General features: G+C 41.7%; 4 protein-coding genes across 4 annotated transcripts; 3 read left to right on the plus strand and 1 right to left on the minus strand.

Annotated features, from left to right (window-relative positions):
* The first annotated feature begins 4,802 nt into the window (after positions 1 to 4,802).
* Positions 4,803 to 43,945, plus strand: LANCL3 (LanC like 3). Its single transcript, XM_048288883.1, has 5 exons — positions 4,803 to 5,413; positions 33,358 to 33,481; positions 34,507 to 34,704; positions 35,681 to 35,888; positions 36,947 to 43,945. Exons 1-5 carry the CDS (start codon positions 4,868 to 4,870, stop codon positions 37,104 to 37,106), a joined length of 1,236 nt encoding a protein of 411 aa, XP_048144840.1. The 5' UTR covers positions 4,803 to 4,867; the 3' UTR covers positions 37,107 to 43,945.
* A 2,017-nt stretch (positions 43,946 to 45,962) lies between these two features.
* Positions 45,963 to 63,550, plus strand: XK (X-linked Kx blood group). The gene is made up of 3 exons (XM_048288894.1): positions 45,963 to 46,245; positions 54,367 to 54,629; positions 59,571 to 63,550. The coding sequence occupies exons 1-3, from the start codon at positions 46,001 to 46,003 to the stop codon at positions 60,395 to 60,397; spliced, it is 1,335 nt and encodes a 444-aa protein (XP_048144851.1). The 5' UTR covers positions 45,963 to 46,000; the 3' UTR covers positions 60,398 to 63,550.
* Positions 63,551 to 71,918: 8,368 nt separating this feature from the next.
* LOC125318304 (cytochrome b-245 heavy chain) lies at positions 71,919 to 93,996 on the plus strand. Its single transcript, XM_048288905.1, has 13 exons — positions 71,919 to 72,000; positions 74,277 to 74,372; positions 75,758 to 75,868; positions 79,686 to 79,770; positions 80,717 to 80,862; positions 81,611 to 81,801; positions 85,352 to 85,481; positions 86,397 to 86,489; positions 87,812 to 88,065; positions 88,369 to 88,531; positions 89,357 to 89,503; positions 90,689 to 90,813; positions 91,493 to 93,996. The coding sequence occupies exons 1-13, from the start codon at positions 71,956 to 71,958 to the stop codon at positions 91,617 to 91,619; spliced, it is 1,713 nt and encodes a 570-aa protein (XP_048144862.1). The 5' UTR covers positions 71,919 to 71,955; the 3' UTR covers positions 91,620 to 93,996.
* An 11,224-nt stretch (positions 93,997 to 105,220) lies between these two features.
* DYNLT3 (dynein light chain Tctex-type 3) lies at positions 105,221 to 112,521 on the minus strand. Its single transcript, XM_048288916.1, has 5 exons — positions 112,414 to 112,521; positions 111,380 to 111,421; positions 109,436 to 109,559; positions 108,411 to 108,488; positions 105,221 to 107,431 (listed from the first exon to the last, which is right to left on the minus strand). Exons 1-5 carry the CDS (start codon positions 112,441 to 112,443, stop codon positions 107,355 to 107,357), a joined length of 351 nt encoding a protein of 116 aa, XP_048144873.1. The 5' UTR covers positions 112,444 to 112,521; the 3' UTR covers positions 105,221 to 107,354.
* Positions 112,522 to 124,812: the final 12,291 nt, after the last annotated feature.

Consider the following 124,812-nt stretch of genomic DNA (forward strand, 5'->3'; position numbering starts at 1 on the left):
GACTGCTGGGGCACTGTGACTACCAAATAACAATGCTGTGAAACCCTTGGGGCTGCCTCCACTGCATGACTCCTGATCAGACTACTCCAAATTTTGGCTACCAGCATGGTCTCTCCAGTGCAGTGATAATTCTCAAACCTCTCCACCCCCCACCCCACCCCCCTCACCAAAAGAACCCTCAACAGAGAATACTGGAAATATAAACACTTCTTTTCTAATGTGGGCATGGAACAGCTCAGCCTAATTCATTCCTTTCTCCCAAATGCCCCAGGGCCAGCTGACCATCAAACGTGAACTGACTGCAGGGCCGTGATGGAGGCAACCCTGTAAACCCAAAGCCCCTTGGACAGGAGTGTAGACAAAGCCCAGCCAGGCAGTGTCATGGTTTGACGCAGCTAAGTGCCAAGCACACGAAATCTGTTATTTCCATAAGGGGAAAATAAGAAAATATTGAGGAAAACTAGAGAGCTGCAAGGTAAAACAGGTTCAAACTTAAACAGTTGCAGTACAAAGAAAGAGTTTTATTATGAATAGAATTAAAAGTAAAAAGAAATGACAAGAAATTAAAGCAAACCTCCCCTCTCTTCCAGCACTTCTCTCACTTTTACCCAACTCATGAAAAGGATAACAGAACATGGGATTTTAGTCAGTGTTGCAGTTCTTGAAAAGTCTCTCTCTTATGCTTAAGGAGAAAAGGGTTTTCTTCTGCTTCACGTGGTTCCCAAACTGCCACCAACAGCAGACCCGCCCGGAAAGAAACAATCTGCTGTGTGTAGAACATCTCTCCCATGCAAAATCTCACAGTTCCTTCACACTGCCAAACATGGGCCATCACATGGGGTTATTAATCTTTTTAAGGATGAGTTATTTTGGCCTGCACACAAAGGCTTTCTTCGCCACAAGTCTCTAAAAGCCTCTCACTGCTTCTGTATAGCCTGGCATAGGCACTCTTCACAATCTTCATGGGCCACATGTGAATTCTCCATCCCCCCATGTACTTCAAATGGATTAAAGAGACAAACAGTTTATGGTATTACAGTTTCTTCCCATAGCATGCAAGAAGTTTTTTTAAGCTACACGCGAGAATCGCGGCGCCGCCCTCTTTTCTCCTGTCGCCATGCTCAGCTCCGTCCCACGTGGCTCACTTCTCTCTCTTTCTCTCTGACCCTGAAGCCGCCATGTTGAAGGGTGTTCTTGTTCGGGCTTTACAGTGGGGAAAGCCTCGCTCCCTTTGTGCTGCTGGCTGCGTGGTGTCCTCTTCAGTTCAGCACGGAGTGTGCTGGCTGCAGACAGGAGGCTCTGCCGGCTCCCGCTGGCTCCGCGTGGAGAGGAGAAGGACCCGGCCGGTCGCAGGAAGCCGCACCGGATGGGTTTAGCTGTGAGCAGTCCATGGCTGGTTTGAGCTGTGAGCAGTCCATGGCTGGTTTTAGCTGCCTGCTGCTCTGGGATAGTTCCCCCTCCAGCGACCCAGGGTCCGTGCCGCGGCATTGTGAAAAGGGGAAGGGGGTAGGGGTCCTGCCCTGGCCCAGCGGGGCCCAGAGGCTCGGAGGCCCCCCCACCTTTCGGCAGGCAAGCTGGAACAAAGGAAATTCCCACCTTTCTGCACGGTTTAAGTTGTAAATTGTGAGAAGCGTCATTAGTCTAAAAGACTGTCCATTAGTCAAAAAGACTGTTGAACTCAGGTTCAACCCACTACAGGCAGGAAAGGAGCTAACTGCAAAGCTGATCTGAAGTGGCAAAACTCTCTGGGGAGGGAAGAGCAGCACTGGGCAGTAAAGGATACTGAGGGCTGATTTTGATAGGTAGAGTGGGAACTGATTTTGGGTTTAATAGCAGGTTTGCTCAAACCAGCCTTGAAAACCCTCTAGCACAACCCTGTTGATGTGTTCACACCACTTAATACAATTTTGTTGCTGAAGCTCAGCCTCTGTACGGAGCCCAGTGTTCACCTTCAGCTCAGTGGAGATGTGGAATTCTGGGTGAGAACAAAACTTCAGCCACGTGGGTATCCCAAAATCCTGAAGGCATACAAAACTGTTGCATCAGTAAAAAGTATACAAGACAAATGACAGACTAATCCATAAGATATTTGTTTGGAGATGCCTCCAGTCCCTACACACCAGCTGAAGACAGACTACTGTGCTCTGTTGGAAATAGCAGGCGCCTGGATTCCCTGAAGGGATCTGTAAATAAACAAGTAGAAATGAACAAGCACACATGAACAAGTACACCAATAGACCCCACTTTGAGCATGGGTGGGACTAGATCCTGAGGTTCCTCCCAAGCCTATTCAGTCTGTGATTAGACATTTTATCAATACATACAACAAGCCAATCTCCAGAATATGTGTTCTAGAATGGTGGATTTACTAAAACAAAACAAGCAGCTTTGAGTCTTCAGCTCCCTCCTCCACCCACCACACCAGGATCATATCCCTTCCTTGGATAATCCTTTTTTTTTACCTGTTCCTTGGCTTGCGGCATCAGATCTATAGAGCAAAGAGGAGGTAGAGCATGACCAAAGCACACAAACCAAGGAGCTGCAGCAGTGCAGAGGAGTGAGAGAGGGGAGTTCACATTTATTCTCAAGCTGAAGGCCCATATTGAAACCTGAATATACCTGAAAATCAGCCCTACTGCTCTCCCATTTGTATTAGGACTGCACTTGTGCTTGTTTGAGAGAAAAAGATAAAGAGCACAATCTGAAAGCATGAAGCTTTTGTACATGAACACACGAGCAGTTTAAGATTTGGGGGGTTTGCAGCTATAAGAAGCATGTGTTTTTTCAATGTATCTCTCTCTTTGGCTTTGGTGCTTTAATACTCATACAAAAGAAGTACAGCAGAAACTGTCATCCTCATTTCTTGCTCGATTGCTGTGTGGCATTTGCTAAGCTCTATTTCAACAGAGGACTCCCCAGAGCACAGAAGGTGTTCCTTTTTGGTATGTCATTACTGACTCCCTTTTGACTCTCTTGTAGATTGCTTACCCAACTGATTTTCTCATGAAGTCTATATTTTTCTTAAATCCTTTGCCGCTGAAACTGGCAGAGATCCAGTTCCTCTTGCTGAGGTTCTCAAAATGAGAGAGCCTTTTCAATTTGAAAATAAGATTGAATAGATGAAGCAAGCATCCCCAAATTGTAAAATAAATTATGTCAGAATGAAAAATAAAACTCCCAAATTTTAACTTAAAAAAGCCTTTAGGGAATACACTTTTCTAGAACCAACAGAAATTATGGTGGAAAATCTTTGGCTACACCCTCAACTCTATCAATGGGCCAACAGAAGCCAGTTTATGACAGAAAATAACATATGAATGAGACATCTTAGCCATTTGCAGGGCATTTTCTCATTTTTAATGTTCTAGACTGCCAAGGTCTGTGTGGTACAAACCACATATGGTACAATTGTGAATAAGCCAGAAAAATGGGGCTTTAGGGAACACAGCACAAACACAGACTAGTGGGTGGGTATCTGGAATGTAAACATGGCAAAATGGTACTGAAGAGAAGTGAAGAAACCAAAATCAGAGGGTGAAAGCAAATATCTCTAAGCAGATCATAAACCCCATAAAAAAAAAGGAAAGAGAAAGGACAGGTGAGTTGAATCAAAAAGGTGTGAAAATGCAAGTGAGGAGCTCCACAGGGTTGAAAGCATTTGTCTGAAACAAGAGGCCAGCACAAAGCTGAGAGAAGACAGCCACAACTTCATAAAGGTGTTTCGATATCCAAAGGACAGTGCTCTGGCACTTGCTACTGCTGTGCCAGCTGCTGGTTACTGCCTGGAGCCTCCAGCAAGCTGCTCCTTCCACCTTTCTTTGGGAAGGTCCTCAATTACTGAGGCTGCATCTCCTGAGAAAGTACCAGAGATTACCAGGTGCCCATAAGTCACAGATCTTTGATTCACTTATGCTGCAGAAGTTCCCATCATCAGGGGAAGAAGCAACAACTGTGTATTTGTATCATGAAAGAATTGCTCTTAATGTCTACTTCATGATTCTCCTCCTTTTTTTCTTTTCTTTCTTTTAACTGGAATCTATTCAGTGACCTAAATTTTCTGTTCCTCATAAGCTCTGCTTGGCTCATGCATGAAGGAAAGGGGCCAAAGATGGCCTTGTGCCACCGCTGGTCTGCTGGGGACTTGCTTAGCTTCCCATGTAAATTGGCCTCGGGCTGCCCTCGTTTGGATTTGGCTCCATCCTTCAGCTTTGGCTGCAGCAGCCCTCAGGGGCCGTTCCACGGCCAGGAATAACTCTGCAGCTCTCCGGCCACCCTTCCAGCCCCTGGATCCCTCCAGCAGACCCAGCATTCATCCCTGATCCAAACGGCAGCATCCCTGAGAGCAGCGGGGTGGGGGAGGATGGAAAACCCAATTAACCCTTTTCCCCCGAGAAAATGCAGGGGATACACAGACGGGTCGGGCAAAGGTGATGCACTGGCTTCCCTGTGTGGTGGAAGAACCCCACGGCAGGAAAAGCCGGACACCAGAACCGGGTCGACCCCTCGCGTGGCTTAGCCCGGAGGTCCGGAGATCCGGGTCAGCCACAGCCACCCCGGGCGGCCGCCGAGAAGCGCTCACCGAGCGCAGGTGGGGCGGCGGCAGCGGGCGAGGGGCGCCGGGCGGGCACTGAACGCGCTGTGCCGGGGCCGAACCGGCTCCGCGGGGCCTCCCGGCCAGCACCACCCATCGCCTCCGCCGCGGCAGCAGCGCCTCGCCCGCCCCGTCCGGCAGCCGCGGGCGGCGGGAGCGCCCCTTTCCCGCCTCTCGCTGCCTCCCCGCCCGCCTCCCCCGCGCTCCCTCCGCCCCCTCGGCCGGCAGCTCCCGCCCGCCGCTCCCCGCTGCGCAGAGCGGCCGTGCCGGCGGGGGATGGAGAGCCAGCGCTGCTTCGCCAACCGCTTCGATGACTACCCGGGCAGCCCCGCGGCGGCGCCGGACAGGGAGGCGGCGGTGCCGCTGGTGACGGCCACCATCGAGCGCATCCTGCGGGAGCTGCCGCCCCTGGGCGGCCCCCGCGGCTGCCCGGGCGGGCTGTACGGCGGCGTGGCCGGCGTGGCCTACATGCTGTACCACGTCGCGCAGTGCCCGCTGTTCGCGCCGTCGCGGGACTCGTACCTGCGGGCCGCCCGCCGCGTCGTGGACGCCTGCCTGCGCTACCAGGAGGGATGCGGCGAGGCCGACGCCGACACCCGTGCCGCCTTCCTGCTCGGCGGCGCCGGGGTGTACGCGGTGGCCGCGCTGGTCTACCGCGCCCTGGGGCTGCCCGACTACGCCCGTCCGCTGGGCAAGTTCAGGGAGCTGAGCGAGGTCTGCGCTCCGCTCTCCTTCCTCGAGTGCGGCTCCGACGAGCTGTTCGTGGGCCGCGCCGGATACCTGTGCGCCGCGCTGGTGCTGAAGCAGCGGCTGGGCATGGAGGTAAGGGCGGGCCGGGGGCAGCGGAGCAGCCCCGGGGGCACCGGCCCTGCCGTCGGCGGGTCCCCGGGAAGCTGGGGCGGTCCCCCGCGGCGGCTTCTCGCGCTGCTGCCGGGCCGGGACGGTGCCCGCGGTGCTAGAGGGGGACGTAGCGGTGCCGCGGCCATCTGCAGCTTGCACTTTTGGGGACCAGCTGCAGGAAGAGCCCCCGGGAAGCGGGGGCTTTCCCTGGTAGCTGCTCCTCCGCAGCGCTCCTCCCCGAAATGAAAAAGATGCAGCTTTGGCCAGCGGGAGCGGGATGGGGTCCCGACTGTGGAGCGGAGCGCTGCATCCCGGGGCACGCCGAGAGCAGCAGCTGTTGGTTGCCAGGTGGTTAATTACTTGGCAGAAGCCACCCCGGGCTTTTCAAGAGTATTTCCGTAAAATGAAGTGGGTAAGAAAAGAAATAGCGTTGAGTAAAACAGAGTGAGGAACCCTGTAGTACTAAGCGGTGCTGTGCTGTAATTTGTCAGCGAGGAACCAGGTTTTGAGGGGCATTTGGTCTTGCTAACCCCAGCATTCAGACTTCCGGAAATCTGGTCGTGTATTTTGGTGCTTTTCATGAAAGAGAGCAGGGGATTTTTTCCTGGAAACCTGAGATGTGGTTATGGTTCAACATAGTATTGGTTTCAGTGATAGGGACTTTACCCCTAGACATTGTCATTGTCAGTACAATTTAGCTGACAATTCAGAGCTTCCACTGATTATGGCATTACAATTATTGCAACTGATTGTGTTTGCTGTGGTGATTGTTACTAAGTGGTCAGTGTGGTATCTGACCAGACAGTTGGTAGATTTTTGTTTTTCCCCTGTCCTCTTGTCAGGTCCAATCTGTGTTTCCTCTGTTAATCACTGATTTGCAAGTTCATATGCTTCTGGCTTTCTTCCCTCCCAGGAGAGGAAGCAACATTTATTTATAAGTAAATAAATGATGTAAAAACCAGTGGCTCTGCCCCATCCAATACTAGTCACTGCAATTGGAGTCTGAGGAAATTCGCTTAATGGAGGTCTCAGGAGGCTCGAGGGTATTCAGAGAAGCCAGGAAGAATGTTAAGTCAGTTAAATACTGTGATTGCCTTCAACTAGAATTCTTACCACGCTAAGCATTTCAAGTAGCATAGCAAGCATGCTGTTTCTTTGTATAGGATTGTCTGAAGACCATAACCATAAACATGGTTCTGTTATGTGTAACCATAGCCGAACTTTTCATTCTGGTGGCATTTCCCATGACAGGAAAGTTTTGTAGAGACATCACAATCCTATGTGCAGCAGTGCCTGCCTGAAGGTGGTTTCTCATGGAGAAATAAGCCATCCCTGTTGGTTCAGTTTGCACTGGGGGAGTGTGTCCAGCACCCATGTCAGTGCTTATGATGGTGTCGTGACACACCAGCAGAAGGAGGTGGCACCCTGCACTCTGCTGCTTTATTTAATGCCTTTTTCTATTTGTCTTACATCCCTGAGAGCAACTGCTGAACAGTTGGGAGAGTGAGTGCAATCACCTCTCACAGGCAGCGTGAGGAAGGGGAGAGCTCTCCTCTGTTTGCTTGCTGAAAAATCATACTAAAGGCAGCTGTAAAGAGTTAAACATCCGCACAGATAAGCACAGGTATGCACTTACAGAGGAATCTATTTAGCAGGTGGGTTAATTGCTCTTTTGCCAATAAAACATGTCCTGTAACCCCTTGCTGATGTTTTCATTGATAAGATGATGTCCTTCTATAGTATTACTTCTGTCAAATATGTCGTAATTTTAAATGCATAGTGCAAGAAATAAAGCACACTGTTAATTATTTTAAAATTCAAATTTAATTTTTTTAATTTAAAAAAAGATTTTAAAAGCTTGCAATTGAAATATTTTGTTCCTTTGTGAGGAAAATTATGATTTCTAGTCTATATGTACTCAAGCTTGAGCAAAATTTGTGTCCTTTGATAAATATTCCCAGCCTAGTACAGAATTATTTTAATTAGTACATTGCCAGACCAAACCCTGCATCTTTTTACAAATGAAGAAAGGGATGCCCAGAGAGAGTGCATGTCATTTATTACCCAAGGTCAAACTGTAAGCCAGGTACATCCCAGAATAGAAGCAATATCTTGTGATTCGAACCGCTGGAAAATGCTACCTCCTGTAATTTGATTGTGCACAGCCTCACATGGCTCATTGCATCATGTTTTCTTGTTTCCCACGTTTTGGTTTTTCTTTTGTTTTTTTTTTTTTTGAGGACACTCTGCAAACATTTGCAGCACAAAGTGAAATCCATTCCTTACATTGAAACACAGCCGCTGCTGCCCGCATGGTTTTTTCCTCTGAAGGAGTCAAATGGTGACCTATATATGAGAAATCGCTTGTCCTTGAGAAAAGCCTTTTGAGGGAATTTTATAATTTATATCTTGGGTTTGTTTTTTGTTTAATCCAAGCAGGGACGGAAGGAGACAGCTTTATTTCAGCAAACACAAATTTAGCTCAGCTGCTGGGCCCCAATACTTCAGTGTCTTGCTAAAGAGTCCTGGCATCTTTAAGCTTCACATGTTCTTCATGAAATTAATGGACTGTCCTGAAGGATCCAGTCTATTGGATAACACTGACCTCATGTGAAGAAAGCATTTACATTCATCTGGTTTTCAGATTTTTAGGCTAATACAGCATTTTTCCCTGATGAATTAATTGGGATTTTTTGCATGAGTAAGGATTACTTCAACAGTCAAGGCTTAACAGGATTTGACTTTCATGATGCACTGTGCATTAGGAAAGATGTTTATTTTCATCCCTTCTTTAATTTCCGTTATATTGCAGTCAGTGCTTCCCAGACAGCGAAAGGTAAAATATTGTGTTGGCAGAAACAGTGTGTCATTTGTACAGGGTGCATGTACTTTAGCTGCCCTTAACTGCTGTGTTTTCACCATTCAAGGAAAAAAATTGTTTTATTCTCTCTTAAGGACATCTTTTCCTATTTCTTGTAGTGTTGGTTCATTGTGTGTCCTTGGGGAAATCTGTCAGTCCTGCTTTTAATTACCTTCACTCAGTCTCTGTTTGCTTGGGCAAACAGCAGTAAGACACTGTTAAAATGATGGTCCCATTCCTGTGTTCAGATGATATTTTACCCTCTCCTCAATTTTTTTCCGTGATGCTTCTGTCCCATTTTGTGGTTGGTGGAGCATGGTGTGCCTCAGTCGTTGCACTCCCTTCTGGCAATGTAACTGTCAGATGACAGAGGAAAAGGTACAGAAGTTCAAGTGGCTCTTTGTATCACCATCTGCTAAAGATGCTGCTGCCTTTTAGCACAGCTTGGGTTATCTTTTAATAACTGACTGTATGGATGGGCTCGACTGACTTCCACTGGCTCGGGGTTGCAGCAGCACAGACAGCAGTGGTGCCCTGTAGGAGACAGGGCAGCATTTTGCACAGCCTGGTGCTGTGATTTCATTGGAGACTGTGGTTTCAAAAGACATTGGGGACCCTGTGAGAGACCCTTGCCTGCAGTTGCAGGGGTGACAGGCTTAACTAGCACACTGTGCCAGCAGTGTGGCCAAACCTGTTCCCTCAGGGACTGAGGCGCTGGGGAGTCTTGAGAGCCTGTAGAGGCTCTTCATGCCACAATGGTCAAGCTTTCTGTTGTCTGTGTGGCAGAGGGGCATCTCAGTTTCCTTTTCCAGCCAGTGCTAGGTCATGATTTGGTGTGTGTTTCCAGTGGTGTTGTCCTGTCAGAGTGTACACAATTCTGATATTCTGTCGGGGCCTACCCAGAAAGGGCAATGGTCTTTCTAGCAGGACCTCATTCAGTGTAAGGCCCTACTAAAAACCATTCTTACCCTGCCTGCCCTCTGTCACTGAAGCCTCTTTTGTCTTGGATCTCACAGGATTGCAAATCAAGCTGAACGAACTTCACCTGGTATGTGGAAAGCAGGAATGGCACTGCTGTGGGATGTCTGGAATCTGGATGCCAGAGCAAGGGAAGCATCAGGTGTTATTTTAAAAGGCAGTGGAACGGAGGGATGTGCAGTGTGTGGAACCTGATGGGTCCAACCTGTGTATATTTTGTAATATTCTGGGAGAGAAGATACAAATGAACGAAAGTTATTTTCTTTCAGCTCCTCAGACAATTCTAGATGATGCTATTTGTTCCTTAAGAGTCTTCCCTCCAGATAGTAAGCTAGGTTTTAAAGACTATTGTAGGTTACTTTGCTCCACTTTTTTCTTTTTTTTCAATCTCTTAGGAAAAAATTCAAAAGTATGAGGGCAAGAATCTTCCTGAGCCCTGCCTGGAACATGTTCATTTGCAGCTCTTTAAAGTGGAATGTAGCTGTATTAATGCTGAACATAGTTTTTCTGAAAGACACACAAATTATAGATCTTAGCAAGGGATATCTGCAAAATACCCACAAAACTGAGGCACCTCCAAGTGCTGTAGTGCAGAATCTCTGTGTCAGGCTTTTAATCTCACCTGTGCCTGAAAGGGGAGAGTTGGCCTTTGAGGTGAGATTTCATTCCTCCCCTGTGGCCATTAAAGTCCTTTCTCTCTGTTGAAGAATTTGCCAGTTTGTCTGAAACGTTGTGGTGTTTTAAATGTCAGATATCGTGGTGCTAGCTGGGACTGTGCTGATTTCATTATTTCATTTCACACACGCCACTACACAGCCAGGAAGTCTTTTTTTTGCCAGGGGATTAAAATGAGTTAACAGTAAAGATAAAATCTTTTGATCCTAGCCGGCCTCTTTTAAATGTACAGTCTCCTAGTCATGATTTCCGAAACTACACACGGGGGATAAATTTTGCATTAATTGATGAATTTAAACCAGGAGTTGAAAACTGAGTTTTTCTAAAGTAAACAGTGAAAAAGGGGAATTATTTGCATCTGGATTTTTTTTTTTTTTTAATGAATCTGGATAATTTGGGTCTACATTTCAGAATTTCCCTGTTTCTGTTCAGCAAGGCAATGCGAATCCTTTTTATTTAAACAGCCTTTAGACTGGGAGATTGGGACATCTTGATAATGGCTGCCTGGATTCAGTTCAACGCAGTGGACACTGAATATTCAATTGTAGATTCAAAGTAGAAAACTGGAGGTTGAAAATGTTGACTTTCCAGTGCACTGTTTACCGGCCAGCAAAAAAGCACTGTAATACAGACTGGATCCTGCTGGAATTGGAGGTTTGATTGACACAAGTTTAGCGACGTAAGTAATGTATTCTGCTGCAGAAATATGGATTTCAACTGCTTATGGCTGAAGAGTGGTATTAAAAAGACAGTTCTGTACAAAAGCAGTGCTGCATCTCTGTACCTCTTTTTGCTGTCGGAAGAACGTTTGTCTATGCAGCAGCTTCTTTCTGCTGAAAAAGCAGCCCAAGCAGTAATACTGATGATATAATAAGAGATTTTAACAGAAAAAAGACATGTACTTATGCAGAGGCATCTCTTGTATCCAGAATAGGTTTCTACTTTCCCATCCTTCTCCTAACTCCTTTAAATTTCATATGCCAGCATTTAACTCTTAAACTTTGTCAGTTCAGTCACCTTGCTGATCAACCCCATGGAGAACTTTGAGGTCACCCTTTGGAGTTTGTCGGTGCTGCTCAGAAGCAGAGATGTTCAAGGCAGTGTGCCTGCCCGCTGCTGTGCTGCCTCTGGCTTGAAGGTGAGACCTGCAGAACAAAACACAGGAACTGGGATGAGGGCATGTTTGTGGAAAGGTGCTGGGCACTTGTTTGGACCTGTGGTGTCTGGTGACTGAATCTCTGGAAGCATCTGGAGTCACCAGTGTTTGAAGCAGAGACGCAGGGGATTTCTCCAGCAGAGAGGTGCAGGGTTGGGCTGGGAGCTGCTGTTTTTCACAGCATTCGTTACGTGGGGTCACTTTGGTGGCACAGGTTTCTTAAATCTATTGCCTTGGGTTTTCAGATTTTTGTATGTTGTGTTTTATGCGTACACCAAAGAACTTTTATTACCATACTGTGTTTCCACAGGCAGCAATATTTGACATTGATGTTTTCCCTCATGATTTTTTGGCCTGGTGCTTACACAGGACCAAAAGCCACAGTTAACTGTGCTAACTCACAGGTAGCACTGGATGACACAGCAGAAAGGAGGAGTGTGCATGTCAAACATGCATATGTGATGGAGTGTGTGGAGGCAGAGACAGGCAGGCATGGGGAAAAAAGACATTTGACCAAGGCTGAACAGAGAGGCAAAGAAAGAGACAATTAAAAATTATTTTAAAAGCAAAAGAATTAGTTGCTGGCAAAAATAGAAAAATGGAAAGTTGCAGAAAGGTAGCAGAATTCAAGGATGAAGGGAAAAAGGCAAGAAATAACATAGACCCCGGAGCGGGGGAGATTTAAAACTAAAATCAGATTCTTTGACAGACTGGTAGAGATCTGATGGCCAATGTACTCAATTTAGAAGAAGGTAAAAGTTCAGCAGAACAGTAAACACAGAGAGAAGAGGACAGGCAGAGGAGTAAGCTACATTTTGCTGAGGAAAATTACTATTTTTGTCTGCCTATTTTTTGTTTGTCACTCTTCTGTCCCTGTATTCTCTTTGCATATGCTCATACATTTACAGAAATAGCTGTCATCACATTCAGTGCTTACAAATCAGAGCACAGCCTTATGTGTTATATTCCATATTTTCTTTAAGGAATAACTGAGACTACTGATGTCTGGGAGCAAATAGAGGCTTTTTAATGAAAATTGCTGTACTTCTGACACTGACATTTTCCTGTTACATGCATATAGTACTATAAATTAGTGTGTAACCTAAACAGTAATGCTGTTAGTAAACTTTACTTTGGTACCAGGCTAAAGAAGCAGGAATATGAAAGAATGAGGAAGAAAAGAGCAGCAGGTTAACAACAATTACACTGTAAAAGCATAACATCCTCAGCACTTTACAGCACTGAAGTGGAGGGATAAAAGTAAACTGCAAGTTCCTCTGTAGCCATTTAATATACATTGTTAGAACATTAGATTTTTACATAAAGAAGTAGGACAGCTATGCATCACAGCTGGCAGGGTGCAAATGTAGAAAAGATCCTCTTCTTTTGTCTCGCCTTCGTTAAATCAGTAGGTCCCACTTTACTCTGTTAATTCAGCTGGACAGTCTTCAAATCAACCTACAGCCCCAGTGGCAGGCTGTGTAAAGATTGCAGAGCAGGTCCTCAGCATTGCCTCTGAGCAGTGTTGAAGCTCTGTAGAGAGGATCAGGGAGCCAGTCAAAATGGGCAAGTCCCATGGTCCTGCCGTCACCCAATTTCTCTATTCCACCCCCTTTTTAAAAAAAATTAGAATTCAATATATGCAATCAGGTCACTATTTTTGATCAGATGATCTGTCAAAATATGTCTTTGTCTGTGTCTGTCATGGCAGGGAGTTCTTTGACCATTGACAAGCATGAGATTAAGCACCGAGTGATGTTGTGTAACCTTCTGTCCACTCCATTACAGCAGAGCTCAGGGACAATACCCTGTCAAAACGTTATTTCTTATCTGTGTTGTAGGATTATTCTCAATTGACAGTGAGCTGGAGTACCAAGGCAAAATAATTCAAATAACTGTTTCATTTTAGGTAAACATGATCAAAAAGTATCTTAATAGCAGTCCAAGCTGTGGCTGAGTCATTTGGTGTTTCTCAGCTCAATATATTTTGATGTCTGAGAGAAGAACCATAAATCTATTTTTGCAGTACATCAGCATTCCTGAATTCTTCATTTTATTGGCTTAGTATCTCTTGTTGAAAAACAGTGGATCATGAGTGAGATGGAATGGATGTCTGATAGCACTGAATTATCTGGGAGAAGAAAAAATGTGGCAGATAAATACACCTTCTATCTGTCCAAGGCATTTAGTTATTTTGTGTGGCTAATCTTTTTCTTCGCAGGATGCTTCCAATCCCTCGTTGGTACAATGTTAACATGATTGAGGATTATAAATTGGGGATGTGCTGGTCCTATTTAGATTTCAGCATCAAGGAAATGAAGGCTGCTCTTAAAAATGTGTGGGCCTGGGGCTAGAAGCAGCACAGGACAAAGCAGCCCTGTGGTGGTGGGTGGGTGCAGAATTGGAGAATGGTAATTATTGCTTATTCATACTGGTGTCGTTCTGTAGTTTGTCTGCTCAGTCCTGACCACCAGATAATATCCCTACCACAATCAAAGAGCTGACAAGGACCTTGAGGGGTAATTCAGGCTGCCATTTAGCCCACAGGAAGATGTACCTGTGCCTGTCATTCCTGGCAGCCGCTCTCTAACCTGCTCTTCATACCCCCAGTCAGTGATGAGGGATATGCAGCCTGCCCTGGATGTCTGACACACTGCTTTTTTAGAAAGTCCAGCCTAATGACTAATCTGAATCTTGCTTTTAAGCCTGGTTTTCTTTGTCCTCTCCATTGAAAATAGCAAAAAATTTTTTTTCTCTGTGCAGAAGCTCTTTATATATTTCAAGACTGTGATTATTTTTACTCTTATTTTTTCTTCTCTAAACAATCCTAATCCTTCCAGTCTTCCCATGTGTGTCATGTTTTCTACGTCTCTGGTCATTCCCACTGCACTCTGCCAGTCTCCCTCCAGCCTTTCCTGAAGAGTGCCAGAAGTTGGACACATGGTTCTGGCAAAGACCTTTCTAGTTTAACAAAGAGACAACTCTCTTCCTTCAGGCCTTTTTTCCATATATACAGCTCAGTAAGGTGTTTGCATCTCACACCAGCGTGACACTGACTCACCTCCTGCTCATGACCTGCTATTATCCAGCACCCTTTTAATGGGCTGCAGCTCATGGACAGGTATTCTTTAGGAAAAGTCTCTGAAAAAGTGAAGTAGGTAGGGGTCATGTAGAGACAGGGAATCATTGAACTCTGTGCTGTGATATGCAAGATGAGAAGCTTCTTCAACTGAAGGAGCTTTGTGTCATTAATGCCAACTAGAGAATCTCTTTTCCTTTGTTCCCTGAATAAAGCTGGGCATGTGTCATTCTACGTTGTAGCACGAGGTGTGCCATTACATATCCAGGGGACATCTGTGAAGTGATAGAGTTCTTTTGTGGAAGTAGCCTTGGAACAATATATTTGAGAGGGCTGTATTAAGTCAATTATTTTGTCCACGTTAGAAATCAAGGAGTAAGTGAAATCTGAAGTGTGTGGAGGTTAAATTTAGTCTGTTCTTGTGATTTACTTTAGTTGCTAATGTAAAGATAAAGCTCAGGGTTGTCTCTTGTTCTTGCCATCTGTGGAATGGCTAATGCTATACTTGTTTTAGTATTCTAGGACTAAGCCAGTGATTAAGTAGTCAAAATTCCACTTACAATAACAATGGACTGCAAGATACACATTCCACATGGAGCTGTTTAAATTTGATCCGAGCTAAGTCAGTCAAATATGAACTTGGGGAAAAGTCTTAGCAGTAGAACAGAAAAAGAAACTTGTTCAGGCTCTTTAAATAAATATTGGTTTGTTTGGTTTTGGTCTTGCAGAGCTAAATTCATCATGAGCTTTCTTATTCCAGGCTGCCATTTTCATCCATATATGTTTTTTATTATGGCATCAAGAATGCCTGGAAATAATGCCCATTTAACTGCTACACATCCAGGAGACAAAATGTAGACAGAGTTGTAGTATGAATGCACTTGTCCTATTTTAATTTTATTCTTTAAGCACTGTGGGACTGCTAGCTTATCTTGGTAAAACAAATATTTTTAGGTAAATTAAAAAAAAAGTAACACACAGGTAAGCTGAGTCAAACTTGGACTTGAATCTAAATGTCTCTAAATTAATAAAATCCACACCATCTATCTGAACAGTGGATTAGCATGCTCAGATTTGGATTTGGCTCAGTTGTAGAGTCAAACCATAGCCATGGTTGGAAGGGACTTCTGGAGATGTTCTGGTCCAGCCCCCTGTTCAGAGCAGGGTCTGCCAGAACAGGTTGCCCAGGGTTGTGTCCCCTTGGTTTTGAATATCTCTACTCCATGCCTTTCCTAGGCAACCTGTTCCTGTACTTGGGCAGTCTCACAGTAAAAAAGCTTCTTTTTATATTTAAGTAGAATTTTCTGTCAGTGGGCACTGCTAGGAAGATCCTGGCTCTGTCTCCTCTGCTCTCCCCTATCGGGTGTTTATACACATCCATGAAATCTCCAGAGAGCCTTCTCTTCTCCGGGCTGAGCAATCCCTGACGCAGTACATGGAAAGCACACAGTCATTCCTGCTCCATTTGCTTTCCCCAAAAGCAGGCTCACAATGCCATTCCACTTCCTCTGACTTCCTCTAGTACCTTGAATGGGTGAAGGATTGCAATTTCTTTTCCTTGCACTTGCAAGCATGGAAGGGCCTAAAGTCTAGAAGGGTCAAAAGGACCCACTCAGCACCATGGTCCCCTTGTCAGTCTGCTGTATAAAGGAAGGGCAGAATCTTCTCTTAGCACCTAAATATTAAGGTTTGATAAAATTGTTCTGGTTCTGGCAGGCAATTGGGAAGGTTTTGGATCTGAAAAGTTTTAGTGTAACGATTTCTTTTTTCCCTACAAAAACAAAGCTGGTTTAGTGGATGCTGCAGCTCAAACGCTTCTCAAGGGCCTCGCAGCCCTGCAGCACTGAGTGTCTGCTAGTGAAAATGCCTGGATGATTGGAGGAGGTAGACCATGTCCCCACCATTGAAAGAAAACAGGAAATACCCTGAAAGTGCCTATGCCCCTACACTGTTTGCCAGTGGAGGAGGAGAATTCCCTTTCCTGTGTGATGTATGAGCAGCCAAGGATGCATCAGGAGAAAAAGGCAAAACCTTTTTCTGAAAGCTGAGTTACAGGCAAAGGAATGATAAAACATTCTTTCCAGTGTCTGCAGATGGCCAGGACACCCCTCAAGCATGAGGGCTATGAGGGAGGTTCTTTCCTGTCGTTATTTTTATGGAATTTCTTTCAGATTCTGCATGACAGACATCAGAGGACTTCAGTGTCCTTCTGGGCCCTTGAAGTGAAGCTGCTTTACTCCAAGGGCATCAGAATATTAAGCACACAAAATAGGGTATGAAAGGCATATGGTAAAGAGCTTTAAATCATGTATTTTGACTTAACAAGCTTGCCTTGGAAAACACAGTTTGTGATCTGTAAGTCCAGAAATAGCTGTGTGGGGCCCTCCTGTCTCACTTTGCTCAGTTCCTCCCTGTGGGGCTGCAGAGAACAGTCATGTAAAGTGACAAATCCTGCAAAAGAAAGGATGGCATTGAGTGCTCCCAGGGCACCATGTGTCATCTGTAACATGAGGTAGTAGTAATTCCTGTTAGTTAATTACATGCAGCTAATGGCCAAATGCTGTGAATATTTCTTTATTACTGTTAGAAGTGGTGTGATTTTTCTCATGGCTGTTTTTCTTCCTCCTTGCTGTCTGAGGTTAGAACTCTTACAATAATCTGAACTGTGTGTTCTGACACACTTTTTCCCAAACTCAGCTTGGTTTACACCCAGTCACAACTGAGAATAAGTAGCATAAAGGGAAGATTGATAAAGTTTTCCTAATTTTATTACAGTACCAAATGGCAATCTTTTAACTCAGAGAAAAGTACAGATAGTAATCCCATTACTTACCAAGTAGGCTACGTTTTAAAGAGCAGTATTCCACACTTCTTCAAATAAATCCCATGACTCTTAGTGTGCCCTTGAAATGTGGCAGTATTGAATTATAAGTGACTGTCTGTATTTGAAATATGACTTGGATTGTATTTGGAGTTGTGGGAATATTTCCAGGCAATGCTAATGGCACTGTATGCCACTGGAAGCTCTTTTGTCTTTTGCTTCAGAACCCTCTTGTCGGGGTGCCCTGGAGTATCTGGGAGCTACATACAGAACATCAGGATTTTTACTACATCAGTCTGCTACCACAGTCTAAGGATAGAGTAAAATTCAGATGACTCAGAGGACTTGATCACCTTCATCTGGTTTTCCTGCATTATGCTGTCAGCATTCTTCCTGTAGCTTAAGTTGATATTTCTATTCAGTGGCTTATTGGCATGGCACAAATTGCAGATCATCACACAGAGTAAAAGTGACATGATGCCAGCATGGAGTTCTCTAGAATTCCCCCCGCTTGAAGGCAGTGCTGGTGCTTCTTTAAAGTGACTAATTTATGCCTTAGTTAGCCTGTGAATGATGCTTTTGTGTCGCTTACCTCATTTAACTAATTTCACAGGTAGCCACATTGTTCCTCAGCAGCAAATACTTAGACATATTTCCAGGTGTCACATGCCTCATAAAGATCTGCATAGTAGAACTGTGCATATAAAGCAGCATGACATAGAATAAAGAAGTCTTCTGAGACAACCAAGATCACGTGTTGTAAACAACAGAATCATAAAATTAGTGCCTGATGAAAGAGCAGTAGCCAATACCTTGTTTACATTTGAATAGGTCTTTTGATGCAGTGTCAAAGATAATTTCTTTGAAAACTTAATTCATTCTGGCTTGGATGGGGATATTGGGGATTTGGAATTGGCTGAAAGACCGCAAGCAAAGCTAATCATAAGTACTAATAAGGGACTGATGTAGCAACCAGCCTTATTTATTATCTTCATTAATGATCCAGAGGAGGCAGATATCTGGATAAGAATTGCTTTGGCATTTAAGCTGAAGCAAGTGCCAGACACTATGCACAGGCAGAGGGAAAGTATGAAAACAGCTCAAGAGATTAAAAAATGAGTTAAAATAAGGTTTATTCTTATTTTTTAGTGTAAGCACATGTATGTGGGAAGAAATATCTGTAATACTTATCCTGTATGCTGGGAAGAAACTGAGGTTCAAGTAAGCTGGACATGACAGGGCCTGAGTACATCAGAGTTCAACACTGACTTTAATATAAATTCTTATGTTCCTTTGCTTTTGTTCTCCAAGGGAATGAACAGCTAATACCAGTGAAAAGCCATAACCAGTTCTCATTATCACAACATGGCAACAAGGTCAGTGAAATTTGGGCTCCCTACAGGGCTGTACCATCCAACAGAGATACTATGTATTCACTCTCTGGGATTCCTCAGACCTTTCCATTGCCTGAAACTCACCCAGGATGCTAAGATACCAAAAGTTTTGCAGTCAAAACTTTCGCGGGCTGGTGACTAAGGTTGGATTTGCTTGAATGGCCAAGGCACTTGATTTATGCCCTGGAAATCTTTTGGGCATCTTTTAATAGGTGTGCAGATCCTGAGAGTGCTGTGTTGTGGGTCACATAAGCCATGCCAAAATTCATAAGCCACCAGCTACATTACTCACCATCTGTGGAGCTCTGGTACAGATTTATAGTGCTCTCTTTTCTCCATGGTGTTTATGCAACTCCTTCCAGTCTTCCCACAGGTAGTGGCAGTTTGCACTCCATCTCACCTGCCATAACTCATCTCTACATCCTCCAAACGAGGTTGTAAAGCTGCAGCTGGGGAGCACATCCCACCTAGCTCATCCCTCCCATTTTGCTGGAAGTGCTCTTCTCACAGAGCCCCAAGGGTCTGACCTGCTGCGGAGTAAAAGCAAATTTGGCGTCTTTTCCCAGTAGCAAGGGCAGAATGTGTTCACCTGTTGTCACCCTTACAGGTTTTAAGACCAAATGGGCTCTGAGCAAATTACAGTACAAGTGGGGGTCTTCCTTTTTATATGCAATAACCTTGAGATTTCATCACAGACCTGGTAATTCAAATTCACCTCCCTTCTTTTTCTGATACAGTGCAGTGGTTTAAGCTGATGCCTCTAAGCGGGGTGTGCTGATGGCTAGAGCAAGTGTCTCTTATTGTGCCTCTGATTGAAATTACTCCCATCTAATACTCAAAACATTCTGCGCAGCAAGGCCTGGAGGGAAGTGCCCCAAACTGTGTCTTTGTCACCTGAAGTGACAGCATGGGAAGAAGCTGTTGCTGCATGACAGAGGCACGGTAACTGCACAACAGGTTTAAGTAACAGTTTTCAAACTGTTTCACACACAGCACAGCAAGGACAGTTGGATGCTTCCACGTGATTGCAGTCAGGAGCACTAGTGTATAAACAAATGTTTCTCCTTCAAGATTTGTTTCCAGTGCTCCATCTGGTTTAATGTCTTGTACCAGTGCTAGATGACTCAGCTACACAAATGTCTGTGGAAAGTGAAATGTGTTGTCTGTAACATGCCTAACTTGCTTTTTTAAGGACTGGTTTTATGCTCTGAAACACGGGGATTTATTTTTCTTCCGGAATTGATGGGCTAAGTTCTGGGAGTTGATTCTATGACTTGGCCTTGCAACATCTGTCAGTGTTACGACCCACCCCTGAAGGTGAGAGTAACCCAGGTTCTTGTTAGTAGATCCCTTGGACAGATTAGAGTGAAACAACACTGAATGATTGGTGTTTGTAAAGGAATATACATTTATTATTAGGGTTTCTTTTGGAAGAGTTTGGTTGCAAAGGAGACCAGGTATGTGGCCATTTTGATTAATATTATCTATAGTAATATAGCAATATAAGAGCATAAAAATAGCACTTAAGAAAATGTATGAGAGAAAAGAAAGAGTAGAAAGACATCACCACCAATGGATCCTGTGACGAGACTTGATTGTTGCAAAGTGATGGCAAAGTGGTGGTTGCAGTCGTGATCCATCAGCAGTGGGTGAAGCCCTCCCAATGGGTTAATATACACTCAGGCTCGGTGGGAACACCCAGGTACTTCCCCTGGCAGGGGGGAGCTTTCAGTCCTTTGGTGGGAAGCCTCAGAAATGAGTCTGGGGGCAGTTCAGGGGTCTTTGATGGTTTATGACACCTTCTGAGACTGGAGAGCTGCCTCTCACGTCAATGTAGTTCAGTCAGCCTATGCCCCATCAGAAGGGCTGAACACCCTCAGGAGCTTTCCCTGGGGCAGCAGGGGGAGTTTTACAACTGAGGGAGGACAAGTGGCCCAATAAAAAGCACCATTCTGCCTTGCAGGATCTGGCTCAAGGCCTGGCTTGTAGCCCTCGGTGGGTGCTCACCTCCTCTGTCTTATGCAAGCAGGGAAGGGCCACCACACGCCCAGAAACTCAACTCCCTGCCCCTCAAGGGATGCAAGCCTGGCCTTAGCAAAGCACAGATGGGCAATCGTTTGAGTCATTAACCATTAACATTCCAGTCTCTCGAAGTCAGGACTAAATGTTCTTATATTGTAATATTGGATTAATTGGAAGGTGATAAATTATTTATTTACACAACATGGGTTCTGACAAATTCGAATTTAATTCAGTTGGAGTGGTGGAGCACTTCAGCAGTTAAGCCAAAAATCTTTCTAAAAATTCTCAATTATAGAAAGGTTCATTTGGTTTGTTAAAATTGCACAGTGTAAGTGGACCCAGCTAAATTTTGCAGAAATAATTTCCTTAGCTGACTTGATTCTTGGGGGAGCAGAGAGATATTTTGCCTTTAAACTTGACCTTTTCATAAGCTATCATTTTGTTCATCCATTGCAAGATAAAATAATTTTTTGTTCTTTAACGTGTTACCTCCTTTAACACATTATCTCCTGTCCAGAAAACAGATGTTAACTTCACTTAGAAGAATTTCATAATTACCTCTTAAGTACTTGTTTCTGCTTGACTTCTTGTTTTGTTTGTTTTGTTTATTTCGATAATGGGAGAACAGACCCAGAGAATTATTTGAAGAAAGAACAAAGTAATCTCAGCTCAAGTAGCTGTTAAATAATCATTTCATTATTACTCTCATGCATCCTAACGCTTTCTGTTTGCTCTCTGCAGTGCTGCAATACACTGAGCAGGGATTTCACTGACCTGTCCACAGCTCTAGGCAAACTGTCACACATAGTTTAGGTCCTTCTCCTCCGTGAGTGTTGGGTTTGGTGGAGGTCAGGGACTCTTCTGATGTACTGAGCTGTTACAACTGTACCCATATTATACAGCCACTGTCAGGGCATTCTGTGCATCCCTAGGTAGCATGTTAGGATGGAAGCCCTTGCTTTTATTCATTTTAAATGTGGAAAAAAACCCACAGCATTGAAGGCATTGTGGTTAGGAGCCGCTGATGCTGGCAGCAACTGCGTTCTCTTTCTGAACCTTACTTTGAAACGAATGAAGAAACGAGTAGTTGATAATTTCTGCAAGTTTTACCAGTAACAAGCTATAAATGCTTTTATGGATAGTTTTCCAAATGCTACTTTCTGCAGCCTCTCCTCCTCCTCCTCCTCCTCCATCAATTTTTTTTTGTTCCAACACTTCTGCCACGAGGCTTTGAGGAGACATTTCTGTTTTCTTATTTAGTTTGGTAAGCCTGTGAATGACGCACATTCACTTGTACAGAGGGAGGAGGTCTGAACACTTACAAAACAAGCCTAAAGGCGCTGGAAGAAGACTGGGAATTCTTGTATGAGAAAGATAAAAGGACTAGATGATGGTGACAGATAAGGAATGCGGTATTTTTAACGTAAAGAGGGAAAAAATATAAGGCTGCCTAATAATGTATAGAATGAAGTGTCTGTTTTCTGAATTCCAAATGTCCCTGGCATATTTTGTGAGTTGCAACCATGTCAACAATGCTCAGCAAAACACTGAGGAAGCCAAAAGGAGAAGAAAGGAATAAGTTATGACACGCAGCAGCACACTTCATATGTAAAAGTAAATGGATGTACAATTGCTTACATTGTGATATTTGATTAGTCGAAAAGTGGTAAAATGTTTTTGACAGGTGTAGTCCAGGCCAAATCCTGTAGTCCTGAGAGAAAAAAAAATTTCCCATGGAAAACAGACATGTAAATGTCTGACAGTCTCAGTTGCATCTGTGAACCTAGGATACCTAGGATAACAGTGTGAAAGGCAAGTGAATTCCTGTTAAACTGACTGTCAAGCAAGATGAGATATAGTTTGATCCAATACAATTTTCTGGTGTGTGTATAAACTGCAATCTTTTATTTTAGTTTTTTAAACTTCTTAATTCTTCAAACAATATATTTGCAGTAGCAAAGAAGATTCACAGCAAGAGTGCAAAGCTCTGCCTCGACAGAAAATATAGACCATTATTTGGAATTCTGGCCTCAGGGGAGTGGTGCCTCATACCTCAACTGAAATTTTTAATCTGTTTCATTTAGATGCAGAAGACTGTGTTGCCTGGCTCATCACAGGGGACAGTCTTCTTGAGAATATTTGTTGACAGCTCTTTGAGAATCTGAGGGAGAACTACTGCTTATAAATGCAGCTTTATTCAATAGAGGCATAAAGTATGCACAGCCTTGGAAAAAAGTGATTAAAAAAACCCAAGTATTTTTATTGTCTATAAGTCATGCACTCCACATTGGTTTAGAGCAATGAGTGAGGATGCATGTGCTAGTCAGTTCCCTCCAAACTGACTGAAATGAGAGTAGGATCAATTCTTGAAGAGCTGGATATTTGCCCAGCTGTATCTGTTAGGTTTCTCTACTCAGCTTCTGCAAGCAAGGTCAGCATTTCACTCTGTCAAGTAATTCATGTTCCTGAAATCTCAGTCTTTGAGGGCTAACTTGGACAGAATTATTATCAGTCCCAACAAACTATGAGGCAGCCCTATGGTGTTACTAGCAAGACATAGAAACCCTAATAACTTGTAAAACTTTCAGCATTTCTTACATGATACTTGCCAGGAGTAACAGTCTCCCCAGTCAAGACCCATTCAGGTCAATGAGGACTTTGATATTAAAAGCCATACAAATGATCTAATAGGTGAAGTGACTTTGAGAAATTGAAAAATAAAGTGCTGCATGAGGGTGAAAAGGCTCTTTTCCATTACTGTGAGTGATTAAGATATGGTGTTACTTAAGATGAATTGAAGGATGAGCATCCTTAGAGATATTCTCAAGGAACTAGCAATCAATCTTCCTCTGTCCTCATCCTGTACTTTTAATTTATTGTATTACATAGTTGCTTTTAAGTGTAATCTCTTATTTTTATTTGGTTTTTTTGGAGATCTCACATGAACAACATCTAATCACTGTTGTTGAAGCAAATGAAGCTTTAATGTTATTTACAATTGGAGCACGAGAATGGCATGATAAGCTGGAAATAGAGAAAGGTGGTGTGATCATAGAGGTTCTGTGCAGTAGTTTGGTCAGAGAGATCCCTCAGCGAAGGGTACAGGAGAAGAACATTTATTCATCCAAACAGGCTGTATACAAACCACTGACTGTTCTCTCCAGCCCAGGACCCACTAAATTTGGATATAGACTGTTCTCTTCAGACACAGCCAGCTAACATAGCCTATGGAGCCCAGGAGCTCTTTCACCTCTCTCGCTCTCTCTACCCTCTTTCCTGAAGCCAGTTAGGCCAACATCTCTGTTTCGTGCCACCTTTTGCCCTGTGTCACCCAGCTGTTCCTTCCCAACCCAAACAAGGAACACCAGCCAACCAGCAAGGACATAACTGCTGCCAGGAGTGGAGTTTTGTTAATTGTGAAGTGACATACAGTGCTGTTGTCCCTTTGTCTTCCTTAACCAAACACCAGTTTAAAGGAACTTCACAGGTATTACCACTTTCCCAGAGAAAGCTAGACAAAGTTTCTCAGAGCTAAAATTTTGGAGGTGCACCAGAGATGTCCTCATTTCCTGTTACTCCTTGCCAACAGTGCTTTTGAGTAGCTGATTTGACTTCTCTCTTTAGTGACATCTTTAAAGTTAACTATGTCTTCATAAACTTGGCAGCTGTACAATTCATAATCTTAAGAACTCCTAGCCATGAACATTTCTCTTTGCAAATTTGTACTCCTCAGAAGTAAATACATTACTTTTTATTAGATCACTGAGTGTTCTCCTTTACAGATGAAGTAAAAGAATGAAGAAACGGAAGTGTCCAGTTGTTTCTGGAGACCTTCAAGTCATCCTCACATATGGCTCATCAGATTTCTTTGGTCTCTAGATACAGTTGTCATTTTCATTTGTAGAGCTCTGAGCCTAGGTCAGCTTCCCTTTGACCAATGTTAGCCTTTACTGACTGACTCGAGATCGAGTTCTGCCCATCTCATGCTGACCTGCAGATGTGAGCTAACACTAATAAATTCCTTTTCCCAAGAGCAGCCTGCCTAAGTTCCTAGTAGCAAATGGTCATGCCTAGTTGAGCTGGACTTGCATCACTTTTTAATGCAGACTAAAGGCACAGGTTTATGCAGTGTTTGGGGAGGGTCTCTCATTTGTGGTTACAAAGATTTTGTCTCTTGCCAGTTTCATGAATCCTGTTTCCTGCTGCTCTGGAGCTGGAAGAATGGATGGTACTTCTTATGCCTCTGCATAGATTGTGTTCATGAACCAGTCCAAGCACCAGCACAGCGTTGCTACCACAAGAAATGTCTGTGGAACAGATGAAGGCATGGAATCACTTCCAAAGAACCAGCAGACCCGCTGTTAGGGGGAAGTAAGCTGATCCAATATACACAGGCAGAGCAGATGTTCCTTGCTTAGTAGTGTTATAAATGGGATGGGATCCTAGGGCAGCACAGCTACAGCATGCTGGGCTCCCTGTTGCCCCAACTAGAGTGCAAGGTGCCCAGCTTGGAAGGTGTTTGTCATCTAAAAGCAGTCAGCACTGTCAGGGACACGTATCTGGAGTGCAGAAGGATAAATCTCCCATCAGGAATTGATAACTCTGTGCTGTGTTTTTGGCGTGAGCTAATTACAGAACTCACTCACTGATTTACTTTCTTACTGAGACTAGAGAGTCAAAGGATTTCCCACTGTGATGAAGTTTATACATGAATAATCTTCTTCCTACCTGTGAGGAGAGAATGGGAAGGAAAGCAGTATCCATGCAGCAGTAATCTCCTGCTTATTTGCAGCTCTCATAAACTGCTCCAGTGTCTGATGAAGGAGTGGTTGATACACAGGAGCTCCAAACAAGGGTTTGGATTGCAGAAAGATGATCTCTGATACTTCCATTTTAGCCAGTTCCCAGGGTCTGTGTCCTCATAATTGCTCAGCCATGCATTATGTGGCTAGTCAATAATAACAATGAAAAAGGAAAAAAAAGGATTTTACACACCTCTTGAAAAACATTGGGGTAAAATTCTGTAATGTAAGAAAAAGCCTCTCCAAGCAGTGCTGGGTTTGTTTCTCACTTAATTTGCAAATCTTTTAAATGTTTTTAAACACGCTTTTCAATTCACACTCTTGAATTTGGGTGCAATTCTAGGGAGAGATGCTTGAAATTAAATTGTTGGCTCTCTGTGCTCTGTGGTAACTCTAACCCTCGACTAGGCAGCAGAGAACATGCAGCTGGGGTGCAGACAGCTGCTGTTCAAAAGCGTCAACACAGGAGTGCATCCCAGGATACCTCATTTGTCCTGTGATCAGACTTGTCCTCCTGAGAAATGCCCTGCTGGCTTTGCTGCTGATCAGCCACCTTTGGTGTTGAGCTTTTGACGGGGTACCTGTCCTTCTGGGACCAGAGTAACAGAGCAGAGGAGGCTGCTGCTCTGCTAAGCTCTTTATTTCATAGTCTCACAGCTTTCTTGAAGGCAGAGTTTGAAGGGGGTTACATAATAAAGGCAAGCAGCAACAGCAACAGCAGGCAAAACCAGCTTCTTCTATATGCTCTATATGCTCCATATATTCTATATGCTCTGTACTCCAGACTCTATATGCTCTATACTCTAGACTCGATATTTTTTCTTACAGAAGTGTGGATTATATTTGCTAATTGACCAATAAGATTAACACACAATTCTAGTTTTCCTTTTCTTAACCTATCCTGGTCTAATTCTAACAATCCTAAGTCTTGCACCAGTGTTACATAGGTATTACACAGATTTGTGTGTACAGTTTCTATCAGTTCTTATTGTTTACGTGAACACTCTGTCTAAAAAATGTGAACAGTATAATTCTATCTATATTTTGTCTGAAGTAAAGAATTCTGTGAAAATTGTTCTTGCTGCAGCAAGAACTGTGTTTAAGGTCTCTGCTACAGCTTTTTAACATTTCAGGTACTTAGCATATATTTCTACTAAAAGTTAAAAAATCTATATTTCTGTTTCACTTTGGTGTGGCTTCATGTATCTCCACTTATCCAAAGGTTTTAATTCAACCCCTGTGCTTTGGCTTCCCTCTGGGCCTGAGTCCAGAGGAGCTTTCACTCCAACACTTTGGCTGATCAGGACCTCAGCTATAAGGGCAGACTGATACCTCCTCAATCATGGTGATTATCTGAACTGCTCTGATCTGGGATCTGTTCCTTGACATCCTCCCTGCTTCATTTCTCTAGCAGCAGAGAGCACAGTGGTTGTGCTTCCATACTTTTTTCAAGTAATTACTGTGATGGAGACCTGTTTTTTCCTTCCCAAGACCTAGGTGAGCCGCTGTATTACAACTGGATAGCTGTATCCAGCCACACCCTGGTGCAGCAGAGTAAGAGGTGTTGGGAGCCTGAGTGTAACTAGGAGAAACTCATGTTTCCCTCTCTCTTCATTGACCCAGGATAGGGGGAGCTTGAAGAAAGGTATGGCAGCAACGAAAGATAGTCAGGTCTTCTTGTGCTTCCTCCCCTTCCATACCCACCCTCTCCCTTCCCATTTTCTCTGCTGGGCGTTGTGATTTGTCCTAAGAACACCTAGGGAGAAATGTCCTAAGAAAAGAATACCATGCACAAATTTCAGGAGGAACTATGTGGTTGCTTGCATAAGTACAGAATCCCATAAAAAAGGAGGCTGGAAAAGACCTCTGGGATCATTGAGTCTGACCTGTGACTGAACACCACCATGTCAACCAGACCATGGCACTACATGAGTCTTTCCTTAAGCATTTCCAGGGACAGTGACTCCCTGGGCAGTCCATTCCAATGTCTAATCATCCTTTCTGTGAAGAAATTCTTCCTAATGTCCAACCTAAGTCTCCCCTCGTGCTGCGTCAGACACTGTCCTCTTGTCCTGTCGCTGGTTGCCTGGAAGAATAGGCCAATCCCCACCTTGCTACAACCTCCCTGCAGGGAGTTGAATGCATTCCAGGGATGGGGGAGCTGTGATTATTGCCACTGACTGTGGTACACATCAGTCTGCAAAAGGCTGTAAAATGCTGCTGGAGATTGGGCCAACTGGGCACTCCTCCAATTCCTACCTGGTGTTCTTATCTTGTGACAAATCAAAATGCCCATCGGTGACAATCACAAGGGAGAGAAGTGTGTGTGGAGGATGCACATGAAGACTCGAATGTTGTCACCCATCACAAAAGTCCAGTTGTTGTTTTTTTCTTTGAAACTCTTCATTTTTAAGTGGAGACATAAGGAACTGAGATGCTCATTGCACTTGACCAACTGTGTAGGAGCACCAGCTGCTCTCAGCCAGCCACATGTCTACAGTGAGAGTTGTGCTCCATCCTTTTTGCAATACTTCATGTTCTCCTTCTGAAGGACAGGTTTAACAGCAGAATTTGGTGGGTTTAGTGCTACACAGTCCTGGCGAGTAGCACCTGATAACAAAATATCAGCTTTGTCTTATCTACCAGTAATCTGATTCATCAGGAATAAAGGCAGCTTTCAGTTTCTGACTGGAGTCATGATTAGTGACCCACAAAACAGGATAGGATTGGCTTCACTGTTTCCGTGGTGCTGAGGCAAAGAGCAAGCCCCAACCCCCCCCAAATTTACATGTTAAAAACAAGCAATGCCATTGGAATCTATAGGGAAGTCTGACTTACTCGAGATTGCAGTCAAGTACCATTTTCCAGTGAACTGACAGTCATATTAATAGCCTTTCTGAGTCTTAACACACTGCCATGTAGTTGTGTTAGTATGAGAAATTCGGGGAAGTACACTCTCAAGACAATACATGGTGCTGTTACAGCATCAAACAGACTGCATTAGGAACACTACTTCTGGAACTAATCTAATATATTGATCAAAGTTTTCAGGAGATTCAAAACCGTATGTTTTTTATCTTTAAAAGAGGGGTGTCCTTGACAATGCTCGTGAGGGAAGCAAACTCATGAGCTTCTGTGTCTGTCCACTTGGAGCTGGGTTTCCCACTGTGCCACAGGAGAGGTACATCAATCAAAGTGGAATAACACTAAGGGGAGGCAGACCCCTGTTTTGTACCTGCTACTCTTCCATGGCTTCAGGTGTTACCATTGTCTGAAAGGCAAAAACCTGGCTGTGACTTTGCATGGAAAGGTTCCTAAACAATGCCCATCCCTGTCTTTGGCAGAAAAAGATCAAGCTTAAGGAATGAACTTAAATGTCATGTGCTGTAGTAAGTATCATGAAATTACCAAGTTGACTCTAGTGTCTGCTGTCCTGCTGAACACAAATATGTACGCCCTTTTTTGCAGCATTTTGGGTTATTATAACTAATTCACAAGCTCCCTCTGCTGGGCTACCAGCATAGGAGAGCAATGGCAAAGCTCCTGTTATTTGCAGACTGACCCATTTTCTTCAGCTTATTTTGACAGTTTGTACAGCATCAGAAAAAGTGTACAATCAAATTCATGTAAATGGCTTTTTAGAAGTGTGTCAGAGAAAGGTTTGATGTGTTAGGTGCATAATAAAATGGTTTTATGTGCATAGAAGGTTTTTTCCACAATAATGTAAATGTAGCTGTTACCTCCTGAAAGTGCTCATGCATCTATCAAAAGATAATGATACTTGGCTTCAGTAATGCCTTCTGTTACAGGAAAGAGCTCTAAGGAAATAAATACAGATCTGTTAAAAGAATTAAAAGCTTACAGTCATCTAATACACTCCATGCAGTATGCAGTTTGATGTAGCAGTGGTTTTCAGAATGAGCCAAGGGGTTTGTACAAGCATTCAGAGGAATGAAAAAGTGCTGAAAATGTTACCCTAATCAGAAGAGCTTGTCCTGCTGCTTTCTGCCTAATCCTCAAGGTCAAGATTTCTGTCTACAGTTTTCAAAACACAAGTGTGGGGCTTAGCACTGTCATAACCGGTAATTGTGAAATCTCTTAATAGGTTAAAAGGAGTTGTGAAATTATTGACTTCCAACTAAACAATCTCAGGGTGAGAGATTGCTAACAAAAAACAGAATGATTGCTGTAGACACAGCACTTCCTGGCTGGCTTTTAACAGGGATTTACTGAATAAAGGACCTGCCTTAAATAATTCACAAAATTGCGCAGTGCCTTTATGGGAAAAGGCATGTTATCTGCAGTGGCACCAGAGAAAAATTGAGAGACTTTATGAACAATCAAAGTGGCTTTTTTACTGCAAGTCAGGCTCCTAGACACGGACAGTGGTAGAAATAGAAGGTATTGTAGTGCTACTGATGTGTTGTGCTTAAAGTAACAGGTACATGGGAATGTAGCTGTCACCAGTGGGAGTGGAGCAGTTATTTGGCAGCACTCAGCATCACTGAATAATGATGTAAAACAAAATCTAAAGAACTCCAGTGACCAATTGATACAGAAATTGCAGGGGGTATGTGGAATGCATGTATTCCAAACTTCAATCTAGTGAGGAGACCAAAATGAACATTTCTAACATCAACTGAGGCAAACTCACCTAAAGTGGGCAGGCCACCTAGACTTAACGTGGAAAAGGAACATGTGTGTGATAAATAGCTGAAAGCTTAGGAGGGGCTTTTTACATGGGCAGGTAGTGATAGGACAAGGGGGAATGGCTTTAAACTGAAAGCAGGCCAGTTTGGTCTAGATACTAGGAAGAAAGTCCTTGATGTGAGTTGTGAGGAAGTTGTTCAAAGCCAGGTTGGATGGGGTTTGGAGAAACCTGGTCTAGTAGAAGGTGTCCCTACCCGTGCTGGGGCACTTGGAACTAAACCGTCTTTAAGGTGCCTTCCAACCCAAGCCATTCGGTAATTCTATGGTAGAACAGGTTGTGATGTCTTTAAAAATACGAAAAGGAATTAGCTGAAATTTTAAAGCACTAGCAATGTATCTGTTGGTGTCATTAGTCTTCCATTCAAGTACTGACATGCTTAGAGAGTAATTTTACATATGCTCCTATTAAATGACATTCAAGAATTTTCTCAAAATATGTATCTTATCTCAGGCATGAAATTCTTGTCTAGGTAGCATACTCTCATATTGGCTTTATTTGCATCAAAGCATCTGACAGCTCCAGAGGATGTTATATCAGTATACAATGTATCCTTTCAAAGCCTTGAGTATGATCAGTCTGTTTCTTTTCTGTCCCTGATTAAACATTGCTTCAGTAATTCCCAGGGGCAAGGAGTCATTGTGACTACACTGAACTGAAAATGAAGTTTGTAAGACCACAGTTGTGCTGTCTGTGGTTATGATTAGTGTATTTTATGATTTTTGTTTTGGTAATAAGATTTAGCTGTTTTATTAAAGTGTGCTGTGAGGGAGCATACAGAGACAAGCCACAGAATTTTTTTTTTGGTAAGGTGACAGAAATCTAAGGGGATTTTAACACAAAATTGGTTGAAATATAATGTGTCAGACCAATGGAGATCTTAAATGGGATTGCTGATTATTCAGCCTTTGGCAGGCAACTAATAGTGATGGTAAGTGAGAGTTTCTGTTCCAGCCACCCATTTCCCAGAATAAGGAGCAAATGCAAATCCTTCATATTTGTTCTGGGAAACAGGCAGCAGCCCTAGAATTAATGTGGATTGAGGGACTTAGGAAGAGGTATTTGTAGTCAACATAAAGATTTTTTTATTTAGCTGTTAGTTAGGACACATCTACCTGGTGTAAGCCCAGAGGTGAGTCTGAGCAGCCAGAAATAAGGCTGTTTTCAAGATACACAGGTCATTTTCTTTCCCATTTTCTTTGGTCATGTGGAAGTGGATCAGGTGGGTTGATTTCTGCCATCCATTCATGATTTTAAATACCATTTTTCGTCTGTCTTTGCACATGGGCTGCTTTTGCATTCTGAAAAAGAGGTGATATTCATTAGCATATTTCATTATGCCAGCCAAAAGGGTATATACTATGTATAGATGTAAGTATTCACAGTGCTTAAGTGTTTTGACTTTTTACACTTACTTTATATTAAAAAACAGTGAACAGTGCATTCCTCTCTAGCTAATACTTCTTTATGCAGCACTCTGAAAGGCTGGATTTGGATAGAAGTTTATATCCATTTAAAATACACATTCAGCATTCTAAAATAGTCATTAGTTCAATTTAAAAATTAAATGTGCCAAACATAATAATAAGCTTAGCAAAACAGGCTTTGTATTGAAAGCTAGTTGATAATATTAAGTGAAGGAATCATTACATACAGAAAGTGAACTGATTAAGATTTTTCTAATCCACATGCCTTTGCCTTTCAGAATTACAATTAGTAGACCTTATCTTTCACATTTATTTTTAAAAGGTGACCTTATTAATGCTTTTACAAGGTACGGAATTTGGAAGAGTAGGTGCCAAATTTCAAGACAGTCAAGTGAGAGTTCTGGAGAGAATTCAGTGTTTCTCACCGTGTCTTTGCTCTCCCATTTCCTTTGGATTCAAACCATCTCTTTAAATTCTGTGAAGGTAAAACAACTAATTTAAACATTACTGGAAATGAGTGAGATTTCCAGATGTTAATGGCTTATTTAATTCTACTGCAGTAACATTAAAGAACACTAATCAAAATCAGAAGTAGATTGTTCTCCAGGTTGTACAAATATCAGAGTCATTTGGAGCAAGGTTGTAATAAAATCCCTTGTTATCAGGGAGCAAGGTGAGACACACAAACAAGATATTTCAGCCATTAATTTTCAGTCAAGTTTTAAGTGAAATTAATTATCTGCAGCATCTTGTGCAGTCCAAATGAGAGAATATAGTTCATAACAGATGTTGTTTCCATATTAAAACTATCAGTATTTTTTAAACTTGAAGAACTAATTGTAAATCCTATATAATTAAAATTATAGCAAACCCAAATGTGTACAGAATCATTTCAGAGATATTCTAATATTCCAGTTAATTTTAGGATTGCCATTTGTCTTGTCAAGAGTATTTGTACAGCCTTTTCCTTTTTTCTTTTTCTGTGTCATTTTACTTTCTTTCTTTCTCAGTTCTGTTTTCACAAGTTGAAATATATTTTTTCAAAGTACTGCTGCCATATGAGCTTTCCCCTAAAGCCAAAACACTACTTCAGTTAAATTACATAATTGGCCTAGGTATTGGTCAGTAATGTCCAGGTGTGGCTGACACAGGAGATTGCTGATGATTGCAGTGAATTGCATGTAATTAGAGTTGTAGTTAAAACATCTAAAACTGATTTCTCACTGAATCCTTTAGGTCATTAACGTGGAAAAGTTCATGTCTCATGAAATACAGGATTTGTCAGTCTTACTTTGACACCTCTAAGAGTAAGGCACTAGTCATTTTTTGGACTGCATTAAAGGCAGCATTGGCCTGTTTGTGATGCTTAAGTCCCACAAGAATAGGTAGCCTATCTTCATAGAAGCCTGTCTTGCACTTCATTTTTCTAAGCATTTTCTGTACTAAGAAAGGCTGATTCTTTTACTAAGAGGTTTCTGAACCCTCATATATAGTAGTGATTTTCAGTAAAATTTAGTACCCTCTTCCTTGCTTCCTTTTTTTTTTCATCTTATCTGTAGAAAAATCTGTCTAGGTTGGTGTGTCCCAGTAAAGCCTGTAGCATTTACTTCTTTAATCTTTCCCTTTGTCTTCTCCTAATGCTTCTTCCCCCAGTCTGGAGGCTGCTGTTCTGCCTCTTGCCTGCTGCTTGTTGTCAGCTTCCATCAGACTGAAGGATCTCTGGGAAGAAAAGACTCTTAGAGGGCCTCTTTTCACCTCATCTGTGCAGCTAAAGGTTTGACATTGACTTCCTGAGACAGGATGAAACTCTGGTTTTGAGAAACATTATGTAAATCAACTGTGTTATGTAAGGAGCTCTTAATAATGATGTACATTACAGCATATTTATTAGATTAAAGGCAGTACTTCATCCTGTGCACTGGCAAAAAAGCAGCGTCCTGAAAAATGTCTTAAAGAGTGAAATCATTGTAACAGACTTGATGTTTGTTTGATGTTTCTGTTTAGGTGCTGACCGCAGCACAAATTAAATCCATTTGCCTGGCTATACTAGAATCAGGAAAACAGTATGCAGTGAAGAAGAGAAAACCAGTCCCACTCATGTATTCCTACTATGGAACGGAGTATCTTGGTGAGTAAAACACACCAACACCTCTGAGAGTGGTGCTGTGTGGAGATGCTGAGCTAGCAGGCACTTCAGAAATAAAAAACATAGAATCTACAGTGTGGGATTTCTCCTGAGCCAGTTGGGACCATCCAACCTCCTAAAACTGTGAAGTGGGACTGAGGAGCTGGAGGGAAGGGCTGATGCTGCTGAGCTCATTCCCTCTTCTTTCTGCCCTGGTAAATCTGCCTTGCCAGCAGAGGCTGTGAGAGGTGTGGTGTCCGTGCCTGTATGGAGCAGGTTACTCAGGGCACTGTCAGGGATTTTCTCTCTAAGCTGCTGTTGCCATGCCGGGACTGGCAGAGCGGTTTTGGCCGTAGCAGTGCGACTCAGGCACGAGGTCATCTGCTCCCCTCATGGGCAGCTTAGTTGGAGCTCATCTGAAGCAGTGGTGAAAGGCCACTGAGCAGCTCCCTTATGGGTTTCTCAAAGCACAGTATCACTGCAGCAAGTGTGAGCTTGGTTCACAATTCCTTGGCAGGGGAGCAGAGAGCGCAGTCACTGAGCAGTGTGTTCCACAGACTCTGGCAGGTACAGACAGTTCTTGCATGGAAATTTAGGTGTTAGCTCACTGATACTGTCAGTCAGTAACTGGGAAATACCCATTTATGGCCCAGTTTCAATTTGCATTCAACAAAGACTTCAAGATAATGGCCCAGATTCAGCAGTCAGTCAAGAGGAGTAACACCTTGAGACAGAATGCAGTTCAGGTTTGGTTTAACTTCACACAGTGAGATTCAGTCATATCAGAGTGAGAGCAGAAAGAATTCATACATATTTTTGCAAAGTTAGAGGAACTAGAAATGACAGAAGTAGTAAAATATGGTGTTATGCACCTAGAAATATTTTATTCCAAGCACTATTCTAATATGCATAAAGAAGATGAAGGAGCTCTGCATTTGACAAGGAAATCTCTCCCAAGGGAAAGTTGCAATGAGGTGGAGACAGGACCTAAGCCCACCCTCTAATTCAATTGTTTCTACTCTTTACAGGTGCAGCACATGGGCTGTCCTCAATCCTGCAGATGTTGCTCTCCTATTATGAGTACCTGCAGCCAGCAGACCAGGAGCTCGTGTGGCAGAGCGTGGATTTCCTGATGGACCAAGAACAGAACAGCAACTGGCCCCCTGAGCTGGGGGAGACAATCGAGCGGGAGAACGAGCTGGTACACTGGTGCCATGGAGCTCCAGGTTCTTTTCCCACTGATACTATGAATAGCCAGATGTCGATCACATTGCTTTTCCACATTAGGTGATTCCATGTAGAAGATAATCTCAGGTTAAATTCAGCCAAAGTGACAAAATCCCAAGGGACGTAAAGAAGTTAAACATAGAGATGTGCAAATGCAGTAATTGCTATTGTTCTTCCCCAGTAAAACCTGTATCCCGTCACTAGTCTTGGGTAATAAGACAGATGTAGCTTTCAAGAACACTTCAGCTACTTCAGTGTTTGTTAAATTCAGACCACAAGTGAGCTAAACATTTCCTTAGGCACTTGAGTTGGTTATTTGTTATGTGCATTCTCATAAGGTTACCATGAACTGAGCTGTGCGGTGCTCTGGTGAAGATTATGATTAATTTATTTAAATCACCTCTAAAAATAAGCCAAATCGCTTTTTTTTTTTTTTTTTTTTTTTGGTAAACAGAAGTTAGTATGCATAACTGCATATAACTAGAATAAAACTGTGTGGACCTCATTGGGGGGAAAAAGGGAGTTTCTTTTTCTCATGTAGTAAAAAATGGCATCTGTTGCCAGTGTAAGAAATTATCTTGCCCATCCTTGTGTTTCTGTCAGTTTAAGCAGGTGTGATGAATGGGGATTTGAAACCAATAGAAGACACTGCTAAGAATTTACTGTTTAAAGTCAAAAACATGACTGTGTTTTAAAATGATAAAAGTCTGGGAATGTTAGAGTAAACCCTGAAATTCAATAATGCCTTGAAAAGATTCAGAGTGCTGTTGTCGCAGGGGTGGATAAGTACATCTTGCTGTGTGTCTTTAGCATAGCAGATACTCCCCCCTCCACACGGAGCATTTAGAGGCAATGTTGACATGTGTAGAGCACAAGACTGAAGATTTTTAGTGCATTAATCTTTATTTTCTTACATGTTCTGTGAAACCCTTGGTGTACCTATTACAAAAGTCAATCTTGCTGCTCTTTTCCTAGGCATTGCATATCTTTTTGCCAAAGCTTACCTGGTTTCCAAGAAGCCTCAGTATCTGGACACTTGTATCCGCTGTGGAGAGCTTACCTGGCAGAAGGGCCTGCTGAAGAAGGGCCCTGGAATATGCCACGGGGTGGCTGGTAGTGCTTATGTGTTCCTGTTGCTGTATAGGCTCACTGGGAACTCAAAATACATATACAGGGCACAAAGGTTAGCATTCCTGTCTTCTGGATTTAGGGTAATACCAGAAAGTTTCCGGAACATTTATAGAGTAGAGTCTGATCGCCAGCCTTGGATGTAACCCAAGTGTTGAAGCTTCAGCGTCAATTCTAGCCAGGTTGTGGGGTGGGTGCACTCTGTGGGAGCTCTGCAGTCTGGTTCCAGGCTGCCTGTGGTGGGAGAACATTGGGTTCTCCCAGGCTCCCTCCCTGCCCGAGAGCCTGCGTTCCTTCAGAGGGAACTGGGCTGGATGTGGAGAAATGATGTTCATCCAGGGCTCATCCTGATGTGATGACAGAACTCAGACAAGTTGTGTACCTAGGTCCAGGAGCAGAGTAAAACATGATTTGTTAGGTTTTTTTCAGAGCATTTTTTAACAGTATTCCATATTACTAGAAGTGGAAAGTAAGTGTAGGATGTGGTGTGCAGTTACTTTATATTTTTTTTTAATTTATCATTCCCACCTTTAGCTTAGCTAGTGGGGTTAATTGTATTTTGTCTGGATGCAAGCACATGTGGTCCAGTGAAAATTCTGTCATGGTGCTGCAATTATCTTTAACTATGTATCTCTAGTTTACTGTGCCTGTTTAAAAACATAGTATTCAATGTTACTGTTTTCCTTACAGCACAGAATAACAAAGGGAAGTGGTATAGCAATTAAGATGACTGATTTTCAGCCATTTGCTTATTTTTTAATTTGTGTAGCTATTTCAGCACTACAGAATTTCTTGTCTTGATGTGAAACATTGCTTGCATCCTAAAACTTATCAAAAAGTATTTGTTTAATGATATGTTTTACAGAAGTCAGAAAAAGTTTATAGCTCTTAAACAAGCATAATGCATGCACAGATTGCAAAGGTTTGTCTCTTCTGGATCTAATGGACCTCAGTTTCTTGTGGAAATTGGATAGTGTAAAATTTGCAGAAAAGGTTAAATACTGATCATTCTGGTTTTTTTAATTATTGAATGTTATTAAAATGATGCTTCCAAACAACAAGTAGACTGAGAGGGACATCAAGTAATAACAAACTCTTTTTTCTCTCTCTTAGGTTTGCAGAGTTCTTATTTACAGAAGAATTTAAGTCTGGTTCCCGGGCACTAGAAAGTGTATATAGTCTCTATGAAGGTTTCTCAGGAACTGTGTGTTTCCTGACTGACTTGCTGCAACCCAACCAAGCCGAGTTTCCTCTCTTCAGTGTCTTTGTCTAAAGACTGATGTTCTTCAGAGCCACATCCCGGTGGTGATGGGAGAGGGCACCTGCAGTTTCACTTACTTGTCCAGACAGGCTATTTACAAAACGAGCCGGGGTACCACTAATGCTAGCCTTAATGTAGCTGGGAGTCAGATCAAAAAGAAAATACACTGGGGCTTGGGGGGTGGGAAAGTGTGTGGTCAAAGTAAATGGGTCAGTGGGGAAAAAACCCATGGGGAACTAACTGAATCATAGATATTTATCTAATTATTCAAGTGAGAGAGAAGGGGGCATTATCAAACTTTAATTTGGTGAAAAAAAGGCAAGCTAGAATTGCAGGATCATGCAAAGAAACAGTGATGCACCCAGTAGGTTTAAAAAGAGTCCTGCAAAAACCATTTGTGGAGCAATGCACTTATTGGGGAGGGTGTTGTAGACATGTCACTGCACTCCACAAAGGCAAAATCTGGAATTTTTTTTTACCTAAACCCCATCTGCTAGTTTTAGTAACATGTATTAGGAATACCTGTATCTTGGAGCTCTTTGGTCTTTATATGATACATATAATGGCAGTTCTGTAGATAGTTATGTGTTCAGGCTGCAGTTTCACAGTTCATCTCAGCAAGTGGGGTCTCACGTGTGTAAATTAGCACTGAATTGGACCCTTCGTTTTAGAGCTCAGTCTGTGGCAAGGAGCTGGTCTCCTTTCTGATCTACTGAAACTGTGTCATGTCTTGTTAGTGTTTTCCCAGTCACATGGAAGATAGGTGGAGCCATGGAGAAGACTTGGATTGAAAAGTTCTGTAGCAAAGATACAGCAGGCAGATGCTTTCTTCATGGTACAGCATTGCTAGATAAGTATTGTTCAGTGATACAAAAGCTTCCTTTAAAACTTAATTACTTATAGCAGCATTTCTGAACAGTACCCTAAGTATTTCAGATGATGGAAAACCTATTTTCCTTGAGGAATTCTTCACTAAAAACCCTGCAAAGTGAATACAATCCTGGGATGGCATACTGATCCTCAGAAAAAAACTGATAACAAAACTCAAAATTGCTTCTTTTCCTAGTTAACAAAACCATGTATATGCCCAAATGATTTTTAGCTAGAAAATAATTTAGATAGAAATAAATGGGTTGCTCAACAGTAGTTGCACTAGCACTTAAAGTTGCAATTATATTCTGTTTTCTATGTATTATAGATATGATGACGTGGTACTTGAAAGCTAAAGAAAACACTAACATAGATTTGTACTAAAAAGTAGAAAATTAATATCTGTATTTAAAATATATTTACTATTTATGTCTTTATTTTTATTTATATGGGAATAATATCTGTAAAGACAAATCAGGAAGACCAATATGTCGCAAATTGAAGTTAGAGAGAAAAAGCTGCTGTACATGTACTGCCAAACAAAGCAGTGTCTCTTCCTGCGTTCTCAGCTGGAGGAGATTACAATTTCTCTATTTTTAATGCCTAATGGATTAAAGTTCCCATTTCATTTCAGTGGGCTTTGATCAGGCTATAAGCTGGAGTCCGGGTCTTGCAATCCTTCCACATTTTAATATAATAATCCCATTCCTGGTTTTGCCACTGTTATTTTAATGAGATAGCTTGCATTATTATGAGCTGCAGATAAGGATTTCTGTTACTTTGTCTTGCACTGTGCAGCTTTAATTAATTACTTAATCATAGAAATAACCATATTTCATTGGTGAATAAAGCAGTGCAGTTCTGTATCAGTTTGACAAGAATTTAGGTATCTTTTAACGAATGGAAATGTTAAAATTCAATATACATTTATGTGTTTATTAAAACACATAAGTTAAAAGGTTAGATGGTCTTTTAAGAAAGCCACTAATGTCACTAACTTGGTTACTCTGAGCAGTGAGATGTGTGCACACAGAAGGGTGAATTCCATCGGGAGGGTGTACACATGAGGCTGAATCAAAAAATCAGTGGAGATGTGAGTGTGCTCTGCCCAGCCCTGTGGAAATGCTCCTGTTAGAGCAGAGCAAAGTCAATTGTCAGTAGTGAAGATCCCAAACCCATTAGGATCTTTTATCTAGTTGGTTCCTGCAATGCATTTGGCTCATATATTTCATAACTGGAACCTTCTTAAACAAAAGTTTAAGGAAGGTAAAACTTGGCCTATACATTTCTTCCCTGTGGTCAATCACTTTTCAGTCTCAGTTTTTATTGTAGGGTGATGTCACTCAGCTCAAACATGTAAGTAGTAATATTTGTGCCACTGCATTTAAATAGCTCCTGTAATTGTGTTCTGTCTTACTGGAAGACAAAGAAATAGGTTCTGCTGTGATACAGACTCACACTTTAGCAATCCTTCATTTATTGCTAACTCTTATATTTAGAGATGCAAACATAAACAAAAGCTGTCTTATGTTTTGAAAACTACACCCTAAAAGGAAGCCCAAACAACTCCGAACTTAAGCCTTAGCAGAATCTACACATCGCAGTAGTAATCATGATGTTTTGATTTTGTCCCCAGTGCCTATTCTTTAGTTATCAGTGGGCCACAACTGTTAATGTTTCCACTTAGTTATTTTTTGGGAGTGTCTTGAAAATGAAAACCATTGCCAAAATCTTAATAAATCCAAAGCATTATAAATCAGTAACTTAGATTCAGACCAAGTTATGAGTGCTGATACTATAACATATACCACATGTATATTAAAACTTACCATAATAGCAGTAGATAAAATCATTCTGTTTTATTATACTTAACTTCTAGTGGCCAAGTTTGCATTTATTTTTAAATGTGATTCTTCATAAGTGCCAGGAAATAAACATTAAGAGCTCAGTGTCAGTTTTCTAGTGGTTTTTCCTGTGTGTCTCTGTAGAATTTCTTCCAATTCACATTTAGAGGAGACTCTGATCTGCTCTGTGTTGTGATCAACAGTACATGCAAAACAGATCTTCTGTCCCCATTCTCTGTGTATGAAGCCACATGTTTTGGCTTCCTGAGAGAAAGAAAACAGTTATTTGAATAAGAGTTAGTCCATTCAACAATGAGAAAACCCATGGAACCACCCAGTTTTTGAAATCTAGATCCCAAACATCTCTGCATGTTATGTGAGTTCGGCGCTGACTCTGGCAAGGGCAGCACGCAAACATCCAGTCTCATGGGATACATCTGGTAAAAATCTTGGAACATAATTGTTCCTCTTTTATCAGACATGGCAGTTTGAGCTCACTCTTAGAGATTTGTGGCTTTTCTTACCTGACCTGGATGGGTAAGGTGGCTACTAGATGTGCTGCAGTCACAGCTCCTAAACACAGTGCAAATACACCCCAGAGCTCTGCAGAAAATGCCACTCATTAAATGAGCAGGGTTTTTTCAGCTTTTCCCTCTTTATTGTCTATCTCATTTTTTTCTCTGTACTGTATATGCTGTTACAAATGTGCTGTTGCAACCTTTGTTTGTTTTTAAGACATTGACAGGAAAGCAACCTGAGTAGGGCTGTCAGCACTTTCCAGTGTAACAGAAAGTAAGGTCCTCTGTGTACCCTTCTTCCTGCTTTGAGAAATCGATCATGCAACCTTTGCTAGACGTTCTCCGTGGGATGCTGTCTCCTCCTGCTCCCAGACTGGACCCTTATGGACTGAAAAATGTATTCCTGTACAGATTCTGCCATGGTGCTGTGACAAAAGTGTGTTATGGGAAACTTGAGAAGCCTCTTTCAAAGTGTAAAACACAGTAACTATGTCATGTTTGCACATTAGTTTCTTGGTTGTGTTTAGTTTCTAAAGTGTAGGCAATAGGAATTTAAGTGATATAATAGTATTTCTGATTATGCTGTTAAAGCAAAGAGGATGCATTGTGTGGGTATTGGTGCTTATTTGTGATGTACCTGTGTTTGTGTGGTGCTGTTTGTGAGTAAAGCTGTAGATTACACATCAGTTTAAGGAGCTACACACTGTTCATGACTTCTAGACTGCCATCCATAGATTACTGTGAGGGAATAATTTTGAGGGAAACTAGATCTGTAGTATCCAGATTTATTGATTTCAGGATTCATAGAACCAGATGCAGTAAGTTTTATCAATAGTACAGTTCTAACAAATACATCTTTATTTCTACCTGCTACTCACAACTTCTCATCGTAATAACGTGTTTATTTTGTGCCACTGCTTTCAATATCTGCTTTGTTTGCATCATTGTTGCCTTCAGTTTCCCTTCCTTTGTTTCCCAACCTATGAATAACTTGAGGAGGCTGAAGAAGCAGCCCAGGTCTTTTGTTCTTGAAAATAAGATTGATTCATTTTCCTTAAGCAGGGTGTTGTATTAACTTGCATTACATTGTTTAATGCTCCCAGATGGTCTCTTCTCACTGGCTGTGCCATTTCCCACCTGCTAAGGAAAAATCAGTATCATGTGTTACAACTGTCACTGGAGTTTTACATCATTAAATAAAACAGAGACTTTGTGGGGAGCATGGTCACTTCTCCAGTATTTCAGTTCTGTTAGGACAGTCGAAACCAAGTGAAATGGCTAAACATTCCAAAATACACTTTTAAATAGTTCTGGGAAATATACATAAGTGAATGCAAGTAAAGGGATCACCTTTATTGCTTCTCTGTCAAATTAAGTAATGCCACTTTGATGTTCTAATACTGATTATATATGGACATGGAAAAAATATGACAAGAATACTGATCGGGTTTTTTTTAATACTGTGGAAAAAGTGAACCGTAGGTCTCTGCTGTATTCAGAAATGTAGAGGGGCAATATGTGGAAATGGAAACTTTGATAAGCAATCAAGTTTTTGTAGTCATATAGTTTTCTGCATATACAGTTAAAGCATCTGCCAACATATTGCATGTTTTATGCCAACAGTGACCTATTTTAATGTATGCATGCATTTTGAGAATATATCCTTGTTCTTTGGATCTCTGAGGTCTGCCAGGTAAATCTCAGGTGCAGTAATCTCCTACATACCTTGAATATTCACTGTCATGAGTGCATATTCTAATCTGTAGGAAGATTAGTATATCAGGACTAAAATTGCCCTATAGATTTTCAAAGAGTAATCTTTCTCTGAGGAACTATACTGATAGCAATTGCTGGCTAGCAGCATAGCCTGGACTGCTCTGAGAAGACATTTCAGTTTATATAAATATGTCTTAGACTAAGCAGTAGCAGCAGAAAGCTAAATTGAAAAGAAATAAGAAAATGACCAAAAATCCCACTATTAGGGGAACAACATACTTCAAAGCCATAAGCCAAAAATGCTCAGGGCCCACAAAACAATACAGCAATTTAGGGATGTGAATAGGCATTTTCCAAGGGAATAGCAGTGTTTCATTGCACAGGTAGTGGTACAACAAGCACTGTTCAGGTTTCAGCTGCCTTGAACAGCACTTCATTGTCATTATAGCAAAGTCATCAAATGTTGAAAAACATTTGCCTGTGAAGGAGTTGCCTGTAGCTGAACCCACTGCCTACTCCTGTCTGTTAATGGAACAGAATTGATGTGCACTATCCATGATGAGGCAGTTTAAAGAAATACATTCAAGAAGCCAACAAGCACCAACTTTTCAATCTGTCTTTGAATTATTAAACCTTCTGACTAATTTTTACTGTCACCGTTGGTCCTATACCCCGGATATTTGAAATTCTACATCATGCTCTCAAAAAAAATTCATTTATAAATAGCAATCTGCTTGAAAATACAGACCATATTTATTTTTAATTCTTAGAAGGGAGTCTCTTGACTTTGTTCATTGCATGACTCAAAGAGAAGATGGAGGCATTTAGGTCAAGTATGGCAATACCAACCAGAATGGCAGAAAATCAATTAAAAACTCATTTTGCCCAGTGGCTTAATGATATTTGAATAAAAGAGATTTTATAGTGTACTGATATTCAGCAACAGCATTGTAGGACTGTGTAGAAGTCCTTAAGTCAATTATATCCCATAGGGAATAGAAAACAGATTCTAGTCAAACATGTATTTTTACTTCATATAGAAGAGAAAGGCTGTCTGACCAGAAATTTAACTCTGCTTCTGTCTTCATTACCATGACCACACATGAGAGAAGAAGGATTTTCTTTAACAGTGGTCTGATTCTGCCACTGAATTGGCCTCCTGCCCTCATTTTAAGGGCCTGATAAGCGACCTGCTGATGTCAGTGATGAACATCCACTTGATTCCAGGCATGTAAGGCAGCTCCTTCCACACGTGTGAAGCACGGGTAAAACTATGTCATTCCAGACCCCAAGCCTACAAACTTTCCTTTACACATGAGTCCCATGGAGTTAGTAAGACTTGTTTGTACAGTATGAGGAAAGCACAGATGTTTGCATATGCAGGGCCCTATTTGATAGCAGTTTATACACATTTTATCTCAATATCTCTGCAATATACATGAATACCAATACAAATAAAAAGTACAGGGAACTTAAATGGCATTATTTCTTGTCTAGTTTGTGTTGGTGACACTTGATTATTAGGTATATTCCAGTGTGTGATGTTCATTCCTTGAGTATGTGCCACACCCTAGATTGGTTTCTCAGTGTTACAGCCATTCACAGCCGTGATGTGGTACAGGCCTGTAGAATCAAGGTTGATTTGATTCTTTAGAGATGCACCTTATTGGTTGAAAGCAGGACCCCTGCTTTTCTAATATTTTAAACACTGTGATCTTTCAGAATGTGTTTATTGTATTAGTTTTGTATTGTAGAATATGATAGAAACTAGATTTTATAGCTTTTTAAAAGCAGTGATAATACTAAGCTTCATAGTGGCAGAACAAACTGTGTATATCCATATTATGAATATTAAAGCTGTGATTATATTTTGCCTTAAATAAAAGTCCAACCTTGAACAGTATGATTTTGCATTGGATTGTTTATTTCTGTACTTACCTTTCATAGTGCTGGGAAGTCTTCCTTCCAGAATAGTCATGACTCAGTGCTCCAAAAGCTTTTCAGTGGTTATCAAAAGTAAAATAAATCATTTTAGAATGAGATAAATCATCCAGGCTGCGCACAGTGCTTAGGTAAAACACCTCATGGTAGTTTCCCACAAGACAAGACAGGTTGTTTTTGACCTGTAGATTAAAGTTTCCCACTCTAGGTATTTATTGTCAGTCTGCTTAAATCTCAGTTTTCATGGCCTCTTCCCTTTGCAGAAAGACCTCTCCATTCCCAGTCCAGGACACAAGCATTAAATTCACCTAGGCCTGCCCACAACGAGGTTTCCACCTTTGTCATCATGAGCAGAGCTCAACTTGAGCTGAGCAATGACACTTCAGACTTGCCAGTGCAGCAGTGAAAGAAATGGCCAAATGTTTACTGGCATTTTTTGTGTAAATCTGGTGACACCCTAACTTGCATTAAACAGTAGCAGATAAGCAGAAGTAGACAGTAGTGTTACCCCATTAATAATATCTCAGACTCCTTATCTTGCCTTCCTCTTGTGCTCCTGTAGGTCCCAGGCCTGTAGCTAACCCCCACATGCAGATCAGCAATTACCTGGGAACAGGCAAGGAGAAACAAGATCTATCACCAGAGCCAGCTGAGCATGAACCAAGGACCTGCATCAAGAGGAGGAGAGAAGCGTCTGGAGACTCCTGTGCAGGACAGAGGCACCATCTGCCAACCTGGCTTGGTACCTCAGTTTTGTTTCTTGCCAGGTGCTCAGGTTCAGGATCTCACGGAGAGACTAAAAAGGTTTATCTTTTCCTCAGGTTGTCACCTTGTGCTGCTCATCCATGCGGGCATCAGTGGCACTGCCGGGGTGACAGTATGCATTTCCAGAAGGACACTAGAGCTCTGGTGGCACAAGAGACAAAGAATCCTGCTGGTGAAGGGGAAAGGCTCAGGGGCAGTGGGCAAATGCTGCAGGTCAACAGCCGGTGTCACAGCAGGGCTTACAGGTCTGTGGCCCAAGGAACCATTGAAGGAAAAGGTCTGGCAAGCAAGAGAGATCCACCTGGCAAAGTGCTAAAAGGGCACCTCTGACACTGCTCACTGCCCTGCTCAGGGGGTCTGAGCTGGGTGCGTCAGAGGAGGCTCCACAGCTCTCACAACTCTTTTTCTGCCTTTTGTTTGGTTGGTTTAGTTGTGGGATTTATTTGTTTTACTTATTTCTTTATTAAATCATCTGTCTCTCAGCCTTTATTGTTGCACAGGGTTATTTTCTTCCTGGTGCAGGACTTTGCCCTTGCCTCTTCCTTTCGGGATCTCTATTTTATCACTCTCCACAAGTCCCTGACAGGAGGGTGTAACCAGGTGGGGGTTGGTCTCTTCTCCCAGGAAACCAGTGATAGAACTAGAGGACATGGTCTTAAGCTGCACCAGGGGATGTTTATGTTGGACATTAGGAAGAATTTCTTCACGGAAGGGATGATTACACATAGGAACGGGCTGCCTAGTGAGGTGGTGGAGTCACTGTCCCTGGAGGTGTTTAAGGAAAGTGTGGACGTGACACTCAGTGGCACGGTGTGGTCGTCTTTTCCAACCTAAGCGATCCTGTGATTGTGTGATCTCCCCAGCCTGACGAAGTGTCCTGAGGGGCACCCGCTCGCCCCTTCCCACCAACCCCTCTCAGTGCAGTTCTGTATCTTAGGGCCGGAGGAGACACGGTGAGGGGGAGCCCGCCGCGCACCGCCGGGGAACCTTCCTCCGCTTACAGCCCAGCCAGGGTCGAGCCCCGGCCAGGATCCAGCCCCAGCCAGGATCCAAGCCCGGCCAGGATCGAGCCCCAGCCAGGGTCGAGCCCCAGCCGGGATCCAAGCCCGGCCAGGATCGACCTCCGGCCGGGATCCGGCCCCAGCCTGCAGAGGCCGCGGCCGGCGGCGAGAGCGGCGCTCCCTCTGGCGGGCACTGGGCCCTATCGCGCCTCAGCGGCGACTGGGCGGGCCGGGCTGGGGCGGCCGCTGCGATGAAATTCCCGGGCTCCGTCCTCGTCTCCCTCGTCCTCTTCGTGTCCGAGACGGCGGCCGCGCTGTGCCTGAGCGCGGGGTACCGCGCGGCGGGGGACCGCATGTGGCAGGGGCTCACGCTGCTCTTCGCCCTCCTGCCCTGCGCGCTGGTGCAGCTCAGCCTGGTCTTCATCCACCGCGACGTGAGCCGCGACCGCCCGCTGGTGCTGCTGCTGCACCTGCTGCAGCTCGGGCCGCTCGTCAGGTCGGTGAGTCCGTGCCGCCCTCAGCGGGCCGAGCCCGGGGGCGCCCGGAGCCCCCCGGCCTTTGGGCGATGCGGGCGGGGCCGCTCCCGCTCTGCGCCGCCGGGAGCCGCGAGCTCGTCCTGCCGCAGCTGCGGGAGGAACAGCATCCTTTGGGAATGCCGCGGGCAGAAACCTGCGGGCTGACCCCCGGGGAAAGGGGGCTCAGCCCTGCCGGGCCGCGGGGAGTCGGGAGAGCCCCCTCCGCGTCCCGCTCTGCTCTGGGTTTCCATCGCTGTGGCTTCTTGCAGATGGCTGTGTCTGTTCGCTGCCGCCTCATCTACAGCGCTTTGCTCTCAGAGCACTTCCAGGAGAGAACGGGAGATTCTTCACTCGGTTGCGAGTTTAGAATAACGATAGTACCCATCCCATCCGTGCATCTTGGAACATCAGTGGTGCTCTAGTCTGTCTCTTCTCTCCAAACGTGAGCTTCCTGCCCAAAATTGCTTTGGAGATTTTTTCTACTCCAGTTCAATGTTTCACTGAAAATACTGCCAGGAAAAAAAAATTCAAAATGTTTCGATGAAAAGTAACAGCAGTGTTCAACTCCAAGACAAAATGTTTCCTGGGGAGGACATTAATTTTAAATTTCTTTTCAAATCTTCTCTTTAAAAAGAAAGGGAATTAAATGCAGTGTGTCTGTAGCAGAGGCTAGGAGAAGTGTCACCAACTTTCTGAAATTCCTAGATAGTGTGTAAAAGAAAGATTTGTTCACACTAAGAAAGGTGAACAGTCTGGATGTTACAAAATATCTTACACTTCAAAACCATTGACTTCTTCTATAACTATGAATGGATTTTTTGTTTGCTTTGTTAATATTTTAAAGATGTTTAAGTTATGACTTAACAGTTCTTAAAGAGCTCTGATTTTCTACAAGCTAAGAACAAAATGATTCCACATTCTTGGAAAATAAGAGAGGAACCAAAGAGAAAGAAACGATCAAAAATTAATACATGACTTTTGTAATTTGAAATTAATTTCTTGAGGTCAGACAAGGAAAGAATAATGTCAAGCTAGAATATGTTAAGAAACAGAAAAAGGATTTGAACAACAAGAAGAAATTGAAGGATTTTCTTTTTAATTATATGAAAGAAACATATATTTATATTTTGACCTTGAGCACCAAGCATGACTTGACTTTCTGTTTCTTTCTCAACATCAAGTTTTGTGTTTGCAACACAAATCTTATCTTGTGCAGAATGCAGTTCCTGCTCTCTTGGTGAACTCCCAGCTGCAATCACTGCTGTAAAACTAGTGAGCATATGGAAGCCCTCTCCTTTCCTCTAGTGTGTTGCCAAGTCTGCACTTCTTCCTTTCTCAAAGATTTACAAACTTAGCATTTCCAGAAGGTTTAAGGATGTTCTGGATGTGCTGCAGCATACTTGTGCCATAGTCCCCATGGCATCATTTAGGCATGACAAAGTGATGTATGTTGACCTCTCTCTAAACCCGGGATAACTGGAATTATAATTACTAATTAAAAAAGGGTAGTACATTCATGCTACCTGAAAAACTTATTTTCTGCTAAAGGCTGGAAAGACTCTACAAATTAAAAGTTTAATAGAAAACAACCTCTCTTTACTTTTAGGGAAATGTGCCACTTTGTAGGATACAGCACAGAAGTGTGGGAAGGCAAAGTGATCTGAGACAGACTTTTGGGGTCTGAGACAGGATTTTGGGGTTTGGGGGATTTTTCCTTCCTTGTCTTCCTGCAACTAAAGCTTGCTGTATCTGTCAGAAGAGGAAACTGATTGCTTCCTGTCAGATATAGCTGTGTGCTGTAAATATTGTCCTGTTCTCAGCACACAAAATACCTTCCCTTTCCCTGCTTTGCAAGGAGGCTTTCTACCCTGTGTGGACTGGCATACACACAAGGCTGAGGTGATAGCTAGAAGGCAAAGTATTTTTTGGTTGTATCATCACTGCACTGTGGTTTTAACTTTTGTAAGCTGAAAAGGACCATTGCCCTTGGAGGCATTTTACTCCATCCTTGTAGGCAAACTTTTGCTCCAGAGAATCTTGCTGCTCTTAGTCATCTGCCTCCGTTGTGTGAAGCCTGACTCCATCCTCCCTGCTGGGACTCTTGTGTCTCACTGGCGCAGCCCAGGGCTGTTTAGGGAGGGCTGGGTCAAATTAGGTCAAATAGGACACAGACAGTAGAGCCCCCCCAGGCTCTCTCTGCTTGTGGCATGGGAATGAAACGTTTAAGAACCTTCAGGCTGTGTGTGATGACATTCTGCAACAGAGCTGGCAGCTTTGGCTGGCTTTAAAATAAACTTAACACCAACTTTTTAACTATCTCTATTTGGTTTGGTAAGATGTAGGATAGTTAGGATTTTTCTGTTCAGACTCAAATACTCAGAGATCAGTGCACTGCTTTACCAACAGCCCATGTATGTTGTGTGAGATTTTCCTCATCATCTTAAATCTAGATTTTTTTTTTCCCTTTCCTTTTTGCCTTAAAAAAACCAAAACCCACAACTTTAAATTTTGGGGAATGGTTTGGAAATATCTTGGCAGGGAAGGAGGGTATTTAGCCTTGCATGCCAAATGATTCAGCCTATTTTGAATCATCTGAGTGATGGGTAAAAAGTACTTTCTCTCATAGAACTTCTTGCATGCCACCACCTTCCCAAACACCCACACTCCACCTGTTCGGGAGGCACTCGCTGTCCTGCTGCTGCCACTGGAAGGACTAAAATTAGGTAGCATCCCTCTTCCTAGAGAGAACTTTTGGTGTACTGTTAATGTACCCTTTTTTAACTTCTTCTCCCACTCCCTGGGAGTTTCTCTATAAATTTGAGGCAATTTGTAGAGCAAAATTCCTATCTCCCTTAGTGGCCTGGCTGTGATCCTCAGGATACAGGCATGCCAGAGGCTCTGCAGAGACTTGGCTGGAACCAAGTGACTGCAGGTTTCTAGGCATCATGGGGGATTCCTGCAGCATTTCAGGTCAGTGCCACTCCTTACAAGTGCACTAATTTGTCTGAATGCTTAGAAGATGTATTTGGATAGGTTTGGTGTTGGTTTGGTTGTTTTTTGTTTTTTATTTTTATAAAAGGAGATTATTTTACCACATTAAGTAAATTATAACAGAAAAAATTACTTAAAACAGTAGCCAGTGTCAATGAGAGTTTTATTACATTTGTCTTTTCTCTAAGGAAGGTCATGATGAGCTTTCTGGCTCAGGCTGCTCCTCTGATAGGGTCTTTCTCTTTGTTCCCTTCATTTGGATGGCACTTGTAACGCCAAGGTCATCCTGAGATTTTAGGTGCTGCTACAATTCCAACACATAATAACTACTACTGGATGTAGTTTTGCTGGTGTACTGCTCTACACATAAGGATTTCTTCCAAGTGTAAATGACCCCTCAGAGAATCAGGGAATTGTTTATGTTGGAAAAGGCCTCTAAGATAATTGAGTTCAGCTGATAACCCAGCACCACCGTGTTCACCACTAAACCATGTCCATGAATGCCACATCCACATGCCTTTTGAACGTTTCTAGGCATGGTGATTACACCACTTCCTTGGGCAGCTTATTCTGATGCCTGACTGCCCTTTCAGTGAAAAAATGTTTACTAATATCCACCTGAACTTCCCCTGGACCAACTTGAGGCCATTTCTTCTTGTCCTGTCTCTTGTTATCTTGGGAGAAGAGACTAACCCACCTCACTACAACCTCCTTGGGAATTGTAGAGAGAGATAAGGTTCCCCCTGAGCCTCCTTTTCTCCTTACCCTTCATGAAAGGCACTAGAGGACCCCCTGTTAACTTGCTTGCCATTTTTAGTTCTGCAAGTAACGAGTAGATCAGGAGCTGAAGTGCAGATTTCCAACACATTTGACTTGGCCAGTTGGGGCTTACAGTCACACACTGGGGATGTTGGTGGTGCTGGACCGTGAGTCTGCTGGATGCGGGGGTTCCCTCCCACCTGATTTACCGAAGGCTGTACTGAAGCGGCATCATCAAAAGGGACTGGTGTGAACCTGGCAGTGCTTCCTTCTGGTATCACCTTCATGGAGAGCGAAGCTTGAGTGACTGCACGTGTCTTTGGAACTGTGTTCCCTGGTGCTCTGTTAGTGCAGTGTGAGCCCCGTTCTGTGTGAGGAGATGCAATCAGGGGAGGGCTGGGTCAGCAGTAGGACAAACACTTGCAAAAATCATCTCAAGCAAATATAACAGGCCCCCTATATAGAACACTAATGACTGTTTTCCTCAGGTTATAAAAGGACAAGGATATAAACAATAGACTTTTTTTTTTTTTTTTATGGAATCAGGCTTTGTTTCTCAAGGCATAAGAGGAAACAATTACATGTCTCTATGTACCATGTAGACAGCAGCACAGCAGATGCAGGAGGAAGCTTGCACCAAATTGCCGGAGGAGCTGCTGTTATGGCCAAAGTTTGATACTGTGAGCTGAAGGAAGTAAAAAAAGAAAAAACAAAAACCCCAATTTTTTTTACAGTCATTCATGTTTTGGGCATCTAATTCTGCAGTTTGAAATCTAATAAGCTCTAATGGTGCAGATACTGCTTCAGTGACACTGTGCAGAAGCCTTGTCTCTCAGGGGGAGTCTGTCTTTCCTAGTGACCTGCTTAATAGTTAAAATAGAACAGGTCTGAAAACTTCCCTTCCTTGTAGGACTTCATCAGCAGACGTCACAGTAGGAGATCCTGATAGCTCTACACTTTACAACTGTTTATACACCTCCCTCTTTTCCAGATGGGAAGAATATGTCTAGACTCTCTTCAGGGTATTTTCTTTCCTTTATTCTTGAGCAGGTATGTTAGGTGTCCATGGTGAGATGAACAGAAAGTCAGTGCAGGTAAAAGGTAGAACAATGAGTGAGGAACAGATCTTTTCCTGGTGCAGGTGAGTAAATCTGCAGGACTGATAAGTCTTTTGTACACTTCTTTAAAGAGAAGGAATTAGTAAAAATTAAGTAATTAGAGAAATCTGCTTGTACATTTGCAGATGGCATGTGTGGATAGGTCTCAAATAGCCATTTGCTCTTGGAGTGCTGGTTGGCTGTGGAAAGTTCCCTGTTTTCATTGCTTTCTCTCTCTTCACACTACCATTATTTTGCCTATGTTCAAATCCCACACATCTGTGATTAAAAGAGGGAATGAGGTGCTCACTCTCAGCAAGCATATAAGGGTAGGATTATTCCTCCTACTTACTGTGTAGAAGACAAATGTGTTGCGGCTGAATCACTCCTTGTGGGCACCATCAGGATCCCTGAAAAGTATGGCTCTTCTTTCTGCCAAGATATGGCAGCAGGAGAGAAAGTAGCGCCATCCTTTTCTTACCTCTCAAATTTCACTGTAGACAGTAGATCTGACTTTTTTTCCTTGGAGCAATTTTAGTTCCTTCAGCGGCTGTACTGTGGTTGTCAATGCCTTACATGCAGAGGAGACAGCCAGCTGCTTGCCTTCTGCTCTTGGCACCATGTAAGGGCTCTTGAAAGGGCCCTAAACATCACTGCATTGCAGGAGATGGATTGTGCAGAAGTTGGGATCTCTCACTCCTGTCCCTCTGGAGCAGAACAGCAACGAGCAACAGGGCTTCTGTGGAATTCACCATGCTGCAGGAGCTTGTAACTGTGGGGGAAAGCTGCATGAAGCAATCCCCTTCTTGCGTTGTCTCTTTGTTGTGTTTCATGCTAAAAAAAGAACAAGCCAGGTAGTTCATTTAAAGACAAGATGCCCAACCTCTCAGCATGTACTTCATAGGCAAAGTCATAATCTGGCACAGGTACATGATCTGAATTGATTCTTCATCACAGTTCTAGACCCTTCTCACCTGGATAGTCCTTTGAGTGCCTGCGCCCCTCCTACACTCTATTCCTTAAACTTTTAGATTGGTACTTGTTCTTTCTCATGTGTCAGCTGCCAGCCTGCTCCTATTTGAAGCAGTTTCTTGGGCAGTGGCACCAGCTAGAATCTTGAGTGTGTATTTGTCCCAGAAGGCTTCACCTCTAGAAACACTCTTGCATGGGGCTGGCAGGGCCTGGGAATAAATGGGCATCATTATCAATGTAATCTGAGTGCTTGCACATAACATTTTTATGACTCTGTTGTACTGGTAAAAGCCCCATTTGGCTCTAAGGTTTGCTCATCAGACCATTTCACATTATGTTTGTTTTTCTATATGGACAAAAAAATCCCCATCACAAACAATATTCTGCTACTTAATACCCCACTAATAAATAAAAATCAAATGCTTACTCCAAAACTCAGATTTTGGTTAATTATAATGTTTGCTATTGTCAGTAGTCTCATAAATCTGATCTCTTTTATAGGATCACTGCATATTTTTTAGATGGGTCCCTAGACTATATCTGCTTCTAATCACGCACTGCAAGAGTTCAGAGCCTGATGCTGAGATCCAATTTTCCATAATATACTCAGGCTTGCCCTCAGCACAGGGTGAATACATGGCTGTGAATACTAAGAGAGACAAAAATAATCTAGGATCTTTCTTTTGGAATAAAATCAATGTGTTGGTTTCAGAATCTCTGCTGACTTCATAAAGCCACAGTGCTTTATTAATTTTTCACACTTTATTTTTGGCTGTATGGATTCTTTCATGTGGAACAAGATTGACAGGGAGTGAAAAGATTAATGAGGGGAAGACAGAAAGTCACCTCTGTGAATGGAGCCTCCAGAGCAGCAGGAATGTTGAATAGCTTTAGTGATAACGATGTCTGAAGCCTAATGAATCAAGAATAGTACTATACAATCCCAAAATTACTCTTCATCTAGAGCAGTTGAAACTTGCTAGGGGTCCAGTTAGAGGAAAAAATTAAGTGAAGTTTATGAAAATAAACAGAAGTATTTTTTTTCTTTCATCTCACTTCCCCCTCATCTTGTGATTTCACCTGTACCTCTGTTGTTCCTTGCTTGTTATTACTTCCCGGACAAGGGTGACTATTTCCCTGTGTGTTTTGGGTCCTGCTTGATGCCCAAGCCTGCCCTTGACACCTTCATACTCAAGTAGTGCTTAGGTTTCTAAAGTTTTTGACAATTGAAAAACAGTCATTGTAAGGAAGTTGCAGAAGCTGTTCTTTCCTTGCAGATATCTGTCTGGGGCTGTTATGTTCTTTAATACTCCAGGAGCCAGGTTGTCCTTGTTGCTACAGCGTTTTCTGCAGACAGCCTTTTCTACTCCCTCCCAAATGTAAGGATTAGTCTCTGTGCATGGATAAAGGCAGCAAATAGTACAACAATATGTAATTTATTAACAGAACTGTATGTGCTGGTACCAGTTTGTTCCTTGGAAGCCAGTCAGCCGTAAGTTAGACCTGCATAAACAAGAGGGTTTGGCTCCCACTGTGTTTAAAGTAAGAAGAGCTGCAGCAACTGGAAACACTGCATCTTCTTACTTAGAATCTTTTTGCAAGATTATATGTAATATTTCTTTGACAGCGCAATAAACATAAGCAACTTAAGAACTAAAGCTCCTATTCTTGTGTCTTTTTTAAAAAAATGTTTATTTCAAGGTTTGTGAGGCTCAAAACTGCTCCTTTTCACTGCTCTGGCATGTTACTGGTGTTTTGAACCATTGCTTGGTAAAGTTTTGAGGTGTGTGCATGTGCTTGTACCCTGAGCTTCTCTCGTCAGATATTTTAACGCAAAGGTATGAAAAGTGGGTTTATTGCCATGTCCCATTAACATGTCACAGATGTATGGATAACAAGAGGAAAAGACATGAGAATCTGAAGAAATACACTTCCAACTTGGGTCCTGGATTTGGCAGCCTAGTAGTAGATGAGCAGTTTAAGGGCATTAATGGGACACCAGAGAGCAAGAGCAGCTCACAACTAAACCTCTGCCCAAGTCTGAGTACCACAAGCAGCCCAAAGGGCACTGTCAGGTTCTTGCCCTCTAGTAACATGTAGTTCACGTTTTAAGGAGTGCAATCTGTCGTATTCCAAGTTTACCAGGAGGAGAAAACCTACAGGCTTTGCTCTATGAACAAATGGCTTAGGACTTAGTATGTGTTTGCTTAAAATACCAGGAAGTGGGGAGACCTTTCATTCTTTCATTTTGCCCTGTCATTCTATTTACTTGTTTGCTTGTAGGTGTGTGGAGGCCTTTTATATTTACTTCCATGCTGGCAGAGTTGAGGAGCCCTATGTCAGCATCACAAAGAAGAGGCAGATACCCAAGGATGGGTACTCAGAAGAAATTGAGAAGGAAGTGGGACAGGCTGAAGGCAAGCTGTGCACACACAGGTCTGCGTTCAGCAGGGCCTCCGTGATCCAGGCGTTCCTCGGCTCAGCACCCCAGCTCACGCTCCAACTCTACATCTGTGTCCTTCAGCAGGAGGTCACGGTTGCCAGAAGTAGGTAGAGCTGTTGTTATGACCTTTTGGGTATTTGGGTGGGAGGGCAGTCAAGTGTGTCTGCCCCGGAGAACAACCAAGCATTTTGCAATGGGTTTCATCTCCATGACAGATGGTGATGCTGTTTTCAAGTTTATATGATGTTTTAGACTATGACACCTTCTGTAGGATACTTGCGTTGCTATAAAAACACGGATTTGATCAAGTGACCATTATGGCATGAGAGGGAGGCAGCTGGAGGGACCAAACTGTCTTCATGAAGAAGTAAAAAATTACCTCTGTTCCATTTTGGTTTTTGAGCAAAACTTTCTGGAAAATTCCTTGGGGTACACTGCAGAGCATGTTTTATCATGCTGCCTTAGGGAAGGTGTACGTTCAGGAATGCAGTTTTAAATACGGACTGAGGACATGAACTATCTTCACTTGTGCCAGACTCTGATTTTGGAATCAAAAGGCAGGACTCCATAAGCTGCTATGGAACTGTAACCATCTCATCTCTGGACCCAAGCTGTTAAGCCTTCACCAAGCAGTGCTGCACCACATGGACTTACCAGGACACATGTCTCTTACTGTGGGACTCTGCATCTTGCTCCATGATGCGCTCTTGATTTGCTGGCTTGCTGCTAAATGAAGAACTGTCTCCAGCTGGTCACGGGACAAACAGCTTTTCAGTGTAAGAAAGGACTGGCATCTGGGTGAACTTGAAGGTGCATTTCCACGGAAATACAAAATAGCTCTTGTTGTATCTCTAAGGCCCTGAGAGGCCAGGGATCTTTACCAGCTTCACAGCTAGGGAGGCTGAGGCTAAGGTGACAAGTTAATAATTGAAATAAAGTAAAATATAATAATAATAGTAGTAGTAGTAATGAAGGGGATGGAGAGGGGTGAGAGAGGCAGAGGGAGAGAGAGGGAGAAGAATAAAGCCCAAGAAAGACAAGTGATGCACAAGCCATCCCCCCAGCACCGATTGGCCCCTCCCACACAACTCCCCACAGTTCATACACTGAGCATGATGTTCTGTGGTAGGGAATATCCCTCTGGATAGTTTGGATCAGCTATTTTGGCTGTGCTTCTCACAGCTTCTTGTATACTTCTTCACTGGCAGAGCATGGGAAACTGAAAAGTCCTTGATTTAGAGTAAGCACTGCTGAGCAACATTATTCCCACACTGAATCCAAACTCAGCACTGTATCAGCTATTAGAAAGAAAATTAACTCTACCCCAGCCAAAATCAGAACATCATAGCAGTAGCTTCTCGGAAGACATTTCTCCTAAGTTCCTGAGTTCTTCATAACTAAGGTAGATTCTTCAAATAACAGTAGCATTTGTAATGTGGGATGAGCACAAAGCAATTGAATTCTTTGCTGAACGGTGCAAATAGCAAAATCTCCAGTCACTTTGCTGTAGATGGCATTTACTTGAGAAAGATCCCTTTTGTATTGTATTTCTTTTATTACTTGTTTTGACTTTACTGGTCATGATTGCCAAGGAGAAGTCCTGTGTTCCAGATGGTGAGAGAATCACATATTTAATAATCATTTGTAATGCTCTATTGCTTCTAGCTTTTTCAGTCACTGCTGAGATAAGTTGTAATCACAAACTGGTAAGTGACCTTCCCTGGGTGAAATGAACAGAGATAAACTGGCTCACCAGAGAGTCTGGTGAACCCACTTGCAAATGCAGCAGTTATCTCATGCTTCCCAGGAGCATCTCCATGCAGATGTAATTCTAAAAGACAGAAATGCAAAGAAAAAAAAGTGGTAGGAACAGTGTCAATGTCTGTTAGAGCTCATTCATCAGAAAAACAAGAGTCCTAATCTTATTCTTGTTGTGTGTATCTTAGCTATTGAAATACTGAAACTTTCTACAGTCTCTTTATCCAGCCAGTCCAGTTCTTATTCCATACTTCAGATGTCTTCAGCTTTCCTGTTCTTTGACACTGGTCCTCAAAACTTCAGGCTTTCTTCCATTTGCATCTGTTATAATTATCACTTTGTATTTTGACTTCCACATATTTTGTCTTGTCTCCTCATCAGTCTGTTATTTTTCTGGATTCCTACATAGCCCATCATTCTGTGTAAATTCTGCTTGTTCAGGGGCTATGAGGTTTGATCAGAGGTAATGAGGTCTGTATCACCTGAGAATCAAAAGCTGTTTACCACCATGCTGGGGGTATGGCTTGTCCTTTTCAAATCTGTTTGAAACTTCTTACTGCTTCCAGTATTGGCTTGAACATTTCTGAAAAGAGCGTGCATCCTTGCCTAGCCTTTTGTCAGCCGGAGCCATGCTGTGTATTTCTCGTGTATTTCATGGCATTCATTAATTTCTCTGGATGTTTTCTTCTGCATTATTGAGGTCTTGCCAGTGTCTGGCATTCTTCAAAACTGTCATTTCACAGTCTGCTGAGAATGTAAGACCAAGATAACCAGAAAGCTGCAAAAGCAGGACCAACTCTCGAGGTTAGTGATGAGTGACATAAAGCTTTGGTGACTGTTTATCATGAAAAGTGTAAAAATGTTGGATGTAATACAACATTGGAAACCCACACGTATTAGCCTAATCTGATTCCTAGTTCTATTTTGTATACATATAACTATAGTATCTATAATACATTTCAGTGGTATTTGTGAGGTAGCTCATCTAGAGCAGAATTCACTGTCTTAGCAATTTCTGAAGTGGGAAGGATCAGGTCTTGAAAGGACTTCAGATGTAATTAAAAAAAACAAAGCAAAACAGTGCTTCCCTGGATGATTCTGTGAGTGTCCACCTCCAATTTGTAAGAAAAATACAGCCTTTTTGGAGGAGGAAGGAAGAGAAATGCCACCTTTATAAGGACTGTAGGAGGATTTGAACCTGTTCCAGGGGAAGACACTTTGCCTTTTAAATTTACATTTCTTTGCCTGCTCAGGATGAGTAAAAGCAACAGTGTCACCCTCCCACATTTCCCTTTGTGGTTGCTTCAAACTGTCTTTTTCACAGAATTAAAAGTGATGTTTGAACTGAAGGTTTGGTGACAGTAATGAGCTTTTAGGAAAGGAGCAGGACTGGATTAGTCTGTTAGACTAATGGAGTCAGCATGAGCTATTTTCTATCAATGGAGAAATGCCTCTTTTGAAGGCATGAGTTTGTATGATAGTTTTGAGATTAATATAGATTCCCTAAAGTGAAATTGGGGAATAAGATCAATGTTTCAGCTTGTCAAAGCAGAAAGCAAGCAGAGTTCCAGGACAGCAGTACTCAGTCCCTGGTGGGTAGGTCTTAATGTTCCTTTAACTCTGAGAATATTCTTTTGCTTCATTATCTGCTGGAAGTTATGTTCTTTCACAGCTCAAAACTACAGGAAAGATTTTGTAAGAAACCAGAGGACATCAAGCAATATTCTTTACTGAATTCACCTGCTCTTCTGCTTTCAGCCAATGTTTTTCCAAGATATAACATTTAAAAATTCTCAGCTTAAATACAGTGCTGTAAGAAAGATGTTTAAAAACATCTACTAACAATTTGAACATAAACATTTTCAGAGAATATATGCACCACCAAACTGGCATGTACAAAATTACCATGTAAAATGGTAAATGCTTTTCACCTTACTGAGTGCCTTGGAAAATTAGATATAAAGACTTGATTATTTTCCAAAGTAATTCAGAGGTGTTTGTGGATCAGAATGGAAGAGAGATTAGCTGAAGTGATACAGAAAATTCTCTTAGAAAAGTGTTAGAGATCTTAAAATACACTTGTTTCTCCCAAAGGATTGCTTAGAAATTAATGATTTTAATTAGGAAAAAAGCCCAAACCCTGATAATTTTGGCCATATAGCTATAGCAAAACAGGGAATCCAGTTTATTTGTAGGATATTGGCACACAAACTAATTGAAGGCCGCAGAAAACACTGGTTGCTAAGCATTGCAAATGTAATTGACATCATTAAGAATTCCCAACTCCGATTATTTTATCTGATGCAATATCAGCTATTCAGCATGTTGGTAAAACTTGTGAATAAATATTTATATAATTGTATATGCAAATACTAAAATACCTGTGGGCAGTTAGCACTTTGTTTATTCTCTGTGTCCAGTGTTCATGTATGTTTGTACCTACTTAATATGGCAAGATGGGATGGCCTCCTGCCGTGCCTGGTAACATCTGGTCTCCGCCTTCACTTTCTGCAGAATTTAAATGTGAAACCTTCCTTTCAGGGATTTTAGATAGGTGGGAGATACTGACAGTTGATCTGAATTTAAAGACATTTTTAATAGGAGTGGTTTTTTAAATGCATGATGCAGATGGGTGTATAAAGAAAATTGTTGTACAGGAAAACACAGTGCAGGCAGGTGAGTAAATATCTCTCTACACAGTCAGAGACAATGTGGACAGTGCTGGTTTAAATTCCTTTGGCTTTCAATTTTGAGCTGTATCATATAGCTTTTTTGTGATTTGCTTTAACATAGAACTTCACAAGCAGTGAGTTATCTGCATGCTCAAGTTACTCCAAAGTTTCAGCTTCTGTTTTCCAGTTTTTCATCTGTATGGAAAGGGATTAGCACCCCTGTGCCTTGTGGAGTACTGTAGGAGTTTGGGAGCAAGTTGGATACTCTTATGACTGAACTGTGAAATTACCAAGGACAGAATATGTATGAACAGCCCTTGGCAGGGTGAGGAGGGAGAGACGCTTATTACTGCTAAGTGCCTTCTTTTTCTTACTGGCTACTTGGATAAGTATCAAACAGGGACCAAAACAGGAGGTAGGATTAGAATAATGTGCTGGGTTTGACTGGGGTAGAGCTAATTTTCTTCTCACGAGTGTAGGCTAGGAATGGCTCCTGCGGCATTACACCCTCCTGGGAATCCCCAGGAGTGCAGCGAAGACGGCTGCACCTGCACTCCTCTGATGCAATGTCTGCTGCTAAGCTGAAGGGCCTAATTTGTCTTTTGTCTTTGTAGGTATTTTTATGGTCCTTTCTCTCCTGTCGATTGTTTATGGCGCCTTACGCTGCAACATCCTGGCTATCAGGATAAAGTACGACGATTATGATGTCCGTGTGAAACCTGCTGCCTACCTCTGCATATTCCTGTGGAGAAGCTTTGAGATTGCCACGCGGGTCACAGTGTTGGTGCTTTTCGGTTCAGTCCTTCGGATCTGGGTTTTCCTCGTCGTGCTGCTGAATTTCTTAGGTTTCTGCTTCTACCCATGGGTTCTCTTCTGGCTTAGCAAGTCCCCGTTTCCTGAGAACATAGAAAAGGAACTGAGCAGGGTGGGCACTACCATCGTCTTGTGCCTTCTCACATTCCTGTACGCTGGCATTAACATGTTCTGCTGGTCGGCAGTGCACGTGGAGCTCAGTGACCCTGACTTGATTAGCAAATCCCAGAACTGGTACCGCATGACTGTGTACTACATCGTGCGGCTGATGGAGAACGCCTTCCTCCTGCTGATGTGGTACATTTATAGAACAGACTTCTACCTGTATGTCTGCGCCCCAATGCTGGTCCTGCAGCTCCTGATAGGTTACTGCATGGGCATCTTCTTCATGTTGGTGTTCTACCAGTTCTGCCACCCATGCAAAAAGCTTTTCTCCTCCAGCATTACCGAAGCTTTGCTGTCCTGTTTCAAGCTCCTCTACTTTATTTGCCAGCATCAAAAATCCACTCTACTGACAGGCAAGGTGATGGTGAAATCTCCTGAAAATACTGATGAAGCAAGGGGCAGTAGCAAGACAATAGATTCTCAAAACAGGAGTATTCATCAAAGTGTTTCTTCCAATGCCTAGTACAACTGGAAGCAAGTAGGTGCCTTCGGAAGGTGGCAGATCAGCTGCTGGGAACATTGTGTATCTTAGACATTGTGTCTTGTGGATAGGATTTCTTTCTTGCAGGTGTAGCACTGCACGATGGCTGACAAGCCTGTTTTTGTGGAGAACAGTATATGAGTATTTGTGTCTGTGTGTGTTTGTGTATGGAGAGCAATCGTTTTTTGTAGATTTCTATTTCAGAGCCTTTTTGCACGTAAGTTTATTGTCATGTGCTTATTTTAAGTCATTACTGGAGACATCCTTCAGAAACTGGCCTGATGCTCATCTTACTCAGGAATTCTGAGGATAGAAGGCAATGAGTTTTATTTCAGATAGGATGTCCCATGGCATGTCACCCTAGCATGGAAACAGAGCTTAGACCTGGACTACGTATGGACCGTAGCTGTGGTCTGCTTTGATCAAAATGCAGACTATTTTACACTCTAATTAGTGTAATAAGATAATACTTCTCTCAGTGGTTGAAGAATTGGACTTGCACAATGCACTGTAGTCTGGGTTGCCATGAAACAGCCAATTAGCCAGCACTGATACGGAAATGCGACTGAGGATGCACAGAGGGCTTATTGGCTTTGCACTGTTTCACCCTTCATGTTTACTGCTTGTTAGTAAGGGAATTAAATTTAACACATTAATTGTGATGTTCTGGAATAGCTCATTTTTTTTTCATTATCATTTATTTAATACTTTGTGACCTTCTGGTGTCAGGGTGGTGTTCACTTTATGTAAATATCTAGAGGCTGGGCAGACAGTGTGTACCAGTCATGTAGGTGCTCTCCAGTGCACATCTCCAGGGAGTGATTCACCCCATCTTAAAATGTGGGTGATATGAATCACTCTCTGGAGACCTGTTACTCAGTGTTAACCAGATGCCTTCACAATTAGTTCTGACTATCCATCTCCTTTTCAGATGGCTGAAGTTAGAGGGATAAGCACTACCCTGATTGCCAGGGGTTTGGCAGTGCATCAAGTAGGCAGCTCACTGACTTTTTATACAGGGATAGAAGTCACCAATTCCTTCTTTTTGAGCTGTGATTTGTTATGATTGATTTAATATCATTAATTCAAAACCCTCTGACTTCTTTACCTCAGGAGTATCACAGCCTTGAAGTCTGAAAGAGAAAATGGAAGTCATTGACTTTTTGTTCTCAGCAATACATCAGTGCAAATAAAAGTGCTTCTGTATTTTGCAAGTTGCTGAGAAAGGTTTTAGCTTTAGCTTCACCCAAGAATTTAGTGAAAATACAAAAAAAAAATATATTTTCACAAATTAGGTGAAAGCTTTTTGCACTTTGCTTGCTTAGCACCTTCCTAACATTTCTTTTGAGAGTTAAACATTATGGCTGCTCATGGAAACAAATAATTGATGACCCAAAGCATATCCCAGTGTACAAAGCTTGGCTTCCATTCTGTCATCATGCAGGATGTGAAGCTCTTAATAAGGACGACATCAGCATAATTGTTTTAGAAGCATCTCAAAACTCAGGTCTGGGGTCATTTATAATGAAATATGTCACCTGCAGTGCTGCAAAGACCAAACCTGCTTTTATTTTTTTCTTTACTACACTGTAAATTAATGTCTTCATATTTCAGTTTTATTATGGAGTAATGTTTTCATTTTGATTAATATGTGTCTGTGTATGGTATGTGTATGTAGATGTCATTAAATTATTGGTGGGTGGTAATGGGATTTTTGACCTGATTTTGCCATGGGAATGTACCTCATATCTGGGGAAGACACCAAACACCTCCATTCTAATTTCTCTGAGGAGAATAGAATAGTGAAGTGACTCCTTGAAGACACGACTGTGTTTCTCTGTACCTTTGTGTGTAAAAGTACAGTATAGTATTTCTGTGTGCTTTTCTAGATGCAAAAGACTTTCTTTTTTTTTCAGTAGTGAGTTTAAGGAGCAAGGGAAAATGTAACTCTTTATTCCAAACCTGTGGACTTCAGCCCACAGGCTCAAATTTTCTTGTGTTCTTAGCCAAAACTGAGTATCTGTCTTTATAGCTGGACACTCATCAATATCAATAATCAGGGAATTACAGTGGTTGCCTGTCTACAGATGTACCTGGGTCTGAAATGTTAGTCTTTGGGGGAAAATTTTAAAAGTGACTTCATATGTAGAAGTAGTTCATATCTAACAAGAGAGCTTAAAGCAGACTTTGGTCACTGTAAGTGGTGGTGCAGTTGTGATTGTGCCATTTGGAAACAGTGAAAGCTTCACAAACCTCAGGCAGGTTGGTGCTACAGTGAAATGTTGGTGCTGCAGTGAAGTCAAATGTAGGGGAGTTACACAGCCAGGAGCCCAGAATGAATACACAGTGAGTACCATTAAACCTCACAGAGTACTGTATATGCATATTTAGAGTGTGTGCCATATTACTTCTTATTTTTATACCAGTCTCCTGAAGTGCATGCATAGGGAGCTGAATATTTAAATCACTGCTATGAGAGGAAAAAAAAAAAAAATTATATGGGTTCTATTACTGTCCTATAGTTTTGCCTTAGTTGTGCAGAATAACCAAACACAGTTCAAACCCTCCACCAGCACGAGGGGCTGTTGCCTGTGCAGTGCCTCGTGTCACCATGGGCCGTGGTGGAGCCCAGCCAGCAGCGCGGCTGCTCTGAGGGGTTTATCCAGCTGTGCTGCCACTGCTGGTAGAAAGGTGCAGGAGGGAGGCATGGAGACGACAGTAATGTATTAGATCAAGGTTTTAAGGGACTGGCTGATTTTTCGGAAGTGTGCTGTAAAGCTGGGAGAGCCAGTTTTTCTCAAGATGATAGTCTGGAGGGTGTTGTTATCAGTGCACCCAGTGGCTGCACAGAGAGGACAGTATGAGCTACAAAGTCTATCTGTGTATGAATGAGTGATCTCTTGCTGCAAGTTCCCTGTGGTTTTACTCTCCTCTATGAATGTTAGAAGGGCCTGAGTTTTCCATGGAAGGGTGTAGGGCTGCTGCTGAAAACTGTATTCTTGAGTAGTCTTGAGTCACACAAAAGATGGCTCAGCAAGGGTTATTTGTGTGTATAAGAGTATGCAAGGTCTGACGCGTGGGCTTTCTTTTATACTTGTAAAACAACACAAATTAAATTATGTTGAAACTATCCCACAAGGTGTGTTGGTATCAGTTCTTAGTGTGCTGCTTGCAAGAAATCCAAAGTAAAGGTTACAGAGCATGCTGTCATCTGCCACCATGCAGCAGCAGAAATGTTTTCAAGAAGACCTGACAGAAGAATTAATCTGTGATTGATTTAGGAGCTCTTTATCTCCAAGCTTCCATTGCTGTTTAGCAGAAAATTTTGTAAGAGGGGGGCAGCTTAAGAGATCAGTGTTGTATGGAACAAAATTAGTATAGGTTATTCATTGTCAGTATGAGAATATTTACTGGTTTACATTGGGAATTGGGAGGAAATCGTTGCCTTATAAAGAATATTTTCACTTCTTTTCTGCACACTTGTTTCACACTCATCTGGGTTTACCATGTACTTATATCTGAGCCTGGGAATATCCAGCAAAATCAATGCTCAGGATTCTTGTGGAGGTATAGGAATGCACAAAACTTTGCAACATGTGTTTCTAAATTTAAATAGATAAAATAGACGCATATTTTTAAAATATGGGGGTAAATAGATAAATTGCAACAAGTTGTAATGTGTGTACATCACTTACATGAGCACTGAGAAAAGATTCTAGAAGTCCTGGTGGTGACTGACACTACTGTCTGCCTATAACACAGAATTGGTGGATACTTGGGACTGGTAAACTGAAATTTAAATTTAATTTTTTTTTTTTTTAATTTACAAGTAGTTCCTTTATTTTTTCCCCATAGTAACTGATAATATGTAGCCTACAACAATGAACCATTTTCTATCTCCTTCTACCTATTTGAAGGGCTTATACCAAAGAAAATGGGGTTTTGAACTCAGATATTTGCAAGCCAGACATCATAGTACTTATAATCTTGTATTTTAAAATGAAGTTGTGGTGAGTGCCTCAAGTCACTCAGGAATCATCACAGAAACATGAATAGAGAGTAATATGGCAGAGATGGTAAGTTTGATTTACCAGAGACAGAAGACTTGAAAAGCAAGATGTATTAAGGATTATGTAATTTCCTACTGACCAAGAAAACAATGTATAATAAAACTGTTAGGTCTTGGGGCCACCCTAAAATTAGACTAAAAATGAAAGGTAAGTGCTTCAAAATGACAATATTAAAGCTTACTGAATCTCTGCCCTTAATGAACAACTTCATATCCTGGACAAAAAGGACAGGTTTATCCTTTTTTTTTAAATTACATGCAGTTACAAGGAAAATCTCTTGCCACTGAAATAAAGTTTTATGGAAATGATAAATGTCTGTATTCAGGTATGAAAATTTTGCCTTTCAGATGTGAAATTCAGATGTGAATGCATCTGTGTGTAAAGGTTTCTAATCACAGAATTCTACCATTAATGGGGAAACACACCTAAGCAGAGGGTGGATGCAGTTGGATGTTGCTTACTGAGATCCTTCTGGAGTAACATTACAGTTGTAACTTTTTGGCCCTGAAGGTGAGACCTGATTGACTTAATGAACTAGATGAACTAATGTCTTAAATGGGGTATGTGCCTTCATGTTCATAATTGCTTAAGTTCCTATTTTGACAGAGCAAACAAAATGACAGCAGATAAATGTTACATTTTTTAACTTCTGAAATGTCTCTCATCAGCTACTTGTTTCATCTGATTAATGTGCTCTGTCAGTACAGAGCTTTAATCAGCCACAGACACTTTCTGGAAAATGATCGGGAGCAGATTTAGATGAAGAGCAATGCCAGGGGTAGTCAAGGTGAAGATTAATTCACATCTGCCTTCTAGAGGGGGAAGCAAATGTCAAAAACGATAGCACAGCACCTTACAGATGAGGTGCCAGCATTGCATTCTCTTGTGCTCATGCATGGATTTGCAGTTTTTGTAACTGGGTAAGTTGTGTGCTGGACTCAGCAGCAAACAGAAGAGAGATGTTTGTGATTGCTTCAGTTCTGCAGCTGCTGGCCCTCATAGCACCAGTTATATTCTTCAGAATGTGTGTCCTGGCTACTCCTCCTCCCTCTCTGCTACTTCATGGAGGATATTTTAAACAGAAATGGAGAAACAAGGCACAGTGAAATGCTCAGCTGGATTTTTCAGTAGGGCTGCTCTTTTGGAGCCAAAGATGTCTGGCAATGAAAAGGGCTGAACTCATGGAATGCATGAATTCTTCATTGCCATTTTAAATATTTTAATAATGGTGGGCAGTGCAGTACCTCAAAAGCATCCAGATGTCATTTAAAAAAAAAATTAAAGGGGAAAGTGAATTTTCTAAAAGAAGTAACTTCCACTTTGGAGCTACAAAGAAAGGAAGCGAGCCCTATGAAAGCACAGTAATTAGGTGTTTCTTAAACTTTTTTTCATTGTGTTTATTGTGGTCTTCCCTGCCCTTCTTCTTATTTTTTTAAGCAACAAGAAGAAAAAATACCAAACAGAAGAAAGAGAAATATTATATGAAAAAAAAAAAGTCACTGCAAACCTATGGAAATGTGTGTGGCAACTCACAAACAGGTTGCATTGAGAGTAAGCCTAGATTTCTCCACTGATGCTCTTGGAGAGGCATAATGCAGATCCCAGAAAGGAATCCAGGTACAGTGAGGCAGAAACTGTGAAGGTCATACTGATCTAGGACATAGCATCTTGTTAAAAAAAATCATTATCTATCTTTGTTTTTTGACTACTTTAATAGCAGCAGTCTTAATTATATGTATATGTCTTTGTATATATGTAATACATATAATATAGAAATATGTAATTATATGTATATTTTACGTACTATATGTATTGTAGTACACACATTAGTGCTGATTCTGCATCTAAGCACAGACAGGCAACTTCCATGCTAATGGTCAGAACAGAAATGTTACCACTGTCATGTGCAGTTTGCTTACACAATTCCATTATGCATGGGAAGAAAGAAAAACAATGGACCATGTAATATATCAGATAGTTTTTTAAACAACATGGTAGCTGGATGGTTCCTGCTTTGGTCTTGTTTTCTTCATCAGCTGACAAGATGTGATATGCTGAAAAAATCTGCCCTTTACAGAAAGATAAAGGATTATAGGTTGAAGAAACCTGGGACGCTGCACGTGCTAAGCCTTGTTCATGGTGATTTGGCTGTGTGGATCAGAAATGAACCAAGATTCCTCAGATTCGAAAGAAAGGGAAAGGAGAAACTTTGCAGGGAAGACAAGTTATCAGGTGGGAGCAGGCAAGGAATGTAATAAGTGAAAAATTACTTCTGCCTTGCCATGAAATACAGGCCTCAGTGAGGATGCTGGTGTTGTGCCATGAGGATTGATGGTAAGGCAAATTCAGGGAAGGCTGCAGAATGCTGTAGCATTAACTCATCAGACAACTCAAATGCCAGTGAGAGATTGGCACAAAATGCAGTGGAAACCCCCAAGGACACCAAGCAGGAATCTATTAGCCATCAACTATCAATCACTTGCCCTACAGTGTCCTTTAGCAGTCAAGGGCTTATGTGTTTAAGCTGCTATCTTAATAATCTACACATCACTGTTCTTTCCAGAGCACAACAGCAAGTGAGCAGTTGTCTCTTCAAGCAAGAAAAGAAAAAAAAATCACTAGGGAAAGGGAAGTTTTACTAGTGGGAGGTCTAAAATTAACAACAAACTGTTTATGGTCTTAAATGTATCACTCATTCAAAAAAAATTCTAGTATAATAGAAAACTAAATGCAATTTTAGCATGTGTAGGAGTGTATTTATATGGGGGAAAAATACTGACAAAGGATTGGAGCATGATTTGGCAGACAGTCCCTGCCAGGTAGCAAAAGTCTCAGGGAGATGGCATTGTGTCCCTTAATGCAAGTGTCATACGTCACTGTAATTAGCAGTCAACAGCTCTGATTTTGATCAAGGTGGACACAGCTCCTTGAGCTTTGGTAGAAAGCTACGTGAGAGAAGGATCTCTAAATCCAGCTGAGAAAGAAATTAGGTATCTCCAGCTATTGTTGCTCCCATGAAAGCCTGAGCAGTGAAAATAGCAGAATATGATTAAACCATCAAAACTTAAACTAAGAAGTCATAAATACAAGAAAACAAATGAATAAATAATATTGTGGGAAACTGTAGTCCCTAATCTAACCCATTCATTGAAATTTTGTTTTTCAAAGTGATTTCTCTGGAAGTGCTAAAAATGGGTGACAGGAGGGAGGGGGGTTTTGTGTATGAATAAACTGCTGTAAACTGTCTTGCAATAGGAAGATTCAATAACTACTAATCCAGTGGTAATTTAACCTGGAAGAAATTCATCTCAGTTCAAAGCTCAAGTTATATGACACTTGTGTCTTCACTGAGTTTCCCAAAGAGATGGATGGTTGCTTCCAAACTTCTCTTGAGTGTAAATTAAGCCAGATAGCGCTCTGTGAGATATTCTCAGGCAAGTGTCCAAGTTATCAGGGAAAATCCAGAAGTAAAAAAGCGTTATCAAGACAGATGAGTGAATGGAAACATATAAATCCAGTGATTGTGTGGCTGGAGCTGTGTAATTCTATAATAAGAGGCAGTTTAGATATGATTTAGCAGCATATAGGCTTTATGCTGAATCTTGGCACAGGGATGAACCCTCTTTTAGTACTCTAGCTGAAGGATAATTTTAAAGCAAAAGCTTCTTCCTTGGTGCCATAATTTATTGTATCATGTTATCTTGCTTAGACGTGTCCATTAAACATGACATCATTCCTCGGTGTTTTCTCTAATATATTACTGAAAATGAACATAAAACCAGGGCTGAGGACTGTGTCTGTCAGGTGTCTGGTTGTGGACAGTTATCTAACTGAGCAGGGTCACCCCACACCTCCACACTGAGGACTGGGAGAGAGAAAAATCAACAAAAAAGGTATCACAGCACTCCTTTGTATTTTACAGGACAAACTGCAGCATTGTAAAGACCTGTAATGTTACCCTGTGTTACAGGGTTTGGGCACTGGGCTGTTCACACCTGGGGGCTGTTCCTGGGTGTGAAGGGGGACACTGGAATACTTCTATAGATGTGTAGTTATACTGATACCACGATCATGAGCTACCACAGCACAGCTCTAGCAGGCTGGAGGCACCTCCTTTATTTCTGGCTGTGGAAGTGGGGATGCAAACGTGTGTCAGGAGTAATGCAGCTTCAGCAGATCCTATTTGGAAGAATGGAAATGGGCTAATGATCTCTGGAGGTCCTTTCCCAGACTGTGATCATGAGCTGCTAATTAGAAATGGGATTAGACAGCCCAGCGCTGAAAGAGAGAGGGAAAAGCAGGAAAGTGGTTTTGAACAGGCGTGCAACAGGAAAGGAGACAGGAGGGCAGGGGCAGACGGAGGGAAGGCCCGGGCCGGACTGAGCGGGGCTCCAGCTCCGTCCCCCTGAGCGGTGCGGGGCCGGCGCTGCCGGCGGGTGGCACCGCGGGGCTGCCGAGCCGGGCGAGCCGGGCGAGACGGGCGCAGGAGAGACTGCCCTCTCTCTTCTCCCACCTTCCGAGGTGCTTGGAAATCGCCGGTGGAGTCCTCTCTCCTGGCAGAGAAGAGTTACCCTGGCTGTCACCAGCACGTGTAAACGAAGTGGGTCTGCAGCCCTGGGAAGAGAAGCCTCGCAAACAGATGATAGCTGCGTTCCAGAGCAGCATTAGCACACCATAAAGCTGGTAGCCTGCCCATGGGCTGCCATCTGGGCTCCCTGTCCCTCAGTCCCATGCAAAGCCCGGTTATTTTTACTTCTGCCTTTATGCATGGGAGGTTATGCTGTCCCAGCTTTACTCCAGCTCTTCCTGGAAACTGTTGCCTGCTTAATGAAATGAAATTTCTGTCTGTACTTAGGGCACGTTGCTGGTGGTGGCTCTTCCTTCCACTAACTCAGCAGTGTGCAGCCATTCTAGCCTGTTTTGTGGTGGTGCTGCTTGACTTCAAGCCAAGACTGGTGCAGCAAACAGCGTCTGGATCAGACATGGATTTTTTTTAATACAGCGCGTGGGTCTCTCATGATCATTGCAAAAGAGTGAGGAAGTACTGGAGCAGGGAACTGCATTGAGAGTTGCATGTACAGCAAAGACCTAGAAGCAGCTGCCAGTCCTTATTGGAGTCTCACTGATATGTTTTCCCCTGGCTCATATCCATCCCCTTTTCTTCCCTCATCTCAGCATGGAATCATTTATTTTGTAAACAAAACAGAAAGGGCAGAAGTTTCAGACTATGTCATTCCCTGGAGTGAAGGCAAGTGCACCCAGGGACAGACTCAGGCTGCTTGTGAAGAGTCCTTTCAGGGAAGACAGATTGACAAGTCCCTTGTTTCCTTCTTCCTCTTTGGTGTAGAATGAAGGGAAGGTTGGTAAACAGTGATTGCACAGCATTCAAAATAAAGACTTCAGGCTACAAAATAAAAAGAAGTTAATCAAGGTCTCTACTTGGTTTTCCTCCTGCTAATGGGAAGGAGGAGCTGGATCTCTCTCTCTGTTCTTCACATCACTCTCTTTTTTGGGGTTTTTACTTGCAGAATTTTTCATTGTCCCTTTTAGGGACATGTGTGAAACCCCTAGGCCTATTGCAAGCACCTGGCATTAAATTGTGCAGCAATACACAGGCCATTATTGCACAGAGAAGGACAGGAACTAAATTAATTCCTATGCAATGGGGTAAAATTACTGCGAGGAAAGGAAGAACCCTGAGACATGAATACTTTTGGAATACTGTCATGCTGCAGAAGGATCAGTGTTCCTGAACTTTTCAGCACAAAGAAGGATGAAAAATGCTGTATGTAATCAACTAGCTTGAAATAAATTTTATAAACAGAGTGAGATAGCATTTAAGTTTTTGCATACTTCAGTTTTACACTCCTACATAATTAACACACAGCTGCCAACACTGTTTTTTCTTGTACAGGATGCATTTTCCAAATTAGTACGAAGTATAGAATATTCGGGTTTTTGTAACAGCAAAGATGTTTCATTCATTTAGAAGGTGGAACCACCAGAATTAAATCAGGGATGATGCATGGGTGGTTTTGGTACCATTTCTACTCAAATTTGTCACTTGCAGCAACAGGCAAAGTTTCCTGTGCTTGTCACGTCACTTTCGGAGTTAACAGAAAACTCACAAGCATCAGGGAGCACCAGAATTCAACAGCTGTGGAAGGGCCCAGCACCTCTGCCCTTTCTTTTCAGTTCAGGCAGGGAGATCAGCTACTGCATTTGGTAATTGCTAGGCTGAGGGCAGCTGAAATATACTCTGTTTCATGGTCTGTGTTCAGGCTCTTAAAAGGACATCAGACTTTGCAATTGTTGATCCAAGATCAGCCCCTGCTGGATTTGTGGTCTGCCAGAAACCTCCTGATCCAACAAATTCATGTTTCAGGGGCTATGGTGCCTGAGGAGCTTCCAGGCAAGGCAGAGCTGCACTGACTAACCCCAGAGAAGGCACAAGTTGCTTGTCCTGAGCTAGGGAGAAGAAAAAGGCAGTGAGAACACTGCCAGTCCTCAGCAGGGAGAGTGGGCTGGTCTTCACTGCAAGAATGGACATCCACGAATCAGAACTGCCCCCCTCCTTTCCTTCCCCAGCCATTCCAACTATTTAACTTCCAGAGGCTACCTCCACAAACAAAAATATGGGGGCCAGACCCTCTGGTGATATCCAGCATCCCTGGAAATGTTACCCCATCCCTGAAAGCATCCAAGGTCAGGTTGGATGGGGCCCTGAGCAACCTGAGCTAGCGGGTGGCCTTCCTGCCCATGGCAGGGGGTTGGAAGTAGATGATTTTTAAAGTCCTTTCCAACCCAAAACATTCTATCATTCTATAATTCTGTGATCTGTTTGGGATGGAAACCAAAGGGGATTCTGCAAGAGTCAAAACCATGAAAAAATAGGTTATCCAGTGACACGTTCTCAGTTTTGGCCAGAGCAGAAAGGAATTAGCAAGGTTTGAATGTACCAGACAAAGAGGAATGTTAGATTTCTCTTTGAAGTTTCCATGGACATTGTTGATAAATAATCACTAGTATTATTTCTCTTCCAGTAATTCAAAGATCAGCATGAACTGCATCTCAGTCCTGAGATGATTAAAAAAAAGACAGGTCTGGGCAGAGGTAACTCTTCTGTGCTTTCTACATTACACTTCAGCATTAAAAGTTATATAAAGTGGCAATACATTTTTTAGCAGAAAACCTGACTGGTTGTACAATTTTTTCTATCCTTTGTATCACAAAGAAAAAATCTATTTCAACAATTTATATGTATTTGAGTTATGAAATGTTATATGTAAAGATGGTAGAAACATATTTGAAACAGAACGGGGGTCATGATTAAATGGTTAACTTATTTCCTAAATGAATGAGAAAGGAAACAGGGTGCTGCAACCTTTTGCTCTCACTTCCTCATGAGAGAAGACGTAGAGGCTGTCCCAGAGAGAGTGGGGCTGTTGTGCACACACATCTCGGGCAGCCATGGGGAACTGGGTGGAGAATGAAGGACTGTCCATCTTTGTCATTGTAAGTACAATTTTTATTGTGATTTGTGTATAGTAAAAAGTTCTGCAGAAAGCTGTGCTAAGCAGTTCTCACTGTACCACTGAGAGATGCACCTGATTATGCTGAAACTGGGGCAGCAAGTGCAGGGAAATGCTTCAAGGGAATAATTTTTAAGGAGCTCTCTGGTATCTCAGTTGATGTAGGTTTCATTGTTAACTGAGAAATGATCATGTATTAACTTTGATTTGTTAGAAATATTTTAGTTAAACGAAACAAATAACTTTAAAACTCACTTAACTATATGCACTTCAACAGAGAAAGCAGTTAAGACCCCTTCTTGCACTTTTAGGAACAAAAGTGTGTGTTTTTATATATATAAAAACTTTATACTGAAAGCATTTCGTTTACTGAAAGCAAACGTTTATACTGAAAGCAAAGTGTCTTGACGGTATAAAATATTTATTAATGTCAGATTCAAGAATTTAGAGCAGAGATTCATGAATCCTTCATTAAGACAACTAGTATTTGAATGGAATTTGTTTACAGCTTTCATAGAGGGGCTGTGAAAATAGGTTAGATTAACTCTGAGCAAGATTTAAAAGTGTGGAAAATCCCAGGTGCATTTACAAGTGCTACGGAGTAAGCAGGGCAGTCCTCCTTGGAGAAAACTGAGTTTATGTTCTAGTGTTTTCTTTTTATCACTTCACAGTGTGATACAAGGGCTATAGGTATACCTATATACATATACGCATATACATATATGTATTGAAAACATAACACCAAAATGTAAGAGCAGTTCATGTATCGTGGCTGCGTGTTGTTAGTAGATGTAAATATTGAGAGGAAGAAAAAGAAGGCATAGAATTTGCATGCTTGTGGTGACTGAAATGTGAGCATCTTTAGTCCAATAACTATTCCTGCTGCTGTGTACTTGTGTATTAACTCGTAATTTAGGAACATAACCCCATAGCTGTGGCACTTCAGTGCTTTGAAAGGGAGTGACAGTGTTTGCTGTCACCTTCAGTGACTTGAGGAAGTTGAAACTACCAAGAGGTGAATTCTGGCTTTTTCTTTTTTTTTTTCCCCCCCACCAGAACTGAAATATTAAAATAATTAAGTAAGAGGCCTTTATTTTGTTCAATAAGGAATTTGGTTTTTGAACCTCAAAGCTGTAACAAGGTCAGGGAATAGGGAAGGAAACTAACTGAGATACCGGTAAAGAAACCAGATAAAAGGAGAGATCACTGGAAACCTTACCCAAGGGTTCTGCTTTGGCCTCTACATCTTTACTGCACATGAGCAGGCACAGAGCTGTCCAGTGCTTGGCAGAAACAGGAAGACACCATTTCTACTGATGTACCTCAAGCACTTAATCCTGAGATGAGCTTGGTGTTTTAATGAGGACTGGGGGATTTCCTGAATACTGCCTTACCCTGATGGAAATCCCTTCATTTCCCAGTATTTAGTTACATTTTAAAGTTCTGAAATAATCCCAAGTTTTTTTTCCAATGTCATTTGTGCTAAAGAACTAGCAAAATGTATGGGTTAGGAGGGGCAAGGGACTGTAATGTCACATTTCCTGGGGTATCTCCCTGTTCTCAGACTTTATCTCTGTTTTCATGCGCCACTTAGTATACTTAGACTGAGTGTGCAGTGACACAGAGTTGTTTCAAAATGGGATGTGAAATCAGCCAACCAGCTCCAGGAGGGCAAATATCCAGATTCACTATGATCTTTTTGGCTAGATGGACTTGTAGCTGCCTAAGAGTTAATAAACTCTTTCCCTAAAAAAACCTGCACCACAGGATGTGTTAAATGTGAGAAAATTATCTTCTTGAATTCAGCCTTATGTGTAATTTAGCCCATCTAAATTTAGATCTCAAGCTTCTTTGTCACAGCTTCCAAGTCTTCCTCTCACATAGGTTAATGTGCCTGTGGAGCTGCCATTTGGAAGAGTCCCTAACCTTCAGTGGTATTTGGAGGTTTAATTAAATTAAACACTTGTAATATGACAGTCCTGACAGCACCATGTCTAAACTCCTTGACCTATGAAAATATTTCAGCTGCACATTGCTGTATTTTGCTCTATTGCCACTCCTGTACCCTGTGTTCACATATCAGAGCCCATTTACACCCGAAAGATTTCTATCACCCCTGCTGAAAACTTTATATCCTGCAGTACAGCTCTCTGTGCAAACAGCAGCACAGGGAACTACTGACTCTTACCTGAACTGTGTAAATTCAGATGGATTATTTCTAAGAACAAACTGTAAGCTTCCTGTTTAATTCTCTTTCAGCTTGTGTGGCTGGGCTTGAATGTCTTCCTCTTTTGGTGGTACTATCTTGTGTATGATGTCCCACCAAAATTCTTCTACACCAGGGTGCTCCTTGGCGTAAGTACATTATTATTTTGTCATAGACAGGACACACAGCAGTTTTGAATAGTTTTAGTTGATCAAAACTAGATCTAGTGGCTGGAGCAGCAGGCTCATGTAGGAGTTAGAAGCCACATGCAAACTGAATGCAGACAGATGTCCAGTGTTTCTGAACATAAAGCTGGTGCACAAAATAGAGAGATCTCATTCTAAAGATGTTTTCACTTAACTATTATGCTCCTGATAATTAAAGTAAGCATTAATTGTGGCTGCTTTATTAAGCAAAATATGAATAAAATATTGCCATTGAACTGCTGTGCAATCATTTTCCCTTACAATTATTTTTCAGAGCGTGAATAATTTATAAAGATATTGGCTCTGAAAAGCAATCATCATACATATATTCATCAAGCATGTGAGTGGTAGTCAAATAGTGAAGTGATCCTGGATCCTGGGCTACTCCATATAATCCAACTGGTTAATGCAGCGTTATGTGTCCTACTACAAACTTGCTTCCAAAGCTACCACGGGTCATGACCAAATGACAGGGAAAATTAACTTGTTCACATATTTTAAAATCCTGATCACAGACATAAAAATCAGCCTAAGCTTCAGATTACAGAGCACAGCATTTTGCCAAAGATTTGCAAAGCCGTGGTTTAATCCTACAAAGCATGAAATCCCATTCTACATATGGCTTCTGGTCTGTGGATCAAATCCTGTCCTTTGCAATCATGGTGCAGTTGCCTTTGAAGTCACAGAGACTTGTGCTTGGATAAGTAGACCCCAAACAGCTGTGGTCTAAAACCTAAAAGGGTCTCCATGCAAGGAGAGCAAACATTATTTTTCCTTCTCTTCATTGCTTTTGGATTAATATGGTCATTATTCCTTCATTTCAAACAGTTCAAAAATCTTAAATAATTCAGGGTGTAAAGACCAATATTAAGGAGACAGATTCCTGAAAGCTGAAGCAATGAATTTTTGTAGACTCCTTTACTGACAGAGAACTTAACCCACTTCCCTTATAAGCTGTCCATCTACCATAACCCCACCAAACTGAAACCACAGACTTTCTTTACAGCCTTGGGACACAAAACCCTACTAATGGCTTAGATTTGCACCTGTGTTTGACTGTTGATTGCCAGAGCTTTTTATACAACCATATTACTTCAAAACCGAAAACAGAAGGTGTCTGTCTGTCTGCAGGAGTGTGTTCTGCCTGCACGTGTGTTTCTGACTTGATCAGAGCATTGTTCCATTGAACACTCACGGTGTTAATGTGAACTCTAGATCTCACACTCTTTACAAGTTGCAATATAATACATAAATGAAGTCTGTGCCCATCCACGCCCTGAATAATGTCTTAGGTGATGCATTTAATAACAGCATCTCTCTAATTACAGCGTGCTCTGGCTCTTGCAAGGGCCCCTGCAGCCTGCCTGAATTTCAATTGCATGCTGATTCTGCTGCCAGTATGTCGAAACCTGCTCTCCTTCCTCAGAGGATCAAGTGCGGTAAGATGAAGAAAGAATTTCAAAATTTAGAAAGATAATAACCTAAACAGCCTTGCAAATATACCGAGAAACTTTGTCCAACTTCCCCAAATATACCATATTTTGAGGATGTCCTCTTATAAGGAGCAGATAAGCCTGGAGCTGTGAGCAAGATGGAGGTCTAATGCCCATGGGGTATCTAGAGCTCTTTTGAGTGTTCAGCTTTGAATTAGTCTCCTTTGAGTCCTCCCTTTTTTGCTGCCTCCTGGGCATGGTCCTGCCCTGGATGCAAAGTCTGTCTTTTGGCTGGCAGCAGCTGTTGGTGCTCACCCACATCCACCCTGTTTGTCACTGATGCTACACCAACTTAGGGAAATATTAGCCCCTGTCTAATACTGTCCCTGCCCAGCTCCGTGGGATCCCGCGTGCTCCCACAGACGCACGGGTGGGTTCAGTGCTGCAGTCGGCAGCAAAGAGTCCAGAAGGGCATTTGGGTGCGTTCTGCCAGGAGCATTTATTGCTGCTACATTGTCAAAGGCTGCAGAGGCAAACACCAACATGATCCCAAAACTCACAGTTTTATCTGGGGGCAAGGAAAAGGCCGGACTAGGAAACAGGGTCCAATGGGGAACTCTGGGGGAATGACGAGGGGGGTAGAGGCTGACAGGCAACAGGGGAATTCAAACTGGGATAGATTAATGTAACAGAACAATGCATCCTGGGAGAAGCCATTTTGGTCACCCTAACATGAAGTGGTTCTTGTGGTACTGGGGACTTGTCTTACTGAGAACTCTCTGTCCCTTGTAATGTATGTTCACTGGCCACCACACCTGTCTGCTGTCTTTGCATGCTCAGGTTTTAAGGTAAATGTAGCCTTTTATAGACTTTCAAAATGGGACATTTTTTCAGTTGGCTCATAAATTACATTCTTTCTTGTCTGAATTGCATTTCTATTTAGGATGAAATAGTTCGCAGGCCTTTTGACTTTTTCTAGCTCCCAAATGCGGATGGGTATACACAGCACTGGGGAACTGACATTAAGAAAAGGACAACTGATTCTAAGTGACAGCTGGAGAGGCTTCCTATGATAGTACTGATTGTATCACACTGCCAAAATCTAAATTTCTGGCTATTACAGCAGAAATAATGCAGACAATGCAGGCCATGGTCCAGTGAAAAAGCAATATTCTCCTCAAGTTCATGAATTGCCTTTCCAAATGTATAATGATTCCTCCTTTCTTTTGGGACGCTTTAACATAAACACGATCAACAAAACCAGTTCCCAGAAGTTGCTTTTCATCTCTAAACCCAGTATAAACTCTTTAATGCAAATGAGACAGCCTGTGGGGGCTGAAAAAGCAGACCAGAAGAGGAAGTGATAAAATAGATGCAGTGTTTCAAGTGTCCTTCATAAGGGAAGAAAGTGGGATATGAAGCAATAAGAAAATAACCAGAGACAAAAGAGGCTGCACTTCCATCTAGTACATACATCCTCACAATGAGTGTGGCTGAATAAATGAGATGTGTCTGCCACATTAAACTCTTAAATTACATTTAGGAGCAAGGCCAGTGCTCTAGGCTTTCTAAGGAATAACACTTAGAAATATAAAGTTGGAACTACATGTCAGGCTTTCAGTCTTTTCCTATACTCCTTCAGATCCTGGGATGCTACAAAAGCAGACAACCAAACCCTCCATGTACGTAAAAGGAAAAAGGATAGTAAATAAAGCTGTAGGGTTAAAGTTGTTATTCCCCTGCCCTAAGGAATACTGCAGCTAGTATCAGCCAAAATTCAGAGCTGACTCCTCTGGCTGCAGAAGTCAATAATGAACATAAATTTAGAAAGAATTAATGTTGCTATGGATGAATGCAACTGGAAAATAATTATGAGTTCTTGATCATACAAGGCATTTTTGAGATTTCGCAGGGTCTTCTGAAGTCAAAGTGGTGGAAGAGCTCAAGATACATCTGGAGACATTACTGGAAGGCTAAAACCTGGTTTTGAGGTGTTGAGAATTGTACTCCAGCTGGGACTTTATGCTACTTGTAGATTGCTTCTCTCCTAATATCTGTAGTTTAACTTTTCTAACCCAGACCTTGGGGAAGCTGTCCCTCTTGGTATTCAAGCTACAGAGTCAGTCCTTCTGCCTTGGGCACAGTGGTAGAGTCACTCAGGCTACACCCAGCATCAAAGTGAGTCCCAGACAGGGAGACACAGTTCCACTCCTGCTGCCTGCTGGCAGCACACTCTCCTGCTGACAGCTGGGAGTGAGGAAGCAAAGGGCTCTGAGGGTGAGCAAGGAGGGCAGGGAGTGGCATAAAACAGGACTCTGGTGTTTGTTTAGCTTCAGTTGCTTTTCTGCAGTAAAGCTACACCTCAGGAAGGATGTAATTTTAGGTCTTAAGCAAAACACACACAGTCCAGTGAGCCACTGGCAGCGGTAGCACAGTGGTGGCCTTAGCACAGGGGCACAGGTGCTTGTGCTTGTTGTGCTGTTGTCTCTAATTAGCTGTGTTCTGAAGGTAACAGCTGTAAGGGTCTATAAGAAAAATCATTTAAATGTCAAATAACTTATTGGAAGAGTGGTGACCTTCCCAACATTGTCATTGGGGTCAAGAAGAGGAAAGAATTGTTCAAACACAGTGTTCAACAGGAATGTACTGAAAAATCTTGCGCTCTCCATCCTGCCACCCAGAAATCATATGTTACAAAGTTATTTGGTTTTAATTGAAAGAATAGCTGTGCTGTCTTTGTGTGCCCATCATTGCTGTATTTATCACTGTTGTTAATGAGCCTCACGACTGAAGGCAGCAGGAGCCCTCTGCCATTGCTTGGCATCCGCTTCTTACACAGATCAAGGTGGCTTTTGCCAGGGAGTCAAGCACTGCCTCACTGTGCTACATTTTATTCTACAATCTTTTTTACTGTCTCTCAATAGATGTGATACAAAAAGGCCAAATTTCTCCTGGTTGTTGTTGTGGTCTGAAGTCATTGTGGCAGCCCCAGAGTGTTTGCCTCTTCTGAGGAAATATTTGTGGTAGTTTGCACAGTGTCTTCTTCCCTTATCCACTCAGGAAACGCAATGCAAACATACAACACATGACAGTCATGCCTTCTACTGAGTGGAGACAGCAAACGGCAGCTTTACAGGAACTTAAAGTCCTAGGAAAACTCCCAGTGATGGCAGCACAATTCAGATGGGGCCTGTTAGGAACTTCTCATCATTAGTAATGAAAATATCATTCTGTTTTTCTTGAGAACCAATTTCTTTGGTTTGTATCTGCAGAGATTTTTGCTGTTTCTTTTTGGGTAACACCAAAACCAAGTTGTAAGTGAATGCCTGGGAAATATACCCTGTATTTTGGGGAAGGTATGCCTTCATATCACCGCCATAGGTGACTAACACATTTGGGGTGGGAGCTCCCTGAGACAGTTACACCCAAACTTTGCAGCCTGTTTCTAGATTGTGAACCACAATAGGAGCCTGATGCTACCAAAGCAGTCACTCTGACATGTCAGACTGTGATCCCTCCTTCTGTATGTAATGCGCAATTTAAAACAGACAAAATGCATTCCTTTGTCCTACTGGATGTTAAATTTTTTCTCATTATCAAATACTTTGTTTCAGTGGGACACATTAAAACGTCATATGTAATTCCTGTTTTCTGAAAGACAGGAGACAGCCATACCTATCTGTCTATATTTAGGAATTCTAGATCTTTCCTAGCAATGCCAGCAATTGTTGTGCTCAGTGCCTTTGTTTTTGTCCATGCATTTAAAAAGTGTGCATAGACAACACAAATAGTCTTCAGATACCTTTTTTCTTCAAACCCAAAGTGCTGCTCCACCCGTATCAGACGACAGCTGGACAGAAACCTCACCTTTCACAAAATGGTGGCCTGGATGATCGCCCTTCACACTGGTTGGTACTCTAATGTTTCTTTGTTTATTGCTTTCTTTGGTATTTACATGGAATCCAGGTGAGATTCAAGTTATTAAGGATATGGGAAGAAGCCTGATTTCATTAAAGGAGTCAGCATGTGCCAAGGCTTAAATCAGCTTCCAAACATGTGCTAACTGGCAGAGAGCAAAAGATTAAACCAGAAAAAATACTTTTATTTTGAACCGTCAGTACCATTTATAACAGTTTAATAAAAGGTGTTTAGCAGTGCCCTGAGAACCAGATACCCTGGATTTAATTCTTGTTTAGACTTATTTCTTATCTGGCATGTCTGAAACAAATAATAGAAATTATTTTTAAAAAGGGATATAAAAAACTTGGACCTGTTTTGAAGGTAAGTATCTGCTTATAGAAGGTGGTTCAAATTTTGAAAAGCACTGTACAGCTTTACCCTGCAAAAACTTGTAGTGGAATTAGTGTGAACCCCTCAGCTGGTTTAGATTTTTGGATGCATTCAGCTCAGCAAGAATATTACAAATGATTGTTAGCAAAACTGCAAAACAAAGCAGCACTAACAAATGTGACCCCAAAGAAATCCAGATTCACTTCTCAGCTCTTCTACAGCAGTCCTGGATGAGAATGATCATGACAAGTAATTTAAGCCATTCCATGCTTCAGTTTCCCATTTGTTAGGGTACTACTGCTGGAATTGTTGAAAGCCTTTGTTGAACAAAAATATGCTGGAAATTTCCCTTTACTTCTTTCCCTCCACCATCCAAAGACTGTAAAAGTCAGGTGTCAAAACTTTAATAGTAAAACACATCAGTGATTTGAAATTGTGATGAAGAGGGCAAGAGCAGCAAAGCTCTTAAGCTGCAGTTGACAAATGTGACAAAGTTTCAAATGTTACCCAAAACCACCAAGTACTTGTGGTCAGTGCTGATTATTCCTTTCCTGTCACTCCTAGCAATTCACACCATTGCACACTTATTCAACGTCGAGTGGAGTGTGCAAGCTCGTGTGGAAGAGAAAGACACTCTGGCAGCTGTGCTTTCTGGCCTTGGAGACAAACCAAATGAAAGCTATGTCAACTTTTTTAGACAAACTATTGGGGTAAGTGACATCAGACTCTGAAGAGTCATATTAGACCATTTGAGCAGAGTGCCTCTGGGTTTGGGTTTGGGGCATCTTGCAGAAAAACCTTGTAGAATCCATTCTTCTATATTTGCCAGTCACATACTTGCTGAACTTTGGTAATACTTTAAACTTTTTCAGCTGAGGATTGCAAAGTAGTTTTAAAACATTATATAAAAACATACCTTGTAAAGCAGTGTTCTGACTTAGACAGACATGGCACTCAGAAAGGTGCACAGAAATCAAGACTAAAGTTTTGAAGCTGGACAGCTTAAGCTCTGGTCAGTGGGGAAAAAGAAGAGAAGGGACTTGCTTACTCCTCAGAAGAGCACTGAGCATCCAAACTCTGCATGAGTTATGAATCCCACTGCTGTGCAACACCAGAGAAAATGGAGAGTTTTCATTTAGCTCCCAAAATATGAATGTAGGACTCCAGTTCTTAACACCAGAGCTGTGCAAATGTATTCATCTTCCCCAAACGTGTCCTGCTGAGCCATGGCAGAGTAAGAAACCATGTTTGGTGTGTTAATTCATGAAAAGCCCTTTCTCTCTACTTCCAATTACCTTAGTAAAGGTAAATCTGCAGTGCAACAAAAATGAAGTGGGATTTTGGCATCAGATGACTTAAAAATTTATAACAAGGTAAAGGATTTGGTGAGTGGTGGTTCAACTGGCTCTGCTTTGGTGCAACCGCTTCCTTAGACCAACGTGTGCAATTATTTCACAGAACCCCATTGGGGGCCTATATGTGGCTTTCACATACTTGGCTGGCATCACTGGGGTTGTCATCACACTGGCTCTCATCCTCATCATCACCTCATCCACCAAAACTATCCGGAGGTCATATTTTGAAGTCTTTTGGTACACCCACCATCTCTTTGTCATCTTCTTTATTGGCCTCGTCATCCACGGTGCTGGGTAAGTATTTGCATGTATCACTAAATATCTGATAACTACTGAATCTTTATTTAAAGCCCCCTGCACACATGAGTGTGGGGACTTCTGTCACTGAGCAGTGGTTGTTTTTGCTGGGAGTGATGGGCCAATACAGGCTCTGAGAGTCAAGAGGCTTTCACTGATATGTGCAACAAGATGTCCACATGCAGGAGGTTTTATGTGACTCTGACACACCTAAGCTCTCTGGCACTCAACTTCTTCTGATATCTTAATTGTAAAGCTCTTTTCCAAGGTTTCTCTTTCTATTTGTTTCTTTACCTTTCTCTCCTAAAAGGAATTGCATCACACACATGTGTGTAAGAGGATCTCAGTATAAGAACTACATGGAGTCTAGAAAACTCTAGTAATATAGATTTATGTTTCAGGTTTGGATGAAATTCTAATATCAGCAGCATTTAAGAATAGATTTTTAGCTGTTTCCACTTGGATATAGGCATTTGTAAGGTTTTCTAATTTTCAAATGCCAAACAAATTTTTCTGCTGTTGCCTCATTCCATATCTTCTTCTGAAAGAGCTGAAAAGGCTAATGAAACAGTTTTAGCTCTACAAACACAATTTTATCACTTAGAAAAGTGAACTTTAGATCCACTTCATAAAACCGAAGACCAGATGAATAAAGGAAAAAGACTCAAGTATCCAAGCTACATTGCAATAGTTCATAATTACACTACATTGTCCATTTTAAAGGAAATTCTTCATGCAATAGAAAGTGTGCTTTAAAAATGCCCAGCAAAAATGGCTATTCAAAACCACTTCCTTTCAGTCCATTAGTGCTATAAAAAAGACAGAAATGAGAATAAAACAGGAAGAACAAAAATAGAAGGCAGATCGGAATCACCCCCAGCATATTTGTCCATTCCAATTTTCATAACAAGGAGAGGGTTTGAGCAAAACCTGTGGAAGGAAAAGAGCAAGAGGTTCATGTTTTCTGAAGCAAATATTGTATAGTTACTGACACAATGTCCAAACTTGCCAGTAGTTACTGCACAATGCTATCAGAAAGCAAGTATTGCTCTTCCTAGAGGTCAGTGAAGGGCATGTATTTCATAAAAGTTGACTTCATTTACTTTGATGTTCACTGTACTCCCACCATTTTAATTGTACTGGAATGAAAAGGCAAGAGTTTGAGCAGCAGTGGTTGTCAGCGAAGTTCAGCTATCCTTTGGAAGCAGATAAACATAGGAATATTCTCATCTGTAGAGGGAAGGATGCTTTCTGGCTGTGAACTCAGTGACCTCACTTATTTGGCCTTTAAGGCAATAATGACATTTTGAGTTCAGAGAAAATACACTGAGAAATATGAGATGAACTTGTTACACTCATGGAAGGCATCTCAGGTGTGCAAAGATGGGTATCATGGAATGAGTATGACCTGACAATCTCAAAGTAACATGTTAGGAAGAGGCATAAATGCAGGTTTGTCTCAGGGGAGAGAAGGCTCTCACACATATGTATCTATACAAACACACATCTGTGTATACACAGAAAGCTGAGCCAAAGGTTATTGATAGCATCAAAGGGGCAGATTCAAGAAAGATAGAGAGGGACTATCTACAAGGGAACAGGGGGGAATGGCTTCAAACTGAGAGTAGGTTTAGATCAGATATTAGGAAGAAATTCTTTACTGTGAGGGTGATGAGGCACTGGAACAGGTTGCCCAGTGAAGTTGTGGATGCTCCATCCCTGGTAGTGTTCAAGGCCAGTTTCATGGGGCTCTGAGCATCCCAGTCTAGTGGAAGGTGTACCTGCCCATGGCAGGGGGGATGGAACTGGATGATCTTTAAGGTCCCTTCCAACCAAAGCCAATCTTTGATTTGATTTGATTTTTTGCCTGTACAATAATTCTTGTCTGTTACAAGCTGTTACAGCACTTCCGTAACACTGATGGTTTTTGTGCATGAGCTGTGTCACAGACAAATATCCCAAATTTCCCATCATAGTAAATGTAAAGAGAGAGTACAGAGGTGCAGTTCACTCTGTTTTTAAGTTAAAGAAAAACTTTCAGCCAAAGAAGAAGTAATTATAATGTTATACTGCTGAGAGCTTAATTACAGTACTAGAAAGAGCATCTACACTGACTAATAAGGGGAAATAAGCTTTTCTTTTCTCTTGTACAGGGTACTGACATTGTCAAACCTTGAACAGACCATAGAGCAAGGCAAAAAAAACCCCAGGGCCCCTTTCCCTTAAGCAATGGGGTGGGCAGTGGAGGAAATGGACTCCTCCTGTTCCCATAACTCATCCCAGAGGCGGCTCAGCTGAACCCCTTGTCATTAGTGGGGAAGTGAACTGTAACTGCTGACGTTCCTGCAAATTGCAACTCGTGATGCCCCTGGGACAGTCTCACTGCTTCCCTTTATTTTTCAGACAGGATATTAATCAAACATTTAATGAAGAAGAGGTTCATTAGTAATATTTATGAGCAATATGTTATCTCTCAACACTATGCAGAGGTTTTCTAATAGTCATCTGAAAAATCTGTCGCATGGAGCTAGGTATGCATATGGCTTAGATACCATGGGGGGTTTTTTAAAATATCAGAAATGTAGTCTAGTCCACCGAAACTGAGCTAGAAAAACAGAAAGAGAAGTCGTGGGGAGAAGATATCACAGAACCATATTGGCATGAAACTGAACAGCCTGATCAGAAGCAGACTGTTTCTAGGGAAAATTCAGCAGATCGTAACCTGAATTCTTCTACTAAGATCCTGAGGTTGACAGAACTCCAGAGAGAGGCAGGAAATAGTGAACAAGACCCTTGAAACTGAAACTACCTCTCGGCACCAGGTCTGCCACTGGAAATAAATCTGTATTGGATCAGTCAGGATTCTTTATAAGAAAACAAACAACAACAACCAAAAAAAAAAACCCAACCAAAAAACCCCAACCAAGTAAGAATTTAGAGGCCAGGTAATCAGCTGATGCAAGCTGGTATAGCTGCAATAGCTGCTTTGTGTCAAAAGCATCTGTGTTCATTCATACCACCTGAAAAGCTGCTCCACAGCATTAGAGGAAGGGCCAAAGGAAGAATGTATGTTGGAAAGGGATCTCCAAATTTCTGAAATAAACAGCAGAAAAAATCTTTTCAGTGGTCAATAGGAAATTGATTACTTGTCCATTCCAGGTTTTGGTTTTTGGTGGTTTTGTTTGGTGTTCGTTTGGGTTTTTTTTTGGTCGAGGTTTTTTTTTAATTGAAGAAAAAGGCAGGATAACTCAGAAAAGATTGAAGCTTTCTAATTGTGACCACATCCTGAAAGTGGTAATGGATGTAACTCTCAGTTCCTCGCCTAATCTTGAAATGAGGATTTTATCCCACAAACTTCCCTCCCCATTTTTATTTCTTTCATGGTAACTTTGTGGGTGGATTAAAGCGGTAAAGCTGCATGAAAGCTGTAGCACTGCAGAAGCTGACAACTCCATATAAGCAGAGTAGTACATAAATAGAATAACAATAAGGAACAGATACTTTCATTTTAATTTCATTGCCTTAATGATCTTTACTTTTTTTCCAGTCGTATTGTACGGGGACAGACAGCTGAAAGTCTGGCTGAACATAACCCAGAGATTTGCTACAAGAACTTCAGTCACTGGGGGAAGAATGGGGCTTGCCCAATCCCCCAGTTTTCAGGGAATCCTCCTATGGTAAGAAAACAGCTGTCTTGAGTGTAAATCCAATTGAAAATGTTTACAGTTTGCTCTTCTTTTTCTTAAATAATACATGCAATTGCAGAGAAAAACAGCCATGTAACCCTCAGCACTCTTCAGTGGCAGCTTTCTTTACATGTAGCAATAGATTTTGACACAATGGATTATAACCAGAAATGGACTCCAGACGGACAGCACACTTTCAGTGTGCTGTAAAATAAACACAATTAACAGATAAAGCAAAAGAGCAATTGGTATCTGAGAAATGCTTATCCAAAAAGTAAACTGCTTCTGGGGATATCTAAAAGTTCTATAATTCTCATAATAAGTAGTTTAACATTATTAATGGACTGATGATCATTAACAGAAAATAACACCCTGGAAATGTGAAATTGAAGCTTCAGTTTTTATTGACTAACTAGGCTGGTTTTTCTTTCACATTTCAGACTGATCTGTTAACAAAACCCACATCTTTTACTGCAGTAATACAGACCTGAGTCAATAATAAATTAAGAATTTTACTCCACATTTCACTTATTTACATTCACTTTTAGATAGAGACAAAATTGTTTACAGGAAAATACCTTGCTGTAACTCTAGTAGAAACTTAAAGTCCAGCTGCAACTCTCAATGGAGAAAGAAATTCCCTCTCTGACCAGAATTTTGAAGGTGTCATGTGTCTTAAGGATTCCCTCATCTGATTAATAAAGAACATGGATTACTTGAGCTTCGCCTCTGCTTATAGATTTTCCAGGATTTGATTTGATCTAAGTTGCCATGTCGTCTAGCAGAAGATGTCCCTGTCCACAGCAGGGGGGGTTGGAACTAGATGATCTTTGAGATACCTTCCAACCCAAACTGTTCCATGATTCTATGATCTTCATCACCTGACTTATTCTCTTCTGCCTACAGACGTGGAAGTGGGTGGTAGGTCCCATGTTTCTGTACCTGTGTGAGCGGCTGGTGCGGTTTTGGAGGTCACAGCAGAAGGTTGTTATCACAAAGGTAAGTGCTGATGCTACACTTAATACCAAGCAAAGCATCACCTTCTTTCCCAAAGGGTGCAGCAAAGCCAGAGGTTCCTACACAACAAAGTTATCAGTGAAAGGAATGTTCTGACATCTGAAAGTAGCCTCTAAAAATGAGCAAGAGGAGGAAGTTAGCTAAGGCACAGGACTGAATCTTAGGAAAGAAATGAATTTTCTTTGTATTGGGTGAAAAATTCCACAATGCAGAAATTTCACAGACCTGAGACTAATTTAAGGCCCAGAACCAATGACCCCTGAAAATGAGTTAGAGGATGTTTATTTTACTCATCCAAATCTAACGTGGAGCTTCCATTCTCCATGGTGTGTTCTGAAATTCTGACAGCCGAATTAGCACAGCACTAACTTCAGACATATGAAAACTATCCTGGCCTTTCCCAGTGTAATTTCCTCACATGGCACTGTGCTCCATCCTAGGACACACCCTGTTCAAATCACGGCAGCATTTGGAGGATGATATCAGATGTCTCTACCACACTCTGTAATGGTGCTGACACATTGGAAGGCTCCTAAATATTAGTGTGCTTTTGGTACTTTTACCAAAATATCCTGTGATATTCTACACTATATTTCTGTGGTGTCTATTTAGTGCCCTGTTGGCAGAAAATTTCCTTCACAATCCTAAACACCACTATTAATACCTAAATTATCAGACAGAGAGACTTGATTCTCCCTCTTGCAAATCTCTTTTGAAAAATGAAAATAATTTTGGCAGAAAACTTTAGGATTAAAAATTACAGTGACAGAATTACTGGTCTTGCTTCTATAATATTGTTTCTATTTATTCTTGGCTAAAGAATAGCCAAGGTCCCACCCAACTATAACCAGAAAACATCTGTTTTCAGTGGTACTACCTATCTGTGTGCCTATCTGTGGGATAGCCCTACGTTTTTGCCCCTATGTTTATAGTCAGGTCCATTAACACTGTGCTCTGTGCCATGTGTAAGGTCCAGCTGGAATTAACAGTGTGCACACATGGATCTGGTGATGTGTTACAAGATGTGCCAGCCTGGCCTGTTCCCTTTGGAGTGACTGAAGTGTGGTGTGAAAAAATACTTCAGCCAAAACATCAGCATTCTCTTCAGGCTTTCATCTGCCTGTCAGGTGCTGTTCCTCCCTCTCAGTTCTGCTAGGAAGAAAATTTTACCAGCTTTCCTTGCTCTCATAGCAGAGGATGATGTTAGTGATGGTGGATATAGATACATCAGTGAGATATACCAGTGATTAGTGAAAACAGACGTTTTCTTTTCTCTTTTTTCCCCCTTGCCTTTCTCACTGTAGGTGGTCATTCATCCCTTCAAGACAATTGAGCTCCAGATGATGAAAAAGGGCTTCAAGATGGAGGTTGGACAATACATTTTTGTCAAATGTCCAGCAGTGTCTAAACTGGAATGGCATCCATTTACATTGACTTCTGCTCCAGAAGAGGATTACTTCAGCATTCATGTCCGTATCGTAGGAGACTGGACAGAGGGCTTGTTCAATGCCTGTGGGTGTGATAAACAAGAATTCCAGGAGGCATGGAAGTTACCCAAGTAGGTACAAAGAGTCTCCATGGTAAAATCAACAAACACCTATGACAGTTTAAATTTTGCTCAACCAATTTGATGGCACCAGTGATACAAACCTTAAATGGTGACACAGATTTGGGTCTTTACAGCTCTTTCTATCAACTCTTCGCCTCTTTACAGCTTTTTCTATAAACTCCACCTCTCCTGTTGCTGACTAGTATTCAGTCCAAATATGCATTGCAGCAGACAAATCCCTTTTTTACTGGTATTTTACATGGTGTTAATAAATATTCATTATTGATTTAATAAGCATACTTTCAATTCCAGGATAGCTGTGGATGGCCCCTTTGGAACAGCAAGTGAGGACGTGTTCAGTTATGAAACTGTGATGCTGGTTGGAGCTGGAATAGGGGTCACCCCCTTTGCATCTGTTCTCAAGTCTGTCTGGTACAAATACTGCCATGATGCCACCAACCTAAAGCTCAAGAAGGTATTGTGTCCTCTTTCCCAGAACCCCTGCAGCTGTTCAAGGTCCAAGGGCCTAAATCAAAGCAGGCACTGCAAAGGTGATCTGGCTCCAGGCATGCATGAGTCCTAAAAGAAAGAAGAGTCCATTTGCCTCTCAAGGTTAGCAGGAGGAAAGCAGGAGGATCTAAAGCAAAAACATAACGAAAGAAGAAATAGCCTACAAGCCAAATTACACATGCTAATCCTGACTGTGGCCCTGGGGATTTCCAGTTGCAGTGGAAATAGTGTTCATCTACTTGAGAAACACAAAGTTCAAGGCGCTAATACAGCCTGGGCAAATATTGCATTCCTTCTGCCAGCACAGAGAGAAAGGCTTCTCATCAGTGGAAGAGCAATGGAAGCATCCTCCTCTCCCCTCCTGCCCCTGGAAACTCCCTGTGCAGAGATGTGGGGTCACACTTTGCAGTTATGGTCAAATTCAGGGAACAGAACTGGTTTTGTTACCTACTTTATCTTGCCTGCCAGCAGACAGAAAGCGAGTTCACTTCTAGATCATTTATTTATGTCCTAACAAACTGTTTTACAAGGAGGTAAGTGGGGAAATGTTGCAAACTAAAAATGTGAAGATAAATAGAAAGCTATTTCCTTGTTCTTGCAGTCAGTCATTCAGCTTTATAACCCTCCCAGCATCAAAATTCCTGAGTAGCTTCAATACCATCCTATCCATCTACTGAAGTGTTCAGAACATTTTCTACAAGAACTCTATAACCCTCATTCTGTCAGCATACATAAACCCGGGAAACATAAGTGCCTGTGTCCCCTGACAGTTTATTCTTGTCTCTTCCAGATTTATTTTTACTGGCTTTGCAGGGACACTCATGCCTTTGAATGGTTTGCTGATCTCTTGCAATCTCTGGAGGCTCAAATGCAGGAGAGGAATAATGCAGACTTTCTGAGCTATAACATCTGCCTTACAGGCTGGGATGAAACTCAGGTAACCACATAGTGCAGGATATCACTGCCATAAAACTGGAGTTAATGCTAGCAAATCTGTTTTCATAACTATTCAAATGATATTTTATCCTGGGCATCCATCTGGCTCTCAGAGTTTTGAATGCAGACAGGTGTTATCCATCAGAAGTTACGTGGGATCCGCTGTTCATGTGCACTGACTTCCTTTCTGCTTTACTCTGGCTGTGCTCTGTGGGAGGCAGGCTTTGTTCACAGGAGCAACCTCAGCTGCCCATGCACATGTCTCTAAAACAGTTGGTGCTGCCTAAAGCATGTAATTAAGAGCTTTAGGGAGCAGGGAAGCCAATGCACAAAGTTTGAGCAATAGCAGCATATTTGTTTCAGGACTCATGAGTTCTCTGTCTGGTTCTGTGCTGGCCAGTTGCTGTGGGCGCGCAGAGGAGCAGACACTTGAGAATGTGTGATTGAGTCAGGAAAGGCTCTCACTCTGTTACTTTTAGTGATGTTTTATACCACTTTTCTCTCACCATTGCAAAATTCACCATGTGCCCAAAGTGCTATAGCTCAGCTAGGGACAGGGAGGGGGAGCAGCAAGGAAGCTATCACATATGCAATATCAAAAAAGCAGAAAGCAAAGAAGAAAAGACCCACAATTTTTCCTTAGGGATAAAGTTACCTGTAATTTTTTTTGTCTCATGCAAAAGGGCTGCAGAACTCTGCAAGGCCTGAATTTATGCCTTTAACCACATCTTCTCTTTCTGGCTTTACTTGACTTAGCTGGTCTACCTGGAAGTTACACAGGCAAGACCTGCTGATATGGATCAAACCTCCCAGAGAACAAACTGGCAGGACTTAATTATGGTCAAGGAAGTAGTGTTATTGTATCTGAAAGGAAAGGGTTTTTTTCAATTTGCAGCCCTATTTTGGAGTTCTTAGACTAAACCAGTTCATTGCAAAAAACTCCCACAATTAATTGCTGGGTTCAATGTTTCGTAGCTTTAACTCTTGAGGTCACCCAATGTGGAGAGAAGGAAGGGGTAGACACTGATAGTCAGGATTTTATCAATCTTAGCTTTCCTTGCAAAACACCGTAAATTCCACAATCTCGTCAGGGAAACAATCCAATGAGTATTGACCTCATTATTATTTTTTAACAAGAACACAATGCTGCTGTATTTAACTGTCCTTTGTGCTTCTTTTCCCACAGGCCACTCACTTCGTAGTGCATCATGAAGAAGAGAAGGATGTGATTACAGGACTGAAACAGAAAACCTTGTATGGAAGACCTAACTGGGAAAACGAGTTCAAAACGATTGCGGGGAAGCATCCTGGGTAAACCTGTGCAAATTTATAGTGTCTGTGGACTTCCTGTATTTAATGGTTGTACAGCACAATCTTGCTCCTTTAGCTGATAAAATTTGAGGCGCATTTTTTTTTTCTACCTACCTCCAGGTGTCTTCTATTCTTTTTTTGGCCATGGACATGATCTATGATCTTGACCAAATTTTTTTGACCTACAATTTTTTAAAAAATCGTTTCTTTTTCACAAGATACTTCTTGGAGTGTCTAATTACTAGCAGAATATTTAGAAAAAACTAACCCTAACCTTCCAGCTGAAGTAGATAGGAATACCCAAAACCACTTTTTACCTCTAAAAACCAAATCTGAATATGGATGACCTTTAGCTAACCACCCAAAATTTGTAGGAAAAACCAGAACAGCTCCTCTCAAGAATTTGTGCCATAAGCTGTTTGAAGCTCTATTTCTTTGATTCAGTGGGGTCAATAAACTTTTCTTCACTGACTTAGGCTGAGATTTAGCCCAGCATTTATTTTAGAAGCAGCAATAAGTTTTAAGGGGTTATAAGGTTTAAGGGGTAGACATCCAGTTCTACTTCAGTTCCTGTAATTGTGAAAAAAACTTTCATCTATAGAACATAAAAATTATTTACATGGAGAATATCCAGCTGCTCCGTGCCTAGTTTCTGACCCTATTTTCATTTTCTTAACAGCTCCAGAATAGGTGTTTTTCTCTGTGGCCCTGAGGGCCTGGCTGACACACTCAACAAGCAGAGCATCAGCAACTCAGAAGCTGACCCACGAGGAGTACACTTCATTTTTAACAAAGAAAATTTCTAGCTCCCAAGCACGTGGGAGTCGTTAAATGCAAGGTCTAAAGACTGACTCTGTCTGTTTGGAGTCTGGGAAGGACAGCCCAGCTCGTAAATTTCAGCTACACTTAACGCAAGTCCCTTTGCTTCTTGGGAATTATTTTGGCTCTGTGGTAGAGTAAAAGAGTCAAGTTTTACCTTAGGGAAGTTTTCACTGCCCTTTGTGTGCTGGCTATTTAGTAGAAATCTGTTTTCTTTGTCTGTGTGAGGGGATTTACCCTCAATTAACTGCCTTTATCCTCCTATTATTCACCATGACTGCTAAGAGTGGAGGCTGCCGTGTGCTTTGGGGAGCCAATTCACACTCATAAAGCTTAGTGCTATTAAACAATAAAGCATTCTAGCATAAAGCTTGCTATTAGGAGACAGCTTATCCTGGCTGCAGCCAGCCCCTGGAACAAGGGAAGTTGGAAAAGGGTGACTGGGAAAGTTAGTTCCTTACAAGAGGAAAACTTTGCGCACCAGCACCTTCCAGGCTTCCAACATAAGCCTCAAACTTCCTCTGCAAGAGAGAACTGCAACATGCAGCTGAGAAGAAGTTGCTTCTCCTCGGGAAAGTGGAGAACTGAAAAGGAACCCCCTGGGCTTCCGAGAGCCACCCCAGCTGCAGAGGGAGGACAAGGACGGATTCAATCCAAGTCCCGCACCTGGCGTGTGAGTCATTGCTCGGCTGCTTTGAACACCCTCGGTTTCACATCTTCAGGCACACGGTGGAGCGGGGATCCATACAAGAAGAGGTTTTGTGTTTTCAAGATTGCCATTTCTTACTTTCAAGGCTGAAACAAGCTGCTGCTGAATGATTTAACGGGTATTTTCTGAAGCACTTGTAAATGCAAGCAGTGCCTTTGGCCCTATTGCTCAGCTGCTCCTCTTTGATGCTGAAACAGGCTCTGAGAAAGCAATGGTCAATTTATTCACAGTTATGAAACAGCTGTGAGTAAAGTTTCTCATGTGCACAAGACTCCCATACACAGCACAGGGCTTCCGTGTGTACACTACAGGTAGCAGGTTCTCAAAAACAAACAGAAAAAGGGAACAAAAACTTTTAATACTGGCAAGAGGGGGGGGGGGGGGAAGTATTAAAAGCAGCAGCATAGGAAAAAAAATTGAAAATGCAAGTGCAAAAAGCCTTGAAAAAGACACAGTTTAGTATACCATGTCTCCTGTTTGTCCCAGCTGCCTGCTTAGTGACTTTTAAACTCCACAGCCAAGCCCTGCATTAGCTCCTGCACAGCACAAGACATTCTTGGTAGGTTTTTGCAGCCACAGAAGAAAGGCTGATTCTCCTTCTGCAATTTCAGGCAAGCTTGTGCAGCCATCTGTTTGCATGCAGCATATTTTACACCTCAGCTTGCCAGACAGGATGTGTTCTCCCTTTAGAGCATTTTAAAATGTTATCCAGGCTCTGAATGCTACTTCAGAAAGCCTACCAGTTCCTATTTATTAATATCAGTTATCGACGAATGTTGGCAAAGATCAACTCTTGGTGGGAATTTTACAGTTCTTTCCCTCAGAATGGCCATATTCAAATCCAAGTAATTCTGTCTGAAACACACCTATTGAGTCAGAATGGAACATATGTATAGTCAAAAAAACTTCTGTGGAGTGAAAAATATCGCTGCTGAAATATATTAAGGGTCTCATCCTGTGCAAAGAGCACTGAAATATCTGCCCTTGATTTTAATGGAATTGTGATCAGGCTTTTATAATCGTAGAAAGTGGGCAAAGAGGAATTGCAAGAGGTCACATGGAGACAGCATGTTTATCATCAGAGTGTTGGAGGAGTGTACTTTAATTCACCATTAATTTTCTAAATATTGCCATGTTTATTCTTAAAACAACAGGGATCTTACATTAGTCAGTTGCAGTGATGTTCTCTGACCAGCTGCAAACTTGTACCAGGGCTTGTCACCTTGAACTCAGAGAATGTAATTCTGTGTTTATTAATAAATCATTGTCTTCCTAAAACATATGAAAGAATAAGTGAGAGTCTTTCAGTTTCTTTCAAAAGTTTGTTATATTAAATCCTGCTAAAATAGCAAGCCATGCATAATCAGTCATGATCTGAATATGAATATTTTCTTAAATCTAGGGTGCAAGAGCACAACAGACAGCACTGAAATGCAAATATAAGAAACAAACTAGTTTGAGTCCTAAGGGTAGTGGGCTACAGGTGAGCTGCAAGGACAGTCCTTTTTTGTGGCCAAATGCCACTGCTTGCAATCTGACCATTGCTATCAGCTTGGCTTTTGGCTGAAAAATTCCTGCTTCTGTGTATTTGGGGGTTTTCTCTCAGAGATGGGGAAAGGGTCACTTTCACAATAAACTGGTACTTTTGCTGTCAAGTTGCTGATTCCAAAGGGCTGCCCTGGGAAGAAGGAGTGGCCTCTCACCTTTGTTTGAGGCACTACACATGGTACTCAGCAGCTTTGTCAAGGCTATCAGGCACCAGGACCCTGCTGCAGTAGCACCAGCAAGGTTTTCTAAAAGTCAGGGCTGTCTCAGACTTGCTCTGTGAACCACTGAGAGAAGCAGCACAAGAGGGGTGGCACTGGATGGTTGAAAGCAGGACTTGAGGGAGCTCCATATTTCATTGAAGAGGGTCAATTGCCACCACAAAATTCTGCCTTCTGTCTTTACTAAGCTCCCTATTTGTTGGGAGCCAAAGTAAATGAGATAATGTGCTTGCTCTGGCAGCAAGCTTTCACACACTGTTGAACTTACACTCTACTTGAGTTTACAAAGTGGATTGAAGTCTGATCTCTGCTTCAGTTCCAAAAAATTAGCTACTCAAACGACAAATTTTTCTTTTTTCTGCTGAGGGCAAGAAAAGCCAGTTTTGGATTATTAAAATAACTGTTTCAGCTAATGGAAGCAATTATGGGTTCAATTCAAAGTAACGGGATAGAAAAGTTGGTGTCACTTACGGCCTCAGCCTGGGATGTTTTCCTTCCCTTCTTATATAATTTTTCTCTGTCTTCCCTTGTGTAGTCATATGAAATAAGCAGTTAATTCACCGGTATTCTCACTCTCCAATCCACTGTAGTTAGTCTTACATTTAAAGACTGTGGCCCTCTAGGGTGCCGGGCAGCTCTGGCTCCCAATGGCTTCATCTTGACTTTGGAAACTGGAAGGGGGATTTGGAGAGGACATGGAACTGGGCCATACTCAGATAATGTATTCAAGCAAGAACTTGATATGTCTGGGTCTCATCTAGCCCCACTTCTCTCTGCTCCCTACTTGCAAAATGTTAATATGGGCAAATGAAATCCAAGTTTTCCTAAGTTTTAACCTACAATAAAAGTGCTACTGTGCTTGGTGGGACACCATCCCATTTGAAAAAGAGACCTTCCTCTTTGAAGTCTTGTAAGACCTTCCCTGCTAGGTGGGGATTTTCTGCCTTTCCATTCTCACATGGTGGGTTAAACCAAATTAGAAACAGAAAAAAAAAAAAAAACCAACAAAAAGCTGCCTATGAAACACAACATGTTTTTGAACAAAATGAAATAATATTAGGGTCTCATTATGGCACTTTTTCTGAGGATCCTGCTCTTTTTTGGAGTACTCTTAGCAAGTTAATGTTGACTGCTTATATTTTTTCATCTTTCAATGAGTTCTTTGTAGAATTCAGAGCCAAGTGTCCGAACACATAGTTATATATGCTCAAAGGAATTTAGGAGCATACATTAAGATGCTACAGCTGTAAGGGTTGGCAGGATCAAGATCCTCATGCCTGACTCTGTAAAACAGCATCAGTTACACAGACACAAGCAACAGTATTTACTTGTCATGAACCAGACGTTCACTTTTGCATTTGATACAGATGTTAACAACCTACTGGTCTCATTTACATTCACTACACACAAACCAGCCCAGACTAACAGCAAAATTAATCACAGTGGAGTGGAAAATTGTTGAAAGACTTGCTGAAAGATTACAAATGCTTTCCAGTCCCATTCTACACCTCTGCTGGCCCCTTTTCCTCCCTTCCCACTGGTACTCTTCTGCCTGGCAAACTGGTGCCTTTCCACCCCGAGAGCTACTGCTGATTTCTCTCTGTTCATTTCTTCTACCAGTTGCTGCTGCCCCAGCTTCACTTGTCCATTCCTTCCTTCTCCCAGTCTCTGCAGATTTCCTCTACATCTCCAGCTCTCATGATGTTTTTGCCAATGTTATAAGTGCTTGTGCCCAATGCAAGTTCAGGGAGAGACACGAGGGCTTCAGCCCGAACTCCAACCACTGCAGTGCACATCTCACAAAACATGGCTCTGCTGCAGCCTCCCCTGTCACTACAAACAGACCAGGGCAGTAGCCACCTCTGGATTGCCAAACCAGACTGTTTTGGACCTCTCCAATAATATGATCTCCTTCTTCTTAATGATTTTAATGTTAAATTCTAAAATGAAAGAAATTTGTGAGCTGCGGTATTCTAGATTTTCAGCACGTGTGAGTCAAGTTTTGTACATTTATCCTGTAAAAAAAGCCTTCCTTTTGACTTTTATTTCATTTTCATTGTTCAGAAATGAGGGACATGGCCAAAAAAACCACCTCACTGCCCCCCAAAATACTGAGCCACCTTGCAAATCATTATCATAGAGGGAGGAAGGGATGTAGGAAGGAAAGGCCAGTGAATGGGGAATCTCTACTCCTTGGAAGGGATGTTTTCTTATTCTGGAAGTGATCTACAAAGCAAAGTGTCCTGCAAGGAACTTGTAGGTCAACTGGGTTTAAGACCAAAAATTATGCAAATACCATTCACTGTAAGTTTTATGACCTTTGCAACAAACAAATTGCAGCGACATATTTGGCCAAGTCATCTTTCAAGTAAAGTGTGGATGCTTCCTGTGTTAGTTTTGACTTTTCACACTCCTGTGAGTTAGACTGGGCCCTGCAAAGGTCGGGGATCTGCACTGTGGCTTTGCAAGATTCTCTGTGAATGATGGAGAGCACTGAGAAAATTCAGGTGGAATTTTCCTGAGTGCAGAAATGACATAGGGAAGAACTGGCACAAGGCAATTGCCATAATCTCCTTGCAGTTAACAGGCCAAAATGTAGCTGTCAGTACCAGTGTAAATAGCAGGGCATTTTGGCACAGAAATTGTCCAATTTCAGGTCACAGACTCTTCACCTCTATAGACCAAAGAGTTTTCTATCCTGCAATGCCATGGAGCCAGGGCATAAGTGAATATCCCTGCAGGACAACCCAAGGCCAGGATACTTCCCATGAGCAGTCAGTGAAGGCAACTGCTGCTGAGGTTTTATCACTCTCCCTGCTTTTTTCTTATACTTCCCTTTCATCTGAGGCTACCAGTGCTAGCTCAAGCCTGTTTTCAGGTGGTGAATTCACTCAAGCCCTCTGAAACCTTACCCTTGCTCAGACAGCAGAAAGGAAATAATCAGCAGAGACTGCAAACCAACTGTGAGAAACACTTTCTAAAGCAAATTCTCCTGAGGAAGCAGCAAAAGAACCCTGCAGGTTGTGAGCAGCCATTTTCTGACTCAAAATTATGAAAGTTCTTCTCAACAACTGTTAGAAATTCATGCAATACTCCCACTGTAATAAAGCTGCAAATGGTTAAATAAATATGTGGATCATTGTCCATCACTGTTGTTCATCTCACGTGCATAAATTAAGGACCTGATAGCAAAGACCTATCACTACAAGCCAAAGGAAATAATGATAAAAACTGTGTGTAAAGGGCAGCAACATGACTCACATGCATAAATTAAGGAATTGATAGCAAAGACCTATTGCTACAATCCAAAGGAAATAATGATAAAAATTGTGTGTAAAGCACAGCAACATGAGTTGCAGTGACATTCTGCTTGCAGATGGCTAACTGATGCTCAGTTTCCCAGTACTAGCTTGTACTCATTTTATAGGAAACCTCTAAAGATTATGGTCTCTGCCCAGTTGTTGCTGCTCCTGGAAGTGAGCCATTTCCCCGCCATTTCACATCTTCTGAGGCAGGGAGCTGAGTCTGTGTTGCAAACATAGCCAGGCAATCTTGCCTCAAATTAGTCATTGTTGTTGGTAATTTAATGAATGTTCCAATGCCTGTATTTGCATTAATCTGTCAGATGATCAGCAGGTACCACTGTAAAGGCCATCATATTAAATGAACTGACTCTGTGGGTTTGTCTGTTGTGTAGCCTCACATCACTGCCTGGGGCATCCCAGCTGCTTTTCCCCAAGCAAACACTCTGAACCCCCACGCTGTCCTCCTGGGTAACCACAGTGATGAGTGTTGGCCTGAGCACTGCAGTACAGGGCCAATACACCAGTGTATTTACAGCATTTCCCACTGCTCCTTGTATATAGCCTGCAAAAAGACAATATCCTATTAAAGCCCTTTATGCACTGCTGCCCTCTGTAAGTGCTTTATGCTCTAAAACCTCCATGGGGTGGGGTGGTTAACTGTGAGCAAGCAGGGTACAGGTAGCAGTGACGGATTAGAGAGGAGATCTTTGTAGCAACATTTGGGGAGAGATCTTGGAGGGAGATTATCACAGAATCATACAGTGGGTTGGGTTGGAGGGGGACCTTGAAGATCATCTCATTCCAACAACCTGCCATGGACAGGGACACCCTGCCCTAGACCAGTTTGCTCAGAGCCCCATCCAACCTGGCATTGAACACTTCCTGGGATGGGGCAGCCACAACTTCTCTGACAACTTGTCCTGGTGTCTTACCACCCTCACAGTAAAGAGTTTCTTCCTAATATCCAATCTAAACCTACTCTCCGTCAGTTTGAACCCATTCCCCCTTGTTCTGTCACTCCGGGCTCTTGTAAAGGGTCTTGCTGCATCTTTCTTATCAGCTCCCTTCAGGTACCGAAAGGCCACAACTAGATTACCCCAAAGCCTTCTCCTCTCCAGCCTGAACAATCCCAATTCTCTCAGCCTTTCCTCATAGCAGAGGTGCTCCATCCCCCTGATCATCTTGGTGGCCTCCTCTAGACCCTCTCCAAGGTCCTTCCCGTGCTGGGACCCCAGAGCTGGACTCAGCACTGCAGGTGGGGTCTCACCTGAGCAGAGCAGAGGGGCTGAATCCCCTCCCTCACCTTCTGCCCACACTGCTGTAGATGCAGCCCAGGGTATGGCTGACATGATGACAGACACTATATGAGTCTTAGCTTGTGAGACTGGGTAAAAAAATCCACCATCCCCCAACTGTTCACACTGCATAAAAAATCTGCATTTCTCAGACTTAGTCAGAGGGTGATAGATATAGGCAACTGACTACCAGGAAAATGTACCAGGCACACTTGCGTTTATGTAAGCAACAGAAACCAGCCCCAAACCCAAGAAAATTATGAAAGCCATCATGTTACTTTCAAGTCATTTGCAAAGACTAAGCTGTAACCTACTAAGATGTCACTTCCCCTTCAGAAGTAACAGATGTTCCCTCCTTATTTAGGTAATGTCCACAGCCCTTTAATTTCTTTCAAGCTGTTGAGTCTTCTCCTACCAAATGATGAAAACACTCTTCGTTGCCAGCTAACAGGGACAGCTTTTGCTTTTGTAACTACATAAGGAATGGTACAGCAGAGAAAATACTGGCAGGGCAAGCTGGCAACCAGCTGCCTTACATGCCAAATAGGTATTTACTCCTGCCAAGGAAAGTGTCTATGGGAAAGGTCGCCCAGGACTTTGTGTACCTTGTAAATGTCACACAAGCTACAAAGGGAACCTCTCACCTCATTGTCCTGTTCTCCACCCAACTCAAGAATGCATTCATATTTTAAAAAGCTAATAGAAAAGATTTCTTGTGAATAGAACTACCAAACTTTCTTTTCTTCCATCCATACCTGAAAAAGTATTTTACACTATTGTTGATTCTTCCGTTTTCATCTTAAACTTTCTTCTCTCTGACTTCTACCTCAGTGTGACTCTCAATGCTGCGGGTAAATTTTCTAAGCAGGAAAGTCCCTACCCCTCAGTTGTTGTTGCTCCCAACACTCAGCACCAACATGCTCAGCAATGACCTTCCTCAGAGGCCTTCATCTCTGTCCTCATCTTGAGACAACTGCTGGGCTCAAATTCCTTTCTAGGACTGCTGGGTTTGGAGTGCCTGATATTACTTCTTTGTGTTCCTAGGACTGGCTGTGTCCATCCATTTCAGTTTTCTCTCCACAGTCAAACTGAATGGTTTCGAGACTGTAGTTGGGATTTTCTTTTATGTTTGAATAATATCCTGTGTAGCTGGACATAGTTCCAAACTTGGTGCTTCTGGATGATACAGTAATAATACTATGGGAAGAACAATACTACTGGTACTGCTATTGTGGACAACCAGGAACACACATTCCAGTGGCTACTGTTTGAGCAATGCTTAAGATCAGTTTCCAAGCTAGGCTTATTTGTTTAATCTATTTTCCTAAAGAAATGAGAGAGGAGCTGTGGGAACAAACAGATTACTGAAAAAGGGAGAGATGGAGACCAGATTTTGTAAATTCAACTGCATTTCAGGGCTGGCTCTTTGAGTTGGAATGTGGAAAACAGAAAGTAAATTGGAAGGTCAGTTCTTTCTTCAGTTTCTTTTTCAGTTTTTGGTGTTTTCCATGCCCCTTCACACTGCTTCTCTTCTTTGCTTTTCTCACTTTCAGGTTCAGCTTATAAAGAAGAAAACATTGTACAAGTTTTTATGAGACTGTACAGCCCCTTGACCAGCTGCAGCAGGTGGATGAAGGAGGTTGGAAATATGTAACACCAACTTTATATTTAATTCACCAACCTCTCTTCAATATCAATAGATATCATTACTGTTGTGGTCTAATACATGAATATCAGTCCTGTGTCTCTTCTAAAGGGAAGGCATTTTTAATAGCAGCAACACTGCTATTAAAAGTATGTAATATCTGTAGTTAAGCATGTGTACAAAAGCTTACTTTTACTGGGCCCAACAGGTAATACCAAAACAGTCCAAGTCAGAAGATGGGCAGGTGACTGTTGCACCCAGCTCACAGCTGCAGCTGTGGCCCCGAGTCTGAAATTCCCAGCAGGGAAGAAAAAAGAGCATCTGTGGGGTATCTGCGAGCCAGCAAAGACAGGCAGTTGGCAGCCTCCTGTTTCCTGGAGGCTGTGAGAATTTCACAGAAAATATGGGTTTCAAGAGGAATGGCACAACCATAACTGCCCCTGGCTGTTGTGTAACAAATTTCTGTTACATGCTATAGCTACGACTCCTAAGCCTGCAGCTGGCTGGGGCATTTCCTCCTTGGCTAGCCTCACCCCAGCCACCCCAGCCCACTGCTCTCCTGCTGTAGCTGTGCCTGGAACCAGCAGCAGCAGAACTGCCAGAGAGGTCTGGGTTTGCTTCATGTGGAGCAACCCATGGAGAGCAAACTGGAAAGCACGCTTTTTCCAGTTGTTATGCAAATGAAACCTAAACTTTGCACAGACACACACGGACGGCCCTAAGGCAACTGCATAAGTTGCTTATGATGTCAAAGCAATGCTACAAAGAGGTGAGCTTGGAAGGTCTCATCTCTGATCCCTAAGCCTCAGCTGATCCAGATATAAACCTTAAATTAAAGCTACTCAATTCCTTCCTTTCCAAAACCAGCTTTTGCAAAGCTTTTCCCTACAAAAAATCATTTCAACTATCATTCAGAGGACCTGCAATGAGTACCATGAAATAGGCAACTATAATTTGCTCACAACATCACCAGTCCACCCAGCTACAACTGTGCCTACTGTTTAAGATTCATTTCCTAAAATATTTAACTCAAGCATGAACACTATACAGCTATTACAGCATTGATCTGTGAGGTTCTTACATAGTCTTGAAGATATTTTAGATGAAAAAATGACCTCACTTGAAACTCTGCAGCAGATTCTTGTGAGATTTGGCCAGACCACTTTCAACAGCTGCTGTAGAAGCTCACACAGCAAGAAAAAAGCCCCCAGAGTTATTGACAGAGGTTGGATAAAGCCATGACAGCTTCAAGCAGAGTGCTGTGAGCACCGGTAGAGGCAGCCACAGCCTTGCTGTTGCCTCACCCTCTCACTTCTGATGGCTAATACCTAAATGCTGAATTTTATTATCTCTGGTCAGGATATTTGTTTGTATGAACGCTGTTGGAGTCCTTGTCTTGATACCTAGACATGGGTGAAGTGGAAATAAGCAACAAGAGATGAAATTCTAAATGAACAAAATTGTCTCAATGACTCAAAATTTTTAGGGAAATGGATAAATAAAAAGAGATGAACATACTTAGATATATATGTGTGTGTGTGTGTGAGATCATATTACTTTTTGTCAAATAAGGATTTAATTTCATTCATCACCCTTCCCCCAACCTCTAATTTTACCCAGCTGGTCATGAATAAACACTGAGTAACGGATGCCTCAAAAATTGCAGTAAACTACAAAATCACAGAGCAGGGCATGTTTAATTTCTTCCTAAGGTGGTTAAGCATATATGGCTGTTTTGCAGTTAGCATGATAATGTTTCATACTCTAGGAGGTGCTGTTCAGAAATTATTTTAATTATATGCTATATAGGCCCATGGGAACCTGCTGACTAGAAAGATGTTTGAACATGTTGCATCTGAGCCAGTTAAGTCCATCTCACCACCTCCCCCCCTGGATGAGGGATTTTAATGGCTTTGATTCTGAACTCTATGGTCTCAATGCTGTGAAGCCTCAAAAGCATAGATTACAAACTCTGTCATTAATTTAAAAATATAATAAAAATTAAAATTTTAAAATGCTGGTGTCACTACAAATCTTCCCTTTCCCTTTTGCTTCAAGTACTTGTGCTCTGTGACCCTGGCTGCTCCTTTGCATGAGGGTGACTGTAAGTGCCTGACACAAACCATAATAACCAGTGAGGCGTTTCCGTGACTGATTCCCCTTTTCAAGTCATTCTAGGTTAGTTGTGGGATGGGAGTTTCAGGGTGTTTGCATGTCCTCTAGCATGCAATGGGGATACTGCACAGCTGCAACACGTGTATCAGACAACGAGGGCGGTGGAAAAGAAATATATATGGATGGATTATTGATAGATGTTTCAGAGATGTTTATTTCTCCAGCTGCATGGCTGGGGCTCTGCTGAGGAACTGCTCAATCACGGGACCCGAGGGTCCTTGCCCGTGCAGGGGAACACAAAACAACCAACGGGGAATGAGGCTGACCAGGGGCAGAGAAACCCCCTGCCTCCCCCCCAGGGCCCCTCTCCCAGGACCACATGGCAGGGGGGAGGGACCCTGACATTTCACCTGTTTATTTTTAACAAAAAGAGATTTAAAACTTAACATTGAAAACAACTGGATAAACATGAAATAACAAGGACAGTTTCAAAACAAAACAAGCCACCCTCTTGAGTCTTTTAATGTCCAAATGGATATTTTCTGAGCATGCTTTGTGGGGAACTGAGGCAGGAGAGGGTTTCTTCAATTTGTACCTGTTGGAACTCTAAACAACAATAATTAAATTCTTCCCTCTCTCTCTTCATTCCTCCCTCGACATCAGAGAGGAGTTGCAGGGAAAGGGAATTGTATAGGGAAGCCATGGGATGAAAAACTGGTTAGGGATAAATTGGGGATGGGGTAAACTTAGGAAAGGGTTCATATTGGGTATAGGGTAAAAGGGAAAGGTGGGATTAGGAAAGGGAGGCTGTACGGGGTGCTTATAATGGGGATATTGTCTAACATGACTATGATTTTTAGCATATATACTGCCTTTCACAGAAGCACCACGAGGCCCAGTGACCTCTGCTGCTTGTAACCCTTTCTTTCCTCACACTATCTTAAACTCTACTACTTCTCCATCTCCTAAGATTGGGATATATTTTTCAGGGTTATTCTTTTTAATGGCAGTTCTATGAACGAATAAATCTTCCCCTGTATCATCTCGTGTTATAAATCCATAGTTGTTTTTGACATTGTACCATTTCACAGTTCCTGTGATTTTCATTGCTAGAACTTCCTCTATCACGTGCTTGCATGTTTGTCGTGACTGCTCATGACCCTGTTTCTTTTTAGAAAACTTTAATGTACAAATAAAGCTGCTGCCACATATGTATCCTGTGTCTGAAAACAGATGCTTGGTTGAACATGTGAGCTAAAACCTCCAGTTACTCAATGGTGATTTAGATTCATTGAAGTATAAAAAAATCTCCTTTTGTTTGGCTGCAGCCTTCTGTGAGGAAGAAACCTTTCCATACACTACCAATGTCCACAGACACTCACCTGGCATAGACCCAGCAGGCAGAGCAGCTCACAGGCAACAATATCAGGTATAAATGTAACTGCACAGCTTTGGAGCCGCTGTACAACTGGGTTTATTGCTGCATTTACAGGATATTGCATCTGAGCTCAGATACTCCCAGAGAGACAAACTGGTGCTGGCTTTGAGCTGGGAATGTCCTGCAGCACACAGGCAGAGCTTCCTGAGTCAGAATATTCTGATGGGGGTGTAGACTGGCTCTGTACTTGTATCACAGCATGACTGTGCTAAAAAACACCTCTCCAAATTAAATGGGAACAAAATGACCTGGTCAGACTGCACAGGAGGCAGCAAGGCACATCCCAATAATCAGGTAAGAATTGCTCATTACAGGAACTGCTCTCGAATTAGAACAAACCCTGTCTGCCTCTGTACGGCAGCCACTGTACTGATGCATACAGGCTACCAGGAGCTTATACTGTATTTAAAATATCAGTGTGCTGACATTCACATCCAACCCCACATTGCCTTGCTGTGGGCTGGGATTTCAGTGGCTTCTGTGAAGTGCTTTAGATTGCCTGAATCTGAGTTGAACACATCAGACTTCGTATTGGTGGCACAGATCGAGTGTAATGGTATCACAGCCATCAGAAAGGTAATGAGTCACTGGCAGACACCCGGCAGGCAATGAGAAGGAAAGTAACAAATCTGCTCCCTAACTTTCACACTTCCTCTGTTTACATTACCAAAACCTGGGTGGGAAGAACAGCAGGTGTCTTTCATCATGAAATCATACGTGGGAACACACAGCTCCATACACGTGGGCTGCACCTTAATGCAAACCCTTCTGTCCCGTTAAAAAGACCCCCATTGTTAACCATAACTCATACCCCTGATTGCCACAACAAAGAAAACTTGTATTTATAGAAAATACCAGTGAAATGTTGTGGGCTCTCATAGTCTGCAATTCATAATTTTTATCCTTGAAATTAACTATTTGGAAAAGCAGATAATAATGTTCAGCATTTGTTAGGAGAGTTAAAAGTAGCTCTTTGTACCTACAGAGTGGGGGAAAGATGGAAAACTAATTAAGTTTACTAGGATGTGATGCAGAATGAAAATACTTTTCCCAGTTTCATAATAATTTTTCTGTAGTAAAAAAGCTTTAACATGCATCATCAAGACACAGTAGGGGGAAGAAGTCTGAGAAATGAGTAGACCAGAGGTATAAGAAATTAGGGCAAGCCTGGGAACAAGGCTTTGACAAGATCTTTTCTCTAAAGTGCAGCTTCAATGTATTTCCCAAGTTCTCACTGTTATATACAAGTGAAGGGAAGTAAGAGGAATATTTTTCTCAGTTACTTTTTATATTGATCAAGAACACAAAGCAAAAATACAACTAAGGCAAAACTTTATTTTTTTGGTAGAAAGAAAAATGAAACAGTCATATAATTAAGCAGTATTTTCTAGGGTTCTTCTGCAGGAGGACCTTCACCAAGCCTCATTAAACTGATAGTCTCACTCAATGCATCTGGCTTTCAAGTAAAGCAAAAATACTAAATGAGATTACAAGTGGCTATGTGGAATATTTCTTCTGATCATTGCACCTCAATACCTATAAAAGGAGCACAACAGCCGCCACTGTTTTTACTCACCCACTTCTTTAACCATACTGATCAGACCAAACCTTTTCCAGTTGCTATCCCACATATTTTTTTCACATTGCACAGTCCCAAATATGGTAAAACTAATGTATTTTTGTCAGTTCCACGATTTGGTTCTTGGATGCTCGTACCTAATTCAGAAATTTCTGTTCTAACCCAAACAATGCTTAATTATTAATCTACATTTGAAGGTCAGTACAACATACACATACATCTTAACACTTGCCTTTGGCAAATGCAGTATTACAGTATTCATTTTACTCGCACTTCGGTAAAAGCAGAATTTTATTTGTCTGCAGAGCAAGGTATTTTGAACAGTATTGTAAACTACACATACACAGGGGTCCTTCTGTAGTGTCACACTAGCTATACATATACACAATTTAAGCAGCAAAATATTCTTTAGCTTGCTCTTTGCACAGGACACTTGTTTCATACCCTAATAGTCAGTTATCTGAAAAACAACCAAAACCAAACAAAACTGCGTAATAGTGCTTCAATATTCATTTCTTAAAATTCAAAACAGCCCTACAGTAGCTGTTAGGTAGTTACCAGCCTCTTTCAAAGACATACAGTATAAACAAAAAACTCTATCCTTAAGCAGCATCTGAGAAAACAACTTAATGCAGCTGCCACTTAGTGGCAGCAATCATTTAGGCATTTTTGGTATTGATACATCTCTTTATCATATAATTTGTGCATTTATCAACAAAAATGTAGGCCCCAATCCAGCAAATACTTGCAGGTGTGCAAATGCTTTTCTTCCACGTGGAATACTTCAAGTTAAGACTCATCAGATGAGCAAAGTCAAGAACTTGCATAAATCTTTAAAGAAGGGGAATTCTTAGTGCTCAAAACTTTACTTCACAGGACTAAAATCCAATTCTAGACCTAGAGAACGTAGGAAAAACTCTTAGAAAGAACAGACATGTTACTTTGATAAATGCTTTCAAAGCTAACAAGAGCCTCTAGAAATGTGTGTGCCTTCTCACTGATCACTTTAATCCTACTTGGAGTGTGGGTGCAGTCATATTGCCCTAGCTCCTGGCTACTGCATAAGGAATCAATAAAGTGCTTGTCACAAATTCTGTAATCATGGAATAAAATCAAATTTAAGTACCTTCAGAATGTTTTCAGGTCTATAAATGATGAATTAAGGGCTGGTGTCAGATCCCCAGCATGTTTCCCTGAATTGCTAACAAATATTATGCTCTTCATTTGAAGACAAATTAGAATTCTGCTAGGACTGGGTATATTTCACCTCTGTCCCAGCAAAGTTCTCCTCTGCCTCCAGGGGAAAAGCTTACCTGGATTTAGTGTCCATGTAAACATCCATGCTTCACCAAAAAGTGATGCTCATGCAATTTCACAAGCACCAGCATTCAAAGGGAGAGTTTGCTTTGTTTAATGAAGCATGGAGAACCAGTATTGTTTACAGTATATCCACTCTGAATTGTGTTCATAATTTGTTCCCAAAGGCACCATAATCCTGAGAGGTCTTGCTTGCCTTTTGATATTTCCTTTGATTTGATGTGTTTTGTTCCTCTGGAATAAAATATCTTTGATATTAGCTTTGACATAAATTCTACTGATCTTTGTGGCACCTTCTCATTAACATACTTCTAAATATTTAAATTACTAAAACTTTCTCTTTAGATAGATACATATATATATATATTAAATTTCTTTTGCTAGCTTTCACATAACTAATCTATGAGAACTGGCTTAGACTGTATGCTCTCTGTAGAGAACTTCTGTATGCTCCTCATACAGAAACAAATAAGAGTTTGAAATATTTAGCCATATGTTACGATGATTTTTTTTTTAAAGGCTTCGGTGTTGCTTCTATTTCTCTTCCAGTCAGCTACAGGATAATAGCAACAGCAAATACATTGACAATGCAGTTCATGGTTCTGTTTTCCCATCTCACTGTGCAGGTTCCTGGAAGAGATTATTACAAAATTAAAATAGAATTCCATTGTCTTTACTACAGTCACGTTATTGCAGTGTAAATTATGCCAGATTAGTATAAATATTTAAATTGTAATTTAAGGGAAATATGTCATCTTGGCTATAAAGAGACTAAACTCCTCCAAACATTTTCATTAACTTATACATTGTTTGCTACCCAACATGAGCCTTGAATGCTTAAGATAGTTAACAGGACAACACCATTCCAGTATCTTTCTTTAAAAGCTGGACTTGCAAAAATCCTTGAAATTCCCATACTGAAATTGTCATGACAGTCAGACAAGAAATCAGACAAGGAAACATGAAGATTAAACTGTGTTTGTTTACTTAACTTCATATCATGATTTTTTTTTAAGCTTGGTTGACTTTTTGAAGCTCTCTGTTTTAAACCTTGCACCCTCCTCTAAAAAGATCATTCTGAATCTGTGACAGACAACAAATTATTGTAATATTGTTTCCCTGTAATATTCTCAACCTGTGAAAAAGTCCATTTAGAACTAATTGTGAAGCAATACAATGCATCCAAAGCCTGGCTGACAGTTAAGCAGCTGAAACACATACTCTAAGTCAAACTATTTCTACTTTTCACTAAGTTCTTTTTTCCTCCAAAGTAGCTGTCCCCTCACAGCAGGCAGATATGTTTAGGGCTACTCACATGTATTTACTATGAGCAACGTTTTCTGCCGCTTCAGCTGAGAGAACTAAATGTTTTGACTCTTGTTTCAGAGTGAAAGGCTTTCCTATTCCCACTTCTCGCAATTTACAAAGCAACTGCTCTTAATGCAGGCACTGACTGGTAACATTTCTATTGGGATTGTAAACAAGCATCTCATCCTGAAAGATACTGTTTCCACAGCCACTCCTGAAAATGTTCAACCCAACTACTACAGCTGAGCAAGAAGTAATATTTCTCTGACCACAAATTTTCTGTTCAGACACAGAAACTTACCATCAGTTGTGGTATCCCAGAAGCATGAACTTGCTGTGTGGAGACCAGCTCCACTCCTCTGCATCACTGCACAGGTAACTGCAAGACACAGTCATAAAACCAGGGAATTAATTATTAAAGCAGAAGAGGTAAATCACTCAGCATTTACAAACTCAAGCCAGTATTACATTTTCAAAGGGCTGGCACGTGGCATTCAGGTAAGACAAAACCTTTTTTGACAATCCCTTTGCCCCCAGTATTTTCCTTAAGAACTTGTTACTTATTTCATCATTATTTTCACTCACATGAAGACAACAGCTTCAACAAAACACTTGCTAATAGGATTATGGGTTTTAATCTTTTAAACTACTTAGATATGGCTTGGCCCATCAGAATGGGATTGCAGGTGCTGTCCTCACAGGTACAGCAGAAGTCATACTTGATGAGAGTTGTTTCCCAAAAATACTTATTGACCCCTCTCTGAAATCACACCCCAGTAATGCGCAGCTTTTCTAGATGGACCTGCAATGGTCACAAAAGTACTGACAACCTGAGTCCAAGACTTTCAAAACAGAACAGAGTGTAAACACTTGCCATTACATCAGCACCCCACAAAAGGGCCAAAGTGGCTTAAACTTTTTTATTTACCTTTTTCCTTCCACAGGTATACACATAAATATAACGGGACATGACCTTGCATACAGGACTAAAGTCTTCCAGAGGTTTGTATTTATAGGAGGCTTAATCCGACTGAAAATTTATTTAAGGTAGCAATTTTTTCCTGAACTGACACTAAAAGGTTGACACAATTGTCTTGGGGTTGCTCAACAATCAGGAAAGACCATGTAACATGTAATCTGTGTTAAGTGTTGCCAGGATGCTCAGCCCAGGTAAAACTGCCACAGCTTTACCACAGGTATTACTAAAAATCTGTGTAACAGAAGAGTTCAGGTACCTGCTCTGCTTTGTTTATAGGGTTCCCCTGAACCTTTTGGCAATTATTTATTGTGACTGCCTGTGGTACAAGTACAGCTGCTTGTACTTACCAATGTACTTATAGGTTTTCCCAAGTTTCACCAGATGTGTCAGCGACTGTTCTACTATAGCAGCAGTCCATTGGTTGACTTTGTTGTGATTATAATCTGCCTTGCCTAAAACACTTTCTATGCACTAAAACAGAGGAGAAAAGATATTACAGTAAACATACTTCAAAATGTAGAGTCTTAAAATGTTTTGCACAATCTGAGGAATTTTTTTCTGACAATTAGGTTACTTTAAATCACTCAAGCTCATCAAGTATCAGTTGCTGAATGGGAAGTCAAATGACCCTTCTTGAAAATTTATTTTTAGTACATATTTATCACAATATCACAGGAATAAAAATGAGGCTCTGACTAAACATTTCTTGCAGGAAATGCCTCAGCCATATGTTTTGGATACAAGTGAATGGATCTATTTACCAGTGAAAATCCTAACGCTGTTCCTAATGACTGCCTGCTCCAGCTTGGCTTTCAGAAGCTGCTGTAATGGGGATGACACTACTCAAATCACTAATCAGCTTGGGCTGGCCAACCTTTCAGCAAGATTCCAAAACCTTTAGAGCAACAGTGACAGCAGTGAAATGCACATCCCTGCTTAAAAGATGGGAAAGGTATGAGAGATACTCAAGGATCATATTTGCAGCACAAGAAACATCTGAGCTGCTTGAAAATTGGATGATCTCTCACAGCTACAGATTGGCCAGTCCTTGCTTAAACTTAAAACGTTTGAACAAAAATCCTTCTCTCAAACTGTAACTCTTAAATTGCATTCTCTGCTCCTAAGAAATTCAGAATTATGTGCTGATGGATACTTCTTAAAGTTGAGGAATTCGCTTAAGAAACACAACCCTGGAAAAGGTGAGGGAAATAAAACTGTGTTCTCCTCTGATTCAGTGAGATGTATCCCATGCACTAATCCTCCATTAACAGGCTGTGTAAGAGAGCTGTGTCCCAGATTTTGAAAAGCTCAGTTAATTCTGACCACATTGTACAAAGTTGGCGAAAGGAGTCAGTGGAAACAAACATTCGCAAAACACAACAGAAGGCAGAAGAGGGACAAGAACTCTCAGGGATTTTGGTCCTTCCAGAAATGTACCCAGTGCTGGAGTTCCTTGGCCCTGGTTAAGCTTCCAATAAGAGGCAGAAACACTTGGCTTTACTCCCAGTGCCTGAAGACTGTGTCACACCGTATTTGGCTTTACAAGGCAGGAACAGTTACATAAAGGGCTGAATTGTTGTTTATCTGACATCCAAGAGCTTGCTGTTGTGTACTGGAGCAGCTTCAAAAGCGCAGGTGGGAGAGGACCTGCAGAGCCCCTCTAGAAACTCCTGTCTCAAAACACCACTTCCCCACAAAACCTCAGAGCATCTGTAAGCCCCAGGCTCCTCATTAGTCACTCTCTAGTAAGTAGGTATTTAATTTAGACTATCAGGCTGCTCATTCCAGCCTGTTCTTTCTCTGTAAAAATGTTTTTTAAAAGCTAGAACAAGGAGCTCATAGAGTGCAACCTCCCACACATGCCAAGGCTAACTCCCAAGTCCGATAACACTGTTCAAAGCCTTGTCCAGTCAAGTTTTAAAGATCTCTAAGGATGGAGACTCCACAAGCTCTCCCTGCAGCCTCTCCAGAGACTGGATTCTGTCTAGCTGGATATAGGGGAAAAGACAAATCAGAGTGAATTTCCCTTGCAGCTTGTGACTGTCACCCAACTCTTTCCACTGTAATGCAAATCTGGCTCTCCTCTCATCTACCTTCTCCTCTTTAGGCAGTTGAAGACAGCAATCAGATGAACCTTAAAGCAGCTCCAAGTTAATCACTGTCTTTATATAAATACTAATTCTATATCATTTTATATTTACCTGGGATGGTCAAGGAAAATAACTGCTTTCACTACAGGGCAAGGTATGGTAAAGAATTTCTTTAAAATACAGCTGTTAGTTAAAACATACCTCTTTAACTATGTTGTGGGCCTCATCAGCATTGAAGATCATCTGCAACGGAAGTTAATTATTGTCATTTTTTGTCAGAAAAGTAAACAAAATATAGTTTTACTCTAAGGAACTGATTAGGGTCTGGTTATTTGCATTGTAGTCTGTTAGTATAATTTTTAAATCTTACTTTTTTCCCCCAGTTCCATACATATATTATTTAGTATTGCTTTTCTAGTATGCTTGAGTGGGACCAAAAAGCTCAGACCTCAGTGAACTTCGAAACAGGTTCACTTTACATTTTCCGTAAAGATCAAATTCCACCATGTCTATGCTTGTCGTGGGAATATTCTCCAGGAAAAAACTAAATAACAAATCTTCTCCTCTGGGTCTTAACCTGTGTTTTTACTGGAGTCACAAACTTGCTAACCCACAGGTTACCTCTTGCTTCCCGAGGGTAAAACACGGTTTTGCAAACCTAATATCAAAAAGACTGGTACGCACAGTCATTACCTTACCCAAATACCTTTCTCAAGCACAGAAAAAGCTTGCAGGTTTTAATGCCTCCTATTTTCTACTCTATCCTGCTCATGGGCACTTGGCTTGGCTCCCAAAGGAATCACAGCACGTTCCTTTGTGTCACCCGCCACTTCACAGCCACGAATTCCAAACACTTGGGCAGGGGAAACCTCAAGGGCATTAATGTTTGTTTGGGGTTTTGGTTTATTTTTAAATGAAAACTGGTGGCCAGAGCCCTGAAGCGGCGGCCGGGGAGGGATCGGCTCCTCCGCTCGAACCGGCAGGACCAGCCCGCGGCTCTGACCGGGCCCGGCACTTCTCGGGGCTCTCCCAAGGAAATGGGATTTTTCCCCAGGAAAAATGGCCGCGGTCTGACAGCCCCGCGGCAGCGTCCCGCACCGCGGCTCCTTCCCAGAGGGAACATCCACCCGCAGCCCCGGGCAGGCCGGCGGGCCGCGGGCCCGGCCCCTCCGGCGCGGGGGGCTGGGGCGGGCGGAGGGTCCCGGGCACCGCGCCGGGCGAGGCGGCGGCCCTACCTCGTCGTTGTGGGGGTGAAAATCCTCCATGGCCCCGGCACGGGCGGTGGTGGTTCCGGCAGCGGCGGCGGCGGCGGCGGCGGTGGCGAGTCCTGCGCGGCTCCGCCTCCGCCGGGCGGGCAGGGCCGGGCCGGGCCGGGCCGGGCGGGGCTCCCGCCGGAGGCCGGACCCGCCCGCACCGCGGGGACCGGGAGCGGGACAGGCCCTGCCGAGCCGGGAAGGGAAGGAGTGGAAAGGTCCCCAGCACAGCAAGGACAGGGACATGTTGGAGAGAGACCAGAGGTGCCACCAAGTTGGTCAGAGGGATGGAGGAAAGGCTGGGAGAATTGGGGCTGTTCAGCCTCCAGAAGAGAAGGCTTTGGGGTGACCTAATTGCGGCCTTCCAGGAGCTGAAGGGAGCCTACAGGACAGATGGGGCAAGGCTATTTACAAGAGCACGTGGTGACAGGCCAAGGGGGAATGGCTTCAAACTGAAAGAGAGTAGGTTTAGGTTAGATATTAGGAAGAAATTCTTAACTGTGAGGCTGGTGAGACACTGGCACAGGTTGTCCGGAGAAATTGTGGCTGCCCCATCCCTGGCAGTGTCCAAGGCCAGGTTGGACGGGGCTTGAAGCAACCTGGGCTAGTGGAAGGTGTCCCTGCCCATGGCGGGGTGGTTGGAACAAGATGGTGTTTAATGTCCCTTCCAAGCCGAACCATTTTCTGATTCTGTGACTCTCTGAGCGAGTGCTTCCCCCCTGGCCCCTCCGCCGGGGGCAAGGGATATCGGGGCTGCCGCTCCTGCGGCTCTCGGCATTGCCGGACAGCCTGGCACAGGCACTGCGGGTGAGAACAGTCCCTGAAAAGAGCGGAGAACTTTTCTCTGTTGTGTTACTGCTGTGGGGAAGCCCTTTGCTGGGCTTCAGAGCTCGCCCAGGAGCGGCTTCTCCAGAGGAGCCCTCACACCCCTCTGCGTTCGTGCGTTCCCCTTCCTCTCCCTCTGCTTGGAATGAATTTGTGTCAGTTTCCGACACAAAGTTACCATTATGCACCAGTAATGTTGCCACCAAAGTTACAAAAATGGCAACGTTTAATTTCAAGTTCTTTAAATTCTCCTTCATTATAAAGAATTGATCTTGAGTTTTATTTCACTCAATACACATATACACACACACACACATATATATAAATATAAATACATCAGATCTTTGCTGTCTCTCTGAAGTTGCCTGGGAAACAGGAAAGGCACCTCGTACAAAACTGCAGAATTTTCAAAGGGTGGGGTTGTTGTTTCTGTGTGGGTTCTTTAAATTATTACTATTATTTTTATGGGGGGGGGGGGGGGGTCTTGAAATATTGTGTAGGTTTCTCTCCTGTGATCCGTCCTGCATTTTCTCCTGATTTCTCCTTTATTTCCAAACCAGATTAAACATGACGGAGAAGACCAAGGCTTCTAGTTTCAGTATCAGTGGAATATGTTTGGACATACAGACACCTATTTTAGAAAAGAGTCTCTTGTTCAGTCTTAATTGTACATTCTTTGGAAAGAATGTGTTTGAAAAACATGAAAGTACAGGGGGAAGTAAAACTAAGCATTTTTTATTGTCCTGTTCTCAACATAGCTTTCATGTCCAGTATTTGCTAATGGCCATGGAAGGAGAAAACTGAAGACTAAACCTCTTCAAAAGCATATCTTTATGAACAAGTGCAGATGGATGTGGTCATAGGAAAACACATGAAAGAAAGTCTCCTGCAGTATAAAAGGTTTGGGTTTTTTTTTCTGTGATCTCTGCAGTATTTTTGTGAGCTAAGCTAGGGATGAAACTGCATGCTGGTTTTTAAAGAAATAAAAGCTAGTGGAAACATTTGTTGTATATGCATTGGCATCCTATAGACAAAGCTAACAGTGCTTAAATAACTTATCCTTGCATCCTGTGGCTTTTTTTGTCCTTTATATGTTTCAGAGATCTCACATCTTTACATTTCTATCTTTAGATGCAGTACAGTATCAAATGAAAATAGTTCCTAGGCTGTTTTTCTGTTCTGTTTAGAAATATTCAAAGAAAAATAAATTTTTGAAATATTGTCAATAATTACATCACTGAATTACATGGAAAAGAAAGAGGCTTCCTGAATGACTGATGAATGTGTGTGTGTAGGTTCTAATGCAAAAAAATTGCTTATCCTTCCTCTCCAGCTACCCTTGGTAGATAAGAGAATAGCAGGAGGTCCAAGGAAATGCTGAGTCCATGAGGCTCAGCTCAGCATCCAGAGAGCCACTAGAAAAATAACAAAATGACAAAACTAAATTAACCCAGGAAGTTTTACAAATAAACACTCAGCATACCCATGAGCATCCAACACAGATGTGTCAAGAGTATATGTCAAATAACCTGATTTTATTCTTTGGTAGGACAGGTGGTTTAAAGGATGAAGAGGAAATGCAGAATAGGTGTGTTATTTTGTAGTAAATTTGTCTTTTTATGCCCCCCCACATAAGAATGTATAATCTGGGAAAAAACTAAACAATCATTCCTAATAAAGGTTTATGAAAGTAGAAGGAATAAATGCAAGAAGATGAGTGGGTTTTCGCTCTAAGGACTAATTAGTATTAGTCACAATAAGTTGAATAATGGAATAAAAAGAGTGCCTATAAAAGCTTGTTATTGACAGCATGTTGAAAGAAGTTGCAAGCACGCTGAATGGCAGGATCAAAACTAAAAATACTGAATAGCTTGGAGAAAACAACAACAAGAGATTCCATAAAAATTATAAAGTACTGTCTGTAAAACCTGGACGTCAAATGCACAAGTACAAAATGGGGTCTAATTGTCTAGGCAGCAGTGCTGCAGAGAAAAATATGTAATTACAACAAATAGGAACCCAAGTATGACGTTATAAATAACTAATTAAATTGAAGGGTACCCTGAAAGGCACAGAAAGCAGTCATTTTGTTCTGCTTGGTGTTGATCAGGAATTGAATGTAACTCTCAGCCCAGTGTGATGGTGGGACAGAGAGAAGAGTAATTCTTCCTGAAGGCAGCACCAAAAGGAAGCTTAGAAAATGTGATTAGTGGAGGAACTGCATTTATTTTATCACCCTTGTCCAGACTTCTTTATAGATGTCTCTGACTGCACAGTGATTTACTGGAAAATGTAATTAATGAGCCAATGCATGATGAAAGGTAGGACCAGAAATAATGCCTTTAATTAGAATTCAAGGAGATTTATGTAAAATATTAAGAAAAAAAAATCAAAGGATAAGAATAAGCACTGAAGCACACCTGCTTTTGAAATCACCTTCTCTGGATCAATAACACATTGTTAACATCTGCCAAGCATCTAGGTAACCTTTAGAGAGGAGGAAGTATTAAATAATTCTTGAGCTAATTTTAGACAGATTTATTCAACTTTCACAACTATTGAGTGGTTACTTTCCTTTCTTCCCTAATAAAGTCACTATTTTTATCTAATATCAATAACATAAATCACCATTATTTTCCTTTTTTTTTTCTGAGGATGACTAATTCTATGACTGATTTCACAAGAGCAATACTAAATTGTAATAAGAAGCCAGCACACTTCTTTTCAGGAGGCATTACCTGATAACATTGCTTAATTCTTTATTACACTACTGCAAATTGCGAACTGGAAAACGTAAATGGGTTGGCAGTATAATCAGTTCTGAGAATTGTGATAGGAGATGTGGAAAGTGCTGAAAGTGATGGCTCAGAAATACAACCCTAAATGTGAAAAAACTGAAGGCTTTCATCTTTCAAATGCAGAACAGGAGCTTTTAACAAGAAAGAGAACAAACAGTGAGGTTGAAATTACTTGTTGATTAAAAAGCAAATATTTGAAGAGGATTTGGTGCTCTGGAGAGGTGGCAGGCTGTGCAGATCCTACACTGCCTGAGCACAGCCAGGAAAAACTGTGAATACTAAAGCAGCTAAAATAGTCTACCTCCTGTCTTGATTTATCCTTTACATTGCTGTAAACATTTTAAACCTCCACATCCACGTTAAACTGTGGAATACAGAATCAGTAGAATTCTGTTTAATTTTTCTGACTTAGTTCCTAAGCTACACGTGGCTGGGTGCTGGAGGAAGGATCACAGTGTGCTGCTCTTGTTCTTGCTCTCTTCCCACACACTCACTGCTCAGTACCACAGGGATTGAAACGGGATCAGATGGACTCTTGGGATAATCACTATGGCACCTCTTTTGCTGGCCAGATCAGGGATGCTTGACCCCAGCAGAAGTTTTAATTATTTGATTATCTGAGATTTGGGGTTTTTTTCTGAGAGTTGTTTTAATATTACTGCAGTGACTTGCTAGAAGTTCTTTGAAGAGCTGAATGGCCACTAAACAACTGTTTAAAAAAATTCTTTGTTCTAACACTGCAAGTCAGAAGCATTATTGATCCATAACATGGCTACTCAAACAGGAACCACTGAGCTGGAGGGGGAGCAGAGCACTGCCTCCTTCACTTCCTAAGCTTTGAAACCTGCTTTAGCAAGAAATGGACAGAGCAATGTCTTGCCTTTGTGTCCAGGAAACTGTACAAACATACAGGGATGTAAAATATGTACAAATTCTTGGGAAAAAAACCTGATTAACATTTTAAATTTCTACTTCATGGGAAATGCTGACATTTCAGAGCTTAGAGTTTCAGCAGAAATTTGAATGAAATGACGTTTGTGGGAACTGCTCACCTGCTCACCGAAGGCAAGATGTTTGTTGTGGCTTTCATGACAGGACAAAACAAACCATGATAAAAACAACTTGCACACTTTCACACTGCATGCACACATTCGAGTTAGAGCCACCTGCCAGCAGCAAGCAAATATTGCAATGAAGAACAAAAAGTTTTTGGTGAAGGTAGGACAAGATGTAGAAAGAAATTGTCTAAAGAACTGATTGCTACTGTACATGGCAGTGGTTAATCAGTGCAATGAACTACCTCAGGAGAGGTTGTTACTTTTCCTTAAGGATGTTCTCAGGATTTTCATGTTCATATAAGCTTCCAGCATCTCCAAAATTAAAGCTGGGGAGAAAAAAAAAGGGAAAGGATATGAAGAAGAGCTGTCCTGGGAACCAGCTCTTCATTATTTACCTTGGCACCAAACAGAAGAAAAGTTAGTGAAGTATCTAATTAATCTTTCCAGTTTTTAAATATAGATGTTAGCCTCAAATAAAGAGATAGAGGGTCTTAGGCTTGTTGATACAATCAGTGGTGGTCCTTGAGGACAGTTCCCTCTGTTGCTTTTATGAAATAGGCGAACTCTTGCCTATGGAGAGAACAAGATACTTACGGCTTAACACAGGGATCTGATTTCCCACTTTGTTTCCTTCTGTGCTGACAGTGAGGTCCCAAATAATGGTACAAACCTTCTGTACTGAGTTTACATGGTGATGTGCTGGCTGTGGCTGGGGGGCTGCAGGGGTGATCTCTGTGACAAGACACCAGGAGCTGTCTCCATGTCAGGCACAGCTGGTTCCAGCTTCCTTAAAAATGGATCCAGCACTGCTCAAGGCTGGGCCCATGAGCCAAGCTCTGCCTCAGCCCAGCACACAGACAGACCACAGCCCCCTCTGCACATCACAGCTGAAAGCAGCACTTTTCTCCAAGCTGCTGGCTGTCAGCATCACTTTATTCAGCAATACTCAGCAATTAGAGACACAAAAAGGCAGCAGGATGGCAGGTATTACTTGAAGGCCTTTGAATATCAACTTTCTTAGAGCAGGAGAGGAAGATGCATTGTTTATTATTTGCTCCACTTCAGTCGTTTTCCTCATTATGTGATAAATACAGAGCAGGAACAGCAGGAACAGCTCAGGAGCAGAATGCTGAAGGAAAAGCCTAACACATATAACAGGACTAGGTATTCTCCATCCTATAGTTTGGGGTTTTTTCAGAAAGACATGTCTTTGTTCCGGGAAGATAAAACCAGTCAAAAGCAAGGGACATTGTATTTTGGATATATCGCTAGCTTTTTACATCTGTGACAAAGGCATTATAGTGTACAACATTTTTTGGACCAATTATAGCTGTTACTTGGAATTCAAAAATTCAATGTATAATTGCATGTGTGAGTGGAAAATACATAATTTCCCAAGTAGATAAAATGAGCACTATAGAATATATTTTACTTTTCCAAAGCCACTAGCAAAGCAATGTGCAGAGTAATTTAGTGGTAATTTCTAGTGATCCAAATTTAAAAATAAATGCCTTAAAGCAAATAAATTCCATGAATTTATACACTTTTTTTTTTAAAAAAAACCAGAAATTGGCTGATTTCAACTGAGAATGGCTCCAGATCTATTTGTTCAAAATGTATTGAATTACTTCCTCCTACAAAACAAAATTTACCACAGATGGTTCAGGAACAATGTGTGATCTCTCTATTGCAATATCAATTTATTTGATTTACTTAAATACAAGGGTAACCTCCCAAGTCAGAGAACCAGAAGTAAGTTAAGTCTTAGATAAGGCTATTTATATGACTACGAAGGCTCAGAAATTTGAGTGATTTCTGAGACAACTGTTTTATTTGTCAAGATTTCTGTAAATAGTCATGTGTGGTAAAGAAAATGACCTTCAATGACCTTATTGCGCAAACATCAAAATGTACCAAGGCTGCCTATTCACATATTTGTAACTCTTCATTTGCTTCTGGAAAATAAGATTAGATAATATGTTAAAATACATGGAAATGGTGTTATTTTAAATGTTATTCAAGCAGACATCATAATGCTGTTGTAAGATTATAAATTTTAAGAGCTTGTGCCCAAATACTCCCCCAACATGTGTGTTTGAAGAGGACAGATTTCATGATGTATAAACATTTAAGTGAAAATAAGAACTGTTTTTAAAAGGTTTTGTTTAAAAACACCCAGCCTGTGAATGTTGTTATAGTGTGCTGTGCATAAAAACATCTTAATTTCAGTCTTAACCTCAGTCTTTTATACTTTACAAATGCTTCAGTGTCAGCATTAAAAGCAGGCACACTGTTGTCCCTTTCTGGAATGCAAGACCTTAATTGCATGAAAGTTAAATAAAACTTGTGGCTCTTTACCATGACCAGTGCACTTATCTTTCACAGTACTATTTGCTTTACTGAGGTGAAAATAAGTGTTACAGGACTGGGATACATTCCTGACGTTTTCTTGCTGTGACCGATACAAATGCCACACCGTTAGATGTTGAATTCTCTTTTTTTTTTATTTTTTTTATTTTGTGGTTTGGAAAAACCCCCAAACACATTTTTAAGGTGGAGCAAACACCACAAGACAGCTGAGCTGATGGGAAAGCTCAGTGCCAACAGACAGAGTGGTCCAGCCCCCATTCCCTGCCCTGTGCTGCTGGGGAGGGGAGGAGGTAGAGAAATTAGGAGTGAATTTAAGCCTGGCTAAAAGAGATCAATGGGAGGAAGATGTCTTTAAGATCTGATTTTAGTTCGCATTATCCAACTCTGATTTGGTTGGAAATAAATTCATTTCCCCAATTAGAGCCTGTTTTGCTTTTGACAGCAACGGGTGAGTGATCTCCCTCTGTCCTCATCTTGACTCACAAGTCTTTCGTTATATTTTCTCTCCCTGTCCAGCTGAGGAGGGGAGTGACAGAGAGATTTTCATGGGTACCTGGCATCCCCTACAAGTGTTCAAGGCAACACACTTGGACTGTAGTTATAAGTCACTTAAACCATGTTGGAGAAGCACTTGATTCAAGATCATAGAATCAAAGAATTTTAGAATGGTTTTGGTTGGGACGGGACCTTGGAGACCATTCAGTTCCAGCCCCCTGTTGGGGACAGAGACACCTTCAGCTAGACCAGGTTGCTCAGAGCCCCTTGTGAGTTTACGGCTTTTCTCTTAGCAATAATCACCTCATAAGAGTGCAACTGTGAACAAGCGCATTTAGCAAAACATCATGCAAATGAAAGAAAAACAAATTAGAGACTTTTTCCATCTCATTGAGCTTTCTAAAGGGTGAAGAATTAGTTTATAAAAGAAATGGAAGTACTTTTTGCTGTGCAGATATAAGTTTGTCACCCTAGTTATTTTTCCAAACCCTGTTTTAAATGCAGAATGCAGCTTCTCAGTTCCCAAGCAGTGTTCCTTGTCAAGGACAAGTTGAACCAATTTGTTTGAGCTAATATATCCTTCCAGTTTCTGACCAGAATGAGAAGCATGAAGAATAAAGCCTGCCTTAAATGTTTCTTGCTGGTGTTAACAAGCACCTTTGCTTGCAGCAGGATAATTCCATAGAAAGACAAATTTGAGGATCAGCGAGTTGGTACACCATGTTAATCCAGTAAAACCCTGCAGTTTTATAGACTCATTTTCTGGTTGGCTTATACCAAAGTATTGCAGTGAGTCAGGATGATGTAGTGAATATCTTGGTGAAATATCTTGGCTTTAGAGTAGTTCAGTGACAGCAGAGGAAAAAGAAGAGTTTTGCCTGAAAACCCAGAAATGTTTGCAATCCACGTATTATTGACAGGCTCTAAGGGTCTGTGTCTGCGATTTCAGCAATATAACTCTTGTAGAATTTTAGGGAGGTTTTATTAGAAGAAATGCCATAACTCTTCACAGGTCCAGCAAAAATGTTGAGTTTAAGTGTAAAAAAGTAATTAAGGAGATAGGAGAAGACTGTTTCTCTTCCTTCTCTATTGTGTGGAATTTTAAGGGTGTGCTGGGGTTCTTTACTCTGCACCTTCTAAAAAGTCCTAAATCTTGTCAACTGACACAAGATAACTAACATTTAGGTGCCTTGAACTATATTCTTGATGAACCTTACAAATTTTATATATAGGAAATCAACTGGTTTCATCAAACATTTCTGAAGTTTGTAGAGGCCATTAAAATTATTTCAATAAAACATTTGTGAAAAATACAATTATTTTACTGATTAATTTGCTAATTAGTAAAATTGTAGCTAGCTATTTTGAAGTAAAATGGTAATTCTAAAAAAGTACTTAGGGTGAAATTATATGTTTGAGTGCCAGTCTGTGCTTTGCAGGAACATCATAAATGTTCAAGTTCATTCAATGGTTCCTTCTGTGTTGCCTGGAGAAATATTTTTCAACATGAAACACCAGGTACCTGGATATTAACTGAACCCTTCTTTATGTAGCATTTCATTCTATAGCTCTGGCTCACTTTGCATAGTTCTTTCTTGTGCAGATAATGGCATAGCTGACACCAAAATAATTGTCTAAATAAATAGTACCCAGAGTAATGGGGTTTGTAAGAGCATTCCCTTAGCTTGTATGAGTCCATTCTAGGCAGTAGTATAAATATTGGCTTCATACAGCACAGTGAGGCACCAATTAGTGCCTTCTCTTCTTTTTCTTTTAAGTGTACTAAAGAAAAGCAGGAGAAAGCAAATGGATTCCTCATTTTGTGATGTGAGAGAGGGAAGAACAAATATGTTGCTGCATTTGATATTTCTCTGAGTCTGCTTTTAACTTCTTTAAAAGGAACAGGAGATGCTGTAATTACTCTGAAAAGCTTTTTGTAAATACCTGCTTTTCTAAATCTTTTCAGTGTCTGTAACAGAAACGGCCTTGTTTCAGAATAGCTAGTGTCATCAGTTCTCTGTTTTTCTTGTCTAAGTCTGTGATGTGATTTTTCTGTTGGTATAGTTACTAACATTAAGAAAAACCTCTTCAAAGTGTTATCCTCTTGTACAAGAGGCTTCATTCTTCTTCTATAACATTTCCTGCATCTTGGTTTTGACAATGCTTATTTAGTATGGAGAGGAAGAGAAGGCTGAGGTGACAGTGACTAACTGGGATGAAGCTTGAAAAATATCACTTTCCTCTCAGAGGGAAGCCTGGCTTTGTAATAAGAAAACCTCTTCTTGTCATGTAAGTAAAAACAGTGGATCAAGTAAGCTCAGGGACAAGAACCTCTGACTTTCAGCCCAATGCCATTGTTACAAAGTCCAAGTCCTAAGAAAAGCAGGCGGGTCTGGATTCCATGGCTACTTGGTTGCACTGATCTCATGAAAATTTATGATGTACACTGAAAAAAAGATTGTTGGGGCTATGTCAAATTCCAACAAACCCTGCATGTCACACACTCACCAAGCAGGAATTGTGAAGGAAGAGTCTCAAATGAAATTAAATGCATTTTAAATAAAATTAACACAGCAGGCATAATAACATTGATTAAATTAAATTGGTTTTTTTCAAGAAGGAACTCTGAGTGAACTGATGAATGGTTTGAAGAAACACGGTGCTATTCCTCCTAAAGCAGTTAGTGTATTTTTCTTGAAATGTTATCTTGCCGTTTTATTCATTTGTGCATCGAACCTGGTATTTTTTCCAAACATAAATTTGATTTTTCCCCTTTTAGCTGGAAGTGGAAAGAAGCACATCAGTATCACAAGCCACATTAAAATTTTAACAGAGAGCCTTTTTACAGAAATGCCAAAAAGTCCTTAATTTAAAATGCAGAATATACAAGATCTCAAATAGCTTAAAAAAGAAAAAAAACAAAACCACAGAAAGAGGACACTTTCATTGAAATATCTTCCTTTTTGACTACTGAAAGGTACTTCTGAGGTCTCTATTTTTTATGAATACCTCCAGAAAACGATAGTTCAAAACCTTGAGCACAGAGTTGGCAAAATGTGCACTCCTCTCTCCATGACGACTGCAATTACACTCTGGAAAATAGCCCAGGGAGTGCTCAACTGGACGATGAGAACTTGCATATCTCAGCTTCCTCAACAAAGGCTTTTTTTTTTTTTAATTTCGTTTTCAAATTCTGCTCCTAGCACATGGAGAGAAATGTAAATAGCTATGCCAGAGAGCTCTTGCTGTTAACAGCTGCAGGTGTTTATTGAAAATCTCTTTTCTATTTCATTGCATATGATCTCTAACTCAAAACCTTGAAGTTTAGAAAATTGCATTGATAGCCTATTTTTCTGATATTTACTGGTAGATTAGATAAAGGTGAAGAGAAATAAAAGCTTGCAGAGCACTCAATGATACCTGAAATGGAAGCAAACTAGGTTTTGTTCATTAATGTTATTGAACTGTCCTCTGTAATTTGCACAAGTTCTTCACATTTGGGAGAATTTGTTGCTGTGTGAACCAGGATACCAATAAATGGTGAAGTTCCTTGATTTCTGGTGCATGGAATTATAGCAGTTCTGTATCCAGAGAAGAAAACTGACTGCAAAACTGGTGTCCCAGAGGACAAGAGTGTTGTCGCAGCACTCTGGAAAAGGGCCAGGAGCACTGCAATTCATCCCTAATAAAGCAGCTGGGACCATAGCTGGCTACTTCTTTACAGCAGTGCAAGTGTTACTGATCTCATTGGAGCCACCAAAGAAATAACAACAGGAACACTTTACCTTTGTTCTAAATAGGCCACAGATTTCTGTAATCCTGATTTACAGATCCTTTGGTTCATGTGGTCTGTTACGGACCACAAAGGGTGATTAATAAGTATGGGCTGGTGTGGGCAGTACTACCTAATTTATATGGGGCCTCCAGCCTCTGTGAGTGGCTGCTTTCCAGTGCCTGCGGTTCCAGGAGAAACACAAAAGGTCTGTGATGTTTCTCAGAAATTCTCCTTGTACTCAGATATCTGGTTGGTAATGCTGTACCTGAGCTCTTGATGTGCAAATAAGTGTCAGCCCTTCCTTTCGCCAGCCCCCCAAACAACATTTATAAGATGAAACTGTAAAAAACCCCATGTAAATCTGGAGCTGTAGTTTTAATACTTTAAATTAAATCATGCATTACAGAATATATTCACTTGGGTATTTTTTTTGATAATGATTCACACTGTTCTAGAGAGCAGTGTGTTATTCTGGTAATTGCAGGCAGAGGATGTACCTGAGCATTTCATTTAGAGCAATAAATTCAATAGCTTTGCCTGAACAAGTCAAAAAACAATTTTGTAAGCATAGCATGTAGCAAACTCAAATTATACTCCAAAGGTGTTGTATTTATATACTAGCCAAGTAAATATTGTACCTCCCAATAATAAAATTTTTCCAACACATCCATTATTTGGAATAACACAAACTCATCAATTTTTAAAAAATTGTTTGTGGGTAACGAGTAACGTTCCATTGCTATTGTGCATCAACAGCAAATTTTATGCTAAAATTTTTATGTGAAAGCTGAGCAGGAGATTTTGGTTGTATGCATCAGACTTTTTTGGAAGTGATAAAATTTCACAGCTGTGAAAAAGAAAGGCTCAAGTATTTTCATGTGGCCTACCTCTGTTTATTGCTCCAATTTCAAAATGGTATTTTAACAAGTAAGGAAGTGCATGTAAGTGCTAAATGAGTTTCCTTATCTTTCTTAGGTGCCTGCTGTGTGAGCTCTTCAGGTACCTGAGGGTGAATGAATCATTCAATTCATCTGCATGGATTGAGATGCTGTTTTCGCTG

This window comes from Corvus hawaiiensis, chromosome 2 (assembly GCF_020740725.1).
Source record: "Corvus hawaiiensis isolate bCorHaw1 chromosome 2, bCorHaw1.pri.cur, whole genome shotgun sequence".
Taxonomy (NCBI): Eukaryota; Metazoa; Chordata; class Aves; order Passeriformes; family Corvidae; genus Corvus; species Corvus hawaiiensis.

What these genes read in the sequence shown, in the direction of transcription:
- LANCL3 (XM_048288883.1), top strand. Translation starts at nt 4,868, where the DNA reads ATGGAGAGCCAGCGCTGCTTCGCCAACCGCTTCGATGACTACCCGGGC. An exon ending in AGCAGCGGCTGGGCATGGAG is followed by an intron (nt 5,414 to 33,357) that starts GTAAGGGCGGGC and finishes GTTTCTGTTTAG; the next exon opens with GTGCTGACCGCAGCACAAAT. An exon ending in CTGGTGCCATGGAGCTCCAG is followed by an intron (nt 34,705 to 35,680) that starts GTTCTTTTCCCA and finishes CTCTTTTCCTAG; the next exon opens with GCATTGCATATCTTTTTGCC.
- XK (XM_048288894.1), top strand. Translation starts at nt 46,001, where the DNA reads ATGAAATTCCCGGGCTCCGTCCTCGTCTCCCTCGTCCTCTTCGTGTCC. An exon ending in CAGCTCGGGCCGCTCGTCAG is followed by an intron (nt 46,246 to 54,366) that starts GTCGGTGAGTCC and finishes GTTTGCTTGTAG; the next exon opens with GTGTGTGGAGGCCTTTTATA. An exon ending in GGAGGTCACGGTTGCCAGAA is followed by an intron (nt 54,630 to 59,570) that starts GTAGGTAGAGCT and finishes TTGTCTTTGTAG; the next exon opens with GTATTTTTATGGTCCTTTCT.
- LOC125318304 (XM_048288905.1), top strand. Translation starts at nt 71,956, where the DNA reads ATGGGGAACTGGGTGGAGAATGAAGGACTGTCCATCTTTGTCATT. An exon ending in AGAAGGTTGTTATCACAAAG is followed by an intron (nt 86,490 to 87,811) that starts GTAAGTGCTGAT and finishes TTCTCACTGTAG; the next exon opens with GTGGTCATTCATCCCTTCAA. An exon ending in ATTGCGGGGAAGCATCCTGG is followed by an intron (nt 90,814 to 91,492) that starts GTAAACCTGTGC and finishes TTTTCTTAACAG; the next exon opens with CTCCAGAATAGGTGTTTTTC.
- DYNLT3 (XM_048288916.1), bottom strand. Translation starts at nt 112,443, where the DNA reads ATGGAGGATTTTCACCCCCACAACGACGAG. An exon ending in CCCACAACATAGTTAAAGAG is followed by an intron (nt 109,560 to 111,379) that starts GTATGTTTTAAC and finishes CCTCTGTTTTAG; the next exon opens with TGCATAGAAAGTGTTTTAGG. An exon ending in GAAAACCTATAAGTACATTG is followed by an intron (nt 108,489 to 109,435) that starts GTAAGTACAAGC and finishes TGTGTCTTGCAG; the next exon opens with TTACCTGTGCAGTGATGCAG.